This window comes from Jaculus jaculus, chromosome 1 (genome assembly GCF_020740685.1).
Source record: "Jaculus jaculus isolate mJacJac1 chromosome 1, mJacJac1.mat.Y.cur, whole genome shotgun sequence".
Lineage (NCBI taxonomy): Eukaryota > Metazoa > Chordata > Mammalia > Rodentia > Dipodidae > Jaculus > Jaculus jaculus.
Window position 1 is genome coordinate 163,768,171 of NC_059102.1, and position 144,179 is coordinate 163,912,349.

The 144,179-nt window shown below is 45.5% G+C and overlaps 3 pseudogenes; 2 read left to right on the forward strand and 1 right to left on the reverse strand.

Annotated features, from left to right (window-relative positions):
• The first annotated feature begins 1,357 nt into the window (after positions 1–1,357).
• On the forward strand, positions 1,358–83,868 carry LOC101594558 (annotated as a pseudogene).
• Positions 46,243–46,342, forward strand: LOC123458354 (annotated as a pseudogene).
• Positions 83,869–101,652: 17,784 nt separating the features above from the next.
• On the reverse strand, positions 101,653–101,875 carry LOC105943908 (annotated as a pseudogene).
• Positions 101,876–144,179: the final 42,304 nt, after the last annotated feature.

Below are 144,179 nucleotides of genomic sequence, written 5' to 3' on the forward strand. Positions count from 1 at the left end.
GCATACTTCTCTTGCAGGATGCATGCCTCCTCTTGCTTCTGGAACAATCAGCTCAGAAAACAAATGCTGCTCTTGAAGGCTTGAACCTTCAACACTGAGAGTGGCCAACCTAAGGGCGTGTGTCCCTCATCCCAAGGGCCAGATGAACCCATCACGATGGAAAGACATAAAGTGGCCTTGGATCGCTGACTGTGAGGCCCCTACCCTTCCCTGTTCACCTGATTGCAGGGCCTCCTGCCAGGTACCCCTGGACCCTGGGGACAGCTAGACCTTAGGACTTCTCATCTGACAGGACTTCCAACCAGGAACTCCGGCACCTCTGGGCTTTCTCTGTGGTCACCATAGAACCCTCTGCCCCAGGGCTTGTCATGAAGACCTCGACTTCATGTTCCTGCATCAGCAGCTCTTGCTGCCCCCTAGGATCTGACTTTCCATCCTTATCCTGGGCAGTGGTATGGGGCGGGTGAAGGCACTTGGTCCAAGAAGGAGAAAAGCCCCAGGCTGGCAGTGCTGGGATGAAGGAGACGTGCTTCTGAGACCCTCAGCACCTTGGCCCTGCTGACCACTCCCCACTGCACTACTGAAGGGAGAATGGAAAATTCCAGAGGCCTCATCCTGGAGGGAAGCTGGTCATGACCATTTCCTGCTTCAGTGACCAGCACTCCCCTAACTCTGCCAGGGAGGACAGTGACAGCCACGTTGCACACTGCCAGCTCCCTCCACTTGGGGACACCAGCAAAGGAGCAGTTGGCCATCTTTGTCTCAGAAGAGGACTCCCGCCCCTGGGCCCCTGGGCAGAGGTGCCTTCCCTCATGCTGTAGCCCCCAGGGTCTCTCTGGGGCACCAGACAATGCAGCACAGAGACACACGAGTCAGCCAGCACCAGGTGGTTGAAAGCCTGGCCATCCATGGGCACAAAACGGCAGATGACAGCAGTTGTTTCACCCTTGTTGGCATGAGGCCTGAGAGACCAGGACTCTGGTGGGAGCGCATGGCAAACCCAGAGCCAGCTGTCCTGGGTACAAACATGGGCTCTGTCACTATGGGCAGGGTGACCACACGGCTGTTACCAAGCCTCTGTTTTCCTGCTTGTAAAGGGCAGACATTGAACTGACCTCACAGCACGTAGATGAATACGGTTCAGGTTAACCAAACTGTCCAGACATCAGAAAAGGCCAAAGAAAGACACCAGTATAGGCTGAGCTCTGGGCCCGGGCAACACTGGTGGAAGTCTGTCCTTCGCAGCCTCACTTCCCTCCTGTCTACAGGCCACTACTGTAATTTATGTCAAGGTTTTCTTTCCGTCAACTGGACTTCAGAATAAGATGTCTTCCACAGAACGTTGCTATCAACTCCCATGACTCAGAACTTACAAACAGGAGGAAATTGCAAAAACACGTCCAGTGAAAACAGGATTGACACCGAGACGGCCTTTGCCCCTGGGTTTGTTGGTCTCATCGTTTGCTTGCCCGTGTGCTGAAGTCCAGTCCAGCCTCACCCGGGCCGGGCGCAGGTCCTGCTACCGAGCTACTCCTGCCACTGAGCAGCCCACCAGCCCTTTTTTTTAAATTGGTTTGTAAGAATTAAAGGCACTTGTATGCAAAGCCTGCTGACCCAGCTTCCACCGCCCAGAACTCACATAAACCCAGATGCACAAAGTGGCAAATGCTCACATTGTAGTGGCGTATGTGTGGTTTGCAGCGGCAAGAGGCCCTGGTGCACCTATACACTCACTTGCTCTCTCTCTCTCTCTCTCTCTCTCTTTTTGTCCCATAAATAAAATTTAAAAATTAAAAGAAAAAGTAAGAAGCATTGTTTGGGTGCAGTGGCCATATTGCCTGTGAACCCAATACTCGAGAGATGGAGCAGACCATTCTCTGCTACCTAGGGAGTTTGGGGCCAGCCAGGGTTATACGAAACTGTCACAAGGAAGGGAGAGGGAGGGGGAAAGAGAAGGACGAAGAGAAGAAAAGTGTAAGAATTTTCCTGTTTGGGGTAAAATCTAGGGGCTGAAACAGGACACAAACTTCCTGCCACTTGACGGAAAAGCCTCCAGGAAGGAGACAAGGAGGGAGCCTCCTCTCCCCGTTGGCTGTTAACTTGAGGCCCTCTGGCGGCTGCGGGCTTAGCGTCCAGCAACCTTTGGCAGAGGGCACCTTTGGCACGTGGGCTCCTGGGATAGTAGAACCCGGGGAGATCAGTCACGCGCGCCTCCTCCAGCCGCACCCTGTCCTCCGCTGCATCCAGATCCCCAGAGCATCCCCGCCACACCTCGCAGGAGGAGCCACGCTGAACCGCGCGGGAGCCAGTTCTCAGACCGCTCCAGCTCACGTAGTGGCCGAGCTCCGGGAGCACCGCACCCGGGCGTCCGCGCGGGAGCAGCGCGGCCAGGGGTGCAGGGACCACGTCTACGCCCCGCAGCGGCGACGGCGACCCGAGGCCCAGCGCGGCCACACCCCGAACCACGCCCCCTGCAGGTCAGCGTCGGCACTGCAATAGGAGGTCAGCCCTTGGACCTTCCCCGGGGGACCACGGCAGGCTACAAGGTGACTGGACTGGAAAGGGACATTAGGACTCCCTGCAGTCTGCGGCGAGGGACTGAGACCCTGCAGCCCTTGGCTCCACGCAATCAGGACTCGGTCAGTAACTGCCAGTCCATCCCGGTCCCCTCCCCCCAATTTTGGACCAGCTAGAGAAATTGCATCTACCACTGACGAGGGGGTTTCCACGGCTCGCCCAAGCCAAGACCGCCTCAGTGGTCTCCCTTGCGCACTGCGAAGCTTTCTCCATCCAGGACTTGCCTTTGAGTCTCTGTCTAACGCACATAAGTGAGGGTGGCCACTCCAGATTGTGAATAAACAGATTTAGTTCACCCATCTGGCTGGTCTTTGCTTATTTTCACAATAGTAAAAATGACAACAAGCATGTTCATGGGACGAAGCATATAAAGCAAACTAACTTCTGTTCTGGCTTTTAGGCGAGGAATATTTTGCCTATGTCAAACCATTCCTCTACCCATATGATAAGGCTAGGAAAAGAGACAAAACTTGCCATGGTCACTCACTCCATAAGCGACAATGGATTTGAGCTCAAACTAGGAGGATTTTTTATTTTTAAATTTTAATCTTTGGGGTTTTGTTGTTGTTGTTTTGTTTTGTTTCTTTGCTTTTTCTAGGTAATGTATCAGTCTAGACCATGCTGACCTGGAATTCACTATGTAGTCTCAGTGTGGCCTGGAACTCACAGCGATCCTCTTACTTCTGCCTCCCGAGTGCTGGGATTAGAGGCGTGCACCACCATGCCCATCTTATTTTAATCTTTATTTTTAGAGAGTCTTTTTTTTGTTTTCAAGATAGGGTCTCATATGTCTCAGGCTGTCCTGGAACTTGATATGTAGCTGAAGATAACCTCAAGCCTCAATAATCTCGATTTTCCTGCTTCCACTTCCAGAGGGCTGGGGTTAAAGATGCAGTCCAGCACACCTGGTTTAAAGAGGCGCTGGGGACGAAGCCCAGGACTTCATGCATGCTAGACAAACACTCTACCAACTGAGCTCCATTTCCAGCCCCAGGAGTCTCTGCTGTCAGGCCTGGTGCACAGGCTGAGTCTTGGCTGGCGACAGCTCCTTGTGAGTATACCAACTCACCCCAGGAAAGCTTTCGGAAAGAAGCTGGGGTTTTCACTATACACATGCCTATTAGAGGATTTTGATTTTTGTTCTCACACAAAGAGCACATCCTGCCAGCATTGAAAATTCAAACTTATGTCCCTGAGCTCTGTTCCACGGCCACCTAGTATAGCCAGGCCTTTCCACACTCTTCAGGAGGGTGCCAGATCAAAGGGACTGAGTTTCGGGAAACTGTCATCTTAACCCTAGTTCTGTCCATTTATTTAAGTTTTCTTTGGCTTATTTACTCTATGTGTTATCGTTTCAATATAAATAACCTGCAAGTATTCTGTTAGATTTATATTCAGTATTTGTATTTTAATTTTGTATATGTGGTATATGTGTGCATACATATGTGCATACACTTTTATTTCTTTTCGATTTGGATGCTTTTGTTTCTTCTTATTATTGCTATTTTTTAAATTATTTATTGCTTTTTTAAAAAATATTTTTTTGTTCATTTTTTATTTATTTATTTGAGAGCAACAGACACAGAGTGAAAGACAGATAGAGGGAGAGAGAGAGAATGGGCGCGCCAGGGTATTTATTGCTTTTGTTGTAAAACAGTTGTACTCTTAGATCCCCTCTCCAACGCTCCAACTCTGCTGAAGGTCTTTTTCTGTGGGTTATTGGTATTCATTGTGGGGACCAAGAGGTCACAGTCAGTCTCTGCAGAGATGGGGAAAACACAGTGTCTCAGGCTATTCCTACCCAGCCTGAGGCTCTTACAATCTTCCCACCCTCTTATCTTAATTTTTAAAAACATTTTAGGGCTGGAGAGGTGGTTTAACAGTTAAAGCACTTACCTGCAAAGCCAAAGGACCCAGGTTCGATTCCCCAGGACCCACATAGGCCAGATGCGCAAGGTGGCACATGCATCTGGAGTTTGTCTATAGTGGCTGAAGGCCTTGGTGTGCCAATTCTCTCTCTCTCTCTCTCCTATCTATCTATCATCTATCTATCTATCTATCTATCTATCTATCTATCTATCTATGTATATACATATACATATCTGCCTCTTTCTCTCTCAAATAAATAAAAAATGTTTTAAACAATATTTTAACCAGGCATGATTGTGCACACCTTTAATCTCAGCACTCTGGAGGCAGATGTAGGAGGATTGCAGTAAGTTTGAAGTCAGTCTGAGACTACATAGTGAATTCCAGTTCAGCCTGGGCTAGAGGAAGACTCTACCTCAAAAAACCATATATGTATATATATATATATATATATATATATATATATATATATATATATATATGTATATCGATTTATTTGTAAGGAGAGAGAATGAAAATGAGTGTGTTTAGGCCTCCAGCCGCTGCAAATAACTCCAGATGCATGTGCCACATTGTGCATCTGGCTTTACATGGTGATCAGGGAATTAAGCCCTGGCCAGCAGGCTTTGAATGCAAGCACTTTTAACCACTGAGCCATCTCCCCAGCCCCTTTGTTTCTTTCTCTTGCCTTGCCTTGTCGGGCATTGGCAGGGCCCTGGGTTAAAGCAAACCTAAACTGTCTGACACAAAGGCCCCAGGCTATGGAGGGGTTGCAACAGCCTGAACCTCGGTCATATCTGGGATGAACCAGCAGTGGAGCTCCTACCCCATCCTTGGGGGTTGCAGTGAGACAGGATCCTCCCCCCATTCTTGGGGGTCGCAGTGAGCCTAGATCCCTGGACAAAATCCTAGACCCCAAGATTGGCAGGAAGTAAGGCCACTCCCTCTCTGACCATGGGATACCTGGACTTTCAGATCAGACTCAAGCTTTAACCATAACTCTGTGGCTTTTGGCCAGTTGCCTAGGAAACTACTTATCAGCCGACACCTTCTCACAGCCCATCCCCCTGAGACCCTAGATCACCTGACCCACCATTGCCTACATGCTGGAAGGAATGTCCCCATAGACTAGCAATCTTTAAATCCACCAATCCCCTTAAGGTCCTCTTCCTGTCCTCAGATGCTTATAAATCCATTTTCCCTGACAATAAACAGAGAACGGTTCACCGGAATGGAATCCTGGGAGGGAGTGATTCTTTCTCTAGTTACACACGCACAACTTTGGTCTCCACGGTTGCTTGAGATGCCTTTGGGTCTTCAGGGTACCTCGGCCAGCCCAGAGCAAGAACCAGGAACCCACATTGCTTCACTGGCATGTGTGTGCAAATGTGTACTCAGGTGCACGTGCACATATGTAAGCACGCATGAGGAGACCAGGGGTCGACGTTGGGTAAATTTCTTTTTTTTTTTAAATTATTTTTATTTATTTATTTGAAAGTGACAGAGAAAGAAAGAGGCAGATAGAGACAGAGAGAGAATGGGCACGCCAGGGCCTCCAGCCACTGCAAATGAACTCCAGGCGCATGTGCCTCCTTGTACATCTGGCTAACATGGGTCCTGGGGAATCGAGCCTTGAACCAGGGTCCTTAGGCGTCACAGGCAAGTGCTTAACCACTAAGCCGTCTCTCCAGCCCGGGTAAATTTCTTAATTGCTCTCTGCTTTATTGTTTGAGACAGGGTCTCTTACTGAATCTGGAGCTTATCAATGTAGCTAGAGTAGCTAAGCCAGTGAACCCCAAGGCCTCCTGTCTCGCCTCTCAGCACTGGACTTATGGGTACATGTCCACCAAGCCCTGTGCACCTGAGGGTGCTTATGTGTGCATGTGCATACGTGTGGTGGGGCTTCACATTAACCTTTAAAGAAGGGCTATTTTCTAGACACATCTTTTGTTAAGAGCTCAGTGAATGTTTGTGAATAAGTACGTGCATGCATGCAGGAATGAATGAGGCACTGGCTAAGGTGAACGCCAGGACACAGCCAGATGCCCTTCTCTATAACCCACAACCTGTGCCCCTCACTCTCCTCTGGGGCCAGCATCTCTGAAGTGTCCTTTCTTTCTTCATTCTGGGCACCTTCCCAAGCCCCACTGTCACCCTGTGCTCTGCCTGTAACATGTGACCAACAGTGGGTCCACATGGCAGACAGCAGGTGAATTACAAACCCTTGGCCTCCTCCAGGGTCTCCGGTGATTCCCCCCCCCCCCCCCCGTGGAGATGGTGGAGTGATAGGATCCAGCCTAAATTCAAAGCCGGTCCCCCAAGGTGGAGAGAAACTCCAAACTCCAGATCACTGCCAGGACTCAGTCTCCAGAGCTTTGAGTTAGCCTCACTCCTACTGCTGCCCCATGGGCAATCGAAAGCTCAGCTACCCCCTCCCTCCAAGGCAGAGAGGTCCAGACTCCCGCCTGCCTGGAGCAACACGCGAGGGTGGAGCTGCTCCTGACAGCACGCTCTGAGCTCTTGGTAGTTGTGCCTGGTTTGCAGAGTTCTAGGCTCTCTGTGAAGTTCAGGTATCAGAGTAGCTGGGAGCCACCAGAAGGAGTCTGAGCTCGTGGGAGCTGTGTGCGTCTTGCCTTTTTTTTTTTTTTTTTTTTTTTAAATTCAGAGAGAATAGGGGGAAAGTCTCCTCTGAGGTTGTGTGAACCTCTGTCCTTCCCCTCAGGGTCAGGAGCCACCTGGCGATCTCTGTCCAGCACAGCGCTGAGGTCCACAGTGCTGCAGAGCCCCAGGAAGCCCTATACTTTTGCCCGAGGCTCAGAGGACTGATGTAGGACAGCCAGCAGCAACCCGTGGGGAGAGCGAGCGAGCACAGAGGCACCTACTCCCTCGGGAGTGCAGTGCTTTGGGGTACCCCTGAGGTGGGCTCAGTGCTGTGTGAGCAGGGGCTTTCCGACACACGGCAGGAGCCCAGGCAGCACTGATGATCGCTGTTTCACCATTGGTGGGAAAGGGAAGACTGGGGAGGGGGACAATGTGAAGGGAACCTTGATTGTCACAGTGTGACTTGGGGCAGATGACTTCTTTAAGCCTTGCTTCCAGTCGCTGGAAACAGAGAGGCGGAAAGAGAGGGAGAGAGAGAGAGAGAGAGGGAGTGAGAGAGACAGGGCCCTTGGGCAGCTGTGGTGCAGGATTCCTGGGTAATACTGTCCCGACCCACGGGACCTCGTTATTCGTGGGGGCAAGGAGGACCCCAACCTGAAATAAGATGGGCGAGAGAGAGGAAGAGACTCAAGCAAATGTACACTTGTCAAGAGTCCAATTTTATTGAGCCACAGCGGCCTTTTTAAGGGTTAGGGTTAGGGTCTTGGGTGGGGGGGGGGCTGGAGGAGGCAGGTGGTGGAAAGTTACAGAATCTTCTTGGCCTTTGGCCTAGGACAGTTTGCAGTTATTCCAAGAATTCACGGTATAGTTCTCAGGTCTCTGCAGTCACCAGGCAGGATGTTAATTAGTTAGGTGTGGTTAATTAGTTAGGGTGAGGGGATGGAATCAGTTAGGTATGGCAGGGTGGGAGGATGAGGAAAGGTCGGAAGTTGCTCAGGGCAGAAGTTATCTCAGGGCAGAGGTTATTTCAGGGCAAAGATCTGTTCAGGGCTCATCTCCTCGTCTCCAACATAATACGTGTGTGATGCTTGGGGTAGCAAGTCTGGAGCCTGGAAACCCTCAAGAAGGGATAGCACGGGGTGGCGCAAAGGATGTCAACATGCTGGCCAGCAGCCACAGGGTCTTAAGGGGTTGGTGTTCTTAGTACCCAACAAGGAAATTCAGGCTGAAGAAAGTTCTGCGGTTCCTCAAAGACAGGGAGCAAGTGCTCTGGACCCCAGCCTGGGTCTGTTCCAGCTTGCCCGCGGCTCTGCTCCCCCCCCACCAAGACCCTATCTGGATCCCCTCCCCACACCTGCATCTGGTCTTCCAGAGACAGGCCTGTAGATGCAATTGCATTTTTTCTCTTCTCTCTTCTTTCTTTCTTTCTCCCTTCCTTTTGTTTTGTTCTCCTTTGTTTGCTGGGATGGGACTCAGAGCAGACGCCTGCTAGGCAGGTGCTCCCACACGGAGCTACACCCCGGCCTCTTCCCACTTCCTTTTCTCATACCAGCCATAGCCCCTCAGCCCGTTCTGGCAGCAGCATTTCTAGGACTCATTGTAGATCGGAACACATGGGCTTCTCGATCCTTTAAGTCCCCGTGTCACTCCCTGGGTCTCCACAGGCAAGCATGCTTGTAGGCAAACCGCCGGCTCCAGGCCATGGGCTTGTGACTCCTGCGCTCTGCCCCGCACCCCCCTCAGCACATGACTACCCTTGGCTAGCCTCATGGTGGAGGCTGGACCTCCAGGCATGCTGACCACACAGTGCTTGTTACAAGCCAGTATTTTCTTCTGCACTTAGTCATTTGCAGACTTCCATTCAGACTCACTTCTGCTCATTTCCCCCAGGTAGGCTGCAGGTCGTTTTCTGGTTGAGCCGTGTGTGGCTCTTGATGTGGCGGTGTGTGACAAGAGTGATGATTGCTCTGTCCGCCGTGGCTCAGAGCTGGCTTTTCTGACTACTCTGCTGTGGGCTAAGATGCGCTGTCTTTAAATTCCTGCAGCATCTTGTGCCATCCATGCATGCAGCAGGTGATCAATAAATGCTTGTTTATTAGAACGGTGTGAACCTCTCTTCACTCAGTGTCATTCCAAGTAAAGTATTTTAAAGCATTATTGCTACTACTACTATTTTGTGTATTATTTATAAACATTTACTTCGGTTCATTAAGCAGTCAGCCCTCAGGAGCCACGAGGTTCACAGATCCAGCCAACTATGACTTGAAAATATACAGAATCCAAAAAGAAAAAAAAAAAAAAAAAAAAACAAGAATAGAAGCTGGGCATGATCCACGCCTTTAATCCCAACATTTGGGAGACAGAGGTAGAAGGCCACCCTGAGACTACATAGTGAATTCCAGGTCAGCCTGGGCTAGCTAGAGTGAGACCCTACCTTGAAAGACAAAACAAAAAAGAAAGAAAAAAGAAATATCCAGGAGAGGGGCTAGAGAGATGGCCCCAGTTGGCAAAGCACTTGCCACACAAGAGTGAGGTCCAGAGTTCAAATCAAGACCGGGTGGGGACAGCTGCCACCTGTAATCCCAGCATTTCGGCGGTAAAGACAGGGAATCCTGTCTATTCAGCTAGCTGGACAAGCTGAACAGTCAGCTCTGAGCACAGGCGGGAGACACTGCCACAGGCTATAAAGAGAAAAGCGATCAAGGGAGACACTTGATGTCAGCCTGTGGCCTCCACAGACACACATGGGTGCAGGTGCACCCCCACACATCTCTCACACACATAGACACAAGAAAAGTATCAAGAAGAAAACTGCATCTGTACTGGATATGCACAGACTACGTTTTTGGCATTGTTTTCTTTACACACAGCATGACAACTACTTCGTAGCACAGCCTTGTATCAGGCATCATAAGTCACCCAGACTTGAGTTGGGGTTTAAGGGAGGGCGTGTGCAAGCTGTATGCAAATGCGCTGTCATTTTCTATAAGGGACTTGGGCATCCTAGATTTTGGTATGTGGAGAGGTCCTGGAACCTGAGCCCCTTGGATATCAAAAGATTATTGTGTGATTAAAACATATATTCAAGAAATAGAATTTAAGAATGAGCTTAGGGCTCGAGAGATGGCTCAGTGGTGAAGCACACAGCATGAAGGCACAGGGGCCGAGCCTGCCGGTTACAATCAGATGTCACGCAAGCAGCTGGGTGTGGCCACACGCACCCTCAACCCCCCTCTCTGCAGGGGAGACACACACACACAGAAATGAGCTTAAAAGTGTATAAATGGGGGCTGGAGAGATGGCTCAGCAGTTAAGGTGCTTACCTGCAAAGCCTAACGACCCAGGTTCAGTTCCCCAGCACCCACATAAAGCCGATGCACAAACATCTGCACATGCGTCTGGAGTTTGTTCGCAGTGGCTAGAGGCCCTGACATGCCCATTCTCTCTCTCTCCTTGCAAATAAATAAATAACATTTTTTAAAATGTATAAATGGGAGCTCTGATATTTCTCCCTATGCCCCAACAGACTGTCTTACACCGTCCCCCCGGGAGAACTCTAGGGTGAACGCAGGCCACCCCAGGTGACTGTGAACTTCAACTATATGGTTTCCGGTTTCCTAAATATTCAGTATTCCCCCACAGGGTCATGTGTTTGAATATTTCGCTTGCCAGCTGGTGGCACTGTTTGGGCAGGTTCAGGGCCTAGTTGGAGGAAATGGGTCCCTGGGGTGGGTGGGGGGATGGGGCAGGCCTTGAGGGTTCTCTCCTGGCTGTGCCTGGTCTGTGCTTCCTGATCTGCCCTCCCTCCCAGCCATGATGGACCGTTCACCCCCTGGTGAGCCTTGAAGCTGCTTCTGTCTCGTACTTCCTGGTGAGCGTACAACGACCCACAACCAGCTGTGGGGTGGTGAGACGCTCGGCTCTTCCCCAGCCTCAAGCCAGGCGTCACGGAGTCACAGTGGCATTGAAAATATTCCTGCCAAGGGCACAGGCAGAGGGGGAAGGGATGGAGACTACAACATCCTAAGAGCCACTACTGTGAAGCCAACCAGCAGTGACAGATAACGATGGTAACAGGTTGCAAACCACTTGTTCACTGCAAGGGAGTTTATCTAGGGTAGAGGCAGCAATGGGAGGGAAGGGCAAAGGAAGAGACTGGAAAGTCCCAGGGTATGATGTTTCCTTTCTCTTTTTGCTACCTTCTCTTTTTTTAAAAAAATATTTTATTTCTTTACTTATGGGAGAGAGTGACAGACAGAGAGAGAATGGACTTGCCAGGGCCTCCAGACTTATGTGCCACCTTGTGCATCTGGCTTACGTGGGTCTTTGGGAATAGAGCCTCGGTCCTTAGGCTTCGCAGGCAAGTGTCTTAACTGCTAAGCCATCTCTCCAGCCCTTCTTTTCTGTTTGGATGTGTGTGTAGTATATGTGGTGTGTGTGTGTGTGTGTGTGTGTGTGTGTGCTCAGAGGTGCACGTCCCCTGTGCATAGGTGTGGAGGCCAGAGGAAGACGTTGAGCACCTTCCTCTATCACTATTCTGCCTTGTTTCCCTGAGACAGAGTCTCTCACTAAACTTGGAGTACTCCAGTTTTCCAATCAGACTGGCTTTCGAGGAGCCCAGGTCTCTTCCTCCCTCAGTGCTGGGGTTACAGGCCTGGGTGCTGGGGTTGGAACTAAGGTCCTCATGCTTGAACCTCAAGAACTCTTATGTACTGAGCCATCTCCCCAGCCGCAGAGGTGCGGTTCCTTTCTCTGAACCTCACAGAGGCCTACACTAGCCACAGCCATTGCAGGGGCCACGGTAGCCACAGAACACTGTTCCTGCCGCGCCAGGAGCACAGAACAAAGCCAGAGGGTCCGTGTGGATGAGGCAGCCCCACACCTAGGACATCTGCTGCTTGCAGGTCTCCCTACGAACTGAGAGTGAGGCCTAGGGGAACTCGCAGTGTCCTGGGAATCCAGGGCAGGTTCTGCCCTCCTGAGAGGGGCAGAGGGGAGCGCTATGAGGGCAGAGTAGGAGCATATCTCTGGTCCAGCCCTGATGGCACTTCCAGCCCTCAGCTTTTGAGCAGAGGTCAGGCTTTACAGAAACTGATTTTTAAAGTTGCTTTTGATGACCTGGTTTTTTGGGCTGGAGAGATGGCTTAACGGTTAAGGTACCTGCCCGCAAAGCTAAAGGACCCGGGTTCAATTTCCCAGGACCCATGTAAGCCAGATGCCCAAGGGGGAACATGCATGTGGAGTTTGTTTGCAGTGGCTAGAGGCCCTGGAGTGCCTACTCTCTCCCTCTCCCTTTCTCTCTCTCTCTCCCCCTGACTATTTCTCTCTCTCTCTCTCAAACAAATTAATTAAATTATTATTTTTTTTAAAAGACCTGGTTTTTCTTACATTTTTCCCTCCTTCTTTTTAGTGTGGTAAACACTTCACATGAGATCTGTCCTCTTAATGGCATAAAATCTACCCTGTTACCAAAACATCTCTCTCTTCTTCTGTATCTCTGTCCTCTATCTGTCTCTCTTTTTTCTGTATTTCTATATTCTTTGCTCAGCCCCTGTACATGTTTTTTTGTTGGTGGTGTTGTTTTTGTTTGTTTGTTTTTTGGTTTTTCGAGGTAGGGTTTCACTCTAGCTTAGACTGACCTGGAATTCACTATGGAGTCTCAGGGTGGCCTCGAACTCATGGCGTTCCTCTGCCTTCTTAATGCTGGGATTAAAGGCATGCACCACCACGGCCGGCTATGCGTTGGTATTTTTAACCACAGTTACAATATCGAGCACTGAGTCTCTAGAATGTATTTGCCTTGTGTAACTGAAACTTCATCCCTACCAAACTGCAGCGCCTCATTTTCCCTTCCATAGTTCAAGCTTTCAAACACAACTTAAAAATCTTATTCTATGAATAGATCCAGCCAATTTTAACAATCATGTTTAAGGGGAAGTTTGATTAATGTTTGTGCTATTTACTTACTTAGTTAATTAAACTCTTTTAAACATTTTAAGCTGCAATCAAAATTTATTATATTCAGTTTTCTAAGTTTTCCAATTATCTGACTAACAAATCTTCCCACATCCTTACCTGATTCTGATAAATCAGATATACTAAATGTACAATTATAGTGACTTTTAAATATGCAAAAGCTGTTTACCAACTTAATAAGATTTCAGCTTGCAATCACAGATCAAAATCAATAACTCAAGGGCTTACTTAAAATCAGAATCAGAAGTGTGATATAAGCACTCAAATATGCCAAATTCTCTTAAACTTAGAAAGTTCTTAAAATGCCAAAGGTGCATATTTCTTCTATTATTATTATTTTTTGCATATGTGTGTAGAGTATGTGTGTGGTGTGGTGTCTGTGATGTGTGGGTGTTGCATGTAAGCAATTATCCGTACCCTACACATGACTTTGGATGCCAGAGGAAACCATCGGATGTCCTTCTCTTGTCCCTTATCCATGTATTTCTTCCCTTGAGATAGAGTCTCCCTCAACCTGGAACTTCTGGCAGTCATTGAGCACAGTGATTCTCCATGAATTGGGGTTACAGACATGAGTGGCCATGCCCAGCGTTGTATGCAGGGCTTGGGGAGTTGAACTTGGAAGTCTGACTGAAGACCTTATGCTGAAGCAGCAAGCACTCTTAATCACTGAACCATTTCCCCAGCCAAAAGGTGTATATTTCTGAACTTAGCACAAAAAACATAAATGTTATTGTTTTGATCTACATCAGCAATGTGGAATTTCCCTGAGTTTAAAATTCTTTCCTGGGCTGGAGAGATGGCTTAGCGGTTAAGCGCTTGCCTGTGAAGCCTAAGGACCCTGGTTCGAGGCTCGGTTCCCCAGGTCCCACGTTAGCCAGATGTACAAGGGGGCGCACGCGTCTGGAGTTCGTTTGCAGAGGCTGGAAGCCCTGGCGCGCCCATTCTCTCTCTCTCCCTCTATCTGTCTTTCTCTCTGTGTCTGTCGCTCTCAAATAAATAAATAAATAAATAAAATTTAAAAAAAAATTCTTTCCTAAACAGATCTGGGATTTCTTTCACAGGCATGTTTCTGCCCAGGTTTCTAAATATTCCATTTCAAACTCAAGTCGTGTGTGACGATTCAGTCCTGACACCCCACCTGGAGTTGTGTGAGACATCATGGGTGCCATGCTTCCCGTTAGGGTTTGAGTGTGACCGGCTCATGCTTTCGAACACTTGGTTTCCGGCTGGTGATGCTGTTTGGGGAGGTCAGAGCCTCCTTAGGAGGGGGCAAGCCTTAAGGGCTGTAGCCCAGTCTCTGCTCCAGCCTGAGGTCTCTCTCTGCTTCCTGTTCAGACATGAGCAAACCACCTTCCGCTCCCACTACCACGCACACAATTGCTTCCGCCACCATGCCTCCCCTCCCCCATAGTGGGACTGCACCCTCTCAGACAATGAGCCAAAAATGAATACTTTCTCCCTTAAATTGCTTCTTGGCAGATACTTGGTCACAGTGATGAACAAAGCAGCTAATGTAGTTCTCAGTAAGAGCTGAGAAAGTTCAGAGGGTCCCCAGACCACCTGCACTTCCCACTGACTGGCTGTAAACTTGGGTGGGTGAGGTCTCATGACCTCCTCGGGCTTTGCAGCATGCTTGGCCAACTCAGGAAGGGGCTGTCGATGCTTATTGATAGATATTCTTCCAGAGGGGATTTCATTTGGGGTTACAGGTGAATTCAGTCGTGTGAAGCCTGTGGTGATGACTTTAGGCATATCCAAGGATGGGAAAAAGGATGATGATTTTTAAAGGTAAAAGGAGGAAGGTTACATAGGTTGTTTCAAAATAGTCATCTCTGGATGATATCAAAATGAAAGAGAGACTAATTGAGATGGGGAGGGGATACGATGGAAAGTGGATTTGTGAAGGGGAGAGTGGGGGAGGGGAGAGAATTATCATGGTTTATTGTCTATAATAGAAGTCAATAAAAAAGTTTTAGAAAACCAGTCATCTTTGGCTACAGGGTCAATAGCAAGTGTTGTATCAGTCCAAGATCGGACAGTCAGGGCCTTAGAAGGCTCTGACCTAACAACCCCAGTAATATCTTGCTTTCCTGCCCCACACTGGGGCCGTCCAAGCCTCCCTGGGCTTTCATATCCAGAGCTCTTATTACGGTCTCGTTCTTCAGGCTTGACTGATTGAATCATGTGGCTCAAAAGACCCAGTTTTCATCATGATGTTCTTCAGGCCCATGGCCCGCCTCGAACCATCTCATTAGCGTGGACTCCAGTGAGCCCAGAGACTCATGAATAACAAACTAGGAGAGTCAAAGACTTAATTGTCTCTCCCAGGAACTAGCGACCCTGACTAGCTATGTTGTTATGATGCAACATCTAGTCTCAGAGGAGAAGACTGACTGGATCGAGGGTTTCCTCAGCTACAACATGCTGGTCCTGGAACTGACACAGCTCACTTCACTCCGTCTATATCCAGGTGTCTTTACTGAGCACTGTCTTCAGCCCTGCTTAGATGGGTGCTGACTCGTTTCACTCCTTCCCTGGGCTCTGTCCTTTGGAACCAAGATGATGGCTCATTTTGCCATCAACCAGCCATGCTGTCCCAAGGCTGTGTCTGACCCCAGGTCAGCAAACAGGGACACTGCCTTGGAGTTATCCTTGGCTGTAATTCCTTTTTTCCTTCTTAGATATTATTGCCCCTTCCTCTATTCCTTTACATTGCTTTTGTTTTGCCTGATATCTGAAGAGAAGCCCCACTAGGACTGGAGAGATGGCTTAGTGGTTGAGGTACTTGCCTGCAAAGCCTAAGGACCCAGGTTGGATTTTCCAGATCCCACTTAAGCCAGATGCACGTGGTGGCGTGTGCAGCTGGGGTTTGTTTGCAGTGGCTGGAGAACCTGGAGTGCCCATTCTCATCCTCTCTCTTTTTCTTTAATAATAAATAAATAAAAATAAAAACAAAAACTCCACTAAATAGTTCACATGTTAACTGCTAAATTCTCTTTAGATTTACATAATCCAGTACATCTGGTGACCCTTGGAACACTCATCCTTCATTTTAGTTCTCTGCATCAGCTAACACAAAGCATGTCAATTGCTGGGAGCTTTAACTCACAGAAAAGTAATCTGTCTGTGTAAAAAGAACTACAGGAGCCAGCCCCGGGAGGCTGGCTCCACAGGGAGGCTCCAGAAAAGAAGGAAAAAGGAGGGCTGGAGAGTTGGTTTATAAATTAAGGCATAAGCGGGCAAAGCCTAAGGACCCACATTCAATTCCCCAGAACCCACGTAAGCCAGATGGTGGTGCGTGCATCTGGAGTTCATTTGCAGTGTCTAGAGGCCCTGGCATACCCATTCATCCAACCTCCCTCTTAAACAAACAAATAAATAAAAATATTAAAGAAAGACAAAGGAGAAAACACACCAAGGATGATGAAAATTCCGCTCAGCACACAGGCTTCTGCTCTGCTCTCTCCTGTCCTTCCCTGTAAAAGCCCTCTGCGGCTGTGAGCCTCTCGGATGGCCGTTTTCAGGCCCAGCCCACAACTACACTTGGCTCCTGCCCACCAACTCTCATCTCCACCACATTGGCTTTGGAGTGGTGAGCAGCCTGGATTTAGTCCACAGACAGGGGTTTGAGATCAAGTCCATAGTAGCCTGTGGCTCTTGGCACACTCTTCCCCTAAAGCTTGGACTCTTGAGGTGAGACGTCCCTTCCTCATCCCCCAGGTACTGGGATCCTTCCCAGATGCCAGCCTGAGCAGGGCTCTTTGGGAAGTCCTATCCTTCCGTGGCAGTTACTGTCTCTATGCTGGGACAAACATCCAGCCAGAAGCAGCTAATGGGAGGAAAGGGTTTATTTCAGGCCCACAGATTCCATGGGAACTCCTTCATTGATGGAAGAAGCTGGCTCACTTCATCAAACAGCCACAGCAAAGAGACAACAGCCCCGCCAGCAAGCGCAAGCTGACTCTGAACACACACCCTGGGCTGCATTCAAGGTCCACCCCCAGGGACGTGCCCTCTGCAGGAGGCCTCTGCTTGCTGAAGACTTAAGTAGGAAGCTTAATCCTAATCAAAACTCCGGGAGGCTATGGAGGACATTTACATTCAAATCACCCCACTTTCCTTCTCCCCAGCCACAGAATCTACTCTGGGCGTAAGGAAACTTTTTTACTTCCCATTCATCAATTTCCTCTCAAGTCTCTTTCAATGTTTTCTGGCCTTCTAGCCACCCCATGCGCCACCCACACCTCCCACACAGCCTCATAGCCAATGCTCTGCTCCCCTCTACCCCAAGGCACTCACAGCTTCTGCCCTGGCCCATTGTTATCAGAGCTGCTGAGGTAGTAGCAGTCAGGAAAAGGAAGGTGGGAAGGAATGAGCAAAACGTTTAAATTTTCTTGCTACATGAGAAATGCACTCTTCAAGCAGAGTGCGGGATTCCACACCCCCACTTCTTTCTATTGAGATGTAACTCACATGCAATACAGTGTTGTAATTATAGGTGCTTGGTGCTTTTACGTTTTCTTAAAATTTTTAAGTATTTATTTATTTGCAAGCAAAGACATAGAAAGAGCAGAGAGACAGACCAAGAGAATGCCTCTGCAAATAAACCCCAGAAGCATGCGACACTTTGTGTATCTGGCTTATGTGGCTACTGGGGCATCGAACCTGGGTCCTTAGGCTTCGCAGGCAAGCACCTTAACCATTAAGCCATCCCTCCAAACCAGTGCTTTTAGTTTTTGCACATGTCTATAACCTTGGATTACCTCAAAAGCATGTGAGCACCCTGGAGTCTGCAGGGTTTTCTTGCAGTCACTGACCCCATCCTGTCCTTGGAAACCCACTTTTAGGACTCCTCACCCACATGAGTTCTGCTTCACTTTGTACCTCATGAACTTCACATTACAGGGTGGTGTTCCTGGATCTGGATCCTCCCAGCACCACTGTGACTGTTGCATGGAACAGAGAGGAGTAGAGAGCACAGGCAGGACCCTGGCTCCAAGGACTTCCTCATCAGCACTGATTGGGTCAGATGGGGTGTGGAAGGCCGGCGCACCCCTCTTACCAGAGTTGTGAGGGTCAGAGCCTGGTCCCTGGCAATCTAACAAGGTAGACTGAACCACCCAGCCTCAATAACCAATTAAAGAGACAAATTAATAGTAAAAAGCAGAAAAATGGGGCTGGAAAGGTGGCTTAACAGTTAAGGTGCTTCCCTACAAAGCCAAAGGACCGAGATTCAATTCCCCAGGACCCACGTAAGCCAGATGCACAAGGTGGCGCATGTGTCTAGAGTTCATTTGCAGGGGCTGAAGGCCCATTCTTTCTCTCTCTTTCTTTCTCTCCCTCAAATATATAAATAAATCAAAATTTTATATATATATACAGTTTTGTTTTTTAGTTTTTCAAGGTAAGGTATCACTCTAGCTCAGACTAACCTGGAATTCACTATGTAGTCTCAAGGTGGCCTGGAACTCACGGCAATCCTCCTTCTGAGTGCTGGGATTAAAGGCATGCACCACCACGCCTGGCTAAAATATATTTTTTAAAGCAGTAAAACATATTTTTTAAATTATTTATTTATTTGCAGGAGGAGAGGGAGAGAGGGAAAGAATGAACAAGAATGGGGACACTACAGCCTCTTGCCACAGCAAATGAACTCCAGACACACGTGCTACTTTGTGCATCTGGCTTTTGCTTGGGTACTGCAGAATCAAACCTAAGCCATCAGGCTTTGCAAGCAAGCGCTTTTAGCCATTGAACTATCTCCCCAGCCCACTAAAATAAAATGTTTTTCAAGGCAGGGTCTCACTCTAGCCCAGGCTGACCTGGAATTCACTGTGTGGTCTCAGGCTGGCCTCAAACTCACAGAGATCCTCCTACCTCAGCCTCACAAGTGTTGTAATTAAAGGTGTGTGCCACTAAACCCAACTCTAAAAAAATATTTTTATTTTATTTATTTATAAGAGATAGAGAGAACAAGGGCCTCTTGCCACTGCAAATGAACTCCAGACATATGTGTTACATTGTGCATCTGACTTTACATGGGTGCTGGGAAATCAAACCTGGGCCATCAGGTTTTGCAAGCAAGTGCCTTTAATCACTGAGCCATCTCCCCGACCCCAGGAAAATATTTTTATTTATTGTGACCACATGGAGGGGAGCAACAAGGAGGTCCACTGATGCCCTAAGTTCATCTTGGGCTTCTTTTTTTAAAAAATTATTTTATTTATTTATTTATTTATTTGAAAGTGACAGGGAGAGAAAGAGGCAGATAGATAGACAGATAGAGAGAGAGAGAGAGAATGGGCGCGCCAGGGCCTCCAGCCACTGCAAAGGAACTCCAGATGCATGCGTCCCCTTGTGCATCTGGCTAACGTGGGTCCTGGGGAATTGAGCTTCAAACTGGGGTCCTTAGGCTTCACAGGCAAGTGCTTAACTGCTAAGCCATCTCTCCAGCCTCATCTTGGGCTTTTTCAAAAAAAATTTTATTTATTTATTTATTTGAGAGTGACAGACACAGAGAGAAAGACAGATAGAGGGAGAGAGAGAGAATGGGCGCACCAGGGCTTCCAGCCTCTGCAAACGAACTCCAGACGCGTGCGCCCCCTTGTGCATCTGGCTAACATGGGACCTGGGGAATCGAGCCTCGAACCGGGGTCCTTAGGCTTCACAGGCAAGCGCTTAACCGCTAAGCCATCTCTCCAGCCCCATCTTGGGCTTCTTAATGTAAGGTTTAGGTTTAAATAAAGGGCCAAAGGCATGCATAGTGTGGTGGTTTGAGTAGATGTCCCCCAGTTGATTCAGGAGTTTATTAAAGCTTATAATTTAGATCTCTAGTCCCTGGGCTGGAGAAGGTATCATTTTGGCTGGTATCCTAGAGTCCAGCCCCAAGGTATGTTTGAGGGAGGATCTGAATTCCAGCCTAAGATGTACAAAGTTTTTGAGCCTTGCCTGGGGTTTGTGAAATGTGTTTGCTTATGGTGGTGTCAGTGGTGGCTTTTGGCTTTTTTTTTTTTTTTTTTTTAATTTTCTGGTTGGATCTATACAAGTGGACCAACTCTGCCATTATGGAACTTCCCCTCCATTTGTAAGCTTCAATAAATGCTTTCCTCCATAACTCTGCATGGTTTCGAAGTTCATCCCAACGACCGTAAGGCTGACTGCCACACATAGCCACCCAGTCTCAGTCAAGGTGTGGTCCTGTCCATTTCTTTTTCCTGCCTGTCTTCCCTGCAAGGTGGTCTAACAACTTGTCAGCACTGTGTGAAATCTCTTTCCGGAAGAAAAGATCCTCTCTGGTGGATACCAGGCCCTCAGACTTTTCCTTCTCCCAGTATGAAATTTGTGGTAAAATTCTGATTTCTTGGGGTCTGATATCTAAATAGTCTGATAGCCAAAGGAAGAGACATGTGACTCTTTAGAATATCTCATTACTGCCAGAATGGTAACATTTCTACCTTTTCTCTTGACATCTCCATCTTGAGATAAAATATGTCTATATCTGAAACAATTGTCATAATCAGAATACAAGCAGGAGCCAAGGTCAGAAGACATTCAGTTAGTGTCAGGTATCAGATTCGGGGTCAGCAAAAGAGGAGTGAAACAGTTTCTTGAGCCTGAGATTTTATTTAACACCAGGAGAGACTGACAGGATCTGAAACAAAGAGGAAGGAAGCTACAGAACCCCAAAAGAGAAATGGCGGGGTCCAAAATAAAAGAGTGAACTCTCAGATCCCTGGGAACAGCAAGGCTTAGTCAATTTCTTTGGTGGCAGATAGGACCTAGTCTGGTCCTGGGTACACCTGTTGGAAGAGGGCAGGCATGAAAGATAGCTTTCTTGAAACCTTAACGTTTTCAGACTTTTTGCTTATTAAAACAAATAAAACAGCCGGGCGTGGTGGCGCACGCCTTTAATCCCAGCACTTGGGAGGCAGAGGTAGGAGGATCGCCGTGAGTTCAAGGCCATCCTGAGACTACAGAGTTAATTCCAGGTCAGCATGGACCAGAGTGAGACCCTATCTCAAAAAAAAAAAAAAAAAAACATGTCCAGCTGGAGAGATGGCTAAGTGATTGAGGTACTTGCCTGCAAAGCCTAAGGACCTAGGTTCGACTCCCCAGAACCTACGTAAAACAGATGCACACTTGAGTTTGTTTGCAGTGGCTGTAGGCCCTAGCATGCCCTCCCCTCACAAATAAATAAATAAATATTTAAAAATAAAATATCTTCTTAAAAGAACACATGGATAGTGTTAGGTCAGGACAAAATGGAGTTACAGCAAGAGGGCAACAGAGAAGTGAATCATCCACATTCTTCAAGAAGTTGCCCAGCCATTATCCCTCCCTTGCCCAAGGCTCCAGGTCTAGATTTACTGCCCCCTTATCTCTCACTGGGTCAGTTCTGGTCTCACCCTATGGCTAAGGTAAAGAACAGAGACTTACTGTCCCAACAACAACAACAAAATTCCTTCCCTTCCTCACCTCCCCCAACTGAAGACCTGTAAGCCCACTGTCTGTAACCCCACACTGACGGCTCCGCTCTTGAGAGTCAGTCCTGACAGCTCATGTTTTTCCCCCAAATAAAAACTTTCCATCGTTGCCTCAGAGTGGTCTCCATGGTCCTTGGTCACTTCTGAACCTTACAAATAACTTTACAGAAAAATGAGATGAGGGTGTCTCGGGAAGTTTTAGAATGACATGATCATATTTTAATGCCTTTCTGTTGAATTGGGCGTTTGTGGGGTCAGAAAGCCTCCCCATCTTGGGGTGGTATCTGTACTCCTGCATCAGGAGGACATTATCCCTATATGAGTCCATGTGACGTGTTGGATGGGGGGGGGCTGGATAAATTGAGTTAACACATGGGTTAGAGAGGGGACTATGGATATAAGAATCAAGATGGTGCATTCATGACCCCACAGTAAATCACAAAAACCTCACTGAGGAGGGCCCTCAGTGGAATGGTAGCTGGAGGGAGGGGGAGGGAAGAGTATAATCTACAGCCCATTGTGGCATCACACGCCTTTAATCCCAGCATTCTGGAGGCAGAGGGAGGAGGATTGCTGTGAGTTCAAGGCCACCTTGAGACTACATAGTGAATTCCAGGTCAGCCTGGGTTAGACTGAGACCCTACCTTGAAAACCAAAAACAAAAAAAAACAAAAACAAAAAGATGGTGTTGCGGTCAGTTTGGCATTGGTTCCTTGAAAACACTTGACCAAGAGCAATTTGTGGAGAAAAAAAAGGGTTTATTTTGGCTTCCAGGCTCGAGGGGAAGCTCCACGATGGCAGGGAAAAACGATGGCATGAGCAGAGGGTGGACATCACCTCCTGGCCAACATCAGGTGGACAGAAGGAACAGGAGAGTGTGCCAAACACTGGCAAGGGGAAACTGGCTCTAACACCCATAAGCCTGCACCCAACAATACACTGCCTCTAGGAAGCGTTAATTCCTAAATCTCCATCAGCTGAGAGCCTAGCATTCAGAACTCCTAATTCTATGGGGGACACCTGAATCAAACCACCACATTCCACACCTACTCCCTATAAACTAATAACCATGCACAATGTAAAACGTAATGCATTCATCCAACTTTAAAAGTCCCCAAAGTTTTTATCAATTCTGATGATGTTCATACATCCCCATAATCCAAGGTCTTTTAACTGAGCCATAATATCAAAAATAACCTCAAAAAACCCATAATAGCACAGAACAAACATTCATACTGCAAAAGATGGCATTGAGCATAGCAAAGAAACATTTAGCTAATACAAGATTTAAAACAACCAGGGCAAACATCAAACTCTGTAGCTTTAAGTCCAACAATTCTAGCCAGTGACGAATCTCCAAGTCCAATAATTCTAACCAGCAACAAGTCTCTAGAATTCTAATCCTGCCCCTCCAACTAGGCTACTCACAGTCCTGGAACAGTTTATCCAGGGTCAGCAGCTCTCCTTAGCAGCCATCTTGTGGTCCCAGCATCTCCACTGGGTCTCCACTGCAATCCATTGTTAATCCTCACCACTCTATGGGGTCTCTATGCAGGCAACCATCAAACCTGCTTCACACTGCCCATGGCCATTTCCAAAATACAAGCCTGCATTGCAAACTCAATGACCCTCTCTTTCCTGCATTTCTTACACTCCATAATACCAAGTGGGGTGCCTAATTGTTAATCCAGGGGGAAATAAAGCAGACTTTGAAAAACAGGACACTCCTTGAGCACTAAGGCCCCTTCAAAAGAGTTTACATTCTTCCTGTTGCCCCAGTGCACATCAGGTGGCCCTGTCTCAAAGGTTGCAATCTCTCATGTAATTGCAGCTAAACAGGCAGCAGTTTCAGCCTAAAGGTTTCTCTCTGTGCCATATCCCTCTGCTCATACCAGTCCATTTCTACTCAAAGCAACCTTGCACAAATTCTCAGTACACAGACATAACAGTAAGCCTCTCACACAGACTGCTACTAGCCCACTGCAGGCAAAGTTCTTTATCACGCTCATAAGCCAAACCTCACAGACAATAGTTCTTACTGCATTCAGGTCTTGCAGCTCTGACCAGAATAATCCATTAAGCTGTACTTATAGCACTGCAAGGTGTCTCTTAGGACAAGGTTTTGAATCCTTCTAAATTCATCTTGAAAATCAGCTCCAAAAGGCCAAAGCCACACAGTCAGGTGTCTAGCAGCAACACCACTCTTGGTACCAACATTACTGTTTCATTCAGGTTTGCATTGCTGATAGAAACCACCCAGCCAAGAGCAGCTTTTGGGAAAAAATGGATTTATTTTGGCTTATAGACTCGAGGGGAAACTCCATCATGGCAATGGAAAATGATGGCATGAACAGAGGGTACACATCACCTCTTGGCAAACATCAGATGAACAACAGGAACAGGCAAGTGTGCCAAACACTGGCATGAGGAAACTGGCTATAACATCCATAAGCCCGCCCCCAACAGTACACTGCCCTCCAGCAGGCTTTAATTCCCAAATCTCGACTAGTTGGGAACCTAGCATTCAGAATGCTCAAGTTTATGGAAGACATCTGAATCAAACCACCACAGATGGGCATATGATGAGTATGCAATATGGTCATACAGTACAGTTCACAATCAATACAAATAAATAAACACTTTAAAAAAGAATTACAGGGCTGGAGAGATGGCTTAGCGGTTAAGCGCTTGCTTGTGAAGCCTAAGGACCCCGGTTCGAGGCTCGGTTCCCCAGGTCCCATGTTAGCCAGATGCACAAGGGGGCGCACGCGTCTGGAGTTCGTTTGCAGAGGCTGGAAGCCCTGGCGTGCCCATTCTCTCTCTCTCCCTCTATCTGTCTTTCTCTCTGTGTCTGTTGCTCTTAAATAAATAAATAAAGAAAGAAATAAAGAAATAAATAAAAGAATTACAATGATCATTGGAAGGGTGGCAAAATGTATTATCTAGTAGACTCTGAAGGACTTTTGAAACAATTTGGAATTGGATCTGTTAAGCAGTTTATGTAAGTTAAGTAGGTGAGTTGAGGGTAGAACTGGCATTGTCATACAAGTGTTCATCCTCACGATGTTGGAAAGCAGAAGAAAATCTCACTAAACACGAGGAAGCCTGGCACACAGAGAATGGGTTTTACATGAGAGGAAATAAGCAAGGTCTCATGTATAAGTCTAACTTAATAGACTATGTCTAGAAGAACTATAACCCAGAACCAAGAGTGTGTCAGAGATGTCAAGCCACACACAGAAAAAGATAATAAGTTGGCCATTTAAAAAGGCTAATATAGAGCCAGGCGTGGTGGCGCACGCCTTTAATCCCAGCACTTGGGAGACAGAGGTAGGAGGATCGCCATGAGTTCAAGGCCACCCTGAGACTACATAGTGAACTCCAGGTCAGCCTGGGCTAGAGTGAGACCCTACCTTGAAAAACCAAAAAAAAAAAAACAAAACAAAAAAACGCTAATATAGCACAAAATAACTTTGGCTCTGGACCTGTAACATTTAACTTTCCACACTTGGTGGACTCAGTTATTGCTGCTCTAGAAACACAGGCGTGGCTTCTGGGAGTTCCAGCCTTTGGTTTCCTTCCTGGTCAAGCATAAGGCTATACTTCGTGCACATGGCCAGCAGCTGTTGTTCCACATTGCTAGGCAACTTACTCACAGGGTCTGTTATAGATAAGGCTGAATAGATAGGAAATTAGCTCTTTAGGACAGAAAGATAATTAACAGATCCATTAGGAAAGAAACTCTTCAAACACATTAATTTACTAGATCTGGGTCTTATATAGTGAAGTATAAATCTGTCTGTATCTGACATTACATTTTCATATGACACTTAATAGGACTATTATATATAAGACTGAGAATAGTAACCAACTTAGGCAATAAATGAGGAAGGCTATTTTGTCCATAGAAGGGAAGAAGATATTCTTTTTTTAATTTTTAAATATTTTATTTATTTATGAGAGAGAGAGAGAAAGAATGGGCATGCCAGGGCTTCTAGTCACTGCAAATGAATTCCAGATGCATGCGCTACTTTGTGCAACTGGCTTATTTCCTGGGGAATTGAACCTGGGTCCTTAGGCTTTGCAGGCAAGCCCTGTAACCAGTAAGCAATCTCTCCAGCCCAAGAAGGCATCTTGATTTGGCTTAGGTAAGGTAGGAAGTATAAAAACCATTTTTGGGGACTGGAGAAGTGGATTAGTCGTTAGGGTGCTTGCCTACAAAGCCAAAGGACCCAGGTTCAATTCTCCAGGACCCATGTAAGCCAGATGCACAAGGGAGTGCACACTTCTGGAGTTTGTTTGCAGTGGCTGAAGGTCCTGGCATGCCCATTCTCTCTCCTCCCCCTGCCTGCCTATTTCTCTCTTTCTCAAATAAATAAATTTAAATTAAATTTAAATTAAAATTAAAAAATTTTTTCATTGGCAACTTAACTAAAATTTAGATAGCCCCATTATTTATGTATCATGCAAAAATTTGAAATGTTTTACACAACTTAAAATTATTTAAATATGAAAGAATTAAGAAATTAACCAACTCTAGAGGTTTTGGTTATTGAGTTAAAAAGTTTCTTATTAGAGTTTTTACTTAGGTTAAAGGAGGTCTTCTACTTGGTTAGAAGCACTAATGAAAGTGTATCAGGCTGAAAAACTAAAATCTTTATTAATTTTACAATGTATCATTGTCAGTTGTTGATTCAACCATTATTTAAAAAATTTTTTTTGTTTATTTTTATTTATTTGAGAGCAATAGAGAGAGAAAGAGGCAGAGAGAGAGGGAGAGAATGGGCACGCCAGGGCCTCCAGCCACTGTAAATGAACTCCATATGTGTGTGCCCCCTTGTGCATCTGGCTAACATGGGTCCTGGGGAATTGAACCTTGAACTGGGGTCCTTAGGCTTCATAGGCAAGTGCTTAACCACTTAGCCCTCTCTCTAGCCCTCAACCATTATTTTTTTAATAAAATTTTTGTTTATTTTTATTTATTCATTTGAGAGTGACAGACAGAGAAAGAGGCAGAGAGAGAGAGATAGAGAGAGAGAATGGGTCAGGGCCTCCAGCCACTGCAAACAAACTCCAGACATGTGCACCCACTTGTGTATCTGGCTTACATGGGTCCTGGGGAATCCAGCCTCGAACTGGGGTCCTTAGGCTTCACAGGCAAGCGCTTAACCACTAAGCCATCTCTCCAGCCCCTCAACCATTATTTTTTTAAGATAAAAGATAGGCACAATGAAATTTTGTGCAAGTAGGTCTAATTTTTATCTATTAGGATAAGTTCTCTATCAAATAAAGGTTGTACCCAATGGGAAAATACATAAGAACAGAGCAATATTTAAGAAGCCCTATTGTTGCAAACAGAGAACCAGGTGTTATCAAATAAATAAAAGGTCGTCCAAAGGAAAAACATACAAATTTAACCTTTGGATATATCTTAAGTATCTCAATTAGTAAAAGATAAAACATAAAATTCCTGTTTGTAAAGCATTTTATAAACATACCAAGAGAAAAACTATGTTTAAGAAAACCTTATTCCTTTAAACTGAGTATCAAGCATTAGTTTCGTTTTCATTTGAGAGTACTGAAATTTTGACCTTAGACATATAATAATAACCAACTTCGTTATAACCATGTCTTTTTTTCAGTTCTACTCCCATAACTCTTTAATAAACATCTTAACCTTATAGTTTATTTCCATTTGGAACAATCCTTTACTTTATAAGACCTTTCTCATCTGAAAGCACATTCTTTTCTTTTGAACCACTTTACTGAAAATATGCCTTTTGTTTTTAAACTCTATTATTATTGTCATTACAAAAATTTGAAAACAATTTAAAATGAAAACCGAGGAAATTGTAGTTGTAACACAGAAATCATTCATATTCTATCTTAAATCCCTAACACTTATAACTACAGGCAAAACATTTCAACAATCTTGTTATTAATAAGCCCAAATTAACCAAATTGTTAAAGATTCAAGTCATGGGGGGCTGGAGAGATGGCTTAGCGGTTAAGCCCTTGCCTGTGAAGCCTGAGGACCCTGGTTCGAGGCTCGATTCCCCAGGACCCACATAAGCCAGATGCACAACGTGGCACATGCATCTGGAGTTTGTTTGCAGTGGCTGGAGGCCCTTACGTGCCCATTCCCTCCCTTCCTCTCTCTGTTTCTCTCTCCTTCCCTCTTTCTCTCTGTCTGTTGCTCTCAAAAAAAAAAAAAAAAAAAGATTCAAGACATTATAATAAGCATTTAGAAACCATGTAATATCTTAGCCTTTTCAAATTGAATGTGTAAGTCCATTTAAAAGCAGGATTGAAGTTTTGCATCTTTTTGTTCACCCTCAAAACATCTACCTACTGTTGCAGTAAACATAAACAAACATTTTCCTTTTAAGGCCAAAAATATAGAGATGAATTAGTTTAAATACATTGTAAACATGTTTTTAGCAATTTAATATCATATTGAAACACACCTCAAAATACATCTTAACGTGCCCATGTTAAGCTCAGAACATTTAATGGTCATAGATTTAGCTATATAGTTTTGGGTGACAAAACACATTGAGACAGACTACATGAGGGGAATGTAAGTAACATGACAGTGGCCAGCCTCAGACATATGAAAAAGAACGTGTAATACCATTAAAGAGAAAAGAGTTGTCATTTCCTTTAAAATTCTAGTTACAATTATATACTGAAAGGGACTTGAGCTCATTAAACATTTTTAATTTATGAATACTCACTTATAAACCCACATAGACAAAGACAAAAGACCCAACAGATTTTTAGTTTTTATTCAGTTGTCAGTTCTAAAGTCCAGCTGATAGTGTGTTCATTTCCTCCACAGCACTAAGCAGTTCTTAACCTGAAATCTATACTTTCAAAAGTGTGACTGTTCTTAGAAAACTTGCAACTTAAAGATGGGACAACCAGTAGCAGTTTGGATTTTAAAGTGACACTTTTAATTTTGGCCTCTGGGAAAACATCAACCTGATTGCAATGTAGGACCCACATACTGTTGGGGAGAGCGCACACTGGGGAGTTGATGGACCGGTCAGATCAATGTCACCAGGAGCTGGAAACATGTGGCCATTGCCAACATGATTAGTAAGTGAAGGCTCTGCCTGACAGCCACAAGCATGCTTTCTTTTTTCTTTCTTTCTTTATTTCTTTATTTTATTTTATTTTTTTTCTGAGGTAGGGTCTCACTCTAGCCCAGGCTGACCTGAAATTCACTATGGAGTCTTAGGTGGCCTCGAACTCACGGTGATCCTCCTACCTCTGCCTCCTGAGTGTTGGGATTAAAGGCGTGATGCACATTTTTGTCTAAGCACAGGGAGGGAGTAGAGTGTGGGTCACAGGCACATGGGAAAGCAATGCAAGAAAAAAAGTACAGAGCTGGAGAGATGGTTTAGCAGTTAAGGGGCTTGCCTGCAAAGCCTAAGGACCCAGGTTCAATTCCCCACTATCTATCTAAGCCAAATGCACAAGGTGGCACATGCATCTGGAGTTCATTTGCAGAGGCTAGAGACCCTGGCATAGCCACTTTCTCTCCATCTGCCTCTCTCTCATATAAATAAAAATGATTTTTTTAAAAAAGCAAGTATAATGTACTCTATACCCTTGCCTTATAGGAGCAAAGTGATGAAGAAAGAGGCCGATTCCTCCAGGAGAGTGAGTTATGCTGGAAATCCTAAAGCTGGGACTCAAGAGGCACAAAAACCAGAGCCCGTGGACTCGGAAGAACGGCTGAAGACCATTCTTGGAAGCCACCGTTTGGAACTACATAGACAGGTTAAGCAAAACAGGTTTGCCTACTCACCCCCCAATACCTCACATGTCTTTGCATAACCTCCAAATAATGTTAATGTTTGAGAGCTCTGGGGAGACTTTTTCAGTTCCTGATGTGCTTAATTTAGGGGGCCTGACATGCCAGGAAAGCCAATGGCTGCTAAAGCCACATCCAGAGTCATCAAAGTCATCTAGAGTCATGCACACCAAAAAGAAATTAGAATGTGGGGCTGAGGAAATGGCTTAGTGGTTAAGGTATTTACCTGTGAAGCCTAAGGATCCCTGTTCGATTCCCTAAGACCCACTCAAGCCAGATGCACAAGGGGGCACATGTGGCTAGAGTTCCTTTGCAGCGGCTGGAGGCTCTGGCGTGTCCACCCTCTCTTTCTATCTGTCTCTCTCTCTTAAATAAATAAAGTATTTTTAAAAAAGAAATTAGAATGTGAACAAGGGAGTAAGCAAGTGAAAGTAGATATGAGAGAACGAGGGAGAGATCACCATTTTGCCATGGCACTGTGTTGAAAGAGCACTGTGATAAGAGACCCATTAGGGATGGATCCTACCTCTGGGGTTACCCAGCTCCAGAAGGGTGTGGGATGGGTTTTAGGGCAAGGAGGTCCCCGTCATCCTCCCAGTGGGAAAGATTTGAAGGGAAAGTCTGAGGGGAATGTGGTAAGCTCTAACTCTGGAAATGAATCAGGCAGAGAGAACAAATGTCTTTGTATCTCTACTGGGTTCAGAACAATGGGGTCCTGACCCCTGGCCAGAGGCAGTCCTCTGACTCAGCATAAATTTCCCTGACCCCAGGCCAACCGATCACTTGATCCACCAGAAAATGGAGCTAGTGTTGAGTGCAGAAAAGGCTATGGCAAAGGCAGAAGGAAAAATGTTGGCTTGGTGGGGGGGCGGGCGGGGAGCCCCAGAAGTCAGTTAGTCCAGGAAATACCCCATATCTGAGTCATAGCACCACAAGTCAGGTTTGGGGTTCTCAAGAGAGGACTGAAACTATTCCTTGGACCCATGGTTTTATTTAATACCAGGAGCGGCAGCAGGATCTGAAGAGAAGAGGAGGAAAGCTTTGGAACACCAGGAAAGAAGGGCAGGCCCCTAAGTAGAAGAGAGGGAGGCCTTAGAACCCTCAGAAAAGAGAGGAAGGAGACTTTAAGGCTTCCAGGAAGGAGTGGGGGAGATCTGCACTGGGAGAGAAGGAAGATCAGCACCTGAGACTCAAGCCTACATCATGGAAGTGTGCATTATTATTCTGGGTCTGAATTCTATTGATTAATTAATTAATTTATTATTTTGTGTGGGTGACTTTAAAACAAAATTTTTTAACTAAAAACTTCCATGATTGTAAACAATATCTGATGGTAATTCCCTCCCTTCCCCCATTGAAACTCCATTCTCCATCATATCCCCTCCCCCACTCAATTAGTCTGTCTTTTATTTTGATGTCATGATCTTTTCCTCCTCTTATGATGGTCTTGAGTAGGTAGTGTCAGGCATTATGAAATCATGGATATCCAGGCCATTTTATGTCTGGAGGAGCACGTTGTAAGGAGTCCTACCCTTCCTTTGGCTCTTACATTCTTTCCACCACCTCTTCCACAATAGACCCTAAGCCCTGGAAGGTGTGATAGAGATATTGCAGTGGTGAGCACTCCTCTGTCACTTCTTCCCAGCACCATGATGCCTTCTGAGTTATCCCAAGGTCACTGCCATCTGAAAAGTGAAGGTTCTGTACCAAAAATGAAAGTACCATTAACATATGGGTATGAAAATTAAGAGAAGTGTTAACTGGGCAGTTTGATGAGCATAGTATATACATTTAGCCAAACACCAGCAGATATTTTACCCCTACGGCTTATGACTACCCCTGTTGTAGGTTTTCAGTATCAGGGATATATTCCCTCCCATGGAGCAGGCCTCCAGTCCAATTAAAGGGCAATTGGTTTTCACCATGACAGACGTGCCACTATTGCACCCATAGGCTCATTTGGCCTGCCAGGCAAAACACAAGGCTTGCGGTGTCCACTGTTGAGTGATTTCTCTCTTTCCCATTGAACTGCATGCAGAATGGCTTCTTCTAGCTTTCTGTCAGCTGGTCTACATGGAAGAGGTTATCAGCTCAGCTCCAGGAGGATTTCTCAGTGACCTTGCAGCCCAAGTCTGTGGAGTCTTTAGCAATAGGGTCTTGCCATCTATTCCTGGTGGGAAACCAAGAGTCTTGGTAATGGCCTGTAGTGTTTGGGGGGTATCAGTGACCTACCTGGCCAACAACTCACTGGAAGGTATCCCATCCCTAGCGTTGAAAATTTTCTAGTAACAATCTATAACTCCCGAGAGTAGGAGCTTAAGGTGCTAGGTGTGGCTCTTAAGACTCTCAGAGTTACCACAAAAGTGACCCTAGGTGTTGGGTTTGCCTGCTATAGAGTATTCAAGTAGGCTGAGTGGAACAAAAATACAGGCAGGTTCTAAAATTTAACTAAACAATGTATACATTCAATGAAAAACAGCACAGAGTATTTATGCAAGAGTAGGTATTATGACAAACAGATCCTCTAACAAAGTCACAGTCTCTTAGGGTGTGTGCTGCCCCATACCCTTAATCCTGTCAACTAGGAGGCTAAGATTTCTGGTCTGTTGAGGGTTCCAAGTCAGCTTGTGACCAGGTGGGACCCTTCCATTATGAACAACAGAAGAGGAAACAAAGCCACTATAAATTAGGAAGCAATAAATAACAAGTCCAAATATAGCTTATTTAAAAATAGGAAATCTGGAATTCCAGTTAAGATGGCAATGTAGGTACCACACCAAAGCAGCCTGGGGGTGGGAGGAAATGCCAAAAATACCCCAGCAAAATACACACTTTTATTAAAAAGTGAGGTGTATAGGAAATTGAAACAGCAGCAGAGAAGTAGAAAAGACCCAGAGCATCCAGAGCCCACACAGGCTGGCAGAAGCGGCTCTGGCAGGTCCTCTGGGACATGGCACAGGACCACAGCGGTGGCACACCAGCCAGCTGAGCCATAGGAGAAGCCAGCTGAGGGGAGCTTCCACTCACACCAGAGCTCCCCATAAACTCAAGAAATGTGGAGGGAGAACAGCAGTGAACACAGAAGAGCAGATCACAAGGTGGAAGAACATGTGGAACAGCAAGAGAACCAGAGCAGCATCGGTAGCCTCCCCTCCCCCACCACCAGTGCCCAGCTTGAGCAAACAGAATAGCGGTCCAGAGACCTGGTGTGATAGTTAAGGTGTTGTCAACTTGATCTGTTTAGTAATCCACAGGCTGCTTCTAGGAAGGATCAACTAAAGGAGGAGGTCTTTCTCCCAGGTTGAGCCCTTCCCCCAGAGTGGGCGGTCCCGCTCAGAGAGGGACTTGATATAAGGAAGCTCTGGGTAGAAGAGTTCCCTTTTTTCCTTCCTTCCTTCCACTTGGCTGCGGGAGCTGCTCCCTACCTTCTAGCGTGGATTGAAGACCAGTGCGGACTAAAGACCAACATCAACTGAAGACCCACGTGGATCGAAACCCAGCGGCTCCTCAGGAAGCCTCCAGGCTTTCCGGCTCCTCAGGAGGCCTCCAGGTTTTCCGACACCATCTGCAGTGCCGGTCGGGACTGCTGAGGCATCTGGCCACGTGGACTGAGCAGCTACCAGGTTCGGTGATTCTCAGGCCTGCAACTGCTATTGGACTACTGTAAGCTAATCCAATAAATTCCCTTTATAAAATAATTCATTCTAGTAATTCTGTTCCTCTAGAGAACCCTAACTAATACACCTGGCCACACCAACTTGAACCGACAGTGGGACCCAAGCCGGGGCAGAGGTAATTGGGATTACACCAGGGAAGGGTCTCACCTGGTCACAAGCTGACTTGGAACTCTCAACAGACCAGAAATCTTACCGACTTGTTGTCAGGATTAAGGGAGTGGGTGAGGCCCCACACAGCCTAAGGGACAGACAGAGGATCTGGTTGTCATAATACCTACTCTTGGATAAATACTCTGAGCTGTTTTTCATTGAAAGTGTACGTTGTTTAGGTAAATTAGAAACTATCGGTATTTGGTTCCACTCAGCCTACTTGAATACTCTCATAGCAGGCAAACGCAACACCTAGGGTCACTTTTGTAGATACTCTGAGAGTCTTGAGAGCCACACCTAGCACCTTAAGCTCCTACCCTGAAAATATATAACATCAGATTGATTGATACATCTAATAATATCCAGCTAACTAGAAAATTCAATCATTAAATAATACAGGATGCAAAAATATGTACATTATAACACAAGAAACACCAAAAATCAAGACAATATAAATCCACCAAAAAGTATTAATGCATCAGAAATACCCTCCAATGAGAATGAGTTAGAGGAAATGCCTGAGAAAGATTTCAAAAGAATGATTAAACATATGTTCAAAGAAGTCAAAGAAGAAATCAAAGGAATGAAAGAGGAAATCAAAGATACCAATTTAATGAAATAAAGAGGTCAATACTAGACATAAATAGGGAAATAGAAATAATAACTAAAAATCAGTCAGAATTACTAGCAATGAAGAACACAGTTAATAAAAACAAAAAACAAACAAAAAAAAAAAACTCCATAGAAAATCTCACCAGTAGAATGGATGAAGGAGAGGACAGAATATCAAAGCTAGAAGACCAGGTAGCAGATCTAATACAGTCCAACAAAGAGAAAGAAAAACTAATAGGAAAGTATGAATGGCAATTTCAAGATATTTTGGACACTATTAAAAAATCAAATATAAGAATTCAGGACATAGTAGAAGGAGAAGAATTTTACTCCAAAGGCATAGTAGGCATCTTCAACAAAATCATAGAAGAAAACTTCCCCCAAATTGGAAAAGAGGTAACAATGCAGATACAGGAATCCTTTAGAACATCAGCCAGACAAAACCTGGAAAGAACCTCTCCTCACCATATTATAATCAAACCACCAAACACACAAACCAAAGAAAAAATATTGAAATCAGTCAGACAGAAAAATCAAGTTACCTACAAAGGCAAGCCTATCAGGATTACAGCAGATTACTCAACACAACTTTAAATGCCAGAAGGGTTTAGAGTGATATATCCCAAGTCCTGAAAGATAACAACTGTCAACCAAGGTTACTTTATCTTGCAAAACTATCCATTCAAATAGACAGAGAAATAAGGACATTCCACGACAAAAGCAACCTAAAGGAGTATTTGAAGACAAAACCAGCTCTACAGAAAATACTTGAAAGAATCCTCCGTGCTGAAGAAGAAGAAAATCACACATATAAGAAACCAGGAAAAATCAAACAATACTCAAATACTAGTTAACACAAGAGAGCAAAGGTAAAACCAAAAGAACTACAAAAAAAAAATGACATAAATGAACACATACCTTTCAATATTATCTCTTAATATCAACAGCTTCAATGCCCCCAACCAAAGGCATAGGTTTGCAAACTGGGTTAAAAAGCAAGATCCTTCAATTTGTTGCCTCCAAAAAACCCACCTTTCTACAAAGAATGGACACTATCGTAGGGTGAAAGGTTGGAAAATGGTGTTTCAAGCAAATGGACCTAGACAACAAGCAGGGGTTGCTATCCTATTATCTGACAAGGTAGACTTCAGTCCAACATTAGTTAAGAAAAATAAGGAAGGCCACTTTACATTGATTAAAGGCACCCTCCAACAGGAGATCATCACAATCCTAAACATATATGCACCTAACATGGGGGCCCCCAAATTCATCAAACAAATGCTACTAGAATGAAGGTCACAGATAACATCAAACACAGTGGTAGTGGGTGACTTCAACACCCCACTCTCATCAATTGACAGGTCATCCTGGGAAAAAATAAACAGAGAGGCATCTGGACTAAATGAGGTCATAGAAGGAATGGACCTAACAGATATCTACAGGACATTTTATCCAAATGCTGCAGAATATACATTCTTTTCAGCAGTATGTGGAACATTCTCTAAAATAGACCATATATTAGGACACAAAGCAAATCTTAACAAATACAGGAAAATTGAAATAATTCCTTGCATTCTATCTGACCACAATGGAATCAAACTACAAATCAATAGCAAGAAAGGCTATAATACACACACAAAATCATAGAAATTAAACAACACACTACTAAATGCTGAATGGGTCAATAAAGAAATCAAGAAGGAAATAAAAAAATTTATACAGTCAAACGATAATGAGAATACAACATACCAAAATATCTGGGTCACAATGAAGGCAGTTCTAAGAGGTAAATTTATAGCTTTAAGTCCCAATATTAAGAAATTAGAAGGTCATAAGTAAATGACCTAATACATCACCTTAAAGCCTTGGAGAAAGAAGAACAAGGCAAACCAAAAATCAGTAGACAGGAAGAAATAATAAAGATTAGGGCATAGGGCTGGAGAGATGGCTTAGCGGTTAAGCGCTTGCCTCTGAAGCCTAAGGACCCCAGTTTGAGGCTCAGTTCCCCAGGTCCCACGTTAGCCAGATGCACAAGGGGGCGCACACATCTGGAGTTCGTTTGCAGAGGCTGGAAGCCCTGGCGCGCCCATTCTCTCTCTCTCCCTCTATCTGTCTTTCTCTCTGTGTCTGTCGCTCTCAAATAAAAAATAAATTAAAAAATTAAAAAAAAAAAAGATTAGGGCATAAATTAATGAAATAAAAACCAAAAAAAAAAAAAAAATCCAAAGAATCAATGAAACAAAGAGTTGGTTCTTTGAAAGGATAAACAAGATTGATAAACCCTTAGCAAAACTGACCAAAAGAAAGAGAGAAGAGACACAAATTAATAAAATTATAGATGAAAAATGTAACATCACAGCAGATGCCAGAGAAATTCAAAAAAAATCATAGGGACATACTATAAAAACATATACTCCACAAAGTATGAAAATCTGAAAGAAATGGATGATTTCCTTGATTTATATGACCTACCTAAATTAAATCAAGATGAGATTAATCAGTTAAACAGACCTATAACAAGCATTGAGATCCAAGCAGTTATCAAAAATCTCCCAACTAAAAAAAGCCCAGGCCCAGATGGATTCACTGCTGAATTTTACCAGACCTTCAGAGAAGAACTAACACCATTGCTTCTTAAGCATTTCCATAAAGTAGGAAAAAAAGAATCCTACCAAACTCCTTCTATGAAGCCAGCATCACCCTGATACCAAAACCAGGCAAAGACAGAACAAAAAAAGAAAATTAGAGACCAATCTCCCTCGTGAACATAGATGCAAAAATTCTCAACAAAATATTGGCAAACGGAATACAAGAATATATCAGAAAGATCATTTAACCTGACCAAGTAGGCTTTAGCTCAGAGATGCAGGGATGGCTCAACATACACAAATAGATAAATGTAATACATTATATAAATGGACTGAAGGACAAAAATCACATGATCATCTCATTAGATGCAAAGAAAGCATTTGAAAAAAATCCAACAATGCTTCATGATAAAAGTCCTACAGAGACTGGGAATAGAAGGAATATATCTCAATATAATAAAGGCTATTTATGCCAAGCCTACAGCCAACATATTACTAAATGGGAAAAACCAGAAGCTTTTCCACTAAAATCAGGAACAAGACAAGTGTGGCCACTGTCCCCACTTTTATTTAATATACTACTGGAAGTCTCAGCCATAGCAATAAGGCAAGAGACGCACATAAAAGGGATACAAATTGGAAAGGAAGAAATCAAGTTATCATTATTTGCATGTGACATGATTCTATATATAAAGGACCCTAAAAACTCTACTAGCAAACTGTTAGAGCTGATAAACACCTACAGCCATGTAGTAGGATACAAAATAAATACACAGAAATCAATAGCATTCCTATATGCTAACAACAAACACACAGAGGATGAAATCAGAAAATCACTACCATTCACAATTGCATCAAAGAAAATAAAGTACCTTGGAATAAACCTATGCAAGGAAGTAAAGGATCTCTACAGTGAAAACTATAAAACACTCAAGCAAGAAATTGCAGAAGATACTAGGAAATGGAAAACATCCCTTGTTCCTGGATTGGAAGAATCAATATTGTGAAAATGGCAATCTTACCAAAAGCAATCTACACATTTAATGCAATCCCCATCAAAATTTCAATGGCATTCTTCGTGGAAATAGAAAAAACAATCCAAAAATTCATTTGGAATCACAAAAAATCTTGAATATCTAAAACAATACTGACCAACAAAAATAAGGTGGGTGATATCACCATACCTGATTTTAATCAGTACTACAGAGCCATAGTGACAAAAACAGCATGGTACTGGTACAAAAGCAGACATGTAGATCAATGGAACAGACTAGAGGACCCAGATTTAAGTTTGGGTAGCTATCGCCACCTGATATTCGATAAAAATGCCAAAAATACTCATTGGAATAAAGACAGCCTCTTCAGCAAATGGAGCTGGGAAAACTGGATATGTATCTGTAAAAGGATGAAAACAGATTCTTCTGTCTCTCCATGCACACAAATTAAGTCCAAATGGACTAAAGACCTTAAATCAGACCTGAAACTCTGAAATTGCTAGAGGAAAAAGTAGGGGAAACCCTTCAACATATTGGTCTTGGCAAAGACTTTCTGAATATAACCCCAATTGCTAAGGCAATAAAACTACAGATTAACCACTGGGACCTCATGAAATTACGAAGATTTTGTACTGCAAAGGACACAGTGAGAAAAGCAAAGAGGCAACCTACAGAATGGGAAAAAATCTTCGCCAGCTCTATATCTGATAGAGGATTAATATCTAGGATATACAAAGAACTCAAAAAGTTAAATAATAAGAAATAAAACAAGCCAATTAAAAAATGGGCTATGGAGTTAAATAGAGAGTTCACAAAAGAAGAAATACGGATGGCATATAAGCATCTAAAAAAATGTTCGACAACCCTAGTCATCAGGGAAATGCAAATTAAAACTACATTGAAATTTCATCTCACTCCTGTCAGATTGGCTACCATGAGAAAAACAAATGATCATAAATGCTGGTGGAGATGTGGAAAAAGAGTAACCCTTCTACACTGTTGGTGGAACGCAATCTGGTCCAGCCATTGTGGAAATCAGTGTGGAGGTTCCTAAGACAGCTAAAAATTGATCTACCATATGACCCAGCTATAGCACTCCTAGGCATATATCCTAAGGACTCATCCCATTTCCTTAGAAGTACATGCTCAACCATGTTTATTGCTGCTCAATTCATAAGAGCTGGGAAATGGAACCAGCCTAGATGTCCCTTAACTGATGAGTGAATAATGAAGATATGGCACATTTATACAATAGAGTTCTACTCAGCAGTAAAGAAAAATGAAGTAATGAGATTTGCAGAAAAATGGATGGATCTGGAAAGAATTATACTAAGTGAAGTAACTCAGGCCCAGAAAGCCAAGCGCCACATGTTCTCTCTCATATGTGGATCCTAGCTACAGATGATTGGGCTCCTATGTGAGAAGGAAAAAAACTCAGTAGCAGAGGCCAGTAAGTTCAAAAGGAAATATAAAGGGAAGCTAAAGGAAGGGAGGAGGGTACTTAATAGGTTGGTATTGTATATATGTAAGTAGAAGAATACATTAATGGGGGTGAAAAGGCCCATAGTGTGGTCAGGGGAAGAGATTGAGTAAAGGAAAGGTGGAGGGAGGGCTAATAAAAATCTAAGAGGATACAAATGGTTTTGGACAATGGAACACTCAGGAGCCATAGATCATTGTTAGAAAATTTTCAGTGCCAGGGATGGGATACCTCCATGAGTTGTGGGCCAGGGAGGTCCCTGATGCCCCCAAAACATTATAGGCCATTGCTAAGGTCCTTGGTTTCCCACCAGGAACAGATGGTAAGATCCTATCGCTAAAGACTCCATATACTTGGGCTGCAAGGCCACTGAGAAATCCTGCTGGAACTGAGCTGATAACCTCCTCCATGTAGACCAGCTGACAGAAAGCTAGAAAAAGCTATCCTACATGTAGTTCAATGGGAGAAAGAGATACCACCAGTGAAGATACTCAACAGTGGACACTGCAAGCCTTATAATTGGCCAGCCAGGCCAAATGAGCCAACAGGTGCAACAGTGGCATGTCTGTCATGGTGGAAACCAACTGCCTTCTAATTGGACTGGAGGCCTGCTCCATGGGAGGGAATACTGAAAACTTAAAACAGGGGTAGTCATGAGCCCTAGGGGTGTAACATCTGCTGGTGTCTGGATAAATGTATATACTATGCTTACCAAACTGCCCAGTTAGCACTTCTTTTAATATTTATATCCTTATATTATCACTACTCTCACTTTGGGTAGAGAATCTTCTCTTTTCAGGTGGCAGTGACCTTGGGACAACCCAGAAGGTATCATAGTGCTGGAAAGAAGCCACTGGAGTACTGAGTAACATCTCTATCACACCTTCCAAGACTCAGGGTCTAATGCGGAGGAGGTGGCGGAAAGAATGTAAGAGCCAAAGGAAGGGTAGGACTCCTTACAATGTGCTCCCTCCAGACATAAAATGGCCTGAATATCCATGACCTCATAGTGCCTGACACTACCTACACAATACCATCATAAAAGGAGGAAAAGATCATGACATCAAAATAAAAGAGAGTTGGGGAGGGTATTTGATGGAGAATGGAATTTCAAAGGGGAAAGTGGGAGGAGGGAGGGTGTTACCATGGATATTTTTTATAATCATGGAAAATGTTAATAAAAATTGAGAAAAAATACAATAAAAAAAGAAAAGCAAATCCTGACCATCCATCAGATTTAACATATAAATTTATCCTGATATAGAAAGTGCAATTAGCACTTCCAATTCAAGCCTATATACCAGGCTTATTTGGCGGGTACTGACCTGGTGTAATCCCAGTTACATTTGGGATGTTTTTGGTCTCGGTTGTGCTGCGCTCCTGCTTGGATCCCTCTTTGGTGTGCTGTGAATTCAAATATTCTTGCTGGGTGGCTTCTCTGGTCACTGGTGCTGGGTGCTGCGACTTCCATTACCCTGGTTTCTGGTGGTTGTTGGCAATTGCGCTGGCGGTGGGGGAGGGGAGGCTGTGGATGGTGGTTCTAGTTCTCCCTTTGGTCCACATGATCCTCTACCTTGTGATCTGCTCCTCCATTGGTCGTTGTGGTCCTCACTTCATGTTTCTTGAGTTTGAGAGGAGCTCTGGTGTGAGTGGAGAATCCCCTCACCTGGCTTTTCCTGAGGCTGAAGCTGAGCCTTGCAGCTGCGGCCCCGCGGACCTGGTGCCGCTGTGGACCTCTTACCATTGCTGCTGGAGCTGCTTCTGCCTGCCTATGTGCGCTCGATGCTCTGGAGCTCTCCTCCTATTCTGCTGCCACTGGTAATTTCTTACATACCTCACTTTTTAGTAGAAGAGCGTAGTTTGCTTTTTTTTTTTTTTTTTTTTTTGGCTTTTTCTCCCCTGGGCTGCTTTGGCATGGTTCCTATGCCGCCATCTTAACTAGAAGCCTGAATTTTGACTTATTTATTTATTTAAGAGAGGGAAAGAGACACACAGAGAGAATGGGTGCACCAGGGCTTCCAGACACTGCAAATGAACTCCCGACACATGTGTCACCTTGTGCATCTGGCTTACATGGGTCCTGGGGAATCGAACCAAGGTCCTTTGGCTTTGCAGGCAAATGGCTTAACCACAAGGCCATCTCTCCATCCCCTGGGTCTGAATTTTATGGTCTCTTGTTATGGCTGTCTGGACTGCCTCTGCAGAAACACCCTCAAGGAAGTGAGGCTCATATGGGCCTATCTGCGTCCAGTGCCACAGGTAGTGACTAGGAGGACATCTTATTCCTCATCCAGGTTCTGGGACAATAAGGCTTAGTAAGCTTTCTTTTTTTTCTTTTCAGAGAGAGAGAGAGACAGAGACAGAGAGAGACAGAGAAAATTGGAGTGCTAGGGCTTCATCCACTGCAATAGAAGTCCAGATGCTTTCACCACCTATTGGGCATGTGCGACTTTGTGTTTGCCTCACCTTTGGGTGTCTGGCTTAGGTGGGATCTGGAGAGTCAAACATATGTCTTTTGGCTTTGCAGGCAAGTGCCTTAACTGCTAAGCCATCTCTCCAGCCCTTAGTTTTCTTAACAGTAGACAGGGATTATCTGGTCCTGGGCATACGTGTTGGGAGATGGTAAATGGGAGAAGCAGCTTTCTTGAAATCTAACATCAGGTAACCATGTGAAAGGACTATTTCTCTATAACCTCTCAGCTTTACCTATGTCTGGAAGGGCTGGTGCAAGTAATTTCATTTTGTTGTCTCACTAGGGTCTCACTCAGAAGCTCAAGATGTCCTCACATTCAATCTTGCTGCTTCAGTCTCCCAGACAAGTCCACCAGACCCAGCATGATTTCATTTTGATCCTAACAGCTTCTTCCCTCATCTCTGAACAGTTTTCTCTAAATACATCACTAATTAATCACCTTGTGATTTGATATTGCCTGTTCCTCATTGCCAGAATGAGATCTGTCTTGGTTGGTTTGGTTTGATCCCACATTGGGGGTCAACTGACAGATGTCAAGGATTAGTGACAATAAGACCCTTTATGGCTAATTTTAAGCAAATAAAGGTACAGAAATGGCTCAGTGACAAAGCTTTAGGAAAAAAAAATGGCTGGAGAGATGACTTAGTAGTTAAGGTGTTTGCCTGCAAAGCCAAAGGATCATGGTTCAACTCTCCAGGACTCACATAAGCCAGATGCACAAGGGGGCTCACGCATCGTTTGTTTACAGTGGCTGGAGGCCCTGGCATGCCCATTCTCTCTCTCTCCCTCTCTCAAATAAATAAATAAATAAAATAAAGTTCTAAAAAATAACCAACATGGGGGCTAGAGACATGGTTTAGCGGTTAAGCACTTGCCTGTGAAGCCTAAGGACCCCGGTTCGAGGCTCGGTTCCCCAGGTCCCACGTTAGCCAGATGCACAAGGGGGTGCACGCGTCTGGAGTTCGTTTGCAGAGGCTGGAAGCCCTGGCGCGCCTATTCTCTCTCTCTCCCTCTATCTGTCTTTCTCTCTGCGTCTGTCGCTCTCAAATAAAAAAAAATATAATAAAAATAACCAACATAAGCAAATATGTAGAGAAAAATAGCTTGAAATTAAGTACTTGCTTACAGGTATACTCCTTGTAAGTTTATAGGGACTGCTTCTTGGGCTCAAGATTCTATTTAATGCCAGGCGAAAGAATGGTGGAGTTCAGAGTGGAAAAGAACTCTGAACAACCCAGTAGAAGTGACTATAACTTTTGGGGAGAGGGAAAGGAAGACTCTTACACTCTGAGGGAGGGCCCTGCATGGAGCCTTTGGGACCTGAGGTGGGTGCTGAGGACCTGTGTGACCCACTCCTATGTGTTGCGCTCACTTTATTATTGCTGGGACAAAGCACCTGACCAAAAGCAGCTGATGAGAGGAAAGCTTGTATTTTGGCTCATGGTCTGGAGGGGAAGCTTCACGATGGCAGGGAGAGCATGGTATGAGCAGAGACTGGACGTCACCTCTGCTGCAGCAGGTGGAAGAGAGCAGCAAGAGAGTCAGCTGAGATCTGGCAAGGGGGAGCTGGCTGTGACAGCCCCTAAGCCCACCTCCAATGACACACCTCTTCCAGCCAGCCTCCACCTCCTAATTGCAATCAGCTAGTGACCAATCATTCAGAACACACGAGTCTGTGGGGAACATATGATTCAAACCACCAGTCTATGTGAACAGGTGATCTAGACCACCTGTTTAAACTCTTTTGGACAAGGGAGGTTCGGACCACAGGTGGTAGCTTGAAGGAGGTCTATTCCTCATCTTAGGACAGTAAGGCTCAGTCAACTTCCATAGCAGCATGGATTCCACGTAGCACACCTGAAGTGGGTGGGGGGGGGGGGCAAACAGACATCTTTCTTTAAAAAAATATTTTATTTTTATTTATTTATTTTAGAGAGGGAATTGGCCAGGGCCTCAGCAACTCCAGACACTTGCGCCACCTAGTGGGCATGTGCAACCTTGTGCTTGCTTCACCTTTGTGCATTTGGCTTAGGTGGGATCTGGACAGTAGAACATGGGTCCTTAGGCTTCACGTTGGAGCACCTTAACTGCTAAGCCATCTGTCAGGAGCCATAGAGCAAAAGCCTCTCCATTTTGCCTGGGCCTGCTCATAAGCTGACTCATTACTCAGAAAGCTGGTCCATCCAGCTTTCTGTTAGGAACTTCTGGAACCGGTCAGCAGACGGCTTACAGAATCTTATCTTTTGCAAAAGGCCAGTTTATGGTCAGGATGTGAAACCTGGTGCAGTCAGGATGTTAAGCCAGTTAGGCAAGATTAGATGAACACCTAATTATATCCCCTCTAGGTTTCCTGACAACTCCTTGCCTTGGCCACCTCCCCTTCCCCCTACAACTCCTTGCCTTGGCCACCTCCCCTTCCCCCTACAACTCCTTTCCCTGACCATGTCCCCTTCCCCCTACAACCCTATATAAACCTACATGTAAGAATAAACTCTCGAGGCCGTGACAAACACCTAGCATGGTCTCCTTCTTGTGTCTGTTTGCCATTTTTCATTCAGGTTAATTTTCACCTTGCTTCCTTGTTCGACTCCCCGCTGGCCGGGGCACCATCTCTCCAGCCTAAGACAGCTTTCTTAAAACCTAATACTGCTTAGATAACCAATGTCTGCAATCTTTTAATTATTAGGAGTCACTACTTGGCATGTACATTGTCAAGGCATGTTTAATTAACCTTGCATACCACCATGCCAGGCCTTTTTGTTTGCTTGCTTTTGCTTTTGTTTTTCAAGGTAGGGTCTCCCTCGAGCCCTGGCTGACCTGGAATTCACTACATAGTCTCAGGGTGGCCTCAAACTAACAGTGATCCTCCTACCTCTGCCTCCTGGGTGCTGGGATTAAAGGTATGTTCCACTATGCCTGGCTTGCCAGGATTCTTTTGTGTGTGTGCAGATGTGCACATGCACGTGTGAAGGCCAGAGGACAACCTCTGGTGTCATCCCCAGGAAGACTGTCCACCTCTTTTTGAGGCTCAGACCTTCATGCTTGCATTGAAAGCACTTTACCAACCGAGCATCTTCCCTACCCCAGACTTCTCTTATTCCGTCTGTCGTCTGCATCATGTCTGTCACCTTCTGGGTACATGATGGTAACTGGACTACCAGGCGTCCTCTCTGCTTTCAGAACAGGAAGGCTGGACAGGTCTGTAAGGGGTATATTGTAGTTATCTTTGTGTTGCTGGGACAAAACACCTGACCAAAAGCCACTAATGGGAGGAAAGGATTTATACTGGCTTATAGTCTCAAGAGGAAGTTTTTGATGGCAGGAGAAACATGGCATGAGCAGAGGCTGGACATCACTTCTTGTTACACAGGTAGAAGACAGCAGCCATGACTGAGCTGAGCTGGCAAGCTGGGGGCTAATAAGGTCCTTCCCTAGTGACACCTCCTCCAGCAAGACTCCACCTCCCAAATTGCCACCAGCAAGAGACCAAGCATTCAAAAATAGGAGCTTATGGGGAACATCTGATTCAAACCACCACAGGGTGGCTGGCAGCATCTGCTCCTTTTCTGCAGAAAGCACAAGGTTTCTCAGGACCCCAGCAGACATCTGCTTCCACCTTGTTCTGACAGCCAGTCAGGGACCTTGGCACTCAGGGATCCAGAGTGATGAATAAGTGTAATAGTTTTTCCCCCCAGAAGCAAAGTAGATAGGCAGCCAGCGGGGAACTGACTTATGGAGGAAAGCAAAATGAGAAAATGTGTGAATGCAGGGCTGAGGTCAGCCAACTCAAGGGAAAAAAACATTATTTCTCTCCCACCTTCTGGGTCTGAGTCAGTTCTCAGGCCTGAGCCCATGAGGCGAAAGCAAGAAAGGTCCTCTTGTAGAAAGATGCTGACAGAGCCGGGCGTGGTGGCGCACACCCTTCATCCCAGCACCTGGGAGGCAGAGGTAGGAGGACCTCCACGAGTTCAAGGCCACCCTGACTACATAGGGAATTCCAGGTCAGCCTGAGCTAGAGTGAGACCCTACCTCCAAAGGAAAAAAAAAAGACTCTGACAGGAGCCCATGCAGAAGGGCTATGGTTTAGATGTGAAATGCCCTCCTCAGCCTCATGTGTTCGAACACTTGGTCCCCCATCTGGTTGCACTGTTTCAGGAGTTGTAGGACCTTAGAAGACGAGGGTTCACTGGAGGAGGGGCATTGCTGGGGCTGGGTCTTGAGAGTTCTAGCCCAGGCCAGCTTCCCTTCCCACCTCTGCTGCCCGGTCTACAGAGATAGAAATAAGCAGTATCCCCCTCCCATAGCATCAAGCTGCTTCTGATCCCATGTCCTCCCTGGCATGATGGACTACACCCTCAGAATGAGCCAAATTAAACCTGCCCTCTCTTGAGTTGCCTCTTGTAGGATATTTGATCACAGCCATGAGAAAAGTAACTAATAAAACACTCACTTCGGGCTGGAGAGATGGCTTAGTGGTTAAGCGCTTGCCTGTGAAGCCTAAGGACCCCGGTTTGAGGCTCGGTTCCCCAGGTCCCACGTTAGCCAGATGCACAAGGGGGCGCACGCATCTGGAGTTCGTTTGCAGAGGCTGGAAGCCCTGGCGCGCCCATTCTCTCTCTCTCTCTCCCTCTATCTGTCCTTCTCTCTGTGTCTGTCGCTCTCAAATAAATAAATAAATAATTTATTAAAAAAATAAAATAAAATAAAATAAACCACTCACTTCCACAGGAAATATATTAAAATTGAAATGAGGGGCTGGAGAGATTGCTCAGTGGTTAAGGCACTTGCTTGCAATGCCTAACCTCCATTCAATTGCCCAGTACCCATGTAAAGTCAGATGCACAAAGTGGTGCATGCATTTGGAGGGTTTTTTTTTTTTTTTTCAACAGATAGAGGCCCTGGTATCCCCATATTCACACTCTCTCTCTCTCCTTGAAAATAAATAAATATTTTTTTTAAAACTTGGACTGATATGAAGATTAGCATGGTCTCCACCCCAGGATGACACACAAATTTTTGAAGCTTTCCATATTTTTGGCAAGCACTCCCCACCTCAGGTAAGTGCATAGGGTGCGACATATGCATGCATACACAGAGAGACAGACAGACAGAGAGACAGATGGACAGAGAGAGGAACAGTAGGATTTTTACCTTTCCCTCTGTAGTCATTTATGGGAATAACTGTTTATTTGGGGGCAGGGTTTGATGTAGGGTCTCGCTCTAGCTCAGGCTGACCTGGAATTCACTATGTAGTCTCAGGGTGGCCTCGAACTCATGGTGATCATCCTACCTCTGCCAACTGAGTGCTGGGATTAAAGGCAAGCACCACCACGCCTGGCCAGAATAATATTTTTATGACAGAGAGAAAGAGAGAGAGAGAGAGAATTGGTGCCCCAAGGCCAGAATAACTTATATATGAGGAAAAGTGATAATGTCTGGATTGTGTTTCCCAAAAGGCCCATGTGTTAAAGGCTTGGCCCCAGTTATTGGAAACCTTTAAGAGGTGGGATCAGAAGTGACTGGCATCTACCTGGCAAGGGCAGCAGTGCACAAAGTCAGAAGTGGCTGGCACATCACTGACAAGGACACAGGGCACAGGGTCAGAGGTGACTGGCACGTCCCTGACAAGGACACAGGGCACAGGGTCAGAAGTGGCTGGCACGTCCCTGACAAGGACACAGGGCACAGGGTCAGAAGTGGCTGGCACGTCCCTGACAAGGCAGCATGCACACCTATAAGGACCGTCTTCATGGGAGGAGCTGTAGAGCCTGCACCCCCATGCTCCTCTTGGAGGTCACGGTCACCAGCCTTCCTCAGCAGGAAGCGGAGAGCAGTTACCTGGTCTTGTAAGGCACCAGTGCACTGCAGGGTGGGATGCAGGCCCCGCAAAGTTCCAGCACCTGCTGCCTCCATGAAGCTCTGGGAGACCCAAGATGGTCACTTCGTGTGAGCCATTGTGAGCAAGTCCCTCCACCATGAAGGACAAATCACTGTGCCTGGAATCTTCTACTGCAAATGAAAAAGCACAGCAATTGATCAACCTCTTTTTTTTTAATCATAAAATTTGCTTGAATACCATGCAATAATAAATCACCAATTCACAGTCCCAGACATATTGTTGATCAGCCCCTTTTTATTTTCATTTTTATGCATGTTTATGTGTATGCAGGTGCACATGTGTGTCTTGAGCATGTTCATGAACATATGTGTACATGCATGTTGAGGCCAAAGGACAACTTTAGGTGCCACCCTTAGGCATGCCATCCACCTTTTAATTAATTAATTAATTAACTAATTAATTAATTAATTTTTAAGAGAAAGTCTTTCATTGGTATGAAGATAAACAATTAAGCTAAACTGGCTGACCAGTAAGCTCCTGGTATCCTCTGCCTTCCCAGCACTGGAGTTAACAGGTATGTTCCACCATGCCTAGATTTTTTTTTTTTTGCATGTGTAGTATGTGTAATGGTGGTGGTAGTGGCAGTGTGTGTGTGTGTGTGTGTACATGCAGATGTACGTGAAGGCCACTGGATGTCTGGTGTATTTATTGCTCATCCACGTATTCACTTGAGATGGAATCTCTCTCTCCCTCTCTCTCTGAAAGTGGAGCTACAGTTTTCACCAGACCCAGTGATTCTCCTTTAGTGATTATCAGCCTCTTTTTCATTTTCATGCAAGTTTGTGTGTGCGCACAAAGATTCTCCAGTCTCTGCCCCTCATGAGAGGGGTGTTACAGCGCATGTGGCCACTCTCAGCTTTGTTTACGGGTCCTTGGGGAGCTCAGGCAGTCTCAGGCCTCCAGACTCTCATGCTCATAGCAAGCACTCTTAACCTCTGAGCCACCTCTCCAGTCTACATCCAGCGATTTTTACATGGATACTAGGAGCAAACTCAGGTCCTCATGTTTGCAAGATAGTCACTTTCCCTACTGATCCGTCTCCCTAGACCCCGTTGCACAGACTCTGAATTTTGGAGACAATGCATGACACACTCAGCAAATGGCTCTGTTTATTAGTGTGCTTGCAAAGTGTCGAATTTGTTAGCTCTAAGTATAGGGAAAGGCTGTCTCATGAAAGTCTGGTTCCACATAACGGAACTCTGCCATGGCTATATCACTGTGGATCTGGTAGTGCAAGAGCTCCCCGTGGAGAGAGAACAGAGACTACAGGACACCTTTGGAAAAGGACATAAGCCTGACAGGTGGGCTCGAATTGAGCCAGTCACAACTGCAGCAGAGCAAGTCACCATCTGAAACAGCTCATGGGGAGACCCAGAACCCTCAGACTGTCTGACCATGGGAAGACATCATGCCACACTGTAAGCTGCCAGGCATTGTCAGACTCCCCAAGCCATCATTTTTAGCTGCTGAAGTAACCATCTAGTGAACAATAAAAGGGAAAGTTCCAGAACATGCCAGAACAGGTACCAAAACAAAAATGATTCCATATCACCTCTCTCTGATACACTGCTGTCTGTCCAGCTTGCTCTCAAGCCAGCTAACAGAAGGTGGGCAGCCCTCAGCCTGACTCTTGGTAAATTGGGGCAAATATGAGATGGACAGAGGCCACACTCCAACCCCTTTGGACAGGCCCAAGGGCAGGCAGCAGAGCTTCAGCCAGGCCACCTGCTTATCGGTTCATTACTCAGATGAATGGTGGTCCATGCCTGAGCTGGTTGGTCAGAGGCCTAGAGAGAAGAAATTTGGGATATGGGTGGTCAAATTCTGGGAGTGATAAATGGGAACAAGCACATTTTCACCATCAGTGTCCCCAAACCATCAACTGAAGGGAGCACACCAAATAACCAGAGAAATGGTGACCTGGCCAGCAGAGATCAGCTGGCCTCCATGACCTCCATGTGCGCATGGGAAGGAAGCTGCCAAGAGGGAGACCAGAGGGGGCAAAAGCATGAGTGAAGGTGGAGCCACCTGAGGCCAACACCTGTGCCTCAGTGGCAGACAGAGTACCACGTGCTGGCTATGATATCACCTCTGGCAGAGACCAAACTGCCACACGGTAGCAGCTGTCAGGCAGGAGATTAGCCTTAGGAGGGACGGGCTCCCAAAGACAGGACATACAGAACAATGGGTGGGCCGGCTCAAGGCTCTCGAGCAGGGTGTGAAGATAACAGTGGTGGTCAAGACAAGATCAACTGCAAATGGGCCAGCTCACAAACCTGGAATGGAAAGAGACAAGTGAGTGACAATGATCTAGCTAGGTCACAGTAAAGCAACTGTAAGATCCCTGTCCAGGGAGCACTGTGGAGGGCTGTTACTCTTGCCCATGGTGAACTTTTCAACTTTACGAATATTTAAGCCCTATGTATATTCTTATCTCCTATAAGGCTACTTAGAACAGACTGAACTCTGGGTAAAATGGGCTGCTGAGAAAAGTGCACCCCTTTCTTAGATGTGGCCATCCTGGGGGAGGTCCAGGGGAGGACATGACTGAGCCCCAGGCCTGCCAGGACCAGCCCTCGCTGCCCAGCTCCGTCGGCTCTTTTTCCGGAGCCGCAGTCTTGCTTCCTGGCTGGCTCTAATTAAACTTTGGGCTGCTCGCTCTCTTGTTGTGTCTCGTCTGCGTTCCCCTCTTTTTTTTTTTTTAATTTTTTATTTATTTATTTGACAGCGACAGACACAGAGAGAAAGACAGGTAGAGGGAGAGAAAGAGAATGGGCACGCCAGGGCTTCCAGCCTCTGCAAACGAACTCCAGACGCGTGCGCCCCCTTGTGCATCTGGCTAACGTGGGACCTGGGGAACCGAGCCTCGAACCAGGGTCCTTAGGCTTCACAGGCAAGCGCTTAACCGCTAAGCCATCTCTCCAGCCCTGCGTTCCCCTCTTTTGGGAGCACAGGAATGAGGCTGCTGCAGCAGTGGAAACCAGAGGACACTAGAGACTGCTTGTCATGCCTTCATCACATTTGCTCCCTCCTGCCTCAGAGGGAGCAAGGCTAGCCCTGACTGGAACTCTCTGTGCAGTGGTTTGGATAGGGTTTACATGGAGTTTAGCCTCCAAAGTTCATGGGCTGGATGCCGAGTCCTCTGTGTGCTGGATGCCAGCTCCTCCGTGTTGTAGGGCTCAGTGGAAGGTGACTGAGTTGGCCAGCAATGAAAGGGAGGTGGCCGAAGAACACCTCAGGCTTCCTGTCCCCTCGTCTGGAACAAAGCAGAGCATGTCCTGTCCAGTCTCAAGAGCGTCCTGAGGATGGAGTTCCGTTGTCCACGTGGAAACTTAGCTAGAAGTGCATCCACCTATAGGCTCCTTTTCTTTCCTATCTCAGCTACTCCAGCCCACCTGTCACATCCAGAGACAGACCGAGTGACAGACTCACACAAATGCTACTGCCGAGTCGGCTTTTAGATGCTTCAACCTGAGAAAGAAAAGCTCAGACAGAGCCTTCTCTTTCTTGTTTGACATATATAGCTTCTTAAGCAAATTGCTTATTCTGTTTAAAGAACTAAAGAGGGGAGGGAATTACCATGGTTTGTTGTCTATAATTATGGAAGTTGTCAATATAATAAATAAATAAATAAGACAAACTAAAGGGCAGAGCTGGGGAGGTGGCTCTGTAGCCCAAGTGCTTACCTTGCGAGTCTGAGGATTTGAGTTTGATCCTTTAGAACTCATGTAAAAATGCCAGCTGGGCTGGAGAGATTGCTCAGTGGTTAAGACGATTGCCTGCAAAGCCTAAGGACCCAGGTTTAACTCCCCAGTACCCACATAAGCCAGATGCACAAAGTGATGCATGCATCTGGAGTTTGTTTACAGCAGCTAGAGACCCTGGTGCACCCATTCTATATTTGTCTCTTTCTATCTTGTTCTCTCTTGCTCACTCTCTCTGTCAAATAAATAAATACTTCTTTAACTTACAAAAAAGCCAGGCACGGTATTATGCCCTTGTCATCCTAGCACTGGGGAAGCAGAGACAGGCAGATCTGTTGGGCTCACCAGCCAGACAGTCACTGGTGAGTGCCAGCCAGTGACAGAACCTGTCTCAAAAAGCAATGGAGAGAAGTTGAGGGCTCGGAGCTCCGGCCTCTAGCTGTGAGCAAGAGGAAACTTCAGCCCACCTGAGCCACTCTCTCCCTGACACCTTCAGCTGTAAACAGGAAAAAACAACTTCTTAAAGATAAGCCTGAACATGCACAGTACAGGAGGTGGATCCAGACAATTCCAAAAACTTTGGGGACTGGAATATTCAGCTGCAATCAGAAAGACTCTGTCCCAAACAAGGCGGCAGTCTGCAAGTCATATAGGGAGCTCCAAGGATGACACTCGCAGAGTCACCTGTGCTGGGGGAGTCATCCATGTTCCGTCATATTGAGCCATGGATGAATCTTTGACAGGACTAACTTGGATACTGACTCCAACGACACCTTTTTGAGCTCAGTGGGGTTGCTTCTTCAGTACCTGACCAACCTGATATTGAAACCATTCTTGCCATCAATGTGGAAAAAGTAAGACGTCAGAAAGATTAGATAACTTTCAAGAAGAGGAGAGGAAGAAGTTGTTTGCTGTGCTGAAAAGCTTCATGGGCGAGCATCCTATTACCAGTCATTTTCAGCAACTGCTGTGTCCAGACCGTCACCATGAAGTGTGTAATAGAAGAACTGAGGAACTCTTATGGAGACAAACGAAAACAAGCATGACTTTCCAGACATCAGAGAATATGAGAGAGAGGAATGGACCATTTTCAGGTCAAAAGGGGTCAGAAGACCATGTGAAATCTTCATGGAACGCAATGCATTCTCTTGCTGCTAAGCAGGATACCACAGTCTCCAAAACTGGCTTGAAGATCAAAGGCAAACCAGAGCTGTTAGAAATTTCTGATCAGCTTCTGTATGTGAAGACTCTAGTGGGAGACTTGGGACAGAAATACAGCCAGCTCTTCTGGGGTCTTCCTTGTCTGCACAGTGAGTCAGTCGTGGAGACTCTCCCGGTTTCTAGTAGCAGTTGCCCGCTAGAGAACCACCTTGTCTTAGTCAATGGAGAGTATAAAGCTTGTGTAGTCCAAATGCAGGATACAGGCTCTCCACCACTTCCTCAGTTTCACCCCTTACCCCTCACCTTTGTATGTCCCCCCTCATTTCCTTGTACGGAGCCCAAATTGGCACTCTGCCTGCCTGTCAGGTCCATTCCCAGGCCCACATGAAAACTCCATCGTCATTTCCACCCTGTAGAAATACTTTCCATGGAGCACAGAATAGGCCTGGCTCAGACATCTTAAGTGAAAATCCACACTTGGATGCCATGTGCTACAGGACGAGGAGGCACATGTATGGGCTTTAGTCCCTGAGCGCCAACAATGTCACGGAGCTTTTTATCCTTCAGCTCCCCACTTTCAGTTTGTCAGACAGTCCTCACAGGATTATGTCCCAGACTCTGTCATTCAAGAGAAGCTGGAGCCCCAGGAGCCAAACTGCCTAATCCTACCCCAGTGCTTCCAGTCCTGCTGTGATCCAGGACAGCTAGTGGTGACGGAGCATCACTGCCAAACAGTAGATACAGTTCGCTACAGTTGCAAAGGCGCTGACTCACAGCCCTTGGAGCACTGGGGCCACAGCTGTAAGGATCTAAGGAAGAAAGCCTTTAGTCAAGCAGGAAGTTTCAGTGAGGACTCAACAAGGACTCTGCTGAGAAAGGATGTGGCAAATAATCTCAGCCATATTCTAGGGAAATGCTCACTAAATGACCCACCAATGATCTCAGAGTGTCACATGTTGAACAGTGTGCTGTGGAGAGCTGCGATGCCTTCCGCTAGCCCGATAGCGAGCGCTCTCTGGGATAAACAAGTCCTTATTTGGCTGAGGCTGCTTAACTAATTCTGCTTCCTTAATCGTGGACCTATCTGCATGGGCCACGTGGCTCACTAGGGTTGGCTAGCGCAGGACTACTTAGCTTGTGGGTTGGCTCTCCCCGGGGTCAGAAGATTGTTCAAGGTTCCTGAATAAACTGCTTAAAGAAGAGCTCTCGGGTTGCGTCATTCTTGCTGGTCGAGGTGGTCGCGACAAAATGACCCACCAATGATCTCAGAGTGTTACATGTTGAACAGTGTGGGGCTGAATCTGAGACCAGGAGAGGATGGTGTGTCACTCAAGGATTGCCTCAGGTCATGAACCACCAAGTGTCTCAAGAAAGACATTGGACGAGAATCAAATAAAAAGCATTCTTAGCTTACATGTGAGCAGAAAGTTCTGGCAGATCACTATGGGTAGAATCCCTATAAAGTTGTGTCGTTCATGGCTTGCGGATGAAGCTATAATGTCTCCTGGGAAATCATATAACAATATGGAAAAGAAAAATTTGTCACCACTGCTGGGTAGGATTTATTGCTGTATTCCCACTCTGGAGCTATCCTTTCTTGATCACAAAACCCAACAGTTACTAGAAAACCATATTATAAGGCTTCAAGTAAGTCAGAAATGGGGCCTTCCCCTGAAGGTTCTAGAATCCATAAAACTGTATATGTTGAGAGCAGTTAAACCATGGCCCTTTCATCAATCTGAAATTCCCTCAGCTTTCACCCATATTTCCAGTGTGGATTTGAAAACTAGATTCCTCCAGCCCCTCAGAGATTGCAATAAATTTTTTAAGAAGACAAGGTGGGAGCGATAAATTCAGCCTTTGTCCCAGACCATCCTCTTCCTGCCGCCTCCTTTGTAGACAAAGAAGGAGAGGGATCCCTGAGACGATCACACTGTGATGGTGACCATGACGTTTCAGAGACTGTCCAGAAGGCCAAGGATGGCAGACAGGTTTTTCTACACAGCGGCATACACAAAAGGAGTCAGAGCAACACTGTGCTAGAAAACCAACACAGTCAGAAGCAGTCCCGAAAGCAAGATGTGGCTATGCCTGGGTCAAGAGAGGAGAGGGTGAAGCCTGCTCACACTGTCGAGATGCATCAAGGCAACCAGATGGTGGAGAAGAACTCAGAACATTTTTCAACATCCAGCATGTCCAGGGAGGTATTCATGGCCCATGAACTGGATATTCTTCCATCAGAATCTGATGCTACTGGCAAATCGGAGAGCTCTCAAGTGACAAATATGGATGTGAGTAAAGTAGATACTATTTGGGTCCCAGAACATGACCCGCCAAGTATATCAGCTCCTAAAGATCCTACACCATCAGAGTTTAAAAGACAGCTGCTTATGGAGCTGAGGTTGAGGTTGGAGAGTCAGTTACAGAGCCAGGCTGCATGCTCTGCAAGTGATACATCCCTGAGTTCAGACAGCTTGACCTTTGATTCCTCGCTGCCTTCCTCCAACAGTGAGGACATGGCGGCTTGCCGGGAGCTACGTGCCTGCCTGGATGACACAGGGATCTTCACGGAGCCATGGCCAGAGCCCCCAGCCTTTACACGTGCTTTGCGGAAGTATCAGGATAAAAACTGCATACCACCTAAGAGGAAAATGATCCCACTAGGACCCAAAAGAGAAAATGGTAGACACAGAGATTCAGGATGAGAGATAATCCAGAGCAGTAAGGAGGAGCCATCCTGCTAAGAAAGGAAAATTAAATCAGGAACTATCTCCTCCTGACAGTTACTTCAGAAAAAAGATGTGACACCTTTTCCAGTGGCTTTCTTCTCCCAGGGAAAGCAGAAGACCTGTATCTCAGGAGAAAGACAGAGCTCTCTGTTTATGAGTTGTGGACCTCCTGAAGCCCATGAGCTGATGGCGTCCCTGGGGAAGCTGCTAGAGGAGAAACTGGTATGTGGGCAGAAACTTGAGTCCTTGGCATGCAGTCAGGGGAAGGAGGACATGCAGATGCAGCCAGAGCCTAGCCCTGGAGCTGACTCTAACCCACAGCCAGGAGAAGGGTCAAATCCCTGCCTCTGCGGCCAAACAGCCATTTCTCCTACTCTGAGTAATATTCTAAGTGTTGGACAGGGCAGAGACAGGATCAGACATCCTGACAAGATTGTGGCCTTCAAGAAATAACCATGATTCTGGAGTTTTCTCCCTTCCTTACCTTCCAGGAGCACGAGTCCCTGCCAGGCCCTATCTACACAAAAGTGGCTCAGGGGCCTTCCACTGCCCTCACATCTGCTGAAGGCACTGGGCTGTGAAACAGAAAATGATTCTATTTATAGAAAAACATTCCATAAAGGAGTAATCCAGTCTTTGATTTTAAAAAAGTGTTTGTTTTCAAGATAATCCATCCTGCAATAAGAACAATGTCTTCGTGTAACAAAATCAAGAATAAATGTTTGTTTGTTTCTGGCAAAAAAAAAACAAAACAAAACAATGGATGACACCTGAAAAGTGACACCTGAGGCTGTCCTTTCTCTCCTCCACATGCATACAAACACATGTGTACATGCATGCACACATGAACATATGCACATGCACACACCTGCATGTGTGAACTTGCATACATGCACACACACACACACACACACACGCACACACAAAGAACTAACAGAAAAAATTGAAAACATGAGCAACATGTGAGCCTTCAGAGCTGGGGTGATGTTGCAAAGGCAAGAGTGTTTGAGGCCCAACCATGAGGACCTGAGTTTGATCTTTAGCACCCATACAAAAAGCTGGCTTTGGTGCTGGAGATATGACTTAGTGGTTAAAGTGCTTGTCTGCAAAGCCAAAAGACCTCAGTTCAATTCCCCAGGACCCACATAAGCCAGATTCTCAATGTGTCTGGAGTTTGCAGTGGCTGGAGGCTCTGGCGTGCCCATTCTCTCTCTCTTTCTCTCTCTCTCCCTCTCCCTCTTTCTCACTCTCTCAAATAAATAAATAAATAAACTTTAAAAATTTTAAAGCTGGCTTTGAAGGCAGAGGAAATGAATGGTCCAATGGTTAAAGGTGTTTGCTTGCAAATCTGTCAGCTGGGGCTCCATTCTCCAATACTCACATAAAGCCAGACCTAAAGTGGTACATGCATCTGGCATTCATTTGCAGAAGCAAGAGACTTGACACACCACACACACACACACACACACATACACACACACACACACACGCACACACACATACACACACAGATAAACAATTCTTGCCCCAGGCCCAAAGCATCAGGGCCATGGACAGAAACCTCCCAAACTGTGAGCCAAGATAAACCTTTCTTCTTTATAAGTTAATAATCAACTTCAAGGTGTTTTGCTACAGTACAGAAAGCTGACTAGCATAGATATCTAACCTTTGGTGTGTATATAAATATGCAAATATTCATTCCCTCCTTGCTAATACACAAGTCCTACCCTTTCCCCTGTGAAATGTGTTTAGCTGGTCCTTACTAATGTACCTCAGAGATTATCCCACACCTGTATATAAAATTCTTCTTCATTTTGCTTTGCAGCTTACATTAGTTGTTTTTCTCACCCCTGTGACAAATACCTCACAAAAACAACTTGAGGAAGAAGAAGTTTGTCACAGCAGGGAAGGCATGGTGGCAGGAAAGCAAAGAAAGATGAATGCTGGTCCATGGCCTGCTTTCTCCTTTATTCCCCTTTTTACTCAGTCTGGGACATACCCTCTTCCAACAACATGATGGAGAAGTCCCATGTACCCCTCAGGTTGACCCACACATCACCCCAATAGTTATGGCTCTTGGTTGACCTGGAAGTGAGTAATGGGACCATTTCAGATTTATTGAGTATTTCTTTTATGACAACTGAAGTTTGACACCTTTTATTATTATTATTTAGTTTTGATAAGAGACAGGGAGAGAAAGAGGCATAGAGAGAGAGAGAAAATGGGCATGCCAGGGCCTTCAGCCACTGTGAATGAACTCCAGACAAGTGTGCCCCCTCGTGCACATATGTGACATTGTGTGCTTGCATCACTGTGTGACTAGCTACACAGGACCTGGAGACCCAAACAAGAGTTCTTAGGCTTCACAGGCAAGCGCGTTAACTGCTAAGCCATCTCTCCAGCCCTTGACATCGTTTTTTGGTTTTTTTGTTTGTTCATTTTTTGAGGTAGGATCTCACTCTAGCCCAGGCTAACCTGGAATTTACTATGTAGTCTCATACTCACACGATCCTCCTATCTCTGTTTCCTGAGTGCTGGGAATAAAGGTGTGCACCACTATGCCCAACTCTTAACATCTTTTTTTAAAGAAAACATTTTAAGACTTCTGGTTAAGATGGTGGCATAGGAACCACACCAAAGCAGCCTAGGGGAGAAAACGCAAAAAAAAAAAAAAAAAAAAAAAAAGCAAAATATACTCTTACACTAAAAAGTGAAGGATATAAGAGATTATCAACCACAGTAGAGAAGTAGGAGAGACCCAGAGCGTCTAGAGCCCACAGAAGCAGGCAGAAGCAGCTCCAGCAGTGGTGGTACCAAGTCCGTATGGCCACAGACACCAGGTTCGGCCTGAGCCACAGGAAAAGCCAGGTGAGGGGATTCTCCACTCACATCGGAGCTCCTTGCAAACTCAAGAAACATGGAAGGGAGGACAGCAGGGACCAACAGAGCAGCTCATTAGGAAGAGGATCCTGAGGATCAGTGGGAGAACTTTAGCCACCATCTAGCAAGCACCAGAGACCAGGGGAAGGGAGCATGAGCTACACAGCACCCGGCACAGGTGATCAGAGCAGCAACCCAGTGACCCACCCAGCCTACCTGAGCCCACAGCATAGCAAAGAGGGACCCAAGTGGGCATGCAGCATAAATGATATCAAAGCCATCCCAAAAGGTAACTGGGATTACATCAGGTAATTACAGCTGCCAAATAAGCCTGGTATTTAGGTTTGCATCAGAAGTGCTAATTACACCTTCCATGGGTAAATTATATGTTAAATCTGATGGATGGTCGGATTTGCCATTCTTCAATAAGCTATATTTTGGGCTTGTCATTTGTTGCTTCCTGATTTATAGTGCCTTTGTCTCATCTTCTGCTGTATATATACAAAGAACTCAAAAAATTAAATAAGAAATCAATAACCCAATTAAAAAATGGGCTATGGAACTAAATAGAGAGTTCTCAAAAGAAGAAATACAGATCGCATATAAACATCTAAAAAAATGTTCTACATCCCTAGTCATCAGGGAAATGCAGATTAAAACTACATTGAAATTCCATCTCACTCCTGTCAGATTGGCTACCATCATGAAAACAAATGACCATAAATGCTGGCGAGGGTGCAGAAAAAGAGGAACATTTTTACACTGTTGGGGGGAATGCAATCTGGTCCAGCCATTGTGGAAATCAGTGTGGAGGTTCCTGAGACAGCTAAAAATATATCTACCATATGACCTAGCTATAGCACTCCTAGGCATATATCCTAAGGACTCATCTCACTACCTTTGAGATATTTGCTCAGCCATGTTTATTGTTGCTCTATTCTCAATAGCTAGGAAATGGAACCAGCCTAGATGTCCCTCAACTAATGAGTGGATAATGAAGATGTGGCACATTTATACAATGAAATTCTACTCAGTGGTAAAGAAAAATGAAATTATGAAATTTGCAGGAAAATGGATGGATCTGGAAAGGATTATACTTTGTGAGGTAACCCAGGCCCAGAAAGCCAAACGTTACATGTTCTCTCTTATATGTGGATCCTAGCTACAAATAATTGGACTTCTATGAGAGTAAGAATAAAACTTAGTATCAGAGCTAGTAAGCTAGAACGGGGATATAAATGGAATAGAAAGGAAGGGAGGGGGTACTTAATAAGATGGTATTGCATATATGTAAGTAGAAGAACAGATTAATGGGAGTGAAAAGGCCTGAGTGAAGTCAGGGGAAGAGACTGAGTAAAGGAAAGGTGGAGGGAGGGCTAATCAAAATCTAAGAGGATATAAATAACTCATATGGAAACCTACTTTTTTGGAAAATGGAACACCCAGAAGTCATAGATTGTTACTAGGAAATTTTCAGTGTCAGAGATGGGATACCTTCCAGTTAGCTGTTGGCCAGGAGGTCACTGATAACCACAAAATATTACAGGCCATTGCCAAGGCTCTTGGTTTCCCACCAGGAATAGATGGTAAGACCCTATTGCTAAAGACTTCACATATTTGGGCTGCAGTGTCCACTGTTGAATATCTTCACTGGTGATTTCTCTCTCTCCCATTGAACTGCATGCAGAATGGCTTCTTCTAGCTTTCTGTCAGCTGGTCTACATGGAGGAGGTTATCTGCTCGGTTCCAGTAGGATTTTTCAGTGGCCTTGCAGCCCAAGTATGTGGAGTCTTCAGCAATAAGGTCTTACTATCTATTCCTGTGGGAAACCAAGGGCCTTGGCAATGGCCTGTAATGTTTTGGGGGCATCAAGGACCTCCCTGGCCAACAACTCACTGGAAGGTGTCTCATCCCTGGCACTGAAAATTTTCTAGTAATAATCTACAGCTCCTGAGTGTTCCATTGTCCAAAAAATGTAGGTTTCCATATGATTTATTTTATTTATACCCTCTTAGATTTTGAATAGCTCTCCCTCCACCTTTATTATATATATATATATATATATATATATATATATATATATATATATATATATATATATATATTGGTTTTTCGAGGTAGGGTCTCACTCTGCCCCAGGCTGACCTGAAATTCACTATGTAGTCTCAGGGTGGCCTCAAACTCATGGCGATCCTCCTACCTCTGCCTCCTGAGTGCTGGGATTAAAGGCGTGCGCCACCATGCCCGGCTATAAAATATTTTTAATTTTTTAAAAATTTATTTGACAGATAGAGGAAGAATCAGGGTGGGGGAAGCATTCCAGGCCCTCCAGCCACTGCAGCTAAACTCTAGATGCATGCGCCACTTTGTACATCTGGCTTTACATGATTACTGGAGAATCAAACCTGGGTCTTTAGGCTTCTCAGGCAAGTGTCTTAACTGCTAAGTCATCTCTTCAGCCCCTTGTAATGTATGTTTTTGCATACATATGTGTGTGGTATGCTAGCATGTGTGTATGTGGTTGTGGTATGTGGTTACATGATCACTAGGATGATACCACCCATATTCAGGATGAATCATCTCTCCTCAGTTAAATTGGGAAGGCCTAGGTGTGAGTGTATAAGCACACTCATGAGGGTGTGCGTGTGCCCATGTGAAAGACAGGTTGAAATCAGGTGGCTTTCTCTTCTTTTGAGACAGGATCTTGCATTGAACCTTGAGTTTACTGATTTGGATTTGGCTAGCTAGCCAGCAAGCTCCAGGGACCCTCCTGTTTCTGCTTCCCCAGTTCTAGGCTTGCAGGCACAGGCCACTGTGTCTGGCTTTTGCCTGGGTGCTGCGGACTCAAACTCAGGTCCTCATGCTTGTGTGGCAAGTGCTTTATCTATTGAGCCATCTCCCCAGTACCTCTTTATATGTGTTTTCAGATCATTTATACAGATGTTGGTTTTTTTAAAAAAAAATGTTATTTATTTATTTGCAAGGAGAGGGAAAGAGAGAGAGGCAGAGACAGAGAAAAAGAGAGAGGATGAGTGTACCAGGGCCTCGAGCCACTTCAAATGAATTAAGATGTTTGCACCACTGTGATTCTGGCTTTACATAGCTATTGGTGAATCAAACCTGGGTTATTATGCTTTGTAGCAAATGCTTTAACCACTGAGCCATCTCTCCAGCCTACCCCCAGACCTTGTTTTTTTTTTTCAAGGTAGGGTCTCCCTATATCCCAGGCTGACCTAGACTTCACTCTGTAGTCTCAGGATGGCTTCGTATTCAGTGATCCTCCTACCTCTGCCTCCCAGGTGCTAGGATTAAAGGCATGGGCCACCACACCCAGAAGACCTTGATGTTTAAAAAAAAAAAACAACTGTTTATTTATTTGAGAGAGAGAGAAGCAGACACACACATGGAAAGAGAAAAAGAGGAAGGGAGAGAAAGAATGGACATGTCAGGGCCTCTTATCACTGCAAATAAACTCAAGATGCATATGCTATTTGTGCATCTGGCTTCACGTGGTTACTGGGGAAATAAACCCAGGCCATCAGACTTTGCAAGCAAGTGCCTTTAACTGCTGAGCCATCTCTCCAGCCCCAGACCTTGTGTTTTAATATTTTTTTTTATTTATTTGCAAGCAGAGAGAGAAAGAGAGAGAGTGGGGAAGGAAAAAGAGAGAGAGAATGAGCACACCAGGGCCCCAAGCTATTGCATATACACAAGGGCCACCATGTGCATCTGGCTTAACATGGGTTCTGGGGAATCGAACCTGGGTTTTGAGGCTTCACAGGCAAGCACCTTAACTGCTAAGCCATCTCTCCAGCCCCAGACCTTGGTTTTTAAATGCTTTCTGCAATAAAAAGGACAAGATTCCTTGGAGAAATGGTGAGTCTAGGTCCAATCCAGAGCAGGGAAAATATAAGATGAGCCTGGGGCGTCTTGTAGTGTTAGAAGTAAGAAAGTGCTAAAACCAAAACAAGACTGACTTCTGTGAGGCGGATGTGTCACAGGGTTACAGGGCCAGTGGGAAAGCTCCCAATGGCCTGAAATAGGGCGATTTGAACAGAAAAATCAAGAATGTAGGAGTGGAACCGGGTATGGTGGTACATGCCTTCAATCCCAGCACTTGGGAGGCAGCAGAGGTAGGAGGGTCGATGTAATTTTGAGGCCATCCTGAGACTACATAGTGAATTCCATGTTATGGGCTAGAGAGAGACTCTACAAAAAAAAAAAAAAAAAAAAGAAAGAAAGAAAGAAAGAAAGAAAGAAAGAAAGAAAGAAAGAAAGAAAAGGAATGTAGGAGTGGACTATAGCCCAGAAGATAAAATAAATATATCTGAGTCCACATCAGTATAAGTAAATAATCACTTAAATAAATAACTGGGACAAAGGGACAAATCTTCCCCATAGAAGAATTCCCCAAAATATATGTAGCCATTCATCGTTCCACAGGGGAGGCTTGCTTCCTCTCCCCTCCCCTTGAGTGTGGGCTGGATTTAGTGAACAGAGCTTAAGGATAGTGTGGGAGGGAAGCAGTAATTAACATGAGGGAACTGAGAAAACTGCATCTTAGATGTCCAGGCTCATCCATTTATTATATTCTGGGCTACCGTCCAATGAGGAAGGTTAACATCACCTATGATGTCACACTTCCTGATAGGACATGATGAGCAAGGCCTGTCCCTTGATGCTCTTTTCTCCTAAAATGGATGATTCCAGTCTAGTGATGAAAAACCTCCAGGTAATCCCAAACTGGGGCTCATTCTACAAATGCCTGACCTTGCTCTTCAAAACCGCCAAGGCCACAGTCAAGAAGGAAGATGGAGGGCTGGAGAGATGGCTTAGCGGTTAAGGCATTTGTCTGCAAAGCCAAAGGATCATGGTTCAATTCTCTAGGACCCATGTAAGCCAAATGCACAAGAGGGCGCATGCATCTAGAGTTCATTTGCAGTGGCTGGAGGCCCTGGCATGTCCCCCCCACCCTTTCTCTCGCTCAAATAAATAAATAAATAAATTTTTTTTAAAAAGAGGGCAGATGGAGAAACCATTTCTGATCAGAGGACACTAAGGGTGCAATGTGGTGTGGAGGCTGTATCCTGGCACCGGGCAGTGACATCGGTGAGGACCACTGATGTGTGCAGCTTCGTCAATACTCAGTCTTGACAACTTGTCACAGCTATGTCAGCAGCATTAGGCATAAGCAGGAGACGACATGAGAACTTTAGCTATTTCATACCATTGTTGCAACTTTTCTTTTTTCAATTTATTTTACTTATTTCTTTGAGAGAGAAAGAGGCACAGAGAGAGAGAGAGAGAATGAATGTGTCAGGGCCTCCAGCTGCTGCAAATGAACTCCAGATGCATGGGCCGCCTTGTGCATCTGGCTTATATGGGTCCTGGGGAATGGAACCTGGGTCCTTTGGCTTTACAGGCAAGCACCTTAACTGCTAAGCCACCTCTCCAGTCCAACTTTTCTTTTCTTTTCTTTCTTTCTTTCTTTTCTTTTATTTATTTATTTATTTGAGAGCGACAGGCACAGAGAGAAAGACAGATAGAGGGAGAGAGAGAGAATGGGCGCGCCAGGGCTTCCAGCCTCTGCAAACGAACTCCAGACACGTGCACCCCCTTGTGCATCTGGCTAACGTGGGACCTGGGGAACCAAGCCTCGAACCGGGGTCCTTAGGCTTCACAGGCAAGTGCTTAACCGCTAAGCCATCTCTCCAGCCCTTTTTTTTTTTTTTTTTTGAGGTAGAGTCTCATTCAAGCTCAGGCTGACCTGAAATTCACTACGTAGTCTCAAAGTGGCCTTGAACTCATGGCAATCCTCCTACCTCTGCCTCCTGAGTGCTGGGGTTAAAGGCGTGTGCCATCACGCCCGGCTTCAACTTTTCTTTTTTAATGTCAACTTTCTTAAATATAAATAATATGCCATGATCTTAATACCCTCACACTACCTTCCCTTTCTCCTCCCCATCCCCTTCCACTGAATCCCTTCTTTTTTTCTTTCTTTTTCTTTTTTAATATGATTGATTAATTAATTAATTAATTAAATTATTTTCAAGGAGAGAGAAAGAGAAAGCTAGCCACTGCTAACAAACTCACTTTGTGCATCTGGCTTAACATGGGTACTGGGGAATCAAACCCAGGTCATTAGGCTTTTCATGCAAGCGCCTTAACCACTGAGCATTTCTCCAGTCCTATCCCCAGCTTTTTACATGGGTTCTGGGGAGTCAGATTTGGCAGTCTCCAGCCTAAGAAGCCTTCATACTTAAATGAGGAGTGTTTTAAACCCCTGAGGCTTCTCCCCAGCCCTCTGCTTATTTTTTGAGACAGGGTCTCTCACTAAACCTGGCGCTCACCCATCTGGCTAGACTAGCTATCCAGCAAGTCCCAAAGATCCTCCGTCACTGTTTTCTCAGTGCTGGCACTGCAGGGGCATGTACCACCACAATAGCTTTATTTTTGCAGGGGTCCTGGGGGTCCAAACTGAGGTCCTCATGCTCGCACAGTACGCACTGTGCTCCACTGGGCCATCTTCTACATATGTCCTCACCAAAAGAAGGCAAAATTAACCATCGGCCTCTAAATCATTTGTGAATCAATTGAGAAATTTAAAAACACATAGAACTGAATAGTAGTGAAAATGTTACCTATCAAAACGTGACACCGGGCATGGTGGTGCACACCTTTAATGCCAGCACTTGGAAGGCTCGGGTAGGAGGATAGCTGTGAGTTCGAGGCCAGCCTGGAGCTATAGAGTGAGTTCCTGGTCAGCCTAGTTTAGAATCAGACCCTATCTCAAAAGAGGGGAAAAAAAAAAGGCAGTGCATGCCTTTAATCCCAGCACTCAGGAAGCAGAAGTAGGAGGATCACCATGAGTCCTAGGCCACCCTAAGACTCCATAGTGAATTCCAGGTTAGCCTGAGCTAGAGTGAGACCCTACCTCAAAAAAAAAATAAAAATAAATAAATAAAAGACACAACCAAATAAAACAAAATAAGCCAGGCATGGTAGCAGATACCTTTAATTCCAGCACTCGGGAGGCTAAGGTAGGAGGATCACCATGAGTTCAAGGCCAGTCTGAGACTACTTAGAGAATTTCAGGCCAGCCTGGTCTAGAGTGAAACCCTACCTCGGAAACACACACACACACACACAACACTCACAAAATATGTGGGATGCTTAAAGTGTCCTTAGGGACCAACAGTACAACCCACTCATTTTGTTTGGTTAATGCTGCGGATTGGATGGGAAACGCCCTCCCCACAGGTACATATGTTTGAGCACTTTGGTCCCTAGCTGGTGGTGCTGTTCTGGAAGATGGTAAGATGTTTAGAGGCAGATATCACTGAAGGAAGTGGGTTTTGAGGTTTTTTTTTTTAATTATTTATTTATTTATTTGAGAGCGACAGACACAGAGAGAAAGACAGATAGAGGGAGAGAGAGAGAATGGGCGCGCCAGGGCTTCCAGCCTCTGCAAACGAACTCCAGACGCGTGCGCCCCCTTGTGCATCTGGCTAACGTGGGACCTAGGGAACCGAGCCTTGAACCGGGGTCCTTAGGCTTCACAGGCAAGTGCTTAACCGCTAAGCCATCTCTCCAACCCGGTTTTGAGGTTTTTATAGCCTGGCCCTACTTACTTACTGTCTACTATCTGCTTCCTGTCTGTCAAGTTCTGCCAAGTTTCAGCCAATTACTCCCACTACCATGAGCTCCACCATACCTTCCCCACCACGCTGGACTGTAGGGAAAATACTTCAAGATACAGGGATAACCAAGAACTATTTGAATAAGAGTCCAATCACTTAGGAAGTAAGGTAGATAAATGGGACTTCCTTATCAAATGCTTCTGTACAGCAAAGGAAACAGTTAATTGAATGAAGGAACAGCTTACAGAATGGGAGACTTTTGCTAGCTATACATCTGACATAAAATTAATATCAAGAATAAATATAGAAGGATCACCAGGTGCAGTGGTGCACACCTTTAATCCTAGTATTCGGGAGGCAGGGGTAGGAGGATCGCTGTGACTTTGAGGCCACCCTGAGACTACATAGTAAATTCCAGGTCAGCCTGGCCTAGAGTGAGACTCTACCTCGAAAAAAACAAAACAACAACAACAAAAAGGAGAATAAATATACAAAGAACTGGGCTGGAGAGACGGCTTAATGGTTAAAGCACTTGCCTGTAAAACTAAAGGACCCAGGTTCAACTCCCCAGGACCCATGTAAGCCAGATGCACAAGGGGTTCATTTGCAGTGGCTGGAGGTCCTGGTGTGCGCCCATTCTCTCTCTCTCTCTCTCTGCCTATTTCTGTATCTCCCTCTTTCAAATAAAGAAATAAGCCAGTCGTGGTGGCATACACCTTTAATCCCAGCACATGGGAGGCAGAAGTAGGAGGATCACCGTGACTTCAAGGCCAGCCTGAGACTACATAGTGAGTTCCAGGTCAGCCTGAGATAGAGTAAGACCCTACCTCCAAAAAACAAAAACAAAAAAAAAAAAAAAGAGAGAGAGAAAAGGTAAAAGAAATAAAAAAGAATAAATATACAAAGAACTAAAAGAAAACTAAGCAAGAAATCAAACAGCCTAATCAACAAATAAGCCAATGAAATAAACAGTTTTCAAGAGATGAAAAGTAAACAAGCAGTAAATACATGAAAAAACCCTTCCGTCTCATTAGCTGTTGGACATTTGACAGGATCAAGAACCTCCTAGGTGACAGACCTACAGCATGTCTGTGAGGGAGTCTCTAGCTGGCATTGACTGAAGTGCAGAGATGCCCCACTATATGTGGGTGTCACCATTCCATGAGCTGGAGTCCCGAACTGCATAGAAAGGAGGAAGTGAGCTGAGCACCGGTCTTCACTGCTGTCTGCTTCCTGCCCGAGGATCCCTTGTGAGCCTGGGCTAGCCTCCTGTGCCACACTGGACCTCATCCCTCACACTATAAGCCGAAACAAAGCCTTCCTCCCTTCAGCTGCTTCTTGTCAGGTATTTGGTCATACTACCAAGGCCAGAGGAGGTCTAGAGATGTCTCCAACTTCTCCTGACCTCTTACGGTGTCCCTTCCCCCTAGTCCATTCATCCTGTCTTCAGCTGAAGCTACTGTTCAGGAGAGAAGGACCAGCCACACTCCACACTTAGGAAGGCAGTGAATGAGGGGTGTGTGTTCCTGGCCGTGAGAAACTTCATTCCCAGCACAGGACAAGCAAATCTCCGAGAGCCCCGGGGCAGCCCCAGGAGCCCGCAGGCTGGGAGTGCAGAGGGTGTGATGGTTAATCTTCATTGTCAACTTGGCTGGATTAAGAAATGTGTAGGAAGACGCTGGATGTCCAGGAAGCCAGCAATGACGTACACTTGAAATTTTCTGGGACATGCTGTGACGCGCTGCTGTGGGAAAATCCAAGGGAGGGCACTTTATGCCCATAAGCTGAAAATGGTTTCTGGAGGCTGGGAAGTTCATGACCGTAGGGCTCAGATAGCCAGCTCTGCTGAAGGCTGCCTGTCTCTGCCATATCCTCGCATAGCTGAAGGCAAAATGACAAAGTGTCCAACATCCTCCAGACCTTATAAGGCACTCATTGCATTCATGATTAGGACACTTTTGTGGAATAATCAACTTTTAAAATTTATTTTATTTTATTATTTGAGAGTTACAGACAGAGAGAGAAAGAGGCAGGTAGAGAGAGAGAGAAAAAAAATGGCACACCAGGGCCTCCAGCCACTGCAGACGAACTCCAGACATGTGCGCCCCCTTGTGCATCTGGCTAACGTGGGTCCTGGGGAATCAAGCCTCGAACTGGGATCCCTAGGCTTCGTAGGCAAGATTTAGCCGCTGAGCCATCTCTCCAGCCCGGAATAATCAACTTTTAAATGCCTCACCTATTAATACTGGAAAATTGCACTTTTCTGAGCCCATCAACATTTGAACATAGAGGACAGAGGAGGGCAAAAGGAATGAGACATCAAAACAGTGGAAGGAGGGTCCTCAATACATCCTGGTTGGGGAGGGAGCAAACTGTGTAATTGTATGGGAATCAGTCAAATCGTGGTGCTTGAGTATTAAAGTTCACAATTAAAAAAGAAAAGAAAAGAAAAGAAAGAGGGATGGCTTAGCACTTGAGGCAGTTGCCTGCAAAGCCAAAGGACCCTGCTTCAATTCCCCAGGACCTATGTAAGCCAGATACACAAGGCGCCTCATGTGTCTGGAGTCTGGTTGCAGCGGCTGACGGCCTTGGCGCACCCATTCTCTCTTTCCTTCTTTTTCTGCCTCACAAATAAATAAAAATAAAATATTTTTAAAAAATTTTAAGAAAGAAATGTAAGGCAGTAGTGAGGGTGTTTCCGGAGAGGAAGAATTGAGGAGGAAAGACCCGCCTTGGATGAGATGGTGCCTTCGCACGGAATGAACAAGCCAGGGGAAGAGGAAGAAAGCGGCTGAGCACCAGCGCCCCACCTGTTCCTCCCGACTCGCCCGGACCTCTGAACAAAGGGCCTGCCATCGAGCTGCCATGCCTTCCCCAACATGAGGGCCTATGCCTCCATCGCTAAGCCAGGATGAGCCCTCCTTCCCTTGTCAGATACTTGGTCACAGCGATAGGAAGGTAACTGAGGCGGAGTGCGGGAAGCTGATCGGAGGGCCCGCTCAGCCCTGCGCCCTGCTGAGGCTGGACACACGGAGGGCCGTGCTTTCGAGGGCCGCGAGGAACTCACGGGAAACTGTTCTGAGCACAGGGTGTTGATGGCAAGGCCTGGCCTCAAGGAGGACAAAAGTCCATGGAGATGGACTTCTTCCCCACCTGTCACCTGGACCCTCAGAGGCCAGAAGCCAGAGGCCGGTCAGAGGGAGGGGACAGCCTTGTCCAGCAGAGGTACGTGGCAGCAAATGGAGTGCAGGGGCTGGACTGATGCCAGCTGGTGGTGGCAATCTGAGCATGAGAGAAGGAAAGAAAGACTTCCTGAGATATGGGCGGCAGGGGTGATAAAGACCACCCCCCCAAAAAACAAGAGTGGCAGATACCACTGCACTGTAGGGTCCCCCGTAGCAGCTGTCACATTAGCAGAAAGCGGGTGCGGCAGGGAGAACACCTCCTCACCGCCCACTTCAGGCCCTGGCCAGCAATTCACTCCCCAGGAAGACACGGCGCAATTGAGACCAGCTCCGCGAGCAGAGAAGACAAAAAGAAAAACCTCATTCTGCGGTTTACAGTACAGGCAAAATTTCACCTAAAGGGTTACTTTAGTCTCGAATTTAAAATTTGTATTTGTTCTAAAAAGTACACATTTGCAAAGATTTTCACTTTAGAATATTACAAGGACAATTATCCAAGGACTTAAAGATTCCAAGTTTGAGTTACAGAAGGTAAAGTGGGAGAAGTCGCCATCTGAAAATTAAAATAAATGTCAACAGAATGGCACAAACAGCCGAGACATGATTTTATGGGCAAAACAGATTTTTTTTAAAGCAATATTGAAGGCTTGAGATGAGTAGTTACTCTGAATATCCTAATTTCAAAGAAATTTGCCTGCTTTTCTACAAAACACTGCATTGTCAGAACACATAGGCACAAAAACACTTCACTACAAGCATGCTATTAGGCAAGCTTGTTATTTTTTTTTTTTTTATTTGATGCCTCTAATTCTGCCAAGCCCAGTATCAGCCAATGGATGGGCTAGCATGGCCCAGGAGCCCAAACCACAGATCTGGAGGCACATGGGGAAGCATCTCAGTGGGAGTTTTGCTTCCAGGGACAGGAAGGGTCCCCTTACACATTCACAAACAGCCAAGGGATCCTGTTTTTTAACCGAAATGTTCCCAACAGGCTCATAATTTTGGCCATCTGAAATCTTTAGGGAGAGGGGCCTTGTGGGCAGTAGTAGGCACAGTCTGTTGGAGGCTAGAGTCTTTCTGCATTCTGATCTACTATGATGTGAACAGCCATTCGCTCCCATTCCCACTGCCATTAAATTGCACCATACTGGCCACACTGTACTGAATGCCCTAAAAACCAAGAACCAAAATAAACCTTTCCTCTTCAAGTTGTTCTGTCAAGTATCTGTCACAGCAATGTAAAAGTAAGTAAGTGACCATATATATATATATATGGGGTCGTTAGGCTTTGCAGGCAAGTGCCCTAATCACTGAGCCATCTCTCCAACTTGAATGTTTCTAATACACAAGGAGAATCCCATAGCCTGAGAACTTTCGAAAGCAGCTGTCTATGAAGGACAGCTCCCACTGTGGCCTAACCCTGGGCTCCCAGAAACAGAAACAAGGATCCTCTCCAGAAACATCCTAGCCAGATGTTACATCCCAGATGCCACTGACTTCTAAATGTCAAGACCACCTATGACTTCCTGAGAGGGAATGGGATGTCTGGCCTTTGAGTGAATCTTAGGGTTGCGGGTCAGTGCCTCTGCCTCAAGATAAGCTCTCATGCAAGATGCTTGGTGCAAACTTCTATTTCAGTTTGGAGAGGAGTTTTGGTTATGTCTGGTAAAACAGACACACAGGGCTGGAAAGCTGGCTTAGTGGTTAAGGTGCTTGCCTGCAAAGCCTAAGGACCCCAGTTTGATTCTCCAGGTCCCACATAAGCCAGATGCACAAGGGGGCGCATGTGTCTGGAGGCCCTGGCATTCCCATTTTCTCTTTCTCTCTCCCTCTCTCTGTCTCTAATAAATAAATAAGTAATAATAATAAAAATAGAGACACACAGATCCCCATCCCTGGTTCCCTGCTTAGATGGGCAGCACACATATGAATGTTCTGTTCATGTTTGAGTGGGGAAACTGGAAATATCTGGAGCTCTACCAATAGGAGAATGGATGTGTAAGATGTAGTGTGAATGATGGTCTATGATGCAGCCAGGTGAGGTAAACTAACACAAGCCACATACCTCAACAGGAGTAAAGAAGTACATTGCTGCTGGGCATGATGGCTCACACCTGCAGTGCCACCTCCTGAGAGGCTGAGGAGGAGGATCAAGAGTTCTAGGCCAGCCTAGTAGCAAGACCACCACACACACACACACACACACACACACACACACACACACTGCTGGATGTATGGAATGATGCCATTTCTATAAAGTTAAACACCATAGAAGACAGTACAACATATTGTTTAGAAGGACACACATACTCAGTGACAATCTCCATCCTGCCCAGGATGAGTAATATCAATGGTGGAAAGCAAGTCCCTTTGGAAGGGGAGGAATGCCGGACTGAGAGCTGAGAGCACACGACACTTTGGGAGAAGTTGTCACTACGTGAATAATCGCCATATTCCTTATGTTGGCTGCTACTTCTGCATGCTTGAAATACTTCATCAAGAATAACAGCCCACGGGCTGGAGAGATTGCTTAGTGGTTAAGGCGCTTGCCTGCAAAGCCTAAGGACTCAGGTTCAGCTTGCCAGAGCCCACGAAAGCCAGACGCACAAGGTGACGCATGCGCACACGGTCGTATGGGCATAAGATGACACCAGCGTCTGGAGTTCGAGTGCAGTGGCTGGAGACCCTGGCATGCCAGTTCTCCCTCCCCCCCTCACAAACACACACACACACACACACACACACACCATTTTCATAAATAAAAATAACTTTTAAAAGAGCATAACAACCCACATGTGGGGGAATAAAGAGCCCTGAGTCATTGGGCGTGTGAGTGAACGGAGCCTTCACTGAGGGGCATGCAAGGTGGGGTGTCGAGGAAGTGCCCAAGATTCACCGTGGCGGCGTGGGCGAGGTGCACGAGCACGGGGTGACTGGCATGAGAGAGCGGCTTCCGCTCCCAGCCCCTCTCCGCGCGGGGCCCTCCGGGGCGAGGGCGGGCGATGGCCCGGGACGCCCTGCGTTGGCTCAGGAGGGACTTGGTGAGGCAGGGTGGGTGCACGGGGTGAGTTTTAGACAGGCGAGTGGGATGGTTTGGGTGGCTCTGGGCCGTGGGACTTCCCCTCTCCTGTCCAGCCCTGCCCTGCAGTGACCTCCGGCAGGTGGCAAGGACATCAGCTGGGGGCGAGCGCTCGCTCCTTCAGGTCACAAACCTGCGCCTGTGGAAGGGTCTCCAGGACTGAGCTGTCCTGGGGGCGCAGTCTTTCCACGTCAACCCCGAAAGCCAAAGCGCCAAGAGCACAGCGCGCGGGGCTGGGGAGGTGGTTGGGGGAAGGAGCGCTTGTGCAGGTACGAACACTTAAGTTTGCATCCCCAGAACCCACGTGAAGCTGGACATGGTAGCGCCACATCTGCAACCCCAGAGGTGGTGGAAAGAAGAATAATTTTTAAATGATTTTTCTGTTTATTTTTATTTATTTATTTGAGAACGACAGAGAGAGAAAGAGGCAGATAGAAAGAGAGAGAATGGGCGCGTCAGGGCCTCCAGCCACTGCAAACGAACTCCAGACGCGTGCGCCCCCTTGTGCATCTGGCTAACGTGGGTCCTGGGGAATCGAGCCTCGAACTGGGGTCCTTAGGCTTCACAGGCAAGCCCAAGAATAAAATTTTTTTAAAGGGGGAAGCTGGAGAGATGGCTTAGCGGTTAAAGCATTAGCCAGAGGAAGAGAAGGAGTGCTCAGAATTACTGTCTTCCAGCTATAAAGTGGACATGGTATTTACAGCCTCACAGTGGCTGATGCTACCTACACAAGACCTGAATAAGGGGAGGGGGAATAACATCAAAATACAAGACAGACTAGTTGGAAAGAAGGGATTCAGTGCCGGGGGAATTTGGAAGAGTGGCAAGGGAGGATGGTGGGAAGGAATTATGACCATGGTATATTGTCTATAACATATGGAGGTTGTCAATACAAAGTTTTAAAAAAAGAAAATGGTCAGAATTATGGATACTCTGAGGACAGAGGAATGAATTGTGATGTGTAGATGTCAGGAAATGCTTTATGGAAGAAGTGAGGCTTGCCCTTGGGGGCCTCTGTTTTCCCTTCTGAATAAAAAAGAAAAGAAAAGAAAAAAAGCTATCTTACTGTCTCAGCTTGCTTTCCAAGATTGGTAGAGTGTGCCTAAAGTACTTAGCATAGCACTTGCTCATAATAAGTATTGAGTAATCGGTAGCCATTTTTACAATAAAATCAAAGGTGAACATGAAAAATAAAATAAATATGGAAGAAAAAACACAGTTCATATGTGTGGGCGGGGAGAGAGATAATAGAATAGTATTCAGCCTTTGAGACGGAAGGAAGTTTGGATACAACATGAGTGCTTTTTGGAGATGGTCTGCTCATTGAAATAAATGAGACATAAATGATCAGCACTGTGTGACTCAGTATGTGAGCTGCCTGCAGAGCTCAAATTCATAGCAGAAGGGCACTTACCAGAGCTGAAGAGGTGGGAGGCAGGAGTAGTTCACAGGGGCAGATGGAGAGTTCTGGATGCCGGTGACAGTTGTGTTACCACCACTGAGCCATTGCTTTAAAATAGTTCAAGGAAGCCGGGTACACACCTTAAGTCCAGCACTTGGGAGGCTGAGGTAGGAGGATCACTGTGAGTCTGAGGGCAGCCTGGGCCAGAGTGAGACCCTGCCTCAAAAAGTAGAAATAGTAGTTAAAAAATAGTCCATTTGATTTTGTGTGTATTTCAGCCTCTAAAAATCTCACTCTGGACATGCAAAGGCAGATATGTGTTTCAGGGCTGTTCTAAGTGATTCTGTGATATGCACCTGGGGTAGAATTATAAAACTTTCCAGAATGTATTAGATAAAGCACTGATTTAAAAAATACAAAAATAAGGCATGGTGACTCATGCCTTTCGTCCCAGCACTGAGGAGTCCTGAGGCAGGCGAAGTGCCATGAATTTGATGCCATCCTGGGCTATAGAATGAGATCCTGCCTCAAGAAAAAAGAAAAGAAAAGAAGGGCTGGGGATATAGCTCAGTGATAGAGCACTCACCTAGCATGCACATGGCCCAAGGTTCAGTCCCTAGCACTGGAAACAAAAGAACAAAAGCAAAACAACTTTACATAATTGTTATAGCTGAGAGTAGTGCCACATACCTTTGATCCTGGCAGTCCCAGGTGTCAGAGGTAAGAGGATCGTCATGAGTTCAAGGCCACCCTGAGACTACATAGTGAATGACAAGTCAGTCTGGACTAGAGCAACACCCTACCTCAGAAAGCCCAAAAAGAAGAAGAAGGAGGAGGAGGAGAAAAGGAAGGAGGGAGGAAGGAAGGAAAGAGGAAGGGAGCAAGGAAGGAAGGAGGAGAGAAAGAAACAAAATGACCCAGAGGTCTGTGAGAATTATCCCTCAGGTCGAGGTGACCCAGCAGAGTCAGGCATAGGTTTTGATTTTTATTTTTTTCCTTGACTGAGACTTCTGGCCTTCCTGCTCTGGGCTGGTCACACACACAGTGAGACAGATGCATGCGGCATTGGTGGGGGTGGGGGTAGGTCTCAGCCCAGCTGTTGCTCCCAGAGAATGAGGGACACCAGGCAGATAGGCCAAGAAACATTCTAGAAGGGCAGAACGTGTCCTCGGCTTACAGAGGCAATGCCATGTGGGATTGGGGTCTTGCCATGTGGGGGTGGAGGACCTTGGAGGAGGATGGGTGGCATGTGCAAGGGCCAGAGGGACATAGGCTGGCACCTGGTAACTAACTGGTCCTGACTTGCACAGCTATGTACAGATGCTTCTCAGAAGAACCTGACTAATAAGGGGGAAGATCTATGCAGCCCCTGAAACTGCAGGTAACACTGCACTGCACACCCCGCCATGGTTTCTACTGCCCCGTGTGCCTTCAGTCTGGTATAAAGAAAGCAATGCACACAGGAAGAGGGTTGGCATTGTCCACTTCCTGCTGCCAACAATGCCATATCACAGACTGGATATGTTAGAAAGAGTAGGACTTTCTCTCTCTCTCTCTCTCTCTCTCTCTCTCTCTCTTTAATTATTATTTGACAGAAAGAGAGATTAGGCACGCCAGGGCCTTCAGTCACTGCAAACTCCAGATGCGTGGGCCACCTGGTAAATCTGGCTTATGTAGGTCTTGGGGAATTAAAGTCGGATCCTTTGCAGGCCCCGCCTCTTGAGTTGCTAGGATTACAGGTGGGCACCCCCACACCTGGGTTATGCACTGTTGAGGGTAGAACCCAGAGCTTCCCACATGCTAGGCAAGCACTCTACCAACTCAGCTATGTCCCTAGCTCATTTCCAATAGATCCCAGTATTCTCGGTGACAAGATGGATGCTGTGGCTTCCTTGGGTTACTAGGTACACAGCAACCTAGTCTCAGGTGAGAATAGCTGGGTACCAAAGCTCAGGTCACACTGAGGGCAACCCCCCCCCCAAGCTTCCCTTCTGTATTAGTCAGGGCTCTCTAGAGGAACAGAACCCATAGAATGACACACTGAAACGCAAACACACAGAGAGAACCAGCAGAATGACCAGAACTTAACCCTCACAACTTTCTAGCTGTAATGGCCACAGAACCCCGTGGCTTATCCTCCCAGAGTGCAGCTGTTCTCTGCCGTCATTGTCCGTACGCATTTCTATTTCTGTGCTTGTTACACGTCTGTCTCCCCCACCACCCACACCCAGGTTGTGTGCTCTGGACAGAAATGTCATCTACCCTGGCAGGATAACCAGGTCCCATGGGCACTGCCCTCACTATGAGAGTGATCAAAGTCTGTTTTCTCCCGTCAGGGAAAGGTGAGGAGAGATGCTTCCCGCCTTTAATCAGGGCCTTCTCCACCTTCCCTGCTCTCTATTCTCTAGTGAGTCGAGGAGGACGAAGATCCCCCTTCCTGAGATCTGCTGGTCACCACCGGGGTCCTGTTTGAAGAAAAAGCCAATGAGGACGTTCATTCCGAAGCTGTGTCCTACTTTTGCAGGGAGCCATTGCTTTATAAAAGCTCTGTGGAGGTGGCAAGGCCAGCAGTCCCTCACAGTGGCAGATCAGCCTAGAGCTAGCACCAGAAATAGGTTCACAGACTGAAGGAGGCACTTTGTGTGTGTCACAATGCCTGGGCACAGAGGGAGTAGGGACACATAATGAGCAAAGTGGTCACGCACAACTGTGCGTCCTCCATAACCTGTGTGACTTTCAGATGTCCAGTGGGTTGGCAATTTCTTCCAAGCTGAAACTTGCCCTCCTGGAGAGAGGAAGAGTCTCCTAAGGCTCAGGGAACTCAAGAAACCTGCATGTACTGAGAGTTGGGAGGCCCCTCACCCAAGGTTTTGTAAATAACAAACAAGGGGGGAGCAGTCTTCAGGGGAGCTGCCTGCAAGCTGTGCAGAGAGCTTCAAGATTACAGCTTCCACCAGTCCTCACCCGGGCTGGGGTGGGCTTTGGGCTGATGTAGCTGCCTCTTGAGTCACTTGAGCTCCTATAAGGAACCAGAATAAACTCACAGGTTCACAAGGTGGACATGGATGGAATCATTTCTTTGGCTTGTTGGCAGTGCCCTATCTGGGGGAGTAGACATTTTTTTCGCATGTCTGCAGGAAGTCATGCAGCAGCTGAATTTATTTATTTATTACATGTATACACATATGCACACATATACATATATATATATATGTATATGTGTGTATATTTATTTATTTAATTAATTTTTAAAAATTTATTTCCAAGGAGAGAGAGAGCACACCAGGGCTTCTAGCCATTACAAATGAACTCCAGATGCATGTGCAGCTGGCTTTACATGGGTACTGGGGAACTGAGCTCAGGTCATTAGGCATTGCAGGCAAGAAACTTACCACTGAATCATCTCTCCAGCATATATATATATATATATATATATATATATATATATATATATATATATATATATACTTTTTTTTTTTTTTGAGGCAGGATCTCACTCTAGCCCAGCCTGGCCTTGAACTCACAGCAATTCTCCTATTTCAGCCTTCCTGAGTGCTGGGATTATAAATGTGAGCCACCACATCTGGCATTACTTTTTTGCTCTTTTGAGACATGGCCTGACTCTATGGTCCAGGTTGTGTTTGAATCCATGGTAATCTTCCTGCCTCAGCTGCCTGAGTACTGCAAATACAGGCATGAGCCACCACAACATCTGGATTTAAAAAATCCTATAAATTACTGTTGTGCTGATGACACACACCTGTGACTTCAGCAGAAGCAGGAGGATAGCCACAAGTTCAAAGTCAGCTGGTTCACATAGCAAGTTCCAGGTGAGCTAAGGCTACATGGTGAGACCTTGTCTCTAAAGATCAGCCACTGTGAGGTCACGAATATCAAGGCTATTTTGTGTCTGGAAGACAGAAATGTAAGCACTCCTCCCCTTCCTTTGGCTCTTACATTCTTTCTGACACCTCTTCCACAATAGTTCCTGAGTCTTGGGAGGGTGTGATGGAGATGGCCCACTTAGTGCTGAACACTCAGTTGTCACTTCTTCTCATCAAGAGGCAGGGTCTGTCTTGTCTGCATTGCTGTAAATGCCACACTAGCCGGCCTGAGAGCTTTGGGATTCTTCTGACTCCGCCTCCCATTGTCCTTCGCTTGGGATTTCAGAGGCAGGTACTACTTGTGTCCAGTTTGACACGGGTTCCGGGAATGCCAACTCTGTTCTGTGACCGCTGAGCCATCCTCAGCCCTGGCATCGTATTTTAGAAGCTGACTATAGGAAAACGCTTAAACCTAAGACAATGCAGTTCTCTTCCCGAAGACTTTCTTTCCTTCTTTGTTTCGGTTGTGGGCGGTAACAACTGGAGTCATGCTCGCGGTGAGTTCGGGGCTTGAGCCCTTCTGAGCTGTCCAGGTAGCTCAGCTAAGACTGCTCCACGGGCATTAAGTACAGTATGAAGAGGGACAGTGGGTGTTCAGGTTCCCATCCATCCCAGACACTTCGACTTTTCTCTTTCTCTAGCCTCAGGAACTGTGGGGAACTACAGAAAGCAAGGCTCATCTCTAGCTGCATCTTTGGAATGAGGAAACATCTTCAGGACAAAAAAATGCCTCTGTGATGTCAGAATGTCTTTCACAGGCTCATGTCTGGCGCTGTTAGGGATGTTGTGGAACCCATGAGCAGAGCTGGGGGGGACACAGCCCACTAGGAGGCAGGCAGAGCTCTGGTGGTTAGACCCATCTCTGGCTCTGGTCTAGCTTTCTGCTTCCTGGTGCGCCTCTGTGCAAGGAGCCTCTGCCTCCCCTCCCACCACCTCAATTCTGCTGTGCCTTCTCTATGCTGGACTGAGCCCATGAGCCAATAACCCTCCCCCACTGGAGTTGTGCCTGGTGGGAATTTGTCACAAAGGCAAGAAAAGTAACATGCCAGCTCTGAGTAGTGGGGAGCAGGTAGCAACCAGATACTAGGCAGTTACCAAAACAGACCAAATAAGTAAGATACAAGGACAATGAAAGCCAGATGTCACACTAGCTAAGGAGTTACACATTTGAGAAATTGAAATAAATCTTATGTTAGATTGTAATTGAAGAGACTAACCAATAGTTTTCAATCTAGGCCTGGGGAGATAGATCTGTGGGTAAAAGGACCTGAGTTTGATTCTCAACACCCACATAATAAAAAACCAGACATGGGACTGGAGTGGTTAAAGGTGCTTGCTTGCAAAGCCTGAAGGCCCAGGTTCAATTCCCCAGTTCCCACATAAAGCCAGAGGCACAAAGTGGCACCTGTGTCTGGAGTTCGTTTGCAGTGGCAAGAGGCCCTGATGTGCCCATTCTCATTCTCTCTCTCTCTCTCCTTGCAAATAAATGAATAAAATTAGTTTTTAAGTATCCAAAAACAGAGAGGGAGGAAAGGAGGGGACACCAGAAAAACTAGTGAAGGGAAAGAATATGGGGATAGGAAGGTGGAAAGATCAGGCCAAAGAAGGGGGGAGGGGAACCACACAAAACTAAAGACTGAAGTACTTAGTACGCTAGGCATATTCCTCCCGGATAGCAGTATACAAGATATAACCCCCAATTAAGGGAGGGCCATGGATCAGACTGATATGCCCAGTAGAAGGCAGAGAAAGCTTAATCCTAAATCCACGGGTTCTGGCTTGTGAATCTCAGAACCAAAACTGGGTTACCCCCATAGTGAACAATTGGTCACAGAGACCTATGGGGTCCCCAAAACAATGTAAGCCACTACCAAGCACTTGGTTTACCCACCAGAGCTAAAAAGTAAGACCCTATTGCTGAAGACACCACAGGCTGCCAACCCGGGGCACCGAGAGACCACATGGGAATTGAGAAGAAAGCCAGTCCTCTCCTGGCAAACCCTCACGACACTGGAAAGTGCTGTGGGAGCTACTGGGTGACAATGGTCACCAACAGCATGAATAAGCAGGAGGCCCCACAATTTACACAATCTACCACCTGAACAATACACACTGCGCAAAAGTGGCACACAGCCTTCATGGGTAACCCTGCCCTCCGATTGGACACAAATCCCACTCAGTGGGAGAGAACTGGTACTGGGAAGCAAGACAGCACCCCATGGGCAGGAAGCTCACAAACCCCAGAGAGAACCCCATTGTTCTCTGGACAAGTTGAGTGGGTATCCTCATCAAAATGTCCCTCAAAATTATATGCACACTCAATTTCACACACCCATGCATATATGACATAGACATGCCACACACACCAGACCACATATACTTTTTTTAAAATAAGTTCTCAATCAATCCTTATGGGCAGATACAGACATGAATGGAAATATAAATGTGTGTGTAGGTTTTCACTAGTGGTATCCACAGAGAAGTGTGGAGGCCATGGCACCCCAAGGGGTGAGCACATTCACCACACAGAGCTTTCTCATTCATCCCCTAACAGGAACCAGGACTCTTAGGAAAATGACTGAGTCCAGGATTGAGGGAGAAAAAGTACAAGTTGAATTCACAACATCCTTTTGTTAAAATAGCTGTTTTTCTCGTGTGTGTGTGTGTATGTGTGTGTGTGTGTGTGTGTACATGTGTATGGAAGCCAAAAGTTGATTATACTGTCTTTCTCAATTGCTGTCCTGTAAGATTGGGTCTCTCAGCGAACCTGGAATTCACCAACTGGGCTAGACTAGCCCGACAGCAAGCTCCAGGCTCCCATGTCTGCTCGTGTGCTGGGATTGCAGGCACACACCTCATGTTTGGAGAATGTACCATTGTCCCACCCCCTCACTACCTCTTTTTTTTTCTTTTCAAGGTAGGGTCTCACTTTAGCCCAAGCTGACCTGGAATTCACTAGGTAGTTTCAGGCTGGCCTCAAACTCACAATGATCCTTTTGCCTCTGCCTCCTGAGTGCTAGGATTAAAGGCGCCTGCCTCACAACATCTTTTGTACTAGAAAGTGGGGGGTGTCCTCAAAGGTCAATAGGGACAAATCAGAGGGACCAAAGAGCCAGTTCTAAAGGGTGCCTGTTGCCTCTGCAAGCTCCACTTCTTGCCTGATAGGGTTGCAGACATGAACCACCATGCATGGCTAATGATATCTATTTTTTTTATTTTTAAAAATATTTTAATTGGAGCTGGGTGTGATGGCACATGCCTTTAATCCCAGCACTGGAGAGGCAGAGGTAGGAGGATCGCCATGAGTTCGAGGCCACCTGAGACTCCATAGTGAATTCCAGGTCAGCCTGAGCCAGAGTGAGACCCCACCTCAAAAAACAAAACAAACAAACAAACAACTATATATATATATATATATATATATATATATATATATATATTTTTTTTTTTTTTATTGAGCTGGAGAGATGGCTCAGCAGTTAAGGTGTGTGCCTGAGAAGCCTAAGGACCCTTGTTTGACTCTTCAGATCCCACGTAAGCCAACCACACAAGGTAACACAAGGGCACAAGGTCAAACATGCACGCAAGGCGGTTTACACGTCTGGAGTTCAATTACAGTGGTAGGAGGCCCTGGAGTGCCAATCTCTCTCTGTCTCTCTTTCTCTCTCTCTCTCTCATAAAAAAGGGCCAGTCTGTTGGGCTTGCCTAACAAAATGGTTATTTATTTATTTATTTATAAGAGAAAGAGAATGAATGAATGAATGAGTGCACCATGGCCTCCAGCTGCTGCAAACAAACTCCAGATGCATGTGCCACTTGGTGCATGTGACTTTACATGGGTACTAGGGAATCGAACCTGGGTTGTTAGGCCTTAACCACTGAACATCTCTCCAGCCCCATAATATCTAATTTGAAGAGTCAAAAAAGCTGGGGTGAGTACTTCAAGGAGTCGCACGAGCAGGCCCCCGTCTCTCACCCTTTCTTGCAATGGAAGTCTGCAATTTAGCTAACTAGGATGGTGCGGGAAAGAACTACGAGTTCCAGCATGCACTGCGAAACAGGCGTCCCCCAGACTAGGAAAGGAGCGCCGAGGCCGGAAGCACGCACAGTCCTCACAGCGGCCTAGTTAGTAGATTGCCGACCTCCTCGCGGTGACGGAGGATAAGCAGTTATGGATCGAAGTGTCACGTTTTCATCATCTCTTGCAAGCAGAGACTAGGCTAAAGAACCTACGGGCCCCAGGAAGACTACAATTCCCATCGAGCCCCGCGAGTAGCTAGCTCCTCAAGCCCCACAGCCTGGAACCACAGGTTACTCTGAATGTAACTTTTAAAAATGAAACTGAAAGCTTTCTGGTCTCTGATCCAGAAAATACAACTTGAGCTGATGTTGAAGCTATGGTAAAAGTTCCATTTGATCCGAACACTTCAAATAAAATACTTGGATGAGGAGACTATGAAGAAGCACATAAGATGGCCGTTAAACAGGGAAACCAACTACAGATGCAAGTCTATGAAGGGCATTATGTAGGTCAAGCGCCACCTCTGGTTGCCGCAGAAAAGCGGGCAGCTGCCAGGACAGGGAAGAAGCCACTTGCACGTACGTTATTCTTCAGTGATGAGAGTCCTGGGATTTGATATGAAGGTCCCAGACACAGTCATGTCCACTTGCTCCTTGTGACACCCACAAGCCTCAAGACAGACTGGTCCACAAACTACCTGGAGACATTCAGAGAACAAGTGGTTAAAGAAACAGTTGAGAAGCTTGAACAGAAATTACATGAGAAGCTTGTCCTGCAGAAGCCACCCTTGGCTTCCTGTCCCTCCGAAGTCTCAACGCCGGTTTCAGAGGAAACACTATTTTTGCCATAAAACCAGTTCAGCTGGCATATTGCTTGCAGCAACTGCCAAAAAAGGATCATGGGTGTGCGCCTGTGCCCATCCTACAACATCTGTGAAGATTGTAAAGCTGGACCATATGCCCATGACACTAACCACATCCTGCTGAGGTTACAGAGACCTATCATGAATGCCTCTGAACCGTTTTCTCACTCAAAATATTCTACTCCTCGACTGCCTGCTGCTCTGAAACAAGTCAGGCTCCAGAACCAGGTTGATAAGAACTTTCTGAAAGCAGAAAAGCAAAGGTTGCGTGCCGAGAAGAAACAGCGGAAAGCTGAGGTGAAGGAACTTAAAAAGCAGCTCAAGCTGCGCCCGAAGATTCAACTGTGGAACTCGGTCCATGGATTCCAGAGCCCCAAGTCTCCTTTGGGTCACCCTGAGAACTTGCTGCAGTCTAACTCCCTGATGCTTCCCTTGCAGCCCTCCACACCAGTGATGCCAACACTCAGCGTGGCGTTCATAGATGAGAACTTGCCTGACGGGACTCACCTTCAGCCAGGAACCAAGTTCATCAAACACTGGAGGATGAAAAATACAGGAAACATAAAGTGGAGTGCAGACACAAAGCTCAAGTTCATGTGAGGAAACTTGACTTTGGCTTCTACAGAAAAGAAGGATGTTTTGGTTCCCTGCTTGAAGGCCGACCATGTAGGGGTTGTGTCTGTGGAGTTCATCGCCCCAGCCTTGGAGGGAACGTACACTTCACATTGGTGTCTTTCTCACAAAGGCCAGCAGTTTGGGCCTCGAGTCTGGTGTAGTATCATAGTGGATCCTTTTCCCTCCTCAGAGAGCCCTGACAACATTGAAAGGGACATGATTAGCTCAAGCAAAGCTGATGATCTCGCCTGTGAGCAAGAGGAAGCTTTTCTTCTAGCTAAAGAGGAAATGCAATTTGGTGAAACTAGTAATCAGACAGAGGGGACAGGAACCTGCACACCACAGAAGACAAAGACTGTTGCCAGTGAGAGGGAACTCTACATCCCATCCACGGACCTTCTGACTGCCCAGGATCTGCTGTCCTTTGAGCTGTTGGATATAAACATTGTCCGAGAATTGGAGAGAGTGCCCCATAACACCCCTGTGGATACCACTGTATTGGCAAAAAGGCTGGCTGAGCGCACTGCATTAGTGGAGGAAGCAGAGGAAGACCTGAGCAGGACCCAGTTTGTGTGTGAGACTGTAATCCAATCCCTGAACTTGGATGCTGCTTCAGACCACAGCCCACCCTGCTGGCAGAAGTCCCCCCAGATGAAATTTGCCTTGTCTAGAGATGGACCATTTGAAGACGAGAAGGAAGACATCGTCCACGTTGCTGAGGAAAAAGTTGAGGAGGAAGAAGAGGAACTCAAAGATGAAATTCAGAGTCAGTCCTCCGCTCCCTCAGAGGACTATATCATCATCTTGCCTGAGTGTTTTGATACCAGCTGCCCACTGGGGGACTCTGTGTACAGCTCTGCACTCTCGCAGCCAGGCGTGGAACGAGGGGCTGAAGGTGAGCCCGGGGTTGAGGCTAGGCAGGAACCAGCTGAGACTGAGGAGAGACTCCCTGGTGGGTGGGAAGAGCCCGCCAAAGGAGCAGAGCATCAACGATATCCCCATGGCCTCACAGACGCGGGAGATGGTGCCCCTGGTCCCAGAGGTGGTGGAGCTTCCGCTGCCGTTGTCCAGGAGCCCTCCTTGTGTAAGTCACGGTTCCCCAGGAGTGGACTTACCGGTTACCACACCAGAAGTGTCTTCAGTCCCTGATCAGACCAGAGGAGAGCCCAGAGGCTCTCCAGGAGTTGTAAACAGCAGACAGAAGAGCTATGAACACTCAAGGCACCACAACGGGAGCAGCACTGCTGGAGGACTGGTGAAGGGGGCTTTGTCTGTTGCTGCTTCTGCATACAAGGCCCTGTTTTCTGGGCCACCAGTCACTGCGCAGCCAATCATTTCTGAGGACCACACAGCAGCCCTGATGGTCCATCTCTGTGAAATGGGATTTTGTGACAGGCAGCTGAACCTATGGCTGCTGAAGAAACACAATTACAATATCCTGCAGGTGGTGACAGAACTCCTTCAGGTCAGCAACAATGACTGGTATAGCCGCCGCTACTGAGGAGTGATCGTGTATCAAATTAACTGCCTGCTGCTCAGAGATGATCTTCATTCTGTCACTAAGGTGTAGGGTAGAACCCCCCTCTTGGTTTTTGATCTGATGAGTCTATATAGAACATCATTGAATGGTTAAAACAATACCTGTTACAGTATTTTTTAGAGCAAATCAAAGATAAGAATTTTCACTTTAAAAATCAGATAAGTAGTAGGATGAGTTTTTTTTTTAACTGATTTAGATAAAACTCCTTTCTCCACCTTAGTGCATTGAAGAGTATAACCTCAACTTCCTGAGGAACCTTTTTTTTTTCTCTTGCTTGTATTGAAGTTGAGTATTTTTCTTTGGCTCATGTGGATGTTTTTAATGGGTTATCTGTTAAACGTCAGTTGTTGGGCTTTGTTTTTCTTTTTTTTTTTTAATTAACCTTGGATGTTATTTTCAAGAATTATTCTCAGCTAGGTGTGGTGATGTACACCTGAGGCCAGCCTGAGACTACGTAATGAAGTCCAGCTCAACCTGAGCTAGAGCAAGACTCCACCTCAAGAAACCAAAACAAAGAATTATTCTCATAATTTCTGTAGCCAACCCCAAGCCCTCATACCCAAGTGACACTGGAAGGACACCAGAACATGATTAAAAACATTGCTACTCAAAAAAAGAAAAGTTGGGTTCTGGGAGTGCAGCTCAGTGATAGAGCATGTAACTAGCATGGGCAAGGCCTTGGTTCCATGCTCAGCACGGAAGAGAGAACAGCTAGATTAAAAGACCACAGTAGGGCTGGAGAGATGCTTTAGTGAGTAAGGCACTTGCCAGTGAAGCCTAAGGACCCACGTTTGAGTCTCCAGGTCGCATGTAAATCAGACGCACAAGGTAACACACGTGCAAGGTTGCCCATGCACACAAGGTGGTACACGCATCTGGAGTTTAATTATAGTAGGCCCTGGCATGCCAACTCACTCTCTCTCTCCCTCTCTTTCTCTCTCTCTCTCTCTCTGTCTCTCTTGCTCTCACTCTGTCTCAAAAAACAAAAGGCCAGTCTGTTGGGCTTGCCTAAAAAAAAAATTAAAAAAATAAAAAAGACCACAGTATTTTGGAACACTATTTTCCAGATACAAAGTGGCTGCTTCATTTAGGGTCTCACAGTGACTGTCACTACCTACATAAGACCTGCATAATATAAGGGCACCATTAAGGAAAAAAAAAAAAAAAGATGATGGGACTGGAGAGATGGCTTAGCAGTTAAGGCACTTGCCTGCGAAGCCTAAGGATCCAGGTTCAACTCCCCAGATCCCATGTAAACTAGATGCACAAGGTGACACGTGCATCTGGAGTTCATTTGCAGTGGCCAGAGGCTCTGGTGCACCCATTCATTCTCCCTCTCTCTCTCTCTTTCTCTCTATATGTAATAAATAAACAAATAAACAGGGTCTAGTGGAAAAGATAAAGGGTTCAATGGAAGGGGTGACAGGTGAAGAAGGAGAAAAAGGAGGATGGTTGGAGGAAATTATGATCAGGGTACATTGCCAATGAAGCTTGTCAATAAAAAGTTTAAAAATTCAGCTGTAAAGAAAAATGAAATTATGAAATTTTCAGGGAAATGGATGGATCTGGAAAGGATTATACTAAGTGAGGTAACCCAGACCCAGAAATCCAAACATCACATGTTCTCTCTCATATGTGGATGCTAGCTACAAATGTATAGATGTGTGTGTGAGCTGGAACCAAAATTCTGTAGCAGAGGCCCATAAACTAGAAAAAGGCTATAAGGGACAGAGGAGAAGGAAGGTCTTAAGGGGATGGTATTGTATATTTGTAAGTAGAATAACAGATTACAGGGAGGGGAAAGGCCTAAGCTAGGTCAGGAAAAGAGATTGTATAAAAGAAGGGTGGGGGGAGGGTCAATCAAAATTCAAGATATTCTGAATAAGACATATGAAAATCTACTGTCTCGAATAATGGCACATACAGAAACCATAGATTGTTAATAGAAAATTTTCAGTGCCAGATATGGGATACCTTCCAGTGAGTTGTTGGCCAGGGAGGTCTCTGATGCCCCCCAAAATATTACAGACCATTGCTGAGGCCCTTGGTTTCCCATAAGAAAGAAATAGTAAGACCCTATTGCTGAAGACTTCATATGCCTGAGTGGCAAAGTCACTGAGAAATCAAGCTGGTGCTGAGCAGAAAACCTTCTTCCTGTAGCCCAGCCAGCTGAAAGCTGGAAAAAGCTGCACAGCCTCATGAGAGACAGAAGTCATCAGCAGTGAAAATAGTGGACACAGGCCAAGTGACTGAACGAGTGCCATAGTGCCATGTCTGCTCTGGCAGAAACCAACTGCTCTTTAATTGGATTGAAGGTCTGCTTTAAAGGAGGGAACACAAGCCTGGTTCTAAAAACCTAATCAAAAGCCTATGGCAGGGGAGGTCATAAGCCTTAGGGGTATAAAGCCTGCTCTTGTCTGGATAAATGCATATATAATTCTCACCAAATTGCCCTGAAAGCACTACACTTAATGTTCATATTCATATATGAATGTTTCTCTCACTTCTGGTTAGAGAAACTTCTCTTTTCAGATGGCAATGACCACTGGGATGACCCAAAAGGCAACATAGTGCTGAAAAGAAGGGATGAAGGAGTGTCTAGCACTGAAATATCTCACATCCTCTAAGGCTCAGGGTCCATTGTGGAAGAGGTAGCAGAAAGAATGTAAGAGCCAAAGGAAGAGTAGCACTCCTTATATATGACTATCCGGGCAGAAATTGGCCTCAATATCCATGACCTCACAGTGCCTAGCAATACCCACACAAGACCCTCATAATAGGAGAAAAAGATGATAACATCAAACTAAAAGAGAGACTAATGGAGAGAGGGAGGGGATATGATGAAGAGCAGAGTTATGAAGGGGAATGTAGGGGAGGGTAGGGAAATACCATGGTTTGTTGTCTGTAAGTATAGAAGATACATATAAAAAGCTAAAAGTGGGGGGCTGGAAAGATGGCTTAGTGGTTAAGGCATTTGCCTGCAAAGCCAAAGGATCCAGGTTCGATTCTCCAGGACCCACATAAGCCAGATGCACAAGGGGGTGCATGTGTCTGGAATTCGTTTGCAGTGTCTGGCAGCCCTGGCGTGTGCTCGCTCCCTCTCTCTCTTTCTCTTTCTCTCTCTCTCTCTCTCTCTCTTTGTCAAGTAAAATATTTTTTAAAAAGCTCCCAACACAGAAGATGTGATGGCCGTAAGTGGAAAATTCCACACCATAAAACTATTTTATGCAAAAAATTAGTTGAAACTGTAGAAAAGTACCTTCAGGATACATGAATAAAGTGTACAGGAAACATAAATGAAGTTGCTTGGGCTCCATTCCCAAGATACCTCATTATGTACATGAAGCATTTCATTTCCAAGTCCAACTCCAAAGCATTTCGGATATGGATACTCAACTTGTATCAACAACAAAATGCAATTAAAACCTTTACATCTGGGGCTAGAAAGATGACTCAGTGGTTAAAAATGCTTGCTTGAAAAGCCTGCAAACAAACTCCAGATGCATGCACCACTTTGTGCATCTGGTTTTACGTGAGTACTGAGGAGTCCCACCTGGGCCATCAGGCTTTTTAAGCAAGAATTTTTTCCTGCTAAGCCATCTCTCCAGCCCTTGTTTGTTTGTTTGTTTTGTATGAAACAGGGCCTCCCTATGAGCCAAGGCTGCCCTTTAATTTGCACAGTCCTCCTGCTTCAGCCACCTCTGTGCAGGGGTGACAGGTGTGCACCACCACTCCCAGCTTGAGGACATTTGTGGCATTTCTGTGTGGTATGCATTCATGACTGTGTGTGAGGGTGCACTGCATGCACATGTGTATGCATGTGAGTGTGGAGTCAGAATTTGACATCAGGTGTCTTACTCAACTAATGTTCATTTTTTAATTTTCTTTTTTTTATTACTGACAACTTCCATAATTATAGACAATAAACCATGGTACTTCTCTCCCCCTGCCCTTCACTTTTCCCTTCACAACTCCACTCTCCATCATATCCCCTCAGGCCTCTCTCAATCAGTCTCTCTTTTATTTTGATGTAATCATCTTTTCCTCCTATTTTGATGGTCTTGTGTGGGGTACTATCAGGCACTCCAAGGTCATGGATATCCATGCCATCTGGAAGAATGAATTGTAAGGAGTCCTACCCTTCCTTTGCCTCTTACATTCTTTCTACCACTTCTTCTGCAATGGATTCTGATCCTTGAAAGGTGTGATAGAGATGTTTCAGAGCTGAACACTCGTCTGTCACTTCTTCTCAGCACTGTGTTGCCTTCTGCATCACCCCAAGATCACCGCCATCGGAAAAAAGAAGCTTCTCTAACCAAAAGTGAGAGTAGCATTAATATATGGGTATGAATGTTAACGGAAGTACTTACCAGACAATTTGGTGAGCATAATATACGCATTTAGCCAGACACCAGCAGGCATTACACCCCTATGGCTCATGGCTTGCCCCATCAGAGGTTTTCAGTATCAGGGATGTATTCCCTCACATGCAGCAGACCTCCAGTCCAATTAGAAATCAGCTGGTTTCCCTGATAACAGACATGCCACTATTGCACCCATTGGCTCATTTAGCCTGGTTGTCCAAACTTAAGGCTTGCAATGTCCACTGTTGTTTATCTCCACTGATGACTTCTCTTTCTCCCATGAAGTTGCATGCAGCATAGCTTTTCCCAGCTTCCTATTAGCTGGTCTACACAGAACAGGTTTTCAATTCATCTCCAGGAAGATTTCTCAGTGACCTTGCAGCCTAAGCATGTGGAGTCTTCAGCAGTAGGGTCCTATCTACTCCAGGTGGAAAACCAAGACCCTTGGAAATCAACTGTAATGTTTTGGGGGCATTAGGGACCTCCCTGGAAGGTATCCCATCCTGGCACTGAAAATTTTCAAGTAACAATCTCTGGCTTCTGAGTCAACCATTGTCCATAAAAAAGTAGTTTTCTATATGACCTATTCATACCCTCTTAGATTTTGATTAACCCTTCCCCCACCCCACCCCTTTTTTTTGAGGTAGGGTTTTCACTCTAGCTCAGGCTGACCTGGAATTCACTATGTAGTCTCATGGTTGCTTTAAACTCATGGTGACCCTCCTACCTCTGCCTCCTGAGTGCTGGGATTAAAGGCATGCACCACCATGTCCGGCCCTTTTTTCTGCTTTTATGAGAGAGAGAGAACTGGTACACCAGGGCCTCCAGCCACTAAAATCGAACTCCAGATACATGTGCCACCTAGTGGGCATGCATGACCTTGCTCTTGCATCATCTTGTGCATCTGTCTTAGATGGAATCTGGAAAGTTGAATATGGGTCCTGAGGCTTCACAGGCAAGCACTTAACCATTAAGCCATCTCTCCAGCTCTCAATTACTATTCTTTGAGACAGGGTCTCTCCCTGATCCTAGAGCTCTCCAAACTGGCAAGACTAGCTAGCTTCTGGCCCTGGGGATTCCTTGTCTCCCATGGGGACTCATCACCAAACCCAGCACTTTTTATGTGGGTGCTGGAGATCCAAATTCAGGTCCTCAGGCTTGTGCACCAAGTGCCCCATCCATTGAGCCATCTCCCCAACCTGAATATATCTTTTGAAAAGTGTTCTGGGGCACTGAAGACATGGCTTAGCAATTAAAGTGCTTGCCTGTGAAACCTGAGGACCCAAATTCGATTTCCCAGGATCCAGATAAGCCAGCTGCACAAGGTAGCACATGTGTCTGGAGTTTGTTAACAATGGCTGTAGGCCCTGGCAGCATGCCCATTTTCCCTCTCCCTCCTCCTCCCCCTCTCCCTCTCTCTCTCTCTCTCATAAATAAATAAGATTTTAAAAAATATTTTATTTTTATTTATTTACTTGAGAGAGAGAAAGAGAGAGTGGGCATGCCGTGACCTCCAGCCACTGCAAACAAACTTGAGACACATGTGCCACTTTGTGCAGCTGGCTTATCTGGATCCTGGGGAATCAAACCCTGGTCCTTGGGCTTTGTAGTGCAAGTGTCTTAACTGCTAAGCTGTCTCCAACCCAATAAATATATATATATTATATATATATATAAATATATATAAATTCTTGGAGCCAAATGTGGTGGTACATGCCTTCAATCCCAGCACTTGGGAGGCAGAGGTAAGAGGATAGCCATGAGTTTGAGGCCACCCTGAGACTACCTAGTGAATTTTAGGTCAGCATGGGCCAGAGTGAGACCCTACCTCTAAAATTGAACAAAAAGTGTCTTGTAGGAACTGAGGAGCAGGTTCAGTTATTATAGTGCTTGCCTTGCAAGCATGGGGACCTGAGTTTGATTCCTAGAACCAATGTACAAAACAATAGGCCCTGTGTACATTTGGATTCCCAGTGCTGGGGAGGCACAGACAGAAGGGTCCCTATGGTCTACTCACCAGCCAGTCCAGCTTAATTACTGAGCTCCAGGCCAATGAGAGACCTTCTCTCAAAAAAGGTTGACAAGGGGAGGACTTCCGGGTAAGATGGCAGCATACTAGCCACACCAAAGCAGCCTAGGGAAGGAAAGCAACAAGAACACAGCAAAATACACTCTTCTACTGAAAAGCGAAGGTGTATAAGTTATTTATCAAGCACAGCAAAGAAGCAGGAGAGACCAAGATATTCCAGAAAGGAGGAAACTGGCCAGAATCCCACCAAGGCACCAGCAGTCCCAATCTGCAAGCCTGCCAGCCTACCCTGCTGGCTGGGAGCACAGAGTGGCAAGAGCAGAAACAAAGTAAGGGGATTTCCCACTCACATTCTCCTTCTCACAAACTCAAGAGGCCTGAAGAAGTCAGCGGAGACCAGCTGAGCAGCTCCAGCTTGACTTCAGGCTTCCTTCAAAGTCTCCCATCCCCCAACTGTCATGGCCCTGAACCTCAGGAGAACTCATTCACACCCGGCTGCCCAGCACCAAGAGGGATCAAGATGGGCACTCAGCATTGGTGAGATTGGAAGCCATCCCAAAAGGTCACAGGGCTACTTATACAAAGCCAGATACCTAAGCCTGCACTGGAAGTGCTTGCCTCTCTTTCCATGTCAGGAAAGCGTATGTATTACATTTGAGTGATATATTCTTGGTTAGAGCTACCCTTCTCAAATAAGCTGTATTTTGGTGTTGACTATTGTTCCTTTTGTTGTTTCATGAATTCTAGGACCTTTTTTTTTTTTCCTTCGGTCACTATTGGGGTAGGGACTAACTAGCCCCAGACTGACTTGGAACCCATTTCAGACTAGAAATCTTGACCTCCTAGTTGACAGGATTAAGGGTGTGGGGCAACAAACACCCTTGGGACTTTGGCTTTACTAGATTATCTATTTAGTTTAAAACCCAAGCCTGTATAAATACTCTGTGCTGCATGTTCTCTCTCATATGTGGATCCTAGCTACAGATGACTGGGCTTCTGCGTGAGAATGAAAATACTTAGTAGCAGAGGCCAGTAAGTTAAAAAGGAGACATAAAGGGTAGAGAAAGGAAGGGAGGAGGATACTTAATAGGTTGATATTGTATATATGTAATTACAATGATTGTAATGGGGAGGTAATATGATGGAGAATGGAATTTCAAATGGGAAAGTGTGGGAGTGGGGAGGGAGGGAATTACCATGGGATATATTTTATAATCATGGAAAATGTTAATAAAAATTAAAAAAATAAAAATAAATAAATACTCTGTGCTGGTTTTGATTGAATGTCTGTATTGCTTAGCTGAATTTTAGACTTTGCCAGGAATTTGCTTCACCCAGTCTCCAGCAATACTTGAATAGCAGGCAAACTCAACACTTAGGGTCACTTCTACTGTTTCTCTTAGAGTATAAAAGCTACACCTGACAACTTAAGTTCCTACACTGAAGATATATAAAGTCAGATTTATATGGCTAAGAATACAGCAGATGATTAGAAAACCCAAGCATTAAATCAATTCAAGATACAAAAATCTCTACATTATAATAGAAGGAAAACAAAAACTCAAGACAATACAATCCAACCAAAAATTATAAATCCATCAGAAATTACCTCCAGTGAGACTGTTTTAGATGAAATGCCTGACAAAGATTTCAATAAATTATTATATCTATTTTCAAAGAAATCAAAGAAGAAAACCAACTCCTGAAGATCCCAAGACAACACAGGAATCAACTTAATGAAATAAGTAGGTCAATACAAAACATGAGTAAGAAAATAGAAATGATGGAAAAATACCAATCAGAAATACTAGAAATGAAAAAGAGAGTAAGTCAAATAGAAAACCTTGTAGAAAATCTCACCAGTAGAATGGATGAAGGAGAGGACAGAATATCTAAACTAGAAGAACAGATGGCAGAACTAATACAGTCCAACAAAGAGAAAGGCAAACTAATATAAAGGTGTGAATGGGAATTTCAAGATATTCAGGACACTATGAAAAGATCAAACATAAGAATTCAGGTCATAGTAGAAAGATAAGAAATTCACTCCAAAGGCATAAAAGGTATTTTCAACAAAATCGTAGAAGAAAATTTCCCCCAAGTAGGGAAAGTGATGCCAATACAGATATAGGAAGCCTATAGAATGCCAAACTGACAAAATCAGGAAAGAACCTCTCACTGTCATATTATAATAAAACTACAAAACACACAAACCAAAGAAAATATATTGAAAGCACTTACAGAGAAAACTCAAGTCACATACAAAGGCAAGCCCATCAAGATCATAGCAGATTACTCAACACAAACTTTCAAAGCCAGAAGGGCTTGGAGTGATGTATTCCAAGTCCTGAAAGATAACAACTGTCAACCAAGGTTACTTTATCCTGTAAAGCTATCCATTCAAATGGATGGAGAAATAAGGACATTCCACAACAAAAGCAGGCTAAAGGAATGTTTGAAGACCAAACCATCTCCACAGAAAATACTTAAAAAGATCCTTCCATGCTAAAGAGACAGAAAAGCACACATATAAGAAACCTGGAAAAAGCAAACCATACTCAAATACCAGCTAATACAAGAGAGCAAAGGTAAAACCAGAAGAACTACAAAAAAAGAAAACTGGAAAAAATAAATACACACCTTTTAATAATAACTCAATATCAGTGGCCTCAATGCCCCAGCAAAAAGACACAGGTTTACAGACTGGGTTGAAAAGCAGGATCCTTCAATTTGTTGCCTCCAAGAAACTCACCTTTCCATAAAAGATGGACACTATCTTAGGGTGAAAGGTTGGAAAATGGAGTTTCAAGCAAATGGGCCTAGAAAACAAGCAGGGGTGGCTATCCTAATATCTGACAGTGTAGACTTCAGACCAACACTAGTTAGGAAAGATAAGGAAGGTCACTGTATAATGATTACAGGAACACTCCAATCAGAGGACATTACAATCCTGAACACATATGCACCTAACATGGCAGCTCCTAATTTCATCAAACAAATGCTATTAGAACTAAGGTCACAGATAACACCAAACACAGTTGTAGTGGGTGACTTCAACACCCCACTCTCATCAATTAACAGGTCATTCCAGCAAAAAGTAAACGGAGATACACCTGGATTAAATGAGGTCATAGAACAAATGGACCTAATGTATCTACAGAACATTTCACCCAAATGCTGCAGAATACAACATCCTTTTCAGCAGCACATGGAACATTCTCTAAAATAGGCCATACCTTAACAAATAATAATTCCTTGCATTCTATCTGATCACACTGGGATCAAACTACAAATCAAAAGCAAGAAAAGCTGTAGAGTATACACAAAATCATGAAAATTAAACGATACACTACTAAATGATGAATGGGTCAGTGAAGAAATCAAGAAGGAAATCAAAACATTCATAGAATCAAATGATAATGAGAACACAACATACCAAAACCTTTGGGACACAATGAAGACAGTCCTAAGAGGGAAATTTATAGCTTTAAGTGCCTATATTAAGAATTTAAAGGTCTAGAAAGATGGCTTAGCAGTTAAGTCATTTGCCTGCAAAGCCAAAGGATCCCAGTCCAATTCTTCAACACCCACATAAACCAGATGCACAAGAGGACACATGCATCTGGAGTTCAGTTGCAGTGGCTAGAGGCCCTGGTGCACCCATTCCCTCTCTCTCTCTCATAAATAAATAAAATATATTTCTAAAAAAAGAAAGAAATTAGAGCCTAGCATAATGGTGCACGCCTTTAATCCCAGCACTTGAGAAGCAGAGGTAGGAGAAATGCCATGCGTTCCAGGCCACCCTGAGACTACATCGTGAATTTCAGGTCAGCCTGGGCTACAGTGAGACACTACCTCAAAAAGCAAAAAATAAAAAAAGAAAGAAAAGAAATTAGAAATGCCACAAATAAAAACTTAATGCCTCACCTAAAGGTTTTGAAAAAAGAAGAACAAGGCAAACTGAAAATTAATAGATGAGAAGAAGAATAAAAATTAGGGCAGAAATTGATGAAATGGAAACCACAGAAAAACAATCTAAAGAATCAATGAAACAAAGAGTTGGTTCTTTGACAGGATAAACAATATTGATAAGCCCTTAGTAAATTTGACCAAAACAAAGAGAAAAGAGACACAAGTAAATAAAATCAGACATGAAAAAGGCACCTTCACGACAGATCCCAGAGAAATTCAAAAAATCATAGGGACATGCTATAAGAACATATACTCCACTAAGTTTGAAAATCTGAAAGAAATGGATGATTTCCTTGGTTTATATGACTTACCAAAAATAAATCAAGATGAGATTAACCACTTAAATAGATCTATAACAAGTATAGAGATCCAATCAGTTCTAAAACAAACAAACAAACAAAACCCTCTCAATTAAAAAAAGTCCAGACCCAGATGGATTCACTGGTGAATTTTACCAGAAGAACTAACACCAATGCTTCTCAAACTTTCCCATAAAATAGAAAAGGAAAGAATCCTACCAAACTCCTTCTACAAAGCCAGCATCACCCTGATACCAAAATCAGGCAAAGATAGAACCAAAGAAAAGAAAATTACAGACCAATCTCCCTCATGAACAGAGATGCAAAATTTCTCAACAAAATATTGGCAAACAGAACCAGGCATGGTGGTGCATGCCTTTAATCCCAGCACTTGGGAGGCAGAGGTAGGAGGATTGCTGAGGGTTTGAGGCCTCCCTGAGACTATATAGTGAGTTCCAGATAAGCCTGGACTAGTGTGAGACCCTACCTTGAAAAACAAAAACAAAAACATACTATATATATGGTTTGTTTTGTTTTTGTGTGTATATATATATATATATACATACATACATATATATATATATATATATATATATATATATATATATACACACACACACACACACATACATACACACACACACACACACACACAAACAGAATGCAAGAATTCATCAGAAAGATCATTCACCCCAACCAAATAGGCTTTATCCCAGAGATAGAAGGATGGTTCAACATATGTAAATCAATAAATTTAATACATCATATAAATGGACTGAATCACATGATCATCTCATTAGATGCAGATAAAGCATTTGACATCCAACATCCTTCATGATAAAAGTCCTACAGAAACTGAGAATAGAAGGAACATACTTTAACATAATAAAGGCTATTTATGACAAACTGACAACCAACATAATGCTAAATGGAGAAAAACTTGAGGCTTTTCCACTAAAATCAGGAACAAGACAAGGGTGCCTACTGTCCCCACTTTTATAAAAAGAGACACACATAAAAGGGATACAAATTGGAAAGGAAGAGATCAAGTTAGTATTATTTGCAGATGACATGATTCTATACATAAAAGTCCCTAAAGACTCTACCAGCAAACTGTTAGAACTGATAAACACCTATAGCCATGTAGCAGGATGTGAAATAAACACACAGAAATCAGTAGCCTTCTTATATGCTAACAACAAGCACACACAGGATGAAATCAGAGAATCAGTCCCATTCACAATTGCATCAAAAAAAAAAAAAAAAAAGCCAGCCATGGTGGTACAGGCCTTTAATGTGATCACTTGGGAGGCAGAGGTAGGAGGATCACCATGACTTTGAGGCCACCCTGAGACTACAGAGTTCCAGATCATCCTGGGATGGAGTGAGACCCTATCTCAAAAAACAAAAATAAATAAATAAATAAATAAATAAAAATAAAGTACCTTAGAATAAACATAACCAACGAAGTAAAGGATCTCTACAATGAAAACTTTAAAACACTCAAGACAGAAATTTCAGAAGACACTAGGAAATGGAAAAACATCCCTTGTTCTTGGACTGGAAGAATCAATATTGTGAAAATAGCTATCTTACACACTTAATGTGATCCCCATCAAAATTCCAATGGCATTCTTTGCAGAAATAGAAAAAATACAATCCTAGAACTCATTTGGAAGCACAAAAAAATCAAGTATCTAAATCAGTTTTGGGCAACAAAAATAAGGCTGGTGGTATCACTATACCTGATTTTAACCTACATTACAGAGCCATAGTAACAAAAACATCATGGTGCTGGCACAAAAACAGACGCACAAAGATGAATGGAACAGAATAGAAGACCCGGATGTAAATCTGGGTAGCTATAGCCACTTGATCTTCGACAAAAATGCCCAAAAAACTCATTGGAGAAAAGACAGCTTCTTCTGCAAATGGTGCTGGGAAAACTGGATATATATCTGTAGAAGGATGAAAATAGATTCTTCTCTCTCTCCATGCACAAGAATTAAGTCCAAATGGATCAAAGACCTTAACATCAGACCTGAAGCTCTGAAACTGCTAGAGGACCTCATGAAAGTACAAAGTTTTTGTACAGCAAAGGACACAGTAAATAGAGCAAAGAGACAACCTACAGAATGGGAGAAAATCTTTGCCAGCTGTACATCTGACAGAGGATAAATATCAAGGATATACAAAGAACTCAAAAAACTAAATAATAAGAAACCAAACAACCCAATTTAAAAAAACAGGGGGCTATGGAACTAAATAGAGAGTTCTCAAAAGAAGAAATACAGATGGCATATAAACATCTAAAAATAATGTTCTATATCCCTAGCCATGAGGAAAATGCAAATTAAAACTACTTTGAGATTCCATCTCACTCCTGTCAGATTGGCTACCATCATAAAAACAAATGGCAATAAGTGCTGGTGAGGATGTGGAAAAAGAGGAACCTTTCTACATTGTTGGTGGGAATGCAATCTGGTACAGCGATTGTGAAAACCAGTGTGGAGGCTACTTAGATAGCTAAAAATAGATTTACCATATGACCCAGCTATACCACTCCTAGGCATATATCCTAAGGACTCGTCTCACTACCTTGGAGATACTTGCTCAACCATGTTTATTGCCACTTTATTCACAATAGCTAGGAAATGGAACCAGCCTATATGTCCCTCAACTGATAAGTGGATAATGAAGATGTGGCACATTTACACAATGGAGGTCTACTCAGCAGTAAAGAAAAATGAAATCATGAAATTTACAGGAAAATGGATACACTTGGAAAGGATTATACATAGTGAGGTAACCCAGGCCCAGAAAGCCAAACATCGCACATTCTCTCCCATATGTGGATCCTAGGTACAAATGATTGGACTTCTATGTGAGTAGGAAGAAAACTCAGTAGCAGAGGCCAGTAAACTAGAAAGGGGATATAAAGGAAAGGGATATAAAGGATATAAAGGGAGGGAGGGGGACTTAATAGAATGGTATTTTATATATGTAAGTAGAATAATAGATTAATGTGGGTGGAAAAGCCTAAGTGAGGTCAGGGGAAGAGACTTAATTAAGTGGGGGGAGGGCTAATCAACATCTAAAAGGGTATGAATAAGCCATATGAAAACTTTTCGGACAGTGGAACACCCAGAAGCCATAGATTGTTGCTATAAAATTTTCAGTGCCAGAGATGGGTTACCTTCTAGTGAGTTGTTGGCCAGGGAGGTCCCGGATGCTCCCAGAGCATTACAGGCCATTGTCAAGACTCTTGGTCCCACCAGGAATAGATGGTAAGACCCTATTGCTGAAGACTCCACATACTTGGGCTACAAGATCACTGAGAAACCCTGCGAGAGCTGAGCTAAAAACCTCCTCCATATAAACCAGCTGGCAGAAAGCTGGAAAAAGCCACGCTTCATGAAGTTCAATGGGAGAGAGAAATCGCCAGTGTAGATAATCAATAGTGGACACTACAAGCCTTAAATTTGGCCAGCCAGGCCAAATGAGCCAACAGGTACAACAGTGGTATGTCTGTTATGGGGGAAACCAAGCACTCTCTAAGTGGACTGGAGGCCCACTCCACAGGAGGGAATACATGCCTGATGCTGAAAACCAATGACAGGGGTAGTCATGAGCCCTAGGGGTGTAACATCTGCTGCTCTCTGGCTAAGTGTATATACTATGCTCACCAAGCTGCCCAGTAAGCACTTCTCTTTATGTTCATACCCATATATTAATGCTACTCTCACTTTGGTTAGAGAAGCTTTTCTTTTCAGATGGCAGTGACCTTGAGATGACTCAGAGGGTACCATGGTGCTGAGAAGAAGTGACAGAGGAGTACTCAGCACTGAAACATCTCTATCACACCTTCCAAGGCTCAAGGTCTAATGCAGAAGAGGTGGCAGAAAGAATGTAAGAGCCAAAGGAAAGGTAGGCCTCCTTACAACGTGCTCCTCCAGACACAAAATGGCCTCGATATCCATGACCTCACAGTGCCTGACACTATGTACACAAGACCATCATAATAGGAGGAAAAGATGGTGACATCAAAATAAGAGAGAAACTGATTGAGAGGGGGAAGAAGTAAGATGGAGAGTGGAGTTTCAAAGGGAAAAGTGGAGGAAGGAGGGAATTACCATGGGTTATTGTCTATAATTATGAAGTTGTCAACAAAGCAATAACTTTTTTAAAAAGGTCAACAAGAGCTGGAGAGATGGATCAGTGATTAAGATGCCTGCCTGCAAAGCCTAAAGACTAGGGTTCAATTCCCCAGTACCCACGTAAAGCTAGATGCACAAGAGTGCCTGCATCTGGTGTTTATGTGTGGTGGCTACAGGCCCTGGCATGCCCATTCTCTCTCTCTCTCTCTCTATCTGCCTCTCTCTCTCTTAAATAAATAGATAAATATTTTTTAAGTCCATGGTGGCACACACCTTTAATCCCAGCACTCAGGAGGCAGAGGTGGGAGCATCACTGTGAGTTCAAGCCACCCTGAGACTACAGAGTGAATTCCAGATCAGATTGGGCTAGAGTGAAACCCTACCTTGAAAAAACAAACAAAAACGTTGACAGCCGGGCGTGGTGGTGCACGCCTTTAATCTCAGCACTTGGGAGGCAGAGGTAGGAGGATCAACGTGAGTTCAAGGCCACCCTGAGCCTACATAGAGAATTCCAGGTTAGCCTGGGCTAGAGTGAGACCCTACCTCAAAAAAAAAAAAGAAAAAGAACAAACAAACAAAAAAAAGTCAACAGAACCTGAGGATAGCACCCAAGATTGTCTTCTTATCACACACACACACATGCACCTACACGCATAAACACAATAAATAAATAAAGGGTTTACAGACTGCTACATGTGTTCCTCCTCAGAAGCTTGATTGAATTACTCTGCCCAGTCACTGTCATACATGGCAGGGTGGTCATTGTTAGAGATTTCGGTAGTTAAAATGGGAAACAAAAGCTTGTTATGGGGCTGGAGAGATGGCGTAGCGGTTAAGCGCTTGACTGTGAAGCCTAAGGACCCCGGTTCGAGGCTCGGTTCCCCAGGTCCCACGTTAGCCAGATGCACAAGGGGGCGCACGCGTCTGGAGTTCGTTTGCAGAGGCTGGAAGCCCTGGTGCGCCCATTCTCTCTCTCTCCCTCTACCTGTCTTTCTCTCTGTATCTGTCGCTCTCAAATAAATAAATAAAAAATTTTAAAAAAGAAAAAATAAAAGCTTGTTATGTTTCTTCTCAAAATGTTCCTTGGAATCATATTTTAATGGTTTTGTGTTCCTGTGTGTTGGGTGTCTTCAGCTGAGTACAGTTTAGGGCTCCTTTCTGATGACAGGAAGATACTGCTCTCCTCAACACTGTGATCTCACCTGAGACAAGTCTGTGCCATACGCTCTGTAATGGCTGGCAAGTCAATTGCAAACAAACTTAATGTACAACCAACCCTTAGTGCTGGTACTGAAATCTCTTCAGGATAGTTGTCATGATTTTGAAGTTTGTTTAAAATTTTACAAGCATCAAGTGTCAATCAAACTAAAGATGAAGTGCTGACAGATCCTTGGGCTTCAGGTGTGCTTCCTTCGCAGGGTTCTCCGCTCTGCCCATTTTACCATCATGTTTGCTTAAGTTCCTACACGCTGACTTCCTTTGTGCAACTGAAATAAAGTTGCGTATATACAATAAATAAATAAATAGGGGTTTATATCACATATCTTCATAACATCATCCCAAACAATTAGGATTACTGCAGACATAACAAAAAGAGTTTACAACATTGAAATTAAGAGACATGTTCCTGCCTTCCACTTAGCTCAGAAGAAATAAAAGAAGTCAATGACATAATAGCTGGAAAAACAATTAAAAAAAAAACTGGCTGTTTCATCCCAAAATTATGTAAATCCTCAAAAAAAAAAAGATACTTAGAAGAAATTTCATTTTCTTTCTTTCTTTCTCTTTCTTTTTTTGGTTTTCAGAAGTAGGGTCTCACTGTAGCCCAGGCTGACCTGGAATTCACTCTGTAGTCTCAGGGTGGCCTCGAACTCACAGCAATCCTCCTACCTCTGCCTCCCAAGAGCTGGGATTAAATGCGTGCGCCACCACGCCCGGCTTTCATTTTCTTTCTTTTTGTTTTGAGGTTCAATGGCCCTATTTGAGGGCTCTTTTTATTATCATAATTCTTAAACATGCTAAAGTCACATAGAATGGCTATTTCATTCTGCCCTGACTCCACAGTGGGATAGCTGGGAACTACAGGGGTCACTTGGCTCATGTGGCCTCTGGAATGACTGTATCTGGTGGGGGAGTTAGAGGTAGGCAGGTTAGCAAATCCCCAAGATTCCCTCATGTAGTACACGTTAGCCAGTAACTTGTGGCTTCATCGATCTTGCCCTCCTCTACTTCTCTTTCCTTCCTCAATCTACCCTACTCCTCATTTCCCTGCCTGTGGCCCTGGGCACCTCTGCCACCTCTGGTCTGTACGCTCTTAGACTGGAGGATGCAGGTGACTTTTCCTTGCTTCCACCACACCCAGGATCCCATCCTTGGAACTAATCTACTCAGCATGCACTAATGCAGCAAGGTGCTTGGCTTAGGTCTGCCTGGGAGGGTGGGGAGCTCCAGTCCCCGCTGTGGTTTCAGTCACAGGGGCTTGAAGGTGACGCTGCAGAAGGACCTGAGAAGGGAAAGAATGTTGCCTGGTGTGTGGACGCTGTAATTGCAGAGCCGTGCGCGGATGTCCCGCCCTCAGGCACTCTATTCTGAAGGCCTCCCCTGTGCCCTCATCAATGGGGGATGAGGGAAGTCAAACCTCAAAACTGCTCGTTCTCCAACTCCATAGACAGGCTTTGGTTACCGATGCAGAACCTTAGCCCAAGAGAAAACCTGACCCAGCCTTAGGCAAGCGACTACCAACGGAAGTGCGCATCTTCGCCATGCTCTAAGTACTGTGATGCTTGGGAGGGCCAAAGAGACAAATCATAAAGATTGAACTTGCCTCAACAAGAGACTACAGGGACAAAGGGACAAGATACCCGGGAGTCAGAGCCGTGGAGAAGGGGACAGAAGGCGGAAGGGTGGAGGGCAAGGCTGATCATTCAGGATCTGGCATCCTTTTTCCTTTTCTGGAATTTTCGGAACTTGCATGCCCTGAGTGGCAAGGGCAGCTCTGTCTGTCTCTGGTGCGGTCAGGTCAATGTCAATCTCTTCCTCCTCCTCAGCCGTCTTGGTGCTGCCCGCTTTGCCTTCTTCCTCAGGGTCAGATGCCCGGGTGGATGCTGGGCGCGGCGGGCACAGGTAAGACGAGGGACCCTCGCGCATGCGCGGCCCGCGGCCCGGACGAGAGAGTTAGCAGCCTGAGCTCCTGGGTCCGCCCCGGGGGCTCGGCGAGGTCAGCCCCCTTCCAGGGGTCGCCTTCCCACCGCGTCCTGCCAGAGCGGTCTCATTTTCTTTAAGATGCTTTTGCTAGCAAAGTAAAAAAGGTGAAGAATGAACGAGCTGATGTCTTGTATTCATTGTAAGAAATCATGGAAGACAAAAATCACTCACAGAGAGAAACAGCCCTGGGGGGGGGGGGAGGCACACTCAGACACTCAGGGGTGTGCCCTTGCCAGGCCTGCAGGGAAACGACCACCCAGGGAGCTGTGGAGTTGGCTCGGTGGACAAAGCACTTGTCACAGGGAGTGCCTGAGTTTGGACTCTCAGATCCCTGGCAAAAGCTGGATGCTGTGATGGGGATCTGTAATCCCAGTGTGCCTGGGGTGAGAAGGACAGTTAAGACAGGAGAATCGTCCAGAAATTTGTGGGCCAGCTAGCCTAGCAAATGCAGTGGTAAGACCCTGCTTCAAACAGGTAGAAGGCAGAGGCTGGAGAGATGGCTTAGTGGTTAAAGCATTTGCTTGCAAAGCAAAAGGACCTAGGTTCAATTCCCCAGGACCCACGTAAGCCAGATGCGTGCATGCGTCTGGAGTTCCTTTGCAGTGGATGAATGCCCTGGCATGCCCATTCTCTCTTTCTCTCTTTCTCCTTCTCTCTGCCTCTGTCTGACTCTGTCTCTCTCAAATAAATGAATAAAAATAAAAATAGTTTTAAAAAAACAGATAGAAGGCAGGGACTGATACCCAAAGTTGTCCTCTGACCTCCACATATGTGCTATGCTACGTGTGTATTGGCACAAACACACAAGAAAAGAACCTCCCAACAAAAAGCCCCATGAGGCTGGAGAGATTGCTTAGTGGTTAAGGCACTTGCCTGCGAAGCGTAAGCACCCAGGTTCAAGTCTCCAGACCCCACATAAGCCAGATGCACAGGTGGTACATGCATCTGGAGTTCCTTTGCAGTAGCTAGAGACTCTGGCACACCCATTCTCCCCGCCTTTCACCCTTTCCCCCTCTCTCTCTCTTTCTCATTCATTAAAAAAAAAAAAAAAAAAGAAAGGCATCATGGAGCTGGGCATGGTGGCGCACACCTTTAATTCAGCACTTGGGAGGCAGAAGTAGGAGGGTTGCCATGAGTTCAAGGCCACCCTGAGTGTACCGAGTGAACGCCAGGTCAGCCTGGGCTACAGCAACACCCTACCTCAGCCAAAAAAAAAAAAAAGCTCCTCCATGGTCAGGGCTGGAGAGATGGCTTAGTGGTTAAGGTGCTTGCCTGTGAAGCCTAAGAACTCATTCGAATCCCCAGGTCCCACATAAGCCAGAGCACAGTGAGGGAAGCGTGCAATGTCACACATGCACACAGGGTGGCGCATGCATCTGGAGTTCCTGCACAATGGCTGAAGGCCCTGGCACACCCATTCCCTCTTTCTCTCAAGATGAATAAAAAATAATAATGGTCAGAAGCAGGGTGGGATGGAGCAAGGGGACACCAAGGCTGCTGGGTGATGACGCAGCGGGTACAGTCGTGCAAAGGGTGGTGGAGAGGTCTTGCGTGGGAAGGGGCAGCTGATGGATGGGCAGCCTTTCGGGAAGGACAGAGTTCTTAGGGCTCAGTCAGGGTCTTCAATTTATTTTTCCACAAGATCCTGCAGAAGAGATCTCAGAGCCACAGTGTGGCACAGGCTGCTGCCACTGGGCAGAAAATTCTTAAGGACCCGCCTGGGGCTTGTCGGGAAGGTGGGGGTGAGTCTGTGTCAAAAGATTGCAGCACTCTCGCCAGACTCCAGTGATTTCCCCAGAGATGCAACAGGCGTTCGTAAAAAAAAAAAAAAAACGCACAGCTCTCTGAGTGAATTTATCAGATCTCACAATGTGACTTTAGGGACGTCCACACCTGCCAGTACAAGGACTAAGAAAGCAAGCCAAACTGGACGTGGGGGCGCACTCCTTTAATCCCAGCACTTGACAGGCAGAGGTAGGAGGATCGCTTTGAGTTAGAGGCCAGCCTGGGACTAGAGTAAGTTCCAGGTCAGCCTGTGCTAGAATGAGACCCTGCGTTAAAAAAAAAAAAAGCCTAAAAAGAAAGCTGATTCAGTAGACATGGCCAACGGATGAGTCTCGTGCGTGTGGGGCGCCCCCAAGTGGCCAATCATGACAAGAGGTATATGCATGCAAGTCCCCGAGACTTGTAGAAAAGTGCTCCAAACTGGATTTTCCCAGGGGCACAGGGGTGATGCCAAGGGAGATGAGTTTGTCGCACTAGACCCCACCCACCCCCAACACCACGAATCGTAATATGCATTGGTGAGTCTGTTCATGCAGTGAAAACCTCTACTCCACTGGTCCTCTGGGAAACTGGAATGAGCCGGACTCACCCAGCCCCCAATCGGGAGGAATGAGTATGCCGTCAGAGTGAGCGAGTCCAGCTGTTGGAAGGAAGCCATCAACCGGTGAATGAGGACAGTATTTTTAAGGTGAAGTTGAGAAAGAAATTGTAAGGCAAACAGAAGGCTTCCCACGGCCTTTCTGCCTGGGAGGCTCGTTTCCATTCCCCTGAACTCCCCCAGGGGCTCGTAGCTCTTCTACCTTAGACACATTGCTGAGGACATGTGGAAAACGTGGCGGAGCACACAGCATGTGGCACAATGGCAAAGCGCTTGCCTGACATTTGTGAGGCTCTGCAGCCAATCCCGGGCACTGCCAACGAACAAACAGTGTGGCCTCGGCTACAAAATCAAAAAGATTAAGGCTTCAGCATATGAATGTGGAGGGACACACACATTCAGTGCCTACCGTTGTTTAATTTCTCTGAGTTTGTTTCCGCTCAACAAAATGGAGACCGCGTGTGTATGTGTGTGTGTGTGTGTGTGTGTGTGTGTGTTGACATGGGGACAGAGACCTGGAAGACATTCCTAAAGGTCTCAAGGTTCACACCATCCACAGACGTCACGGTCTATAAAGTCACCACACGCCATGAATGAGTAAACACTGAACCATGGCTCCCCTGGGGTAAGGGTCCTGCTAGCCTCTGGTCACAGCATTGTGTCAGCCCATCAGCACACAACCTTATTTAATGTCTGTGTCTGTTTTAAAGCCCTCTATTTGAAATCGATTGTTGATTCATTGACATTGAGCTCACAGCCAACAGCCCTGTAACTCATGTCTGGATGAAGCCCAGAGGCACAGCACCGCCTTCCTGCCTGTGGGGACGCTGCACAGTAGCCTGCTGCAGCTGAGCTCACGTCAGCCCTGGCAAAGCCACGTTGAAACAGGAGCTCAACTCTCCTTTTCCCTTTAAACAACAAAGGCAAAGCCATCAAGAAAAGACATTAGGGCTAGAGAGATGGCTCAATGGTTAAGGCACTTGCCTGCAAAGCCTAACAGCCCACGTTCAATTCCCCAGCACCCACGTAAAACCACATGCACAAAGTGGTGCATGCATTTGGAATTTGTTTGCAGCAGCTAGAGGCTTTGGCGCACCCCCCCACTTGCAAATAAATTCGTAAAAATATTTTTTAAAAGAACGTACATTTAAAAAGAGAGAGAAATATGTAAGTACAATGATTGAGATGGGGAGGGGATATGATGGAGAATGGAATTTCAAAGGGGAAAGTGGGCAGGGGGGAGGGTATTACCACTGGATATTTTTCATAATCGTGGAAAATGTTAATAAAAATTGAGGAAATAAATAAATAAATTTTTAAAAATTAAAAAAAAATAAGAGAGAGAAGCCAGGTATGGTGGCACACACTTGTAATCCCAGTAAAGAGGTGGAGGCAGGAGAATCAGGAGTTCAAGATTAGCCTCCGTGACATAATGATTTGAGACCAGTGAACTACATTGGCTACATGAGATCCTGCCAAGAGAAAGAGAGAAGGGAAGGAAGGAAGGAGGGAGAAAAGGAAGGAAGGAAGGAGGAAGAAAAGGAAAGAAAAGGGAAGGAAAGGAAAGGAAAAACTAGCACTGAACAGATTTTGAAAAGACAACTGTTTACAACATAAGCGCTGAAACCAGAGAGCAGGCTGTGCTCAGCCACAGCAGGAAGAATGCATCTCATGCAGATATTTCGCAGCTCCTCAGGTCCACAGCCGGCCATGGAAACACCCTCCACCTTGACTTTGGGTTTGCAAATCCATTTAACTAGCAGGCAACTTTACAAACCCAGAATCTGCAAATGGCGATGGTCAGCCCCATCCACTGCATGAGTTCTCCATGGGGCCTCAGTGGCATCTGTTTGGACCACTGAGCTTCTTGGTCCTCTGGGGTCCTGTGGTATCCTGTGGTCCTTCCACAGAAGCAGGCTGTCCCCAGGCTCACATCAGCCTTGACAAAGCCATGGTGTAAAGCAGGGACTCAATGTTCTTTTTCCCTAAGAACCCTATTTCTATATCTGGGTGATCTTCACTCCTAGGTCTCACCCTTCAATTTTCTCTCTAATGAGAAAAGCAATAAAAAGAGGAGACCAGTGTTCACCTCTGACACCTGTGCTCAACCATGTTTAAGAGCAATACCACAGACACGGGTCCCCAATCTCTTGGGGTCAGTGCCCATCATGCCCAGCAGACAGCACCTCAGCCAGAGCCCTTCCTGTTCCCATCCCTGCCAAATACCCCCCCTTCACTGCTTGTGGAGGGGGGCAGGTGGCTGAGGCCTGAGCTTCTTCCACTCAGCTCCCTGTCCCTTCCTCCTGGGGACCATGTCTGCCACTTCCTCAGAGCAGGACCAGCTACAAAGCATGAGATCTGCATGAGGTTTGCTTCTCACAAGTACGACCATTCAGGGCTGAGGAGATGCAAGCATAAGGACTTGAGTGCAGATCCCCACATAAAAGCCAGCATGGTAATGGGCACCAGCAATCCCAGCACTGAGGCGGTGAGACATGAGGGTCCCTAGGGCTTGCTACATGCATGAGTCTAGTCAAATTGGTGAGCTCTAGACTTAGTGAAAGACTCTGTCTCAAAAAACCAAGATGAGGACTACAGAGATGGCTCAGAGGTTAAGGCACTTGCCTGAGAAGGCTAAGGACCCATGTTCAACTCCCCAGACCCCACATAAGCCAGATGCACAAGGTGACACATGCCTAAGGTTGCGCAGGTGCACAAGGGGACCCACATGTCTGGAGTTCAATTGCTGTGGTGGAGGCCCTGGTTCTCTCTCCCCCTTTTCCTCTCTCTCTCTCTCTCTCTCTCTCACTCTCTCTCTCTCTCTCTCTCATATAAAGGTGTGTGCCAACATGCCCAGCAAAAGAAAGAAAACTAAGATGGAGGCTGGAGAGATTGCTTAGTGGTAAAGGCACTTGCCTGTAAAGCCTAATGACCTAGGTTCAGTTCCCCAGTACCCATGCACAAAGGGGCACATCATCCACAGTTCATTAGCAGCAACTAGAGGCTCTGGTGTGCCCATTCATTCCTCTCTTTCTGTCTCTCAATTAAATAAATAATTACAAAAAAAAAAAAAAAGATGAATCCAGGCATGGTAGCACATGCCTTTCATCCCAGTACTCTGGAGGCTGAGGCAGGAGGATTGCTATGAGTTCAAGGCCAGAGTGAGTCCCAGATCAGCCTGGGCTAGAGTGAGACCCTGCCTCAAATCTCCCCACCCCCACTCAAAAAAAAAAAAAAGCCTAAGATAGGCGTGCAACTGAGGAGGGCATTTGACATCAACCTCTTGCCTCCACATGTGAACTCACATACACACAATATGCACACACATAGGCACACACCAAAAACCTAAGACTTGGGGTTAGGCTTCATGGTTAAAAGCACTTGCTGCACAAGCCTGATGACCCTTCCCGATGCCTGGCGGCCTTGGGCCCAGAGTTCTCTACACTTTACAGCTTCTTTACTGGCAACCCCACAGAGGACTCTCCTGGTTGTTTGGACGTTTTACAATCACTCTGAAGTCACTCCATTAGCTACAGAGGACCACTGTACCCCAGCTAAAGACACACTCCAGACAGCCTGCCAGGCCTGGGAAAGCAGCTCTCTAAAGCAGAGCCTGGGTGAACTCTAGACAACCCTGCAGCCGTTTTCATTGGAGCCAGTGATGGGGAGGGCGCGTCCCTCCGAGGCCCAGCAGAAGGCTGGTGATTGGTGCACATCACAAGCCTTCAATTGCACAAGGGACGTGCTTTAAGACCCAGGATTGTCAGCAGGACTCGCTCTTCAGCTCCCCATGATGGCTATCAAGGTAGAGCCAAGGAACCCCAGCCCAACCTCGGGTCACAACAGTAGGAGCTTTCTGGAGACTGGGATTGTGAGTGAATTCTCCCTTTCCTATCCCTTTTCTGAACTCTTGGTATTTCCCCCGGGGAGGGGATCATTGCAGAAATAATCCCAGCTAAAGGACAAAAACAATTTTAAGGAGAATGAATAATAGGCTCTAATTGCCATTTAATGTACTGTTTATTGCCCACAGGGGGCCAAGTTGGGAGTCCACCTTGTAGGACAGCTGCTGGTTTTATCTGAATTTCATACCCAGTGACAGGCAGGGGGCCATGATTCTCCCAAACCTAAGGGATACACCCCACTCACTGAACTGGACTCAGGATGGTCCTAGTCACACGGTGCCCCCAGAGAGACCCTCAGTGAGTGGGGGCAGGGAGCTCAGCTGGATTGCTTTCCCAATTCTGAAAAACCAAAATTTATTTTACACATCATTCTGTCATGCACCAAATATTTTTGGAACATCTCGGGAGGCTCAGTGTGGAGAGAGAAGAGCCACCGTGGAGACAATACCACTGAGTGACCAGCCGATGAAGAAGACACCTCCTCCGTGGGACATCGTGACATCATGCAGGACACTGTGTGCGAACCGGGAGATCAGCAGTGGGGAGGGAGAAACAGTGGGGGAAAGTGGGGGGATGAAGGAACGAACACAGATTTGGCAAAATGATTTTGAACTGGTTAAATGTGGGTTGTAGAAATCTCTTATCCTTCTGTCTGTATGAATTTTTTCTCTTTGAAAAGTGGGTGTGAGGGCTGGATAGGTGGCTCAGTGGTTAAGGCGCTTGCCTACAAAGCCTAATGACCTGGATTTGACTCCCTAGTAATCACATAAAGCCAGATGCACAAAGTGGTACATGCATCTGGAGTTAGTTTGCAGTGGTTGGAAGCCCTGTCATGCCCATTCTCTCTCCCTCTCCCTCTCTTCCTCTCCCTCTCCCTCTCCCTCTCCCTCTCTCTCTCTCTCTCTCTCTCTCTCTCTCTCTCTCTTTCTCTCTCTCCTTCCCTCCCTCCCTCCCTTTCTCGTTCTTTATTTCAGTTTTCTCTCTCTCTCTTTACATGCAATAAATAAATACAATTTAAAAATCAGAGGTCTGGAGAGATTGCTTAGTGGTTAAGGTGCTTGCCTATGAAGCTTAAGGATCCAGGTTCAATTCCTCAGTACCCACATAAGCCAGATGCACAAGGTGGTACATGCATCTGGAGTTCATTTGCAGTGGCTGGAGGCTCTAGCGTAGCTCTCTCTGTCTCTCTCATAAATTAATAAATAAATAGTAGATATGAATTATACAGTGGTGTACACAGCAGGGGTAGGGTTTGTTGTTTTGCTTGTGTGTAGGGTAAGCATGTTTATGTGCATGCATGTGCGTATATGCACAAGCACGGGGAAGTCAGAGGATAACCTCAGGTGTTATCCTCGGCAATGTCCTCTACCTCTTTTTGAGACTGGGTCTCTCCTCAGCCTGGAGCTCACCAATCAAGATAGACTAACTATCCAGCAAGCTCCAGGGATCCTCCCATCTCTGCCTCTCCAGCACTGGGATTTCAGGCCTGTGCCTATCAGACTCTGAGAGCAACTGCCTTTAACCACTGAGTCATCTCTCCTGCCTCCTGTGATCTGTCTCATAATGTTGTTGTGTATGGCGTGTGTACGTTTACATGTGTGTTCATGTGTGGTGGTCAGAGAACAACCTTGGCTGTTGTCCTTGCCTCTACTTAGTTTGCATCAAGGTGTCTTGTTTGCCTCTTTGCGTGACAGGCTAGCTGACCTGTGAGTGTCCAGCGATGCTCCTGTCTCTGCCTCCCATCTGGTCAGAAGAATGCTGAGACTGGGCTGGAGAGATGGTTCAGCAGTTTAGGCGCTTGCCTGCAAAGTCTGAAGACCTGGGTTCGATTCCCCAGTGCCCACCTGAAGCCAGATGCACAAACTGGCACATAAATTTGCAGCAGCAGGAGGCCCTGACATGCCCATACTTACTTTCTCTTCCTCTCTCTCTCTCTCTCCCTCTATTGCTCTCAAATGAATAAAAATATTTAGAAATAAAATTTAAAAATTAAAAAATACATATTATGGACATAAGTATATATAAAATATATAAAAAAATAAAATAAATTTAAAAATAAAGTAAGTGACAGTATGAAATCCAAGCAGACCCCAAAGCACAGGACAATGCCAGTCACTCCTCCCCTTCCTGCCCAGGGGTCTCCTGCCCCTCTCTTTGTCCCCTGCAGCCATTTAGGGAAGAGGAAGGCCATTGTCAACCTGCTCCAGCCACCAGCCCCAACCCAGTGAGGAACTGTGAATTTCTAAATTTACATTTTCTCCCTTGACTGTGATAAGAGCAATAACCAGACCCTTTGTACTGGGTTGTACAGCCTTGTCCCTTTCCCCAAATTCATGCCCCCCAAACCTCAAAATGTGACTTTACTTGAAAGCAGGTGCTTAGCAGATGTGGCCCAGCTAACATCAGGCCACCCCTGCCCAGGTTAGGGTGGTCTCTAAATCAGCAGCTGAACACTGACGAAGTGTCCGCCAAAGACCTGTGTATTTAGGGCTTGGTCTCCAGCGTGGCACAATTATGAGGTGACAGAACCTGCAAGATGTTGGACCTAAAATGCCAGGCATAGTGACACACTCCCATCATCCCGGCGTTCTTGGAGGTAGAGACAGGAGGGTAGTTTGAGGTCATCCTCAGCTACATAAAAGAGTTCAAGTTCAGCCTAGGCTACATGAGAAACAACATCATCATCAACAACAAAGATGTGGGGCCTAATGGGATGTCTTTAGGTCACTGAGGAAATGTGCTTGAAGGGGATGTGGGACCACTAGCCTCCTTACTTTCTTTTATTTGTTTATGTACTTGAGAGAGAGAGGCAGATAGAATGGGCACACCAGGGCCCCTATCCACTGCAAACAAACTCCAGATGCATGTGCCACCATGTGCATCTGGCTGACGTGGATACTGGAGAATCAGCTTCACAGGCAAATGCCTTTACCACTACACCATCTCTCCAGCCATCACTTTTTTGTTTCCTGACCATGAGATGAGAAGTTTTGCTCTGCCACACATTCCTGCCATCATGTGCTGCCTCAACATAAGCCCAAGGCAGTGGACCACTAGATCACAGGCTGAAATCTCCAAAGCTGTGAACCAAAATAAACCTGCTTTCCATTACAAGTTAACTATCTCAGACATTTTGTTATAGAAACAAAATGCTATCATTACAACTGCTAGCTATTTATTTATTTTTTTTTTTTGTTTGTTTTTTTTTTTTTTTTTGAGGTAGGATCTCACTCTAGCCCAGGATGACCTGCAACTCACTCTGTAGTCTCAGGGTGGCCTCAAACTCATATCGATCCTCCTACCTCTGCCTCCCAAGTGCTGGGATTAAAGGCGTGCACCACAGCCAGGCTACAACTGGTATTTTCAGAAGAAGGGAAAAAAGGGCTAGGGTGTAACTCAGAGGTACAACACTTGCCTAACAGGCATGAGGCTCGGGGTTCCCTCCTCTGCACTGCAAACAAAAGACAAAGGAGAAAGAAAGAGGAGAAGGGAGAGGGAACGAGGAGGGGAATTTGGACATTGTACCCAGGGAAGAGGAGGTGAAGGCAGACACTGAGGGTGGGGATGTAGGGCCATGTGATAGAAGGAGCAGATGTGGGAGGCCCAAGTCTACAAGCTGGGACACCAGAGACCCAAAGCTAGGAGAGGCAGGATGGATCCTCCCAGGGCCTGCAGAGTGAGCCCAGCCAGCCCTGCTGACACAGATTCCTGTCCCACTCCCACCTCTGGGACTGAGAGCATATATATCACAGCTGTTTCCAGCCACCTCCTGCGCCACTTTGTTGTTATAGTTGCCCTGGGAACAAATGCGTCCACCAAATAAATTTGAACAGGGGCAAAAAGAAGGCGGCTTTGTGAAGCACATCAGCCAGCCTGCAGGCTCTACTCCCTCCTTCAGAGCCACCGAGGCGTCTCTGTGCCCACTCTGCGAAAGGAATGGGCTTGCCAGAGGCTGTCCAGCCCCTGCCTGGCCCAGCTCTCCAAGCACAAAGCCAGCATTTGCAGCCTAGTTCCCCAACATAGTCCACTCCTCCCAGGCTTGCGTCCCCAGACATGTATATGAGACAATGACACAGTGGCCCTCTCCTTCCCCAAGGGCTGGGCTCCAAATGTGCCACGATCCTCTCCCAGCTTGGATTCAGTTCATTGGTACAAGCCTAAGATCCTGAGGCTTCAACAAGAGGCCTTGATTCTAATTAAAATCTCACCAGCCACAAAGCTGGTGACACTCATAGGAAATGTCTCCCATGGCACTCCTAAGACCCCGTTCTCCTCCCCCAGCTCAGTGACCAATACCTCTTTTACCCCTTTCCTCTGTGCTATTGCATCATGTGTTTGAACCCAGGTCTCATCTACCTGAGGTGGTCAGACAGCTAGGATCCTCTTTCAGCTCCCGTCTGTGCCCAGGTCTTCACAAGAACCCCTAAAGCCAGAGCTTCAATCCCAGCAATTGCCAGATATGCCCCCAGCAAAGAGACATCACAGGCAGCAGGCTCATTAGAGCCCTGGGGAACAGCTCTGATCCAGGGTATGCACCAACTCCAAGTCTCTTTCAATCAAACGATTAGTGCCCAGAGCAAATGAAAATGGATTCGAGTTTCACAGCCAAATTAGAAGTTCCACTTTTTCTATTTTAATCTGTATTGACTCCATTTCCTTTGGAGATATCAATGAGTCAATAATGTCTAGTTTTTTTTTCTTGTTTTGTTTTTATTATTAAAGTTAATAATGACATTTTCGCATATGTATATGGGAATTTTCAGTTTGCATGGATGTGGGCACACCTGTATGTGTGTGTGCATAGATAGAGGTCAGAAGTGGACACTGAGTGTGGACATTCCCCACCTTATAGATTGAAACAGCATCCTTCACTGAACCCAGAGCTCACTGATTCAGTGAGTCTAGCTAGCCAGCTTGCCCCGAGATCCCCCTGTCTCTATCTCCCGATTGCTGGATTTACAGGGACTCCAAGGATCTGAACTCACGACCTTACATTTGTGCACAAAGCGCTTTACTGATGACATTTTATATGGGTATGTGGTGCTGGAGATGAAACCCAGGACCTTGTGCATGCTAGGCTACACCTCTACCACTGAGCTACATCCCAGCCTGATGGTGTCTTTTCTTACAGGCCCACCTAAAACGTTCCCCGACAACTGGGCTAGCCTCATTGTATACTCAAGGCTTATCCATGCACTGACGGATGGCTTCCAGACATTGCTGGGCTCTTGTCTTCAGTTTGGTACTTCAAACTCTCCCCCCCCCAATACCACCACCACCGGGTTCCCCCATGAAGCTAAAGAATTTGTGGAGTCAACTCACTGGAGTCGCTTTGGGAAACTCATCAGATTCTATCGACCAAAGACTCCTCACATCAAGGTCTGAAAACTGATCCCAGGAAAACCCCGATGCCTTCTTCAAGGAGTAGAACCCTAGAAAGGATCCCTTGACGACAGCTGTCAGTGTCCCCAAACGCATCAGCAAAAGCATAGCCCGCACCCCTGCCTTGCCAGTATTGGGAGGACCCTGGAGTGGACTGCCTAGGATCGTGGCGTTCAAGTTCACTTTCCAGACACCCACCCCAGTCCTGGCTGTTGAGAGGGGTAGAAATGTGGGATATCTGGGTATCCCCACTCCTGCTGTTAGTACTGGCTCAGGGTTCAATCCTGTCCTCCTAATGCCTCTATCTCAATGCCTCACTCGAAAGCACTGCAGAACGTGATTGTGTCTGGAGATAGGGTGGTCAAAAGGAAGTGATTAAACAGGGTCATTAGGGAACCCCAACCAATCTGATGGGAGTTCTTTTAAAATATTTTTCCTCTTTCAAATGTTGTGTGGTGTATGTATGTGTTCGTGTGTATGTATGCGTGTAGGTGTGTGTACACATGTGTAAGGCTGTGCGTGGAGGGCAAAGGTCAATATCCAGTGTGGTTCTCGATCACCTTCCGCTTTATTTTCTGAGATATGAGCTCTCACTGAACCTGGCGCTCCCTGATTTAGCTAGACTAGCTGGCCGGCTAGCTCTGCAGATCTTGCTGCCTCCACCTCCCCAGCAGTGGGCTGACAGGTGCATGCCTCCATGCCTGGCTTTTTGCGGGTTCTGGAATCCAAACTAAGTCCTCGTGTTTATATGGCAAGTGCAAAGAGGGTGAGCCATCCCCCCAGCCTCTGGTGGGTGTTCTTATAAGGCGTGAGAGGTCTGGGGATGTAGCTCCCCACTGAGAATTTGAGATTCAGGGGAAGTTTTACATTCGAGTAAGTTGTCTCAGTGGTCAGCTTGAGCTGATCACCGCCATTCATCTCTCTCTGCCTCCTGACTGTGGGTGCAATGTGGCCAGCCACCGCCCGTCCCTCACCTCCTGCTCTGACCGCCATACCTTCCCTGCCATAGTGATTGTACCCTCCAACTGTAAGATGAAATAATCCCTCTCTTGTTTCTTGCCACCTTCCCTAAATGATACAGGGCAGCAGCCGTTAGACAGCAATTGCATGGTGTCAGGTATTGTAAGGCACCTGGAGGTGCCTCCAGATGCACTGGGGTATCATAGATCCTATGCAAAGACAACTCTATGCCACGCATTGGACTTTAGCGTCCATGGATTTTTTTTTTTTTTCGAGGTAGAGTCTCACTCTGGTCCAGGCTGACCTGGAATTAACTATGTCATCTCAGGATGGCCTTGAACTCATGGCAATCCTCCTACCTCTGCCTCCCGAGTGCTGGGATTAAAGGCGTGCGCCACCACGCCCGGCTGTCCATGGATTTTTTAATCTCCACAGAGATGGCTGTGTTTTGGGGGGACACGCGGCTGATGCTACATCCTGGCAGTCATGGGCAGGAAGCGAAAGGCATGGAGACTTGAAGGCACAGGTTCCAACAAGGGTAAGAGAAGCAAGGAACCAGCTCTCAGCCATTCCTAGGCCAGAGGGATTGAGAGCTGCTGCAGACAGCCATGATTCCTAGCCGCCACGTGGCAGGACTCACAGCCCGCCCGGGGCCAGCCTGGCAAGGGTTCCATTCGTGCCCAGGTCAAGATGGCATGATGAGGCCAAGCTGCAGGGATCAGGTGGGCCAATGGCATAAATCAAGTCCTAAGGGTGCACAATTCACCCCACCCTGCACATGCTTGTCCGCTACGGGTGGTGAAGGGGCCTTGATATCGCTACTGGTGTCAGTGGATTACGTGAGGGTTACTTTTCTTGTTGCTGTGACCTAATACCTGACCAAAAGCCACTTAAAGGCGGAAGGACTTGTTTTGGCTTAGGTGAGGATATGGTCCATTAGGGTGTGAAAGACATGGCCACAGGAGAGAACGTTCCCTGGGCACAGTGTGTGTATTTAAGACTCAGAGCAGCTGGGCAGGGTGGTACACGCCTTTAATCCCAGCACTCGGGAGGCAGAGCGAGGAGGATCGCCGTGAGTTTGAGGCCACCCTGAGACTACATAGTGAATTCCAGGTCAGCCTGAGCTACAGTGAGACCCTACCTCAAAAAAAAAAACCAAAAAACAGGAAGTGGGATTGAGCCATAAAACCTCAAGAACCTCTTCCTCTAGCAATGCTCCACCTCCCAAAAGGTTCTGTAACCTTCCCAAATAACACCACAGCTGGGGACCAAGTGCTGAAATACCGGAGCCTTTGAGGAGAAACAGTTCACGGTTGAACCACAAAAGTACAACTCAGGAGCTGCCCAATGAGAGAGATGAGCAGGGTGAGGTATGGGGGAGCAGTGGGGGGACACCTATGTTCTCTTGGGGCACATCACCCTCTTTGCACTCATATGTACCCATTGAACCAGAAGACACATCCCCTGCAAAGCCATCACTGAGGGGGTACTGTGAAAGTTTGTCTATGTAGACACATTTGATTAGTAACTCAGTCCCCAGCCACTCTGCACCCCACTGAGCTAAGGGATGAGGGATGAGCTATTCCAGGCTTCTAATCAAGGGCTGGTCCTTGGGACAACAAGCCCTCATGCTGAAGCTCTGTAGGGGCCGGCCAAGAGTCACCTTTTAGGAAAGCGATGTTTGGGCTGAGGGTGTAGCTCAGCATGTGCGAGGCCCTGGTGCTCCCCAGGACCACAAAAGAAGAGAAAGAGGAGGTAAGACTCCTGTCCCAGGGATTTAGAAACCAACAAGTGTATTCTTTTTTAATAGTTTTTTTTTTTATTACGTACTTACTTATTTGCAAGCAGAGAGAGATAGAAGAGAGACAGACAGAATGGGCACAGCAGGGCCTCCAGCCACTGCAAATGAACTCCAGACACATGCGCCACTTTGTGCATCTGGCTTTATGTGGGTACTGCGGAATCAAACCTGAGTCACTAAGGTTTGCAGGCAAGTGCCTTAACTGCTAAGCCTTCTCTCCAGCCCCAACAAATGTATTCTTATGCTACAGCCAGGGATGAGAATGGAGTGGCGGTGCCCAGGGCTCCAGGGAAGATGTGTGGATGGATCTCCTGGGACAGATGCAAAATCCAAGGATAGCTGTGACTGCTGGGAATGTTCACCAAGGGCCACAGGGGCCAAGCAGCCCCTAATCACCTGGCTGAAGCCAAACTGCTTCTTCCACAGAGCACCCAGGGGTGCTGAGCAGGAACTGACAGTGTCAAGATGGGGTCTGCTTCCCCAGCCACACGGTGAAACCAGGTGCTTTACACCTGGTTTCAAGTCACTGGTGAAAGATGCAGGAGCAGCTGGGATGATAGCTCTGGGTGAGCGTGCATGCCTGTACGCATGAGAACCCGAGAGGACCTCGGACCCTCTGAATTTGATTCCTTAGCACCCATGTGAACAGCTTGGTATGAGCACACATGTCTGTAACCCTAGTCCTGTGGGAGACCAGAGAATCGCTGGGGCTCACTGACTAGCAGCTCCAGGTTAAAGAAAAAATCTCATCTCAATGAAATAAATATATGATTAAGTGACAGAGGACACCCAGGGTTCTCCTCTGGCCTCCACACTCACACACAGCGGGCACATGAATTTGCACATGTGTGTATATGCCACAGAAAAGGATGCAGAAGGGGCTGGAATGATAGCTCAGTGGTTAAAGTCACTAGCTTGCAAAGCTGATGCCCTGGGTTCAATTCCCCGGAACCCACGTAAAACCAGATGCACAAAGGGGTGTGTGCATCTGGAGTTTGTTTGCAGTGGCAAGAGGCCCTGGTGTGCCAATTCCCTCCCTCTCTCTGCTTGCAAATAAGTAAATAATTAGGTTCCTTTTTTTTTTTTTTAGACAAGCCCAACAGACTGGCCTGTTTTTTTTATTATTCAAGAGAGAAAGAGTGGGAGTGAGAGAGAGAGAATTGGCACACCAGGGCCTCCAGCCACTGTCATCAAACTCCAGACACGTGTGCCAAGTAGTGTGCATGTGTGGCCTTGCACACTTGTGTGTCCTTGTATCTGGCTTACGTGGGACGGAGAGTCAAACATGGGTCCTTAGGCTTTGTAGGTAAGTGCCTTAACCACCTAAGCCACTCTCCAGTCCCCAAATAATTTTTTTAAAAATGCGAGATTGAGTGAAACTGCAGTCAGCCATCCCTTTGGAAGGAAACAGGTATTGTATTAGACAAGGTTTTGTGGAGGAACAGAGCATGCACGAATATTATACCATGGGCAGGCAGGGAGTCATTGAGCTGCTCACGTGAGGGACTAGGGAATTCAAACAGTGGCTGACTGCTCACTGGAGAGGCAGTGGACCAGCTTCCCAGTCCAGGAGGCAGGACAGCTTGGAAGGCATCAATCTACCACTGAAGGCCTGGAAGCTGTTCAGAGAGTTGCCGGATAGTCTGCTGACAGGTCTAAAAAGCTGGAGTCTGGAGTCCATGGCGGACACTGCCACCGCCTTCTCACACTTCCCTTCATCCAGGCAGTTTGCCTCTGAGAGGATCCTCACCCTGTGCGTGGTGAGTCCCTTCCCCAGTCACAGACCCACAAGTCAATCCCCTCTGGGAATGCTCTGCAGACTCGAAGGTGCATGAGATATGTGTGTGCGCGTGTGCATGTTCCTATGTGGGTGGCCACAGGTGCACATTCACTTGTGTATGCACGTGAGGATGCATGCATGTGCACCTGTGCTAACAAGGGTGTGTCAGCTTATCTTCTTCAGTCATGCTCCACCTTGATTTTCTTTTCTTTTTTTTTTTTTTTGGTTTTTCAAGGTAGGGTCTCACCCTAGCCCAGGCTGACCTGGAATTCACTGTGTAGTCTCAGGGTGGCCTTGAACTCACGGCAATCCTCCTACCTCTGCCTCTCAAGTGCTGGGGGTAAAGGCATGTACCACCTTGATTTTTTTTAACAATATTTGTATTTATTTATTAGAGAGAGAGATACAAAATAGGCATGCCAGGGCCTCTTGCTGCTACAAATACACTTCAGACACATGGGCCACTTTGTGCATCTGGCTCTTTGTGGGTACTGGGGAATCAAACCCAGACCTGCAGGGCTTGTAAGAAGCACCACTAACTATTGAGCCATTTCCCCATCTTGATTTTTTTTTCAAGGTAGGGTATTTCTCTAGTCCAGGCTGACCTGGAATTCACTATGTAGTCTCAGGGTGGCCTCAAACTCATGGCGAGCCTCCTACCTCTTTCCTGAGTGCTGCCCTTGATTTTTTGAGACAGGATCTTGCACTTAACAGAGAGCTCACCAATTTGACTAGACTGGCTAACCTGCAAGCCCCAAGGATCCTTCTGTCTCTACCTCCTCAATGGTAGGATTTCAGGCACATGATGCCAAGCTCTTAGACACCTCTTGATGCAGTCAAGTTGGCAACTTGGACCAACTATCGCTGTCTGTCTGTTTTTCCAGGTAGGGTCTCACTCTAGCCCAGGCTGACCTGGATTTCACTATGTAGTCTCAGGGTGGCCTCAACTTCACAGCGATCCTACCTCTGTTTCCCAAGTGCTGGGATTAAAGGCGTGCATCACTACACCTGTAAACCCAACTATCCCTGTCTACCTCACATCTTACACACATAAAAAATCCTAGTCAAGGGCTAGGGAAATGTCTTAGTGGTTAAAGGCTCTTGCTTGCAAAGCCTGATGGCTTGGGTTCAATTCCCCGCCACCCATATAAAGTCCAACAAAAAAAGTGGTACAAGCATCATGTTCCATTTGTAGTGGCAAGACACACACACACACATGCAAATAGATGCTTGTAAAATTTTTTTTTTTTTTAATCCTAGTCAAGAGCTGGGGGATGGCTTAGTGGTTAAAGTGTTTGCCTGTGAAACGTAAGGACCCAGGTTCAATTCCCTAGAACCAATGTAAGCCAGATGCACAAGGTGGCACACACATCTGGAGTTTGTTTGCAGATCCTGGAGGCCCTGGTGCACCCATCCTCTACCTCTCCTCTCTCAAATAAATAGCTGGGAGTGGTGGCACCTGCCTTTAATCCCAGCACTCAGGAGGCAGAGGTAAGAGGATTGCCATGAGTTCAAGACCACCCTGAAAATACAAAGTGAATTTCAGGTCAGCCTGGACTAGAGTGAGACCCTACCTTGAAACCACCCCTTCCCCAAAAATCAAATAAATAAATAAAATTAAAAATTTTTGGAATCTTGGTCAATTCACATGTGGATGATGGCAACCTACAAGAGGTGGGTCAGGTCCACGGTCAGCAGGGGGCTCCTCTGTCCCATTGCTCTTATAGTTTGCATTATCCTCAAGACAACTTCATGTCCCAAGATGACTACTGAATTTCCAGCTAGCCAGTTGGCATCCCACATAACAGAAAAAGGGAAAGAAAATACACAAAAAGGCTTTTCTGCCCTCGGCTGACTCCTTGCAGCATTCTTCCTGTCCTGCCGATCTTTTGAGGGCCACACCAGGGACATTTGGTGTCATCTTTTAGCCAAGTGCATTTTCACTAGAGCACTTTAGATCTGCTACCAAGAAGGCAGGAGAAAATTAATACTGGCTAGCAACTAGACACTCCTCACACACCAGGTAAATTTTAGTCAGTGTTTGTGCTTTACCCTCAAAATCTTTTCTCTGTTTTTCTGAGATAGGGTCTCACTCTAGCTCAGGCTGACCTGGAATACACTATATAGTCTCAGGGTGGCCTCAAACTCAAGGTGATCCTCCTACCTCTGCCTCCCAAGTATGGGTTTAAAGGTATGTGCCACCATGCCCAGCTTCAAAATCTTATATTTGGGGGCTGAGGAGATGGCTCAGTGAATAAGGTGCTTGCCACACAAGTGCAAGGACCTGAGTTCAGTCCCCTGCACCCTCATAAAAAGCCAGATGTGCCTATAATCCCATCACTGGGGAGGCAGAGACAGGAGGATCCCTAGGGATTGCTGGCTAGCTAGACTAGCCAAATCGGTGAGCTCCAGGTTCAGTGAGAGACCTTGTCTCAAACATAAATAAATAAATAAAGTGTATCTTTACTATCTAGTAAGTGTGTGTTAGCAAAGAGAATTTGGGCAGAAGTACCCTGTGAAGGTGAACAATGTTGTGCTCAAAAACCATAGATTGTTATTAGAAAAAGTTTCAGTTCTAGGGGTGGGATACCTTCCACCAAGTTGCTATCCAGAGAGACCCCTGATGCCATCACAGGCCACTGTCAAAGCTTTAAAAAAAAAAAAAACTTTGGGCTGGAGAGATGGCTTAGCTGTTAAGCGCTTGCCTGTGAAGCCTAAGGACCCCGGTTCGAGGCTCAGTTCCCCAGGTCCCATGTTAGCCAGATGCACAAGGGGGTGCACGTGTCTGGAGTTCGTTTGCAGAGGCTGGAAGCCCTGGCGCGCCCATTCTCTCTCTCTCTCCCTCTATCTGTCTTTCTCTCTGTGTCTGTCGCTCTCAAATAAATAAATTAATTAATTTAAAAAAATTTTTAAAAAAACCTTTATTATTTATTTGTTTATTTACTTATTTGAGAGAGAGAATGGGTATGCCAGGGCCTCCAGCCACTATAAACAAACTCCAGATGTATGTGCCCCTTTGTGCATCTGGCATACATGGGTCCTGGGGAATCAAACTGAGGTCCTTTGGCATTGCAGGCAAACACCTTAACCACTAAACCATCTCTCCAGCCACTGCCAAGGCTTCTGATTGCCAACCAGAACTAGATGGTAAGAGCCTATTGCTGAAGACTCCACATGCTTGGGCTGAAGGTCACTAAGAAAGTTGGAGCTGAGCTGGAAGCCTCCTCCCTGTTGACTAGCTGCCAGAATGCTGGAAAGAGCTATGCAGCCTGGTGGTGGAGAAAAGTCACCAATAGTCTTAACTAGCAGTGGGAACTCATGGTGATCCTCTTACCTCAGCCCCTTGAGTTCTGGGAATAAAGTCATGCACCAATTTCACCCTTTAAAAAAATAGGGTTTACTCTTATACTTTCTCTCCCCTACCCCCATTCCACTGAGGCCCTCCTCAGTGGGGTTACTGATATTCCCTGTTGGGTCATGAAGACCTCAGTCAGTCTTTTGGAGGGGTATGAGATGAATTATGCTTCAGAATAATCCTACCAACCCTGTGGCTCTTACAGTCTTTCTGCCTGTTCTTCTGCAAGCCTTGTCAGGCATGTTAAAAGACTGATTTAGTTTTGATCTCTCTGCAGCCTCTGGATTTCTTCTTTAATGAGTTTTTAGTGACCACAGTGTCTGTTACCATCTCCCTGGAGCTGGTTGTCAGGCTAGCAGTGAGAGCAGTATTCATGTTAAAATCCCCTCTTCAACAATGTCTCCTGGCTCTTGCAGATATGATAGGAGTGACTCATCTCCTGGTAGGCAGACAGCTGTTTTTTCTTGTATTGTCCACCTTCTTTCTTTCTTTCTTTCTTTCTTTCTTTCTTTCTTTCTTTCTTTCTTTCTTTATTTATTTATTTGCAAGGAGAGAAAAAAGAGAGAGAGAGAATGAGCATGCCAGGGCCTCTAGATGCATGTAACACCCTGTGCATTTGGCTTTACATGGGTACTGGGGAATTGACCTCAGGACATTAGGCATTGCAGGCAAGCACCTTAACCACTGAGCCATCTCTCTGGCCCCCACCTTCTTTCCAGGGACTGGGTCTCCCTTGTTTTTGCCACTGCAGCTTGTGAGCTTTCTGATTCTCCTGGCTCTGCCTCCCATTGCCATGGGCACGTTGGGATTACAGATGCATGTGCCACTTTGCATGCAGCTATGCAGGTGCCAGGGAGGCAAACTCAGGCCAACAGGCATGCAAACAAGCTCCTTTAACCACCGACTCACCTCCTCAATCCCCTTCAGACAGGATCTCGCTGTGTGTCTCAGGTCAGCCTGATTCTTGGGCCCCCTGCCTCAGTTTCCCATGTGCTAGGACTACTGGCTTGAGCTGTGTAGCTTTAATCTACACAAAGTAAAACCTTATTCAATATGAGGAGGATCTGAAAAGCCATAAAGGAGGATTTTGATCTGTCTGAACATCAGAATTCACAAGCTAAATTTGCTTTCTATAGAACCATGGGCGCAACAGACAGAAAGACCCTCATTATTTTCAAGCACACACTGAAAATATATAAAACCAGACATTTAGGAGGGCACAGAGGGATTCGTAAAGATGTCGAAGAATCTATATCCTACAGCATGGAGTCTCAGCACAGCTCAGTTCAACTGCAAATCCACAATTGTTTTATAATTTTAACCACGCTCATTTAGAAATGAGAAATTCGCCTTAGATAACTCGAGATAAAAAGGAACCTGCAAATAAGTGACAAAATATTTAGAACTACACGTCTGTGTAAGTATCGCTTTTCAAAACTTGTGGGATGCAGCTCCAGCGCATAGGGACTTCATTCTAAATTTACAGCCTTAGCTGAATTATATTTAAAAACAATGAAGTCTGGAAAATTTGACAAAACCATTTAACTTAAGGAGGAGCGAGAAAAATATTAAGCATAAAGTCAAAAGTAGTCGAAGGAACAATATTAACTTTATATGTGTGTATTTGTGGTGTGTGTATGAGTGGTGTGTGTATATATGTGGTATGCATGCATGTGTGTGTATGTTCATATGTGTGTATGCAGGTGATCATGCATGTGTGTGCATGTGTGTCTGGAGGTTGATGTCAGGTGTTTTACTTAATCACTCTCCACTTTATTTACCAAGGCAAGGTTTCTCACTACACACAGCACTTGCTGATCCTGCTGCCCAGCTGGCCAGCGTGGCCCAGAGATTCCCTGTCTCCACCTCCTGAGCCTGAGCCGCCATCCTCACGCGGCATGTCCCTGGTGCTAAGAGTCAGAACATCAGTCCTCATGCTAGCACCATAGTCACTGAGCCGTCTCCTCGGCCAGGAACAATACGGAAAGAAAATCCTGAAGCCGGGCATGGTGGCGCGCACCTTTAATCCCAGCACTCGGGAAGCAGAGGTAGGAGGATCACCGTGAGTTTGAGGCCAGCCTGAGAGTACAGAGTGAATTCCAGGTGAACTTGGACTAGAGTGAAACTCTACCTCAAAAACCAAAAAGAAAGAAAGAAAGAGAGAGAGAGAGAGAAGAGGAGCGGAGGGGAGGGGAGGGGAGGGGACGGGAGGGGAGGGGAGGGGAGGGGAGGGGAGGGGAGGGGAGGGGAGGGGAGGGGAAGGGAGGGAAGAGGGAGGGAGGAAGGAAGGAAGGAAGGAAGGAAGGAAGGAAGGAAGGAAGGAAGGAAGGAAGGAAGGAAAATCTTGGGCTGGGAGGTGACTCAGAGGTTAAAGGTGTTTGCTTGCAAAGCCTGCCAGGCTGAGTTCAATTCCCCAGTACCCACATAAAACCATACGAGGCAAGAGACCTTGGCACATCCACACTCTCTCTCTCCTAAATAAATAAATTAATAAAATATGTAGAGGAAAGTTCTGGAACTGAAGCCTCTTTAAAAAAAAAACTAATAAATAGGAATTTTTAAATATTCCAGGTAATTAGTGTCATGGGAAGACTTTGCTCTGAGGTTCCCTTCCAGAAGGGAAGCCACTACTTGTCTGCAGAGGGACAGGAATGGCTCCCCTAACCGGACAGAAAAACAAACCTGAAGACTTGCTTGCATTTCTACTCTTCCCTTCCCTCCCCTTCCTCTTCCTCCTCCTGCCTCTATCTGTCTTTCTCCTCACCCCAGCCCAGAATGTGTGCATCACTGCTCTTGAACCTGGAGCAAACTGAACACATCAACCCTGTCCCCAAAGAACACAAGTGAGTGGCAGCTGCCTCATCCTGAGTACATGGGTATATGAGTTTGTCCCACTGTAGGCTTCTGTTCCAGAACTTTCCTCTACATATTTCATTTTCTGCATCAGCCTCATTGGCATCAAATCCCATAACTGGGTTCCCACCTGCATCTCTCTTTGTTTGATTTCTGAAATGACACATGAATTCCATGGGAAAGAAAAGACAGTATGTATCAAGTTTCCTGAAACCTCAAACAGTAAGTAACACCAAAGCTAGTTCCTTGAAATGACCCTTAAATGTACAGCAAGAAGAATGAAGACAAAGAATGAAGACATAAACAGGAACAAGGATAAGAATGGACTAATTAACATGGCAAAGGAACAAGGATAAGAATGGACTAATTAACATGGCAAAGGCTTTTATAAACAGACTGGGGGCTGGAGAGATGGCTCAATGGTTAAGACAACAGCCTGCAAAGCCTAAGGACCAGAGTTCAGTTCTGCAGTACCCACACACGACACATGTACAAGGTGGTGCATGTGTCTGGAATTTATTTGCAGAGGCTAAAGGCCCTGGCATGCCCATTCTCTTCCTATTTGCCTTTTTCTCTTTCTGTATCTCTATCTCTCTCTCGCAAATAAATAAACAAAAATATTTTTTTAACTCCTTAGACTAGATGGTGAACGACTTTATGGTAACAGATATGAAACCTTAGATGAGACTGTAGGCAAAGTGTTTAAATAACATAAAAAAGAGATTTCACTTATTTTGGGAAGATAGCAGAACTGATTTGCCAGTTGGACTAGAACTGCACATGAAAATAAAATTGTAAATGAATCTCACTTTTAAACCTAAATGTAGAATCCTAAGTAAAATATAAGCAAAATAAATTCAGTGGTGCATTTTCAAAATATAGACATCATGACCAAGTTGATATGATCCTGGTGGTGAGGCAAAAGTTAATTTTAGAAAAAGATATATAAATAGAATTAATGAGGTGGATCCAAAGTTTGAGGCTAGCCTGGGCTATATAGTGAGATCTAACCTCCAAAAAGAGATAGATAGATGTTAGATGATAGAAGATAGATAATGATGATGCTAGGTAGATAAAGAAAACAGCATCTTTCTTAGTGGATACAGAAAAGCATATACAAGTTCAGTGCTTTTGTTTGTTTGTTTTTCGATTTTTCAAGGTAGGGTCTCACTCTAGCTCAGGCTGACCTGGAATTCACACTGTAGTCTCAACATGGCCTTGAACTCATAGCAGTCCTCCTACCTCTGCCTCCCAAGTGCTGGCATTAAAGGTGTGCGCCACCATGCTTTTGTTGTTGTTGTTGTTGTTGTTGTTTGGTTTGGTTTGGGGTTTTGTTGTTGTTGCTTTTAGTGCTTTTCATGATACAAACTACATAGAAAAGAGTTCCTTTGTTTTAGTCAAACATATTTATTAAAAGCTCATATCAGGTCTGGGCGTAGCTCAGTGGTAGAGCACTTACCTCGTACACACAAGGCTTTGGGTCCTACCCCCACCACAACAGAACAAACAAAACAACCTCTCAGCAGATATAATGCTTAATGTTAAATAAAATATCAAAAACATTTCCATCAAATTTCAGGAAAAATAAGAATACCAGTCCTGGGCTGGAGAGATGGCTTAGCCATTAATCACTTGCCTGTGAAGCCTAAGGACCCCAGTTTGAGGCTCGATTCCCCAGGACCTATGTTAGCCAGGTGCACAAGGGGGTGCAAGCATCTGGAGTTCTGCAGTGGCTGGAGGCCCTGATGTGCCCATTCTCCCTCTCTCTCTCTCTCTCTCTCTCTCTCTCCCTCTCTCTCTCTCTCTCTCTCTCTCTCTCTCTATCTATCTATCTCTATCTCTATCTGCCTCTTTCTCTCTGTGTCTGTCTATCTCAAATAAATAAATAAAAATAAAAACAAATTTTGTTTAAAAAGAATACCAATCCTCTATGCAACATTCTTTTATTCTTTTTCTTTTTTCTTGGGTTTTTTTTTTTTTTTTTTTTTTTTTGGCTTTCTGAGATAGGGTCTCACTCTAGCCCAGGCTGACCTGGAATTCACTATGTAGTCTCAGGGTGACCTCAAATTCATGATGATCCTTCTACCTCTGCCTCTCAAGTGCTGGCATTAAAAGTGTGTGCCACCATGCCCAGCCTCTATTCATCATTCTCTTGGAGATCATTGCCAATTTAATATGGCAAGAAGAAAGAAAGAAATGCTATACTAATAGGAGGAAAGCCAAACCATTGTGGGGTTTTTGGTTTGTTTGTTCGGTTGGTTGGTTGTTTTTTTGTTTGTTTGTTTGTTTTTTGCTGATAAGATGAATGCTGCATAGAAAATCCAAGACTTTCTAGAAACTTTGAAAAGTGGAGGTTGTGGAGATGGCTCAGTGATTGAGAGTGCTTGTCCCTTAATCATTAGAACCCCTTAGACCAGAGATCACCAAGTATGACTCCCCAAAACACACATGTCACTCTATTTTAGGGGAGACGGAGACTCGCTGGGGAGGGCTGACAGCTGACAGCAGCTCTGGGTGGAGGGAGAGGCCCCTTCTCAAGGAAATACACAGATGAGCAATAAAAGGAGGAAGAAACCCTGACATTCTCCTCCAGCCTCTGGACACACACATATGGGCAGACACATGTGCACACACACATATATATGCCACACATCACACACATCCACATCCACAAGCACATAAGAAATAGAGACGGGGGAAGAAAGAGAATGAAAAGATGGAAAAAAAGGAATGAAGAAAGAGGTGATAAAGTTTCAGCAGGATTCTTGAATATAAGATCTGCATATATTAGAAAATATCAGTGTTTCTATTCCTGGCAATAACCAATTAGAAAATGTCATATAAGAAGGTATCACAATAGCAGTACAAACCATTAGGGACTAAGATTAAAAGAGAGGAAACTGTGTAAGACCTTTGGGGGGAAATTACAAAATACTTCTGTAGAACCCAGAATCATGAATAAATTTATACACATATATATTCAAGATATATAGCATGTTCATGGTTAGAAAGGCTTAACATCATAAACACACCAGCCCTTCCTGAATTAATTCATAAAGTTAATGTGATGCCAATCAAATTCTTAATGTGACCTCAACAATAGAATCCTAAAATGCAAATGGAAAAATCAAGGCCAAGAGCGATCAAAGCCATTCAAAGAATATCAAGAAGTCAAAGCCAGGGGAGGATTTTCCTTTTCCTGGATCCAGACTTGTGCTATCACAAGAAAAACAATGTGACAGCATTAGAGGCATAGACAAATAGACCCAGAATACTAACCCAGTAATTTGATTCGATAAAGTCAAAAAGAAAATGGATGGGTACAATAAATTACGCTGGCACACGCCTTTATTCCCAGCACTCAGGAGGCAGAGGTAGGAAGGTCACTGTGAGTTTGAGGCCATTCTGAGATGACATAGTGAATTCCAGATCAGCTTAGGCGAGAGAGAGAGAGAGATTGAGAGAGTGGGAGAAAAGAAAGAAGGAAAGAAAGAGAGAGAAAGAGAAAAGAAAGAAGGAAAGAAAGAAAGAGAGAGAGAGAAAAGGAAGAAGGAAAGAAAGAGAAAGAAGGAGCCAGGTGTGGTGGTGCACACCTTTAATTCCAGCACTTGGGAGGCAGAGGTAGGTGGATCACTGTGAATTCAAGGTCACCCTGAGACTACATAGTGAGTTCTAGGTCAGCCTGGACTAGTGTGAGACCCTACCTCGAAAGAAGAAAGAAAGAAGGAAGGAAAGAAAGAAAGAAAGAAAGAAAGAAAGAAGGAAGGAAGGAAGGAAGGAAGGAAGGAAGGAAGGAAGGAAGGAAGGAAGGAAAGAAGGAAAGAAGGAAAGAAGGAAGGAAAGAAAGAGACAGCAAAAGCAGTTTGCTTAGCAAATCAAAGCATATACTCCAGAAAGGTTAGAGTAGGCTGTCCCAAGGTGAGAGAGCAGCCCTACGGGTTCTGCATTTTGAACTTTAGAGACGTTTTATAAGGGGCTGGGGAGAGAGATGGGTCAGTGGATAAAGTGCTTGCCACACAAGAGTGACTACCTGAGTGTGGATCCCCAGAACCCCCATAGTGTTTACAATCCCAGCATGCCTATGGAGATGGAGACAGGCAAATCTCCCCGCAGCTCACAGGCCAGCTAGCCTGGTGGATGGACTAGTGAATGAGACTGCCCCAAATGAGGTGAGAGGCAAGGGCTGACACCCAAAAGATGTCCTCCAACTTCCACACACCATACTTGCACACAGGAACACACACGCACGCACACATGTTCACGGCTGTCAGCCCCTCCGCCTGATTCAAAGCGTCGCCAGCCCACTCCTGTTCCAATCCCCTTCATCATTCACAGGAGTGACCACTATCCAATCCTTACCTTGACACTATGGCTGAAAACATACTTGGGCCGCAGGACACTGGGAAACCAAGCTGGAGCTGAGCTAGAAGCCTCCTCACTGTTGACTAGCTGTTGATGCTGAAAGGATAATGCAGCCTGCTGGGGAAGAAGTCATCGATGCTCTTAACCAGCAGGGGACCCTGCAAGTTTTAGAGCTGACCAGCCAGGCAAAATGTGCCAACTGGTACAATGGTGGCATGTCTGTTAGGGAGGAAACCACAAGAGAGAATTCCTGCCTGGTACTGAAAACATAATCAAAAGCTTATGGCTGGAGAGAGAGCTTCATAGTTAAGGAACTTCCCTGAGAAGACTAAGGACCCAGGTTTGATTCCCCAGTGCCCACATAAGCCAGATGCACACATGGTGCATACGTCTAGAGTTTGTTTGCAATGGCTGGATGCCCTGGTACACCCATTCTCTCTCTTTCCCTTTCTCTTTCTCTCTCTCTCTTTCATAAGTCTATATATATACATATATATATATACATACACACACACACACACACACACACACACACACACACGGCTTTTAAAGCCTATGAGCTGGGCATGGTGGCACATGCTTTTAATCCCAGCACTCGGGAGACAGAGGTAGGAGGATCACCATGAGTTCAAGGCCACCCTGAGACTACATAGTGAATTCCAGGTCACCCTGGGCTACAGTGAGACCCTACCTCAAAAAATAAAATAAATAAATAAATAAAAACCCTATGACTGGGGAGGTCATAAGCCCTAGGGGAGTAACACGTGCCACTGTCTAGCTAAATGCATACATTCTGCCCACCAAACTGCCCCATAAGCACTTTTCTTAATGCTTATGTCCATATATTAATGCTACTCTCACTTTTGGTTAGAGAAGCTTCTCTTTTCAGATGGCGGTGACCACTCAAAAGTCACCATAATGCTGAGAAGTGTGCAGCACAGAAACATCTCTATCTCACCTTCCAAAGCTCAAGGACCATTGTGAAAGAGGTGGCAGAAAGAATGTAAGAGCAAAAGGAAGCTTTGTAATACTGTCCTCCAGGTATAAAATGGCTTTGGAATTCATAACCTTACAGTGGCTGACACTACCTACACTAGACCTGCATAATTGGAGGGGGGAAACGACATCAAAATAGAAGAGAAACTAGTTGAAAAGAATAGAGTCAGCAGAGGTGAGGGGAAGAGGAGGTTGAAAAAGGACGGTGGGTGAAGGGGATTATGATCATGGTATACTGTCTATATGTATGGAGGTTGTCAATAAAAAGATTTTTAAAACAGGGCTGGAGAGATGGCTTAGTGGTTAAGGTACTTGCCTACAAAGCCAAAAGGCCTGGGTTCAATTCCCAAAGACCCATGTGAGCTAGAAGCACAAGGTGGTGCTTGCATCTGGAGTTTGTTTGCAGTGGCTGGAGACCCTGGTGTGCCCATTGTCTCTCTATCTGCTTATTTCTCTCTGCTTTTCTCTCTCTCTCTCCAATAAATAAATAAATAAAATATTTCTTTCTGGGTTTCTTTGAGGTAGGGTCTCACTCTAGCCCAGGCTGACCTGGAATTCACTCTGTAGTCTCAGGGTGGCCTTGAACTCATGGTGATCCTCCTACCTTTGCCTCCTGAGTGCTGGGATTACAGTCATGCATCACCACTCTTGGCTTTATATATATACATATAATTTGAGAGAGAGAGGAAAAGTCAGAGAGAAAGAAGACAGACAGAATGGGCACAGGGCCTCCAGCCACTGCAAATGAATTCCAGATGCATGTGCCACCTTATGCATCTGGCTTACGTGGGCCCTAGGGAATCAAACCAGGGTCCTTAGGCTTCACAGGCAAATGCCTTAACCACTGAGCCATTCCCCAGCCCTCAGCTTTATTTTCTCTACCTCAAAAACACAAAAAAAAATATTTTTGGAAAAAAAATACAGGGCTGGAAAGATGGCTCAGCAGTTAAGGCACTTGCCTGCAAAGCCTAAGGTTCTGGGTTTGACTCCCCAATGCCCATGTAAAGCCAGATGCACAAGGTAGTGTATGCCTCTAGAGTGTGTCTGCAGTGGCTAGAGGCCCTGGTGCACTCATTTTCCCTCTCTCTGTGTGTCTCTCTCTCTCACTCTCTCTCTCTCTCCCTCCCTCCCTCTCTGCCTCTTTCTCTGCATGTCAAATAAATATTTTTTAATTACCATTCTGATTCCATCTCCCCACTTCCCTGGAGCGCCTACCATGACATGGTTTTTCCCACTGTGTGACAGCTAAAGGCAATGGTGGATGCTCCCTTGTAAGGAGTCGATTTTATTTCCCCTAAGAGATGCTGAAGCCCTTACTCCTGTGATCTGCAAATGTGACTTGATTTGCAGATAAAGGCTTGGGCAGGAACCAAGAAAGGTAAGATCTTTAGGATGGGCTCTAATCCAATACAAATGTGCCCTCGTGCGAAGAGGACACCGGGATTGAGACAGACAAGGACGCGGGGAGAGCATCACAGAAGACGAAGGCAGATCACTGAGACGCCATCTACGAGCCCAGGGTCACTGAAGACAAACATCTGTCAGAATACATCTGTCCACGGTCCCCACAAGGAAGCAGGCCTGCAAATACCTTAACTTTGGACTTCTAGCCCCAGGACTGTGAGGCTGTGTGCAAGCTACCCAGTGTGTGGCACTTGGAGTGGCAGCCCCGGCAGCACCATGAATCCCTGCAGGGAAGGACTGGGGACCACTCAACACACTTGCTGGGGCGCTACAGGGTCCTTCCTCAGGAGACCATGGCCTTCGCAGTTCATGGGGTCTGGACTGAAGAATAGATTCATGTTTGAACATTAGGCAAGCCTGCCGGGGGCCGCCTGACCTTGCTGCTCTGTTCATCTGTTGCGGATCACTTTCTTTCATCTACTTAAGCTACACGAATATCTTGGTTTGGGACATGTCACGTTCTGCTGGCCCTCACCCCAGGCTTTGGCGAGAGACCCCTGGCTGTCGTGCTCACCTTGCTGTCCACTCTGTTCCCTGTGCCCACATTCCTTGTGATAATGGGCACTGCGCCAGCCTGCATGCTCCATTCTGCTACGCCAGAGCTCTACTGCCTCACTTTCTGAGGCTCATAACAAAATACTACAAACTGGGTGATCTACAGAGAAAAAAAAAAAAAAAGAGCTTGGGACTGGGGAGATGACTCAGCAGTTAAAGGTGCTTGCTTGTAAAGCCTGCTAGCTGGGTTCGACTCCCCAGTACCCACAGAAAGGCAGATGCACAAAGTGGTGCATGTAGCTGAGGTTCATTTGCCATGGCAAGATGCTCTGGTATGCCCATTTTCTCTTTCTTGATTTCCTTCTCTCCCCCACCCCTTGCATATAAATAAAACAAAAGAGAGAGAGAAAAAAAGAGGGAGGGAGGGAAGAAGGAAAGAAAGAAAAGGGGTCTAGTTAAACTCATGGTTCTGGTCCAAGATCAAGGGGCCATATCTTATGAGGGCTTCTTACTGGCAGGGTTGCAAAGTAGTACAGGATAATACATGGGAAGAGACAGGAAGTGCATGTGTGACCCAGCCAAACACTCATGACATGACCCATTGACCCACTAATCATATGAGTGGAAGCCAGGACTGGGGCCTTGCAGTCCTCCAGAAGCTGAGGGGACGGGGAATCCCTGGGAGCTACCCTAGGCTACATATTGAGTTGAGGCATCCTGGGTTACATAGAAAAACTCTACCTCAAAAAAAAAAAAAAAATACAGAGGCTGGAGAAATGGCTCAAGTATCAGAAAACTGCCTGTTCCAAGTCATCTCTGGGCACCTGAATCCTGTCCCTGGTCATTACCAGAGCAGCTGCTCTGCCATGCCATGCCAGGAGCCACCAGCAATGGACTTCTTGTCACCAGCCACCAGAGAGGTATCCACCTGAAGAGTCCTGGAGCAGATGCACTTCTTGGAGTGTGGGCTCTGCTGTTCCTCATCTTTGGTTGCCTAGGACTAGGGATTGGCTAGAGGATGGCTGGTCATGACAAATCCCGGGGAGTAAGGGCAGAGGTCAGGGAAGGAACTAGCTCCATAAATACTATGACCTGTCGCATTCAAAAACCGTGTTGATGGTTAATCCCCATTGTGAGAGATTATGAGGTGGAACCCGTGAGAGGCCAGCAGGCTCTGCCCTCGGGAGTGGATTAATCCATTCTTGTGATTGGTGGTTTCCTGGGTTCGTGGGTTATCTGGAGTGGGGCTCTGCTATAGAAGCTGCTTGGCTAGATCTCAGGCACTCCCTGCCTCTCACCATGTGATGCCCTGTGACACTAGGGACTCTGCCAGTAAAAAGAACATCATAGGTGCAGCCCCTTGACCCTGGACCAGAACCATGAGCCAAAATAAGCCTCTTTTCTCTGTAGCTCACCCACCCTGTGGAGTTGTATTATCAGCAAGAGCAAATGATCTAAGATGTAAGAAGATGGGCTCAGGGTAAGTCCAGCCCTGGCCAGACCCACGGAGGCTTGGGAACATCGGGTGTACCCCCAGATTTATCCCTGTATTGAGGAAATGGCACGGCCATATGGCATATGCCCCAAACCTGCCAGACAAGGAGGCTCCAGCAGCCAAGGGCTGGTCTCCAGAGAAAGGGGGGGAGGTTCTGATGGAAACATCACCAGCAGCTGGCCAGACGAGGCACGTCTGTCCCAAAGCCAGCCGTCTCCTCTGCTGCCTGAGGCTGAGCCACTAATCAATCTCCAGTCCACTGTCTCTGGTGCGTGTCAGTCACCCATCCAGCGCACTCCTCAAGCTGCAGGGGACACAAGTCAAGATCGGATGCGACCGGCCTCATCACATAAGCCACCCTCCCCACTCGGGAGAAAATCCTCCACATCCCAGCCCACCTCTGGATTGCAGGGTCGTCTTGAAAGACTAGGGGTGTGGGTGGGGGGTGCCATTAGGAGCTCCAAGACCCCCCCCCCTTGATGAATAATTTGACTTGAGGTCACCCATTTTCTTAAAACCTCCGTCAGAAAGTCTCAGGTTCTCCTGTTCTCCCAGCCTGAGCTGTACCTGATCCCAGCTCTCCCTCTCCCTCTCCCTCTCCATCCTTGGCCAGGCGCGCTGCCCAGCTGCTACCTCCCACCTCCGCGGCTGACACAGGCTGAGCTCCCTCCCCTGAACCGCCAAAGCCAAGAACCGAGGGGCGGAGAGCGCCATCTAGTGGGCGCCAGAGCAAGTAGCTAGAAGGGACGGGAGGGCGGCTATTGTGGTTCAGATTCCATAAGGTGGCACATCCCAGGGAGGTCTAGGGTCAAGGTGATCAGCCTTGCAGGATCTAACGCAAGAGGGCATGGGAAAGTGGAGGGGCCAAGGAGCTTCCCTGAGGTTCTCCTGGAGATCCCCCCCAGCCCATCTCTGCCCACCTTGAGGGGGTGCCATGGGGCATCTAGGCCGGATTCTGCTGCTCTCATTGATTCTTTTCTTTTTTCTTTTAACATTTTTATTTATTTATTTGAGAGAGAGAGTATGGGCGCTCCAGGGCCTCTTGCCACTGCAAATGACCTCCAGACGCATGTACCATTTTGTGAATCTTGCTTTTAACCTAGGTATCTGAGAAGCGTGCCTTTAACCATTGAGCCATCTCCCCAGCCCTATCCCCTGATTCTTAAGAGATATTTTCCTGAACATTCTAAGGAGTAACTTGTGGGGGAGGCACTGGGAGATAGCTCAGTCGGTAAAGCGCTTGTCTTGCAAACATGAGGACATGAGTTCAATCCCCAGCACACATGTGAAAAAATTCCTGGTGTTGACTCAGACTAGCCAAACTGATGAGCTCCAGAGCAAGCAGGCCCTATCTCAAAGGAGGTGGGCAGTGTTGTTGAGGATGAGGTAGACGTGAAGTGGAGGACCATCCTATGACACCTGAGACTGTCCTCTGGCCTACATGCAGACACACATTTTTCTTCAAAGTTGTGTGTTTTTAGACAAGGTTTCGTATAGTCCAGCAAGCCTTGAACTCACTGTGTAGCCCCGGCTGTCCTTGAACTCTTGATTATCCTGCCCCCACCTCCCAAGTGCTAGAATTACAGGCAATGCAGCCCCACACATTACAAGGAGTTCCTTAAAACTCTGCTCGGTTTTGGTGTCTGCTTAATTCTAAGAATGTATCCTTTGCTTTCTTCCTCCCCACACCACCCCCACACTGTGGCGGCCTACCTTCTTGGCCCTGGGCATCCAGAAGGCTGTTGAACCAACTGTCACCCAAAGGAGGAGCTGAGGTCGGAGCGCCAGCATTCCCGTCCAGGCACACCTGCACCAGGCGCGGAGGAAGCTGCACGTCTCTGTCAGAGGGAGCCGTGTTCAGAGGAAGAGAAGTGAAAGGCAGTTTTCACTTCTCAATTTATATACTTCCTCAAAAATGTGGTGGGATCAGAAGCGAGGGGAGCTTTGGGGTATGACCTCTTTTTGTGTTTTTTTTTTTTTTTTCAGGTTAAAATGCAATCAGGAACACAGGGCCTTGAGTGCTGTGGAATGGGAGAACTTGGTCACCTACGATCCCCATCAGAGATGAACCAGGCCGTCTCCCCCTGGGCTCTGCAAAGCTCGTGGCTGACACTGGGGTAGGACACTGGGACATGTGCCTTTGCTTTCTTTCTCACTTCCATGGTGGAGTTGAGGAATTGCCACAGACAGCAGAAACCAACAAATGCTAAAATATTTCCTGTCTGGCTCTTTACAGAAAATGTTCAGCAAACCCCCGCTCTATGTCCAACTATAAAATCACAAGAAATAAGGAAGGCAGAAGAGCTTGTTCAACAATGCCAAGAGGACTCAGCAGGTGAAACCCAAGTCAAACAGACCACTGTTTCTTCCAGACAGACCTGAAAGACAGAGGGGCCGATGGTTTCAAACGGACTGTCAGTCACAGATAATAGAAGTGTGCACAGCAAGAAAATAAAGTTCCTTTTCCATGGTAGCAAATTAAGAGGTAGAACTAAAACCGGAAGCCAGGAATGGACATCAGAAGTCATATCATTTAGAAAGAGAGATTGCGGGCCTGGTGTGGTGGCACACACCTTTAATCCCAGCACTCAGGAGGCAGAGGTAGGAGGATCGCCATGAGTTCGAGGCCACCCTGACACTACATAGTGAATTCCAGGTCAGCCTAGGCTAGAGAGAGACCCTACTTCAAAAAACCAAAACAAGGGCTGGAGAGATGGCTTAGCGGTTAAGCGCTTGCCTGTGAAGCCTAAGGACCCTGGTTCGAGGCTCGGTTCCCCAGGTCCCACGTTAGCCAGATGCACAAGGGGGCGCACACGTCTGGAGTTCGTTTGCAGAGGCTGGAAGCCCTGGCGCGCCCATTCTATCTCTCTCCCTCTATCTGTCTTTCTCCCTGTGTCTGTTGCTCTCAAATAAATAAATAAAAAAAATGACAAAAAAAATATTTTAAAAAGAAAAACCAAAACAAAAAATAAAATAAAAAGAAAGAAAGAGAGATTGCTGGCTGGGGAGATAGCTCAGTAGGTCAAGTATTTTGGACAGCATAAGGACCTGAGTCCCATCCCCAGGACCCTTACATAGTGGTGAGCACCTGTAATCCCAGTGCTGGTGTATTAGTCAGGGCTCCCTGAGGGCCCTGGCATGGTGGCACACACCTTTAATCCTAGCACTCAGGAGGCAGAGGTAGTAGGACTGCTATGAGTTCAAGGCTACCCTGGGACTAGAGTGAGTTCCAGGTCAACCTGAGCTAGAGTAAGACCCTACTTTGGAAAAAAAAAAAAAAAAAGAACTGATAGAATGAATATAATATGAAGGTATTTATTATCTTGGCCTATACCATCCAGGCTGCACAGTCCAACAGTGGATGCCTGCAGGCTGGAGAGTCTGAGAATCTGGTAGCTGCTCGGTCCATGAGGCTGCATGCGTCAACAGCCCCAATGTGACACTGAAGACCTAGAGGGTTCCTGGAAAGCAGAATTCAGCTGGCATTGGCAGGCAAGTGCTGGAGAAGCTAGATTCCCAGTGGAAGTGACAGGTGGATACACGCGCCAGCCAGCAGCAAGGGCAGCCGGGCAAAAGGCACTGGCTCTCCTGGAGCTTCTCCATATAGTCTGCCCGACCCTGGGGAAGGTCTTCCTCCCCAGGCTAATCTTTGCCCTCACGTGCCTGCCCTAGCAGTGTGACTCTTACTGGATTCCTGATTGGATCAAGTTACCAACAGAAATTAACCATCAGGCTGGGCATGGTGATACACGCCTTTAATCCCAGAACTTCAAGAGGCAGAGGCAGGAGGATCACCATGAGTTTGAGGCCACCCGGAGACTACAAAGGGAATTCTAGGTCAGCCTTGGCTAGAAGGAGACCCTACCTTGAAAAAAACAAAAAATAAAAATATATAAATTAACCATCACAGCCGGGGAGACGGAAACAGGAGGATCCCTAGAGCTCACTGGCTAGCTAGTCTAGCCTAATTGAAAAACTTCAGGCCAATAAGAGATACTGTCTCAATAAAAGAGGTGGGGGCTAGAGGGATGGCTTAGTGGTTAGGGCACTTGCCTGCAAAGCCAGAGGACCCCAGTTTGATTCCCCAGAACCCACATTAGCCAGATGCACAGGTGGGTGCACACATCTGGAGTTGGTTTGCTGTAGCTGGAGGCCCTGCACCCCCATTCTCTCTCTCTATTTCTGCCTCTTTCTCTCAAATAAATAAATAAAATATTTTTTTAAAAAAAAAGTGGGCAACATTCCTGAAGGTGACACTTAAATTTATCCTCTGACCTACACACACACACACACACACACACAAATTAATTTTAAAAAACCCACTTATTGAAAAGCTGAGTTGGGTATGGTGGCCCATGCCAGTAATCCCAGAATTTGGGGGGGTAGAGGCAGGAGGAGGAGAAGTTCCAGACCAGCCTGAGCTACATAGGACCCTATTTCAATTTTTAAAACAATAAAGAGGGCTGGAGAAATGGCTTAGTAGTTAAAGCACATGCCTGTAAAACACAAGGACCCAGGTTCGATTCTCCAGGTCCCACAAAAGCCAGATGTGCATGGTGTCACATGCATCTAGAGTTTGTTTGCAGTGGCTTGAGGCCCTGACATGCCCATTCTCTCTCTCTCTCTAATAATTAATTAATTAAAATCGTTAAAAAAAAAAAAGAATAAACATGAAAGTGGTTGTCCCTGGAAAGGGGGTTTTAGGAACCAGAGAAACAGAACAGAGTACAAATTTATTTTAAGCCTAGAGTGGTGTCTGAATGTTTTGCACATGTGCGCATGTGTGCGTAGACTGTGAGCATGTGTGATGTGCAGTGTATGCACATGTGTGCAGATGCTCACACCCTTGTGTGCACGCAGAGAGACCACTGACCTGCGTATTTCTTTCCTTGAGACGGAGTCTCTCCCTCAACCCTGCCCATCAGCAAGCCCCAGAAATTCTCTGGTCTCCACCTTCTATGAAATGAGGTGACAGCTGTGCATGGCCATGCCACCTTTTATCATGGGCACTGGGAGTGGAACTTGGTTGCATCCAGCCAAAAGGCCCTCATACTTAAGCGGCAAATGCTCTTAACCAAACACTTTAACCACTAAGCAATCTCTCTAGCACCTGAATTTTGTTTTGTTTTGTTTTGTTTTGTTTTACGAGGTAGGTTCTCACTCTAGCCCAGGCTGACCTAGAAGTCACTCTGTATTCTCAGGGTAGCCTTGAACTCACAGTGATCCTCCTACCTCTGCCTCCTGAGTGCTGGGATTAAAGGTGTGCCCCACCACGCCCGGCTCAGCCGCTGAATTTTTAAACTACAGACGGTCAGCTCTCTGTATCCATGAGTCTGAAATCCATGGATGCAATACAATGTGGTTCAAAACTGTTCAAAACAATATTACATCTGTACTGAACATGAACAGAAGCTTTTCTTGTCATTACTCCCTAAACAGTGTGGTGCAGCTACTATTTACATATCATTTGCATTGTATTGTGTATTATAAGGAATCTAGAACTGATTTAAACTATGTGGAAGGATATACATAGGTTATATGCAAATAGTATGCTATTTTATGTAAATGTTCATCTGCAGATTTCCATATCTCATGGGGGGCAAATCCCTGCAAATAAGAAAGGACAACTATATGTGTATAAAAATTTGAGTATAAAGCTGGACACACACCTTTGATCTCAGCACTTGGGAGACAAAGGTAGGAAGATAGATGAGTGTTTGAGGCCAAACTGAGACTACATAGTGAATTCCAGGTCAGCCTGTGCTAGAGTAAGACCTTATCTTGAAAAAACAATGAGTATAAATATTTGAGTCAAATAATGTTAAATTTATTTATTTATGTGTGTGCATGCATTCAGGTGTTAGTGAGGGTACAGGTAGGCCACATTACACGTGTGGAGTCTGTTCTCGCTGTTCTACCTCATTTGAGGTAGGGTTTCTCTGAATCTTACCCTGTGTTCTTATTGCTGCACTCACCATTTTAATTTTAATTTAAAATATAAGTGAAAGCCAGGTGTGGTGACACACACCTATAACCCCAGCACTCAAAAGGCTGAGACAGGAGGAGTTCCATGAGTTCAAGGTCAGACTGGGTTACATAACAAAACCCTTTCTCAAAAATAAATATGAGTCACTTCCAGTTAAGATGGCAGCATAGGAACCACGCCAAAGCAGCCTACAGGAGAAAAAGAAAAAAAAAAACAGCAAAATACACTCTTCTACTAAAAAGAGAGGTGTATAAGAAATTACCAATGGCAGCAGAGAAGTAGGAGAGATCAGAGCACCCAGAGTCACACAGGCCGGCAGAAGCAGCTCCAGCAGCAGCGGCACCAGGTCCGCGGGGCCACAGCTGCAAGGCTCAGCTTGAGCCACAGGAAAAGCCAGGTGAGGGGATTTTCCACTCACACTGGAGCTCTTTGCAAACTCATGAAATGTGAGGAGAGAACTGTATCCAACAACAGAGGAGCAGATCACGAGGTAGAGGATCACATGGACCAGAAGGAGAACTAGAACAACCATCCACAGATCCCCTTCCCACACCACAAGGGCCAGAAACCAGGGGAAGGGAGCTCACAGCCCCCAGCACCAGTGACCAGAGCAGCGATCCAATGGCCCAGCCAGCCTACTTGAGCCCAAAGTGCACCAAAGAGGGACCAAAGCAGGAGCACAGCATAACTGAGACCAAAATCATCCCAAAAGGTAGCTGGAATTACAACAGGTCAGTAGCCACCAAATAAGCCTGGTATATAGGCCTGAACCGGAAGTGCTAATTGCACCTTCCATATCAGAATAAATTATATGTTAAAGATGATGGATGGTCATATTTGCCATTCTTAAATAAGCTATATTTGGGGCTTGTTATTTATTGCTTCTTGATTTATAGTGGCTTTGTTTCCTCTTCTGTTGTACATTAGGGAAGGGTCTCATTTGGTCACAAGCTAACTTGGAACCCTCAAGAGACTAGAAATCTTAACCTCCTAGTTGACAGGATTAAGGGTGTGGGGCACCACACAACCTAAGGGACTGTGACTTTGTTAGAGGATCTGGTTGTCATAATACCTACTCTTGCATAAATACTCTGTGTTGTTTTTCATTGAAAGCATACATTGTTTAGTTAAATTTTAGAATCTGCCTATATTTTGTTCCACTCAGCCTACTTGAATACTCTCACAGCTGGCAAACCCAACATCAAGGGTCACTTTTGTAGATACTCTGAGAGTCTTAAGAGTCACACCTAGCACCTTAAGCTCCTACCCTGAAGATATATAACATCAGATTGATTGGTACATCTAATAATACTGCAGCTTTCTAGAAAATCCAAGAATTAAATTAATCCAAGATACAAAAATATATACATTATAACACAAGAAACACCAAAAATTAAGACAATGTAAATCAACCAAAAAGAATTTATGCATCAGAAATGACTTCCAGTGAGAATGAGTTAGAGGAAATGCCTAAGGAAGATTTCAAAAGAATGATTATAAATATGCTCAAAGAAAGTCAGGCATGGTGGGGCATGCCTTTAATCCCAGCACTCGAGAGGCAGAGGTAGGAGGAACACTGTGAGTTCAAGGCCACCCTGAGACTTCATAGTGAATTCCAGGTCAGCCTGGGCTAGAGTGAGACCCTACCTTGAAAAACAAACAACAACAACAAAAAAAAAAAAAAATTATATATGCTCAAAGAAGTCAAAGAGGACATCAAAGGAATGAAAGAGGAAATCAAAGGAATCAAAGAATACACAGGAAACCAATTTAATGAAATAGAAGTCAATACAAGATATAAATAAGGAAATAGAAATAATAAAGAAAAACGTGTCAGAATTACTATGAAGAACACAGTTAATGAAATAAAAAAACTCTATAGAAAATCTCACCAGTAGAATGGATGAAGGAGGGACAGAATATCTAAACTAGAAGACCAGGTGGCAGATCTAATACAGTCCATCAAAGAGAAAGACAAACTAATAGGAAAGTATGAATGGGAATTTCAAGATATTTGGGACACTATGAAAAGATCAAACATAAGAATTCAGGGCATAGTAGAAGGAGAAGAATTTCACTCCAAAGGCATAATAGGTGTTTTCCAACAAAATCATAGAAAAAAACTTCCTCCAAATCAGGAAAGAGGTGCCAATGCAGATACAGGAATGCTTTACCAACCAGACAAAACCTGGAAAGAACCTCTCCTCACCATATCATAGAGTACCAAACATACAAACCAAAGAAAAAATATTGAAAGCAATTAGAGAGAAAAATCAAGTTACCTCCAAAGGCAAGTCCATCAGGATCACAGCAGATTACTCAACACAAACTTTAAAAGCCAGAAGGGCTTGGAGTGATGTATTCCAAGTTCTGAAAGATAACAGCTGTCAACCAAGGTTACTTTATCCGGCAAAGCTATCCATTCAAATAGATGGAGAAATAAGGACATTCCACAACAAAGGCAGGCTAAAGGAATATTTGAAGACAAAACCAGCTCTACAGAAAATACTGGCAAGAACCCTCTGTGCTGAAGAGAAAGAAAAGCACACATATAAGGAACCTGGAAAAATCAAACAATACTCAAATACTAGTTAACACAAGAGAGCAAAGGTAAAACCGGAAGAACTACAAAAAAATAAATACACATCTTTCAATAATATTTCTTTTTCTTAAATTTTCTTACTTTTAGGGCTGGAGAGATGGCTTAGCGGTTAAGCGCTTGCCTGTGAAGCCTAAGGACCCCGGTTCGAGGCTCGGTTCCCCAGGTCCCACGTGAGCCAGATGCACAAGGGGGCACACGCGTCTGGAGTTCGTTTGCAGAGGCTGGAAGCCCTGGCGCGCCCATTCTCTCTCTCTCCCTCTATCTGTCCTTCTCTGTGTGTCTGTCACTCTCAAATAAATAAATAAATAAATAATTTAAATTTTCTTACTTTTATTTATTTGAGAGCGACAGATAGAAGGAGAGGGAGAGAATGGGCACGCCAGGGCTTCCAGCCTCTGCAAACGAACTCCAGACGCGTGTGCCCCCTTGTGCATCTGGCTCACGTGGGACCTGGGGAACCGAGCCTCGAACCGGGGTCCTTAGGCTTCACAGGCAAGCGCTTAACCGCTAAGCCATCTCTCCAGCCCTCAATAATATTTCTTGATATCCACAGCCTCAATGCCCCAACCAAAATATATAGGTTTTCTGATTGGGTTAACCAGAAGGATCCTTCAATTTGTTGCCTCCAAGAAACTCACCTTTCTACAAAGGTCACAAGTAAATGACCTAATTCTTCACCTTAAAGCCTTGGAAAAAGAAGAACAAAGCAAACCGAAAATCTATCTTAGGGTGAAAGGATGGAAAACAGTGTTTCAAGCAAATGGGCCAAGAAAACAAGCAGGGGTTGCTATCCTAATATCTGACCAGGTAGACTTCAGATCAACATTAGTTAGGAAAGATAAGGAAGGTTACTTTATATTGATTAAAGGCACACTCCAACAGGGGACATTAAACTAAACAGATATGCACCTAACATGGGGGCTCCTAACTCCATCAAACAAATGCTATTAGAACTAAGGTCACAGATAACACCAAACACAGTGGTAGTGGGTGACTTCAACACCCCAGTCTCTTCAATTGACAGGTCATCCCGGTAAAAAAATAAACAGAGAGGCATCTGGATTAAATGAGGTCATAGAAGAAATGGACCTAACAGATATATACAGGACATTTCATCCAAATGCTGCAGAATATGCATTCTTTTCAGCACCACATGGAACATTCTCTGAAACAGTCCATATAATAGGACACAAAGAAAATCTTAACAAATACAGGAAAGTTGAAATAATTCCTTGCATTCTATTGGACCACAATGGAATCAAACTACAAATAAATAGCAAGAAAAGCTATAGAACATACACAAAATCATGAAAACTAAACAATACACTGCAAAATAATGAATGGGTTAGTGAAGAAATCAGAAGGAAATAAAAAAACTCATAGTCAAATAATAATGAGAACACAACATACCAAAACTTTTGGAACACAATGAAGGCAGTCCTAAGAGGAAAATTTATAGATTTAAGTGCCTATATTAAGAAATTAGAAAGGTCGCAAGTAAATGATCTAATTCTTCACCTTAAAGCCTTGGAAAAAGAAGAACAAAGCAAACCGAAAATCAGTACATGGGAAGAAATAATAAAGATTGGGGCAGAAATTAATGAAATGGAAAGTAAAAAATCCAAAGAATCAACGAAACAAAGAGTTGGTTCTCTTAAAGGATAAATAAGATTGATAAACCCTTAGCAAATCTGACCAAAAGAAAGAGAGAAGAGACATAAATTAATAAAATTATAGATAAAAAAGGCAGTATCAGAACAGATACCAGAGAAATTCAAAAATTTGTAGGGATATACTATAAAAACATATACTCCACTAAGTATGAAAATCTGAAAGAAATGGATGATTTCCTTGATTTATATGTCCTACCTAAATTAAATAAGGATGAGATTAATCACTTAAATAGACCTATAACAAGTATGGAGATCCATCTCCCAACTAAAAAACAGTCCAGGTCCAGATGGATTCACTAGTGAATTTACCACACCTTCAAAGAATTAACACCATTGCTTCTTAAGCTTTTCCATAACATAGAGAAAAAAGGAATCCTACCAAACTCCTTCTACTAAACCAGCATCACCCTGATACCAAATCTAAGCAAAAATAGAACAAAAAAAGAAAATTACAGATCAATCTCCCTTATGAAGATACATGTAAAAATGCTCAACAAAACACTGGCAAACAGAATACAAGAATATATCAGAAAGATCATTCAACCTGACCAAGTAGGCTTTATTCCAGAGATGCAGATATAGTTCAACATATGGAAATCAATAAATGTAATACATTATATAAATGGACTGAAGGACAAAAATCATATGATCATCTCATTAGATGCAGAGAAAGCATTTGACAAAATCCAACATCCCTTCATGATAAAAGTCCTACAGAGACTGGGAATAGAAGGAACAAATGTCAATATAATAAA